Source organism: Lepus europaeus, chromosome 8 (assembly GCF_033115175.1).
Source record: "Lepus europaeus isolate LE1 chromosome 8, mLepTim1.pri, whole genome shotgun sequence".
Taxonomy (NCBI): Eukaryota; Metazoa; Chordata; class Mammalia; order Lagomorpha; family Leporidae; genus Lepus; species Lepus europaeus.
This window is the reverse complement of record NC_084834.1, coordinates 23,353,038-23,497,216: the sequence shown is the minus strand read 5'-3', so window position 1 is coordinate 23,497,216 and position 144,179 is coordinate 23,353,038. Positions and strand designations below refer to the sequence as shown.

General features: G+C 45.7%; 1 protein-coding gene and 1 long non-coding RNA gene across 2 annotated transcripts; one reads left to right on the top strand and one right to left on the bottom strand.

Annotated features, from left to right (window-relative positions):
* Positions 1-46,300: 46,300 nt before the first annotated feature.
* LOC133765491 (uncharacterized) lies at positions 46,301-128,089 on the bottom strand. The gene is made up of 6 exons (XR_009866601.1): positions 127,986-128,089; positions 122,930-123,061; positions 98,000-98,143; positions 91,982-92,036; positions 52,963-53,051; positions 46,301-46,438 (listed from the first exon to the last, which is right to left on the bottom strand). It is a non-coding gene; the product is annotated as an uncharacterized LOC133765491 (long non-coding RNA).
* A 1,134-nt stretch (positions 128,090-129,223) lies between these two features.
* Positions 129,224-137,289, top strand: SFRP2 (secreted frizzled related protein 2). Its single transcript, XM_062199473.1, has 3 exons — positions 129,224-129,740; positions 131,937-132,017; positions 136,115-137,289. Exons 1-3 carry the CDS (start codon positions 129,239-129,241, stop codon positions 136,417-136,419), a joined length of 888 nt encoding a protein of 295 aa, XP_062055457.1. The 5' UTR covers positions 129,224-129,238; the 3' UTR covers positions 136,420-137,289.
* The last annotated feature ends 6,890 nt before the right edge of the window (positions 137,290-144,179 follow it).

Below are 144,179 nucleotides of genomic sequence, written 5' to 3'. Positions count from 1 at the left end.
GCCTTCCTTTTCCCATCCATGACATTTAACCCAAGATGAGTCAAAGTTTCATGCAAGTTATTTTTCAAATATACTTGGCATATGGCAGAAGATTTCAGTTCTGTTCTGGAATAGTCTGTCCCGAGAATTGTAGCTTTATGGTCCCCCTTATTTGCTAGCATTGCGTTTCAAGAAAGTACACCCAAGATAGCTTTTTACTGGGTACAACCTTAAAATAAATGCAGGAGCACACATGTGGCAGAGCAGTGTAAGCTTCGATGCCTGCATCCCCTCTCAGAGGGCCACCTGTAGTCTTCGCCCCTCTGTTTCCTATCCAGATTCCTGCTAATGCACCTGGGGAGCAGCAGAAGATGGTTCGAGTATTCGGGTTTCTGCCATCTACATGGGAGGCACAGATGAAATTGCCAGACTGACTTCAGCCTGGCCCAGCTCAGGCTGTTGTGGACATTTAGGGATCAAACCAGGGGATAGGAATCCCTCCTCTTTCCCCAACTCTATGCCTTTCAAATGAATCAATCAATCCTTAAAAATAAAAATACAATTTAATTGAACATTGGTGACCAGAGTCACATGCATGAATCATTAAAATCTTCCTAGTGAGACCCATGAGTTAAAGAAAGGGACACAGACAATATATTTAAAAAAAAGAAAAAGAAAAAAAAAAACAGCATTTTCAAAGCCACCTGCTTCCAAATCCATAATGGGATTCTACTTTGTTTTCTGATTCTGAAGTTGGAGAACGACCAATTGAACTGTGTGATGCCATCCTCTCCCTCGGCAACTGGATCTGAACCGTGTGGCATGAGCAATGTCTCAAAGGAGAGCAGAACAGTAGTTTGCTTTATTCTTGGAACACCTGTTAAGAGGTTATAGGGGGTTTATATACAGCAAGTAGAACTCCAGTCTTCTCTCTCAGGGGTAAAAAAAAAAATTGGGGCTCATTAAAATATATCCTTCTATAACCTTCGCCAAAGTTTCATTGCTCAAAAGAGTCTATGTAATGTGCAACCCTTAGGGGTTCTGCAAATTGTACTTTCAACCTTTCCAGAAACTCTCTTGTAAATTCTCAGCTTAAATAGAGTCCCCATCATTTTCTAGGCAATAGTGGTTTCTGAATTCATATCTATTTAACCACAACAGTGATTAAATAAGTTATTTCTTAATGAGCCAGCCCATTATACACATAGTTTTCTCTCACAGTATATAGAGTCATCTCCTACATGTAACTGAGAGGTTAGCATAATAAAATGCTCCAGAAAGTCAACAGGTAACTAGAACACTGAAAAGAGAATAAAATCCATTACATATTCAGTAATGGGAAACTTCCAATCAAAATGGTAGGCCAGGAGCCTATACTGTGGCGTAGCAGGGAAAGCCATTGCCTGAGAGGTTGGCATCCCACAGGGTCGCTGGTTCAAGTCCTGGCTGCTTCACTTGCAATTCAGCATCCTGCTAATGTGCCTGGGAAAAGCAGCCAAAGATGGCCCAAGTGCTTGGGCCCCTGCACCCAGATGAAGAGACCCAGGTGAAGCTCCTGGCTCCTGGCTTAAGCGTGGCCAAGCTCTGGCCATTGAAACCATTTGGGGAGTGAACCAGCAGATGGAAAATCTTTTGTGCACATCTTTCTCTTTCTCTCTCTCTCTCTCTCTCTCTCTCTCTCTCTCTCTCTCTCTCTCCCTCTCTCCCTCCCTCCCTCCCTCCCTCTCCTTTCTCTCCCTCTCCTTTGTAACTATGGCTTACAAATAAATAAATCTTTAAAAAATTATGGTAGATCAAGTTGATGGGATACCTCCATTACACACAAAACACAGAGAAATGCTGGCCAGGAGCCAGAAAAGCTTTTCCAGGTCTCTCACATGGTTGCAAGGGCCTAAGCACTTGGGCCATCTTCCACTGCTTTCCCAGGTCACAGCAGAGAGCTAGATCAGAAGTGGAGCAGTGAGGACACAAACTGGCAACCACATGGGATGCCAGTGCCACAGGCAGAGACTTAACCTACTAAGCCTCAGCACTGACCCAACCAGAAATAAATTTAGAACTCAAAGTGAGAGAGATGACCTGAAATCAAATGACTAACGGAGTTCAGTCTCAGATACAAGTCTAAGAGTCTAATGACTGGTCTAACACACTAACACTCATTGTAATCAAACGATAAGAACTTGGGCTCAAGAAAAATGGGGGTCTTCAACTGAGCTCTCTGAATAAAGCCGAGACCATCAAGAACCACTCCATATTCAAAATGGGGAATAGAACATTTTTGTCTGCTGGCTGCATGAACCCTATCTTCTTCCTAAAGCAGTGGATGCCAAGATAGAATCTGTTAGTTATCAAAGCCTTAACCCCAGCCCATCCTCAGGTATGGGGTCTCATCTCAAGTGGTGCAGAAATCCAGACACAGTAATATTTAAAAAGTTCTGAAGCCAGCACTGTGGTGCCACACAGTAAGCCACCTCCTGCAGTGCCGCTATCCCATATAGGCACCTGTTGGAGTCCCAACTGTTCTACTTCCCATCCAGCTCCCTGCTGATGCACCTGGGAAAACAATGGAAGATGGCCCAAGTCCTTGACACCCTGCCACCCACATAGGAGACCTGAATGAAGCTCCTGGCTCCTGGCTTTGATCTGGTCCAGACTCCACCACTATGGCCATCTGGGGAGTGAACCAGCACCCTGTCTGTCTGTCTGTCTCTCTCTCTCTCTCTCTGTAACTCTGCCTTTCAAATAAAAAAAAAAAAACTTTTTAAAAAATGTTCTGAAACACTGAAATCTGTAGGGTCCTAACTAATAACAAGTCCAACCACACAGTCAAGCTATCCACATGGCCCATGGTTCCCAGGGCTCCTGGAGCCACCCCTGTTGCAAAGCAGTTAGCAGCAAGTGCAACCAACCGTGGGAAACAAACCACCACACAATTGGAGACGCCTCTAGAGTGAGAGACAGTAGGTTGTCTCAGCCCACCTTCTGTTGTTATAACAAAGTACCTGAGACTGGGTACTTTGTCAAGAATAGAGGTTTAACTGAATAATTTAAACTGGATTCATAAAGAACCACTCAACATTCGGGAGGCTGGGAAGTTCAAGTGCATGGTGCCAACATTTGATGAGAAGCTTCTCGCAGTATCATAATACGATGGAGGACATCACATGACCAGAGTAAGAACACAAGCGTGGTGCCCTCCTCCTCCTCTTTTGAAGCCACTGATGCCACCATAGCACCTACCTCTCCCCCTATCTCATCTCATCCTCATTACCTCCCAAAGGCTCCATCTCCAAAAAAACCATTAAAACGTGAATTTGGAAGTTAAGTTCCAAACTTTTGAAGAAGACAGCTAAACCATAGCCTGGATCTATCTGATAGGAACTTAAGATAAATGTCTACAATGTTCAAAAAAGATAACAAAAGAGAAGCACCCAGGGGTTGGCCTGTGCCTCAGTGGGTTAACTCCCTGGCCTGAAGCACTGGCATCCCATATAGGCGCTGGTTCGAGACTCGGCTGCTCCACTTCCAATCCAGCTCTCTGCTATGGCCTGGGAAAGCAGTAGAAGATGGCCCAAGTCCTTGGGCCCCTGCACCCTCGTGGGAGACCCAGAAGAAGCTCCTGGCTCCTGGCTTCAGATTGGCACAGCTCTGGCCATTGTGGCCAATTGGGGAGTGAACCATCGGATGGAAGACCTCTCTCTCTCTCTCTCTCTCTCTCTCTCTCTCTGCCTCTCCTCTCTCTGTGTAACTCTGACTTTCAAATAAATAAATAAATCTTTAAAAAAAATGAAAGAAAGAGAAGCACCCAGGTGCTGAAAGGAAGTTTTCTGGTTTTGAGGCTCTTATCAAGACAGGAGAGGGGGAGAGAGGAGGGGTGCAACAGCTTCGAGGAATGGTGCTCAATGGTACAGAGAGCCCACCTGTCTGGCCTGGAAAAGTAGCTTGTTTTCAGACAAGGAAATACCCTTTCAGACAAGGAATGCTGCTAGCTCCTACAAGTGCCATCAGAAATGATGTGGGTAAATAGCCTTTATCCTTGAGCTAGAGAAATTGCACTGACAAGAGAAAAAGACAGATGATTTGCACAGTTGAGCTGTTTCTCCTTCTGTGACTTTTTGGCACACTATGCCATGTACAAGCTTTAATCCTCTTCCAAAGGTAAGGCAAGGGGCCTTGGACACAGCTTTTGGTTCTTTGCTCTTCTTTTCTAGCAAAATTATTCATTTATTATAATTTTTTCCAGTTCTCATAAACTCTATAAACATTTTTTTTTTTTTTCAAATCATGATGACCAAGTAGTTTCCGCTTTTCCTTGTTTTTGATCGTCTTCAAAGTAGAAAGAAATCCCCTAAGCAGAGCCAGGGTTGTTAACCAAGTCATCCGTCTCTGTCGACTTGGGCTGCTGTAACAAAAGACCACAGCCTGAGTGCGTGAAACAAAAGCAATGCGCCTCTCCTGGCAATGCGCCTCTCCTAGCAATGCGCCTCTCCTGGCAATGCGCCTCTCCTAGCAATGCGCCTCTCCTGGCAATGCGCCTCTCCTAGCAATGTGCTTCTCCTGGTTCTAGGGGCTGGAACGCTCAGAGCCAGTGAGTCAGCTGATTCCGGCCCTGCTGGGAGCTTTCTCACCAGCGACTGCCTTCTTGCTGTTTCTGCACGTGTGTCCTTACCGGGAAGCTTGCTGGTCTCTCTGGGCTAACACAACAATGGGGTTCCACCCTCCTGATCTCGCGTGGAGCTACTCACCTCCTGAGGGCTTCCTCGTAAAGGTTTAAGCACAGCAATTCGGGGGAGGCACATCCCATAAGCCTGGATGATAGTCTTGGTCTTGCGCCTACCCACATGCCTAATCTTTGGCAAGTAATCTTCATTTTATTAATCTGTGCTATAGGAAAAAATCTTTTCCCTGAAACGACTGTTAGACAATTAAAAGATACAAAACTCTCTCAGCAAATGATCTCCTGTCTACCTCTCAATCAATAATCTTGAATTACATTGAATGGGTTCATCCATGAATAAAACATATTTTCCATCTAATGAATAGTCCAACATACATGATGGAGGGGTTGACTCTGCACAGTTAAGCATTGTGTACTGCCTCGGTCCTCACTGATTTACCACCTGTTTTCAAAGGCTGGGCGATCTGCAGCTTCACCTATGTTCAACAAGAAAAGAAGGGAAAAGTGGAGCTTCCAGGAAAATCCTTAGGGACCATTACATTAACTACTTCTAGACCAAAAAAACTGAGCACTTTCAGAAGGCAGTTAATTTTCATGTTTTAGAAAAATATACAGGGGCCAGAGCTGTGGCATAGTAGGTAAAAGCCATCGCCTACAGTACTGGCATCCCATATGGGTGCCGGTTCGAGTCCCAGCTGCTCCACTTCCAGTCTATCTCTCTGCTATGGCCTGGGAAATCAGTAGAAGGGGCCCAAGTGCTTGGGCCCCTGCATCTGCGTGGGAGACCCAGAAGAAGCTCCTGACTCCTGGCTTTGAATTGGCCTTGATCCGGCCATTGCAGTCATTTGGGGGAGTAAACCAGTGGGTGAAAGACCTCTCTCTCTCTCTCTCTCTGCCTGTGCCTCTGCCTCTTCCTCTCTTAACTGTGCCTTTCAAATGAGCAAATAAATCTTTATCTATTGGTAATATGTATACATCTATAACATATATATGTAGTATATACATACATGTATATGTGTAACATATATATATATATATATGTGTATGTATGTGTATTAAACAAAGGATTCGATCGCATGATTGGTCTAGGAAAGTAACTCACCCAACAGAAAGTTCTGTCATTATGAGTCTAATTAGATTTCCTGAAGGCAGAAAAGAACCAGGAGCCCCAGAGGAAACCTCTGTGGGAGTGACTCATATAACTTCAACTTTCAGCACAGCAGGCAGAGCGAAGGAGAAGAGTTCACTAATCAGCTAGTATGGTTGTATATCATAATTACAACTTTCCATTTAGAAAAAAAACTTAAAAAACATGAAGCTGAATAATCATTAGGAACCTGTGTACAGGAATAAAGAGGAGTCAAGAACCATGAGCATGGGGGCCGGCACTGTGACTCCACAGGTTACATTGTGGACTGCAGCACCGGCATCCCATTTGGGCGCCAGTTCAAGTCCCTGTGGCTCCAGTTCTTATCCGGAACACTGCTAATGCACCTGGGAAGGCAGCAGAATATGGCCCAAGTCCTTGGGCCCCTATACCCACTTGGGAGACCTGGAAGAAGTTCTTGGCTCCTAGCTTCAGCTTCGTCCAGCCATAGCCACTGCAGCCATTTGGGAAGTAAACCAGGTAATGGAAGATATCTCTCTCTTTCTCTCTCTCTCCTTCTGTCTATAATGCTACTCTTCAAATAAATAAAGAAATATTTTTAAAAAATCATGAGTATGCAGTTGAATCTCCTAAAATATGCAGAATAACAGCATTTGCAATTTTCACCTAAAAATCTTCAGAAAAATCACAAAACAATCCTATAGTTAACAACAAAAAGAGAACAAGAAAGCAATGGCATTAATATTAGAAGAAATATTTCATCAACATCTTCAGTATTATTAACCTGGAAGGTACATTTGGTCATGTCATGTATTGTACCACGTCATAGATCAAACATGTCAGTGACAACATCCAAAGTCCAAAAGAAAGACACACCTAAAGAAATGACTGAAGATCTCAATTTCTATCATTCCTCTTACACAAATATTATCATGCTAACTCAGTAGGTCTGAAAATGAAACTTTACAGAGAAAATATAAAGAAATCCCATGTACTTTCATGACATCAGGTAAGAAAGATTAATTGAAGAATTCATTGAATACATAACATCCCAAGGAAAATAAGCCCAGGAATTCTGCCCAAAACTCTAGGAACACATTGCAGAACCAAAAAAAAAAAAAAAAAACCACATCAAACTTGCAAAAATGTCACTAGATGTAAATGATCAGGCTTTACCATCAGGAACAATTGCGTTGTGATTGAGGAACAGGTGCTCCAGGAAGGCTGTTCTGTGATCAGCCATCTAAACTGGGGCAGACCATGAACCATCACCAAACGGACTCCTTGGGTCTCTGATACATAAGAGAAACACAGGCTGTTATTACAGTGAGTAACCCAACTAGAACATACATTCTGTGAGCCAGCGCTGCTATGGCCTGGGAAAGCAGTAGAAGATGGCCCAGTCCTTGGGCCCCTGCACCCATGTGGGAGACCTGGAAGAAGCTCCTGGCTCCTAGCTTCGGGTTGACACAGCTCTGGCCATTGCGGACATCTGGGGAGTGAACCAGCAGATGGAAGACCTCTCCCTCTCTCTCTCTCTCCCCCCTCCCTCTCTCTCTCTCTCTCTCTCTCTCTCTCTGCCTCTCCTTCTCTCTGTGTAACTCTGACTTTCAAATAAATAAATAAATCTTAAAAAAAAAAAGAACATACATTCTGGGAGAGCAGCAGCTCCATCTGTTCTGTGCCCAGCACAGGACAAATCCTCAGCTAGTTACTGCATTCATGCATGGATGGATGGAGAGATGGACAGGCGGCTGGCTGGCTGGAGGAAGTTGCTTTCCTTGGAACTGCGCCTCTGATTTGGATGCCATCCCTCCCTTTTTAGCTTGCCACATCTAAAGGCCCTCAAAATCCTAGCCCCTTGGGAACTGCACACAACGGGTGTGGGTTCATTCCTGATCCCCACCGAAGTCCAATTTCATTCCTACCATGTGAGTAAGATTTTCACAAACTTCACTTCATCTGCTTTAAAGGAATTAAGGTCCAACCTTTATGGACAACGAATCTTCAGAGTTTCCAAGCACTCTGTGGAGCGTGTCTATTTCTGCTCTCCTTCCTCCTTGATTGATAAACGGGGAGTTAGATGGAAAGTTTTTAAAGGGTGATGCTGGAACTTACATTCACATCCATGTAGAGAAAGCATAAAGAGAAAAGCCCTGCACCTTGAGAAGATCATTTTTCATTTTTATTTTGTTAATATAGAGGATTACATTGACTGCTTTTCAAATGCAAATCAATCTTACATTTCTGGGATAACTCCCATTTTGTTATTATGTAACAACACACGGTGTTGGATTTAATTTGCCGCTGTTTTATCAAGGATTTGGTATCCACGTGGGAATATTGGCCTGTGATTTTTCCTTTTGTTTTTTTCTTTTCAATAACGTCTTTGACAGGCTTTGGCATCAGAGCTGTGGAGGCCTCCCAAGGCATGTAGGGAATTGTTTCTTCTTCTTCTGTCTTCTGAAAGAGTGTGTGTGAGATTGGCATTTCTTCCTTAAATATTTGCTAGACTTCACCACTGAAACATCTGGGCCTGGAGTTTTCTTGGGACAAAAGCCAGTTTCGATATCACACTTGATTGTATCCTAATTCACCTGAGAGAATAGGCAATAAACACTTCCTCCTGCTATCCCATGGAAAACTTCTGAGCCACTGTTATTAATACACAAGTGATAGTGACCATGAACAATAAGCGATGAAATACCAAGACCCAAACCCAGCATGAGGTTCATAGAAAAAAAGGCTCAGTTTCTTATATTGATAAAAGATGAGCTGATTGTAAAAGAGAAATAGAAGCTTGGTTAGGTAATTCAAACTCCAATCCAGCAGAGCAAGGCTGGAGGAGCCACACTTGGAATGCCTTCCAGAGCACACTCAGTATAATCTGTCTTTTTTGTCTCTGGCACTCACGATTGCTGCCCAACCTCCTATTTTCCAGCAAAAATAAAACATCTTTGAACCTGCCAAGGCATTGACATTGGTCCAACGAAATAAAAATGACCAAGATCAGGCAGATTTGGGATTATTACAGATACACAAAATTTTTGATTTTGATCTCCCTATTCCCAAATCCAAGTTAGATTTTCCAGACTCTTTTTCACTCGTGTCCTGATATATCCTCAAAAACTTTGTGTTTAAATGAAATTATAAGCTAAATTTATTTTGATAAAAAAAATTTCAGGGGCGGGCACTTTGTTGTAGGCAAGTAAAGCCGCTGCCTGCAGTGCCGGCATCCCATATGAGCACCGGTTTGACACTGGCTGCTCCATTTCCAAGCCAGCTCTCTGTGATGGCCTGGGAAAGCAGTGGAAGATGGCCCAAGTCCTTGGGCCCTGCACCCACTTAGGAGACCTGGAGGAAGCTCCTGGCTTCAGATTAGTGCAGCTCTGGCTGTTACGACCAATTGGAAAGTGAACCAGCGGATGGAATACTCTCTCTCTCTGCTTCTCCTTCTCTCTCTATGTAACTCTGACTTTCAAATAAATAAATAAATCTTTTTAAAAAATTGAAATCTTTACAGTCTTTTCATAATTTGTCTGTGTCTTATGAAAATAGTACACCAAAATAAACTTATACTTTTAATTCCCTCTTCCATGAGATGTTTAAATACCCTCAAATATGTGTACATGTGTATGCATATCCATTTTTTTTTATTTTGACATTTTGTATTAGTTCATTTTCTATTACAAATCTCAACAAAAAATACATTTGTTCCACCTACAAGATAACAAAAACATCTTAGTTCAATATGAATTAAAAACCATACATACATATTCATGTCAAAAGATAAGATATGGCCATAAATTTATGTTGAATTATTTCTTTTTATAAAAGCAGTCTTTTTTTTTTTTAGTTTTATTATTTATTTGAAAAACTTACAGAGAAAGAGGGAGAGACAAGGAGAAAGCTCATCCATCTGCTGCTTCACTCCCCAAATGGCCTCAACAGCTGGGGCTGAGCCAGGCCAAAGCCAGGACCCAGGAGCTTCTTCCAGGTCTGCCACATGGGTGCAGGGGCCCAGGGACTTGGGCCACCTTCCACTGCTTTCTCAAGTGCATTACAAGGAGCTGGGTCGGAAGAGGAACAGCCAGGACTTGAACTTGTGCCCATGTGGATTGTTGGCATTGCAGGCAGCAACTTTACCCGCTACGCCTCAGCGCAGCCCCAGGATGAATTCTTATTCCAGGGAGTTTACACTCCAAGTTTACACGTGGGGCCCTTCTCTTATAATTCCCTTCAGCAGCTACAAACACCCCATCCTCTTGGCAGTCCTCAGGGAGTGACCAGGATTACTATAAACACAGGAAAGATGTGAGCGGCTATGTCGGCCCCTCCAGATCACTCTCCACTCTGCTCTGTGCCTTGTAGGGGCTCGGTGGTCTTCTGTCAAGTTTGGACAGATGGAAGCACCATCAGAACTTTAAGGACAAAGAGGAGAGTGGGTAGCTGCCTCCTCCCCTCAAAGCCCCACCTCTGCATCCCTGCGGCAGCTCCTTCCATTACCCCGTCAGACTTAGGGAGAGTAGGGGCTCCCCCAACTCCTAGATGGTTTCCCATGATCCTTTTCTCACCTTTTCTCAATAGACCTTTTATTAAAAGTTCCTCAATTAAACACACACAAACACACACACACAATGTGGTGAGCAGTATGTTTCTTACCCATTCTAACTGATCAAAGAGTCAATTCTGCTGAACAAGATCTTTTCCTACAGAAGATATCAAGGCTATACAAACTCAAGAGCAAATTGTTTGTCATTGCCCATTCATTAGCGCTGAAGATGTTTCCCAAACAAAAGTTTTTCCAGCAGGGACATTCTCATGCAAAATCCTGCTCTCTGAAGGTGACCAAGGGAGCACCAGTCATTCACTTTCCAAAGTTCTAGATTCCTGCAGTTTTTACATCTTGTGATACTGTCATCACATTTTATGATCTCTGTTCATCACTTCCACTAGAAAATGGCACTCTGGAACTTCTAAATGCAAAATGGGTTTTTGGACTAAACAGGTCCAGATAGGAAAAAGAGGAAATAGTTTATTACGAAAAGAAAGTGGGAAAGAGGGGGAGAAAGAGAGAGATTAATTTGAGGATAAACTTTACATCATAGGATACTGGGAAAGAAACAAGATTGCTTCCAAAAACATATTTCATTAAGTAGACACATGTAAAATTATTTTCATGTTGTAAGGGACTAGTTGTCTATGATTTTAGCCATAAAATATGCATGTGCTTGAAGAATCATTTATTTCCTTAGACTCTCCAAGAATTTGTTTTCTTTTTTAGAATATTAATATTTAAGACAAAAACTTGAAACCTGACCTAGTGGCCAATTCTCTATTTAGTTAATTTCATAAAGCTGGTGTTAAGCTTTCTTTTTCTTCTCTCTGCACATAATGTACTATATCGAGCTGTCCCTGTGGCTTCAAAATACACGATGAACATTTCGAATGTTCCCAATGTTTTTAATTTAGATTTGCACAATCGTAGAAATTAGAGATGGAAAAACCAGGATTCTTCCTCTTAATATGAACCGTGGTCCTTGGTCAGGACTTGGTTCTCCTTTTCTGATTAATGGTGCTGAAGGGGGTTGGGGGAGGAGCAGTCTGGGAAGTCACTCCATTTCTTAGGATTTCTGGACTGGTGTTATCTCTTTTGTGAAGCGTCATTACTCACTCTGATGGTTCACCCTGGAGTCCTAACAGGTCACAGCCCTTTCTCTTGCCGTTATATTTTAAAGAAGCGGTGTCTCTATCAACTGCTGTATATTTGAACAAAAGACGTTGTCACTACAATTAACGCTCTGACATCATGACTGGCCTAGGGAAGAGAGACGTGGGACTCTGCAGTCCACTCTGTTTAGAGCCGTGGGAACTCCGAAGCCTTCAGACATATTGAATTCTTCCAATGGAATATTCGGCCACGTACAAACCTATGGAGACTAGTTTTTCTTTTAACAATGATCCATATATGTTTAACTCCTTAAATCTGCCCACTAACTTAATGTTCCTATTCCTTTTCTTTGTTTTTAAAGATGAGTTTCTTTATTTGAAATGCAAAGACACACACATGAGAGAGAGAGAGAGAGGAGAAAGAGAGAGAAGAGAGAGAGAGAGATGACTTACATCCACTCCCAAATGCCACCAATAGTCAGGGTTGGGTGAGGCCAAAGCCAGGAGCCCAGAACTCTATATAGGCCTCCACATAGGTGGCAGGGACCCAAGTACTTGGACCAGGATCATCATCCTCCGCCTCCCAGGCACATTAGCAGGAAGCTGGATCAGAAGTGTGAAGCAGCTTGGACTTGAACAAGGCATTCAGATACAGCATACAGGTGTCCAAAGAAATGATTTAACCCTCTACACCACAATGCCCTCCCCTCTATTTCTTTCCTCTTTCACTCAAAAGGCAGAGTAGCCTCTTAAGTCCTATATTACTTTGGACATTCTCTTAATTTTGCTTTCTTTTCTTAAATACAGCACCATATTAACTCATGTACACGAGGGGAACTTTGTAAATTATCTAGGTCGGACCTCCTCTCACAACAAAGGGAGTGACCCATCACTAGCCCCTTCAACCTTTCTTCCTATAATAGTAGCTGTAATAACCTTTTAAGAACAATATAATCAAATGCAAATCAAAACCACAATGAGGTTTTACCTCACCTCAGTTAGAATGACTCTCATACAGAAATCAACAAACAATAAATGCTGGTGAGAATATGGGGGGAAGGTAGCCTAATCCACTGTCAGTAGCAATGTAAACCAGTACAACCATTGTGGAAGACTGGATGGAGATTTCTCAAAGATATGAAAATAGATCTGCCATTTGTTTTTTTGTTTGTTTGTTTTTTGATAGGCAGAGTGGATAGTGAGAGAGAGAGACAGAGAGAAAGGTCTTCCTTCACCCTCCAATGGCTGCTGTGGCCGGTGCGCTGTGGCCAGTGCACCGCACTGATCCGAAGCCAGGAGCCATGTGCTTATCCTGGTCTCTCATGCTGGTGCAGGGCCCAAGCACTTGGGCCATCCTCCACTGCACTCCCTGGCCATAGCAGAGAGCTGGCCTGGAAGAGGGGCAACCAGGATAGAATCCGGCACCCTGACCAGGACTAGAACCTGGTGTGCCAGCGCCGCAAGGCAGAGGATTAGCCTGTTGAGCCACGGCGCCAGCCATAGATCTGCCATTCGACCCAGCCATTCCACTCTTGGGAATTTACCCAAAGTAAATGTAATCAGCATCTGAAAGAGTTATCTGTACCCCATGTTTATAGCAGCTCAACTCACAATAGCTAAGATATGGAATCAACCCAGATGCCCATCAACTGATGACTAGATAAAGAAATTGTGGTACACATACATGATAGAATACTACTCAACTATAAAAAAGAAGGAAATCCTGTCTTTCATTACAAAAGAATACACCTGGAGACCATTATCTTTAGTGAAATAAGCCAGGCCCAGAAAGACAGATAACACATCATCCCTGATTTGTGGTAACTAATATACAGAGTACAAAAACAGTAACGCAAATGACTGAAATTGACATTTTGAGACTTAATTATTGTTTATAGCCCTTGTCTATACTTCTGAAGAATGGTAGGTTTTCTTTTATTTTTTAAAAATGTATTTTATTTTTATTTGAAAGACAGAGTTACAGAGAGAGGTAGAGACAGAGAGAGAGGTCTTCCATCTACTGGTTCACTCTCCAGATGTCCGCAACTGCCGGAGCAGCGCGGATCCGAACCAGGAGCCAGGAGCTTCCTGTAGGTCTCCCACTTGGGTGCAGGGGCCCAAGCACTTGGGCCATCTTCTACTGCTATCCTAGGCCATAGCAGAGAGCTGGATCAGGAGAGGAGCAGCTGGGATTAGAACTGGTGCCCACATGGGATGCCGGCACTTCAGGTCAGGGCTTTAACCCTCTGTGCCACAGCGCCGGCCCCAGAACAGTAGGTTTTCTACTTACTACTTGTTGAATGCTTTATTTAAAAGAAGGTTAAACTTGTGATTATAAAATAAACTGAAAGTATTGCAAAAATTAAAAGAAAAATAAGAAAGGAAGGAGGGACGGTGGGAGGATGTGAAGTATAATACTCTTAAAACTGCATACATGAAATTTGTTCCCTTTATATAAATAAATTTTTAAAAAACAATATAATATATTTACCAGGATATAGATCATGTATTTGTTTATTAAACAATTTGAAATTCTACTAAAATGTACTATTTATTTCAACTCCAAGTTATTTCAAAACCAAACTTATTGTGGAGGTTGTCCCATTCCAATGTAAATAAACTGAGAATATATCAAGATTAACTTGGCTTTTATCAGATGTTAGGTTGCTCTGTATTCTAAAAGGATCTCTCTTACCCTCTCAACTGATTCTACAGCTTCTGTCTCTCAATATGCCTGGCCCCCTACTGTCAATCAAGAAGACTGATTAATGGAAGCTATTGGCCACCTAGAATCCACAGACCTTTATTCAATTCACTAAATGATGATTCCAACATTGCTTTGGGAAAAAAAAATGTTAGTACATATTTTGTCTTCAAAATACAAAGAGAAGGCCAGCGCCGTGGCTCAATAGGCTAATCCTCCACCTTGAGGCACCGGCACACCAGGTTCTAGTCCCGGTCAGGGCACCGGATTCTGTCCCGGTTGCCCCTCTTCCATGCCAGCTCTCTGCTATGGCCAGGGAGTGCAGTGGAGGATGGCCCAAGTGCTTGGGCCCTGCACCCCATGGGAGACCAGGATAAGTACCTGGCTCCTGGCTTCGGATCAGCGCGGTGCGCCGGCTGCAGCGCGCCAGCCGTGGCGGCCATTGGAGGGTGAACCAACGGCAAAGGAAGACCTTCTTTCTCTCTGTCTCTCTCTCTCACTGTCCACTTTGCCTGTCAAAAAAAAAGAAAGAGAAAGGGCACTCATTGGTCTAGCAGAAAGATGCTGGTTAGGATGCCTGCATGCCATGTCGGAGTGCCTAGGTTAATCTCAGCCCCAGCTCCCAATTCCAGCTTCCTGCTAATGGACACACTACAAAGCAGTAGGTGATGGCTTAAGTGGTTGGGTCCTTGCCACCCACAAGAGGTGACTCAGATTGGGTCTGCAATTCCTGGTTTTAGTCCAGCCAAGTCCTGGCCATTGGCGTTTGGGAAGTAAACCAGCAGACATAAATGTCCTCTCTCCTCCCTTTCCCTCCCCTTCCTTCCCCTCCCTTCCCCTCTCCTCCCCTCCTCTCCCCTCCCCTTCCTTCCCTCCTCTCCCCTTCCTCTTTCCCCTCTCCTCCCTTTTGATTAAAACAGAAAAACATTTCAGACAGACAGGAATCAGTTGACTGATGTCAACAGAAAGAATCTAACCTATCTGATGAAAACATAGCAGAGCTGAAGAGTAAACAGATGATTTGAGCACTGGCGTGGGAAGAACTCCTGTGAATCCCAGCTCTCCTCTCTGATTTGCCAGGATTGTCCTGCTCAGTGTTCAGTTCAAGATAAGCTCTTTTGATCAATAAATACAACAATGACTCCATTTCAACCCAACCTATAAACTCAAAAGCAGAGAATGGTTTTGTTCTTTGGCTAGAAAAACTGCTAAAGATCAGTTCTAACAGGATAGGTTTACTGTTAATTACAAATATCCCCTATATTGTACACATATATAATCCATTTGACATTTATTTTTCTACCTCACTGTGAAATAAACAGTGGTCTCCATCATAAGAACCTCAATTTGTCTAAAATATTAATTAAGTAAGCCTGAAATGTTTCCCTATGTCTTGTCTGACATTTCCTGGAAAGAATTTTTAACCAATAAGAAAAAAAAATTAAAGTTTATATCAGAGAACATTTTCTCAAGTCACTTTGGCCAGGTCAGTAAGCTTGGAACTTGGCAGTATCTATAAATTTTATTGAATTTCCCTTCACTTTGAAATTTTGCTGAGCAAATGGAACTAACTGAAGGATTCAGAGAATGATTGATTATAGGAGTCTTTCCAATATTGCCTAAAATGTGGGAAAACAGACATCAGAGAGCCAGAGTAAATTGAAAGATAAGGAAACCATTTAGCAGATAAAACATAATTTTAGAAATTTGGGTACTTACAAAGTATACAGGATTTAAAAAAATGTTTGCAAGGGGATTATTTAATCTCCCATGGATATAAATGATATTATTTCCCTGTAGAACACACTCAGCGTTTACATAGACTTTACTAACGGGATATTTTAACAACAAAAGTACAAATCAAGATTGAAAGAGATGAGACGTTTGAAGCATTCACAGAAACTATTTCAATGCTATGACTGGATAGCATACAACTTTTTGCATCATCTGATAGGTGAGACCATTTCCTCTCTCAGTCAGTGGACACCTGCATTTCCAAGATGTGTTCTCAGAGGAATCCTGAAACCTATGATTCTTCACAAACTGAGAATGTCTAGAACCTTGGAGAAAAGAGATCAACCATACGGGAAGGTCAAAGGCTCACATAACCACTGACTGAATGACTGTCCAAACACATGAAGTGTTCCAGCCAGACTTCAGGAGACTGGTCCATTTTCATCTGAATGTCCCTGTAGACACCTTTGGATCAAGGCTGGTCGAAAGAATGAACCACCAGGGAAGCAGGAGGTACTCACGCACGATGTCAGAGACCACAGCCTATGGCAACAGAACTTACAGGTTCTCTTTGATTTCAGGTAGAAGCAAAACTCAAACACAAATGTGAAAGAAAATGACCTTTGCCAGGGGCCAGCGCTGTGGCGTAGTGGGTAAAGCCACCGCCTGCCATACTGGCATCCCATATGGGCACTGGTTCAAGTCCTGGCTAGTCCACTTCTGATCCAGCTCTCTGCTGTGGCCTGGGAAAGCAGTAGAAGATGGCCCAAGTCCTTGGGCCCCTGCACCCGAGTGGGAGACCTGCAGGAAGCTCCTGGCTCCTGACTTCAGATCGGTGCAGCTCTGGCCATTGCAGCCAACTGGGGAGTGAACCAGCAGATGGAAGACCCTTCTCTCTCTCTCTCTCTCTCTCTCTCTCTCTCTCTCTTTCTCTCTCTCTGCCTCTCCTTCTCTCTGTGTGTAATTCTTTCAAGTAAATTTAAAAAACGATTTTTCTCAAATAAGTTTCCCAAAGGGTTTTTTAGATGTGATGAGAGTCCTACAGGTAGAGATGTGCAAAGGAATGGAATTTGCCATTGTGAGGAAACCTATTGCAGCAGAGTTTCAAGTCATCTCAATGGGACCCAACAGAGCCTTTTTTGAGCCCCTATGATACAGCCAGCTTTGGAACACTATTTGAGAATCAGAGAAGGAGAAAAATAACAACCAAAAGAATGATAGGAAAAGGTAGTTTGCTCCAGGAAATGGAGACAGCATCATAAAAAATCTGTACTGTTTCCGACTCTCAAAGAAAGGCCATTGGTAAAAGTGCAACATGATTGGCTTGACTATCAGAAATGAAGGCTGACTCTACCCTGTGGCCACATCCAGAGACCCAGACTCCACTAACGGTCTTTTGGTGCTCTCAAAACATGGTAGCCCTCTCAACAGAGTTAATAAGACCAAGCACAGCTTTCCCAAAGCTGTACCTGGAAATTTGTTGAAGAAAAAGAGATAATTTAAATGTGTAATAGAAAGAAGCAGGAAATCAGTAATTCTCAAAAGTTACTGACTCTGGACCTGGAAAAGGGTACTTGACCATATAACTCATGGCATTTATTTGTCAAATTAATTCAGTGAGATTCAGATGTGATGTAGCCATATTTTAAAAACAGCCAGTACGAAGGAAGGAAGTGGGGAAAGGGCTGTCTCTAGCAAAGAAGAAATAATAACCATTAAAGCATCAGAAAGTACTAGATTTGTTGGGTTTGCTTTATATCAGAGAAGTTCGATATTTGACTGTGCAGAAAGACTATCTGAGTGTTCTCCATCATAGGCACCTCAAGTATGTAAAATACAACATGTAGAGACTCGTATTTGCACACGGGCTAAGACACCGACACTGAATCAAGACCAGGCTCCACTCCTGATTCCAGCTTCCTGCTAATGCAGACCCTGGGAGGCAGCAGTGAGGGCTCAAGTAGTTGAGTCCCTGCCACCCGTGTGGGAGACCTTTATTGAGTACTCAGCTCTTGAGAATCTGGGGAGTGAACCAGCAGATGAAAGTTGATCCTCTTCCCTCCCTCCTTCTCTCCCTCTCTTTCTCTGCTTCTCAAATAAATAAAACTTCAAAAAGATAAAATACATCCTAAGTGGGATTCATCATTCATCGTGTTAAAATTACAACATGGAGTGCTATTACTCAGTTTTTTGTTTTGTTTTGTTTTGTTTTGTTTTTGACAGGCAGATTGGACAGTGAGAGAGAGAGACAGAGAGAAAGGTCTTCCTTTACCGTTGGTTCACCCTCCAATGGCCGCTGCGGCTGGCGCATCTAGCTGATCAGAAGCCAGGAGCCAGGTGCTTCTCCTGGTCTCCCATGGGGTGCAGGGCCCAAGGACTTGGGACATCCTCCACTGCACTCCCGGGCCACAGCAGAGAGCTGGCCTGGAAGAGGAGCAACCGGGACAGAATCCGGCGCCCTGACCGGGACTAGAACCCGGTGTGCCGGTGCCTCAAGGTGGAGGATGAGCCTGTTGAGCCGCGGCGCTGGCCCTATCATTCAGTTTTGTTCATAGGTCTCTCGAAGCTCGAAGATAAGAGAAGTCATGACTTAGTGGCTGCAGGAAGAGCGTGAGATATGGACATTACTGCAAAGAATGTCTTTGCTATATGGAAGGTAGTAGGAGAGAAATCAGGGTTCAAATTATGAAAGGTTCTTAGTAAATTTACACTGTATCTAGCAGTCAATGAAGAGTTGCCGAAAGAGTCACGTTGGTGTTTCCAAAGGAGCACTCTGGGAACACTGCAGAGAGTGGGTCGGAGGCATGCGAGACTGACAGCCTGACTCAATGAGGACGGGATAAAGCTGTGGCAATGATGGGCAGAGAGTATGAACCAGACTCTATGATGAATATGCCCTTCAGGGCTGCATAGGACAGCAGACAAGGGGAGTAAAGGGAGAAAAGAACTTAAGGAAAACTCAAAGAATTCAAGCTTGTGTGACTGGTTGGGCAAACACCCAAGTAGCCATGATGCCCAGCAGAGATGAAGTAGCAGACTTTGAAGTTTCTCAGGAGGCAATGGGAACCTTTTTTTTTTTTTAAAAAAAAAAAAAGATTTTATTTATGTATTTGAAAGTCAGAGTTACACAGAGAGAGGAGAGGCAGAGAAAGAGAGAGAGAGAGAGGTCTTCCATCCACTGGTTCACTACCCAATTGGCGACAACGGCCAGAACTGCGCCAATCCGAAGCCAGGAGCCAGGAGCTTCTTCCAGGTCTCCCAGGCAGGACTTGGGCCACCTTCTACTGCTTTCCCAGGCCATAGCAGAGAGCTGGATTGGAAGTGGAGCAGCCGGGTCTCAAACCGGCAGCAATGGGAACTTTTTAAGATATGTAGAGGCCCCTGAAGATCTTTCTGGTAAAAATGTCGTGCACGAAATTGGAGACACAGAACTGGAGTTCAGAAGAAAGGCCTTTCCAAAGGTATGAAGTCGGGAGTTAGCAAAAAGAAGAGGGCTGGGGACAGTAGCAGAGTCCTTGGGACAAATCCACATAGCCTCCTGCCCCTTTACCCATAGGAAGGTATCCTAACTGGAGGGAGGAAAAGGTCCTGAGAGAGGGGGAGTTAGGAAAGTAGGGCCTGGATCTACCTTCAGGAGTCTTTCAGAAACACAACTATCAGGAAGCAGGAACACTTAGAGGAAGGGCCACCAACACAGCAATAGCACAATGAAGAGTTTAAGGTGCTCCATGTGCAATAAGAATCGAAGGCTAAAAATGAAGACCAAAAGTAGGACACGTGGTGATGTGTGAAAGCCTATGGAAATGGTCAATCCTTGTCGTTTGCAAATTCAGCTTTTAAAAATGTATCTGCGACCCTCAAAACCAATACTCATGGCACTTTCGTGATCATCCACGCACATGCGTGGTGGAGCGCCGAAAGCAAGTGAGTCCCCAACATGTGTGTTTCCAAGCTGGGGTTAAACAAGCTGCCGCTCTGCTTTCTTGTTTCGGCTCTCATTCTATAAACAAGTCTCCTTTTCACAGTGTATCTAGTGCCAAGTTTTTCATATGTTTGTGCTTTTTGTTGGTGATTTAGCTGTTTTAAAAGGCCCGGTGCATAGTGCTAAAGTGCTGTCTTGTGTTGCAAAGGAAAAAAAAAGAAAGCTGTGATGCCTTGCACAGAAAAGATGTGTGTCAGAGAAGCTTCAATTCAGACATGAGTCGTGGTGCTGCTGGCCATGAGGTTCATGAATCAACAGGAAGTATCAAATAAGGTGTCTTTAGACAGAGATACTCACAAACAAGATTAGTATCGCTCTTCGGGTGAAAATGTGACCAGAAGCTCACAGGAGCCCAACCCTGGGATTCCGCTGGGAGTAATGCTTCAGTATTGGTAGCCGTCATATCCAATACAATTATTCATAAATAAGGTGAATTGATGACATAAGTAGAGGCCTGGAATTAGTCAAGAGCCACATCGGTCCTAAATGAAATTTCTAACTTACTCAACCACATAAAGGTTTTTGGGGAGTTCGTTGCTGGGAGGTAGGGTTGAGGGCTTTTTAGATTTATTTTATTACTTGAAAAGCAGAGAGAGATATAGATTTTCCAACTGCAGGTTCACTCCCCAAATAGCCATGAAAGCCAAGGCTGGGCCAGACCAAGGCCAGGAACCTGGAACTCCATCCTGGTCACCCATGTGGGGGTGGCAGGAGCCCAAGCACTTGGGCCACTGCCTCCCAGGCATAATATCAGGGAGCTGGGTCAGAGGCAGAACAGCCAGGACTCATAAGAGAACTCCAATATGCAATGCCAGTGTCGCAAGCAGTTGCTCAACTGGCAGTGCCACAATGCCAGTCCAGGGTGGAGTTTTTAATTTGGGTTTCTCAGCACACACAGCCCCCTCAAAAAAAAACCATACATATACATCTGTTTTCTTTTTGGACTACATCATCATCGATTGCAGTCCCATGAACTGGAGGTAGAAGAAGTCCATCTCGGAGTGCAGGGGCCCAGCCTGCCTTATACTTGCTCTGTGACCTTGGACTTGTGCATTTCCTCCCTGAATCCTCAGCCTTGCCCTGAAGCAATGACACCTGGAGCTCTCAGTTTCCCAGGGCCAGCCCCAGAGGAAGAGACGGTTTGCCAGGCCTAGGAAGAAGTATTTAATGATGTGCATTTCCTGTACTTTCAAGCACAGCGTGCGGATGGACTATAGATTTAAGAATTCTGGGACTCTTCTCTGGTTTTCACTTTAATGGTAACAATAAACTCAAAGAAAAATTGTAAAACTGATGGAATAAAATATCCCCGATTATTGCAAGCTTAATGCGATTGAAGGCGAAATAGCACAAAGAGAAAAGCAGCTCACAGTACTTATGTGAAGGAATTGGTTTCAGTGATGGGGACAGGACCCAAACAGTGTGCATGCCAGGCTGCTCTAATTGCCCTGGCCCTGGCTCTTAGGTCTCTCGAGAGGACCCCACTGTATCTTACCAACAATTGCGTGCTCCATTAAGCACTTGGCAAAGCACCGGATGGACATGTGGGCCCCAGACGTTTCCATGGAAGGTTGTTTCTCCCAGATGAAGTCCTCATCTGAAGAATGTGCACAGGATTAAGACGTAATCCATCGTTTCAAGGAATATAATGATGCATGAAATAAATGCTTGCTTATTTTTCCTCCAAAGAATGCTGGTAGAGGATACATACGTAAACAGAATCCTCTATTTAACAAAAGATATCCGTCTCCCATCTAGATTGTGAGAGAGGGACCTAAGTAATAACTGAAAGAGATAAAACACACACACACACACACACCAAAATCACCTTGCTTGGGCTCTTTCTTTGGCCAAAGAGAAAATCCTCATAGCTACATGCAGCCCCATAGCTCACACGTGTGAGCGCTCTTCCTCCATCTCCATGCTACACTTGGAGGGCACCTTGCAGGCTTAGGTGCACACCAGGTTCTTCCGCCCATGGGGAGGACACAGCCTCCCACAGGGCACTGTTTCGCTCTTTATGTGGATTGCCTACACACTCTTCCAACTCTAGGTGTCTCGGCACAGCTAAAGTTGTTGGTCCTGGAGGACTGACAGTTCTGCAACATAACAGTGCCAGATCTGTGCATTCATGAAAACACACTGGCCTGCACATCAAGGGCCAGGGGAGAGAGCCCTTCCCGGGCAGAGGTAGCTATAGACCTAACAGAATTATTATTAATATGTCACTGAGAAACAACTGTGTCATCTCAGTGCACATTTATAAAAAGGAGAAATGCAGACTCTCCTCTCAATACAGTGCCCTGGAAGCAGCAAGAAAGCTCTCCAACTGTGGGACGCAAGTCACTTTCTGACACCTGGCCCAGAGCCTCCAGATCAATAAATATTTGTCCAATAAACAACTCTAATTCATTCTTTTTAATCTGCAGAACTTTGGTGCCTTTGGTCTACACAATTGGTTTCGTTTTAAAACCCACATAATAAGATAGACCTGTGTTCCCCATCCCATGTCTCTCTCTGTGGCCGCGAATGTTTTTAATCTTAGGAAATGCGTGTAGCCACATGGTGCGGCTTTGTTTGCTGAGCTATTCTTCATTATGAGGATCCAATTTACTTATAGAGTGCTCTTAAAAGGCTGGGTGAGCTTTCGGCTTTTGGCTTCAGACAACAGACCGGGCCTTGGCTGAGCAGCTCAGAGGACACAATTAGTGCAAAGAAAGACGGTGACAGAGAAGAGACTCGGCCATCAGCACTCCCTCTGTATCTTCATGGTGTGCCCAAGCATCCTGAAGCTCTGGCTGGAAATAGCCATGCCCCACTGCCTTTCAAGTCAGCGGACTTTGCTCCTCTCCTCTTTGCCTCCTCAAAAGTTCATGGCACTCAGAGGTCTGCAGACTGAGCTGAGCGACAAACCAACCAACAACAACAACAACAAAAATCCCTCAGCTCTGCTAGGAGCTGGGAGACAGCAGCCGAGAGGCAGGATTTTGTTGTTGTTGTTGTTGTTGCTGTGCCCAAAATCAAAGGTATTCAAAGCACTTATATTTTCTACGTTGAAATTTATAGCCTCATCTCTAAAGTGAACATCCAAGAAAAAAATATTTTTGAAGCCACAGCTTTAAAAAATCACTACCATCACTGTGGTTGTGTTACATTTAATAAAATGAAGGAAGGTATAAGTGTATGGACGGTACATCCAGGGCGAGTGGTCATCCAAGATGCACTGGTCTGGCCAGCCTGGTAAGAGCTGCTGCCCCAAGACCTCCTGCTGCATGGGTCCCTTCCCTGGGGTCCCCTGGCCACCCTACCACCCAACCACTAAAAGGACATTCAGTTTATTAATACCTTTACTGAGTGTGGTCCTGATCTTTAAAAAACATGTGTGTGTGTGTGTGTGTGTGTGAGAGAGAGAGAGAGAGAGATACAATATACCTAAACACATAGCAATAATTATATTGCAAGCTATATTGAGAGGGGTTACATTTTTTGAATGTTAGAACTTAGCATTTCTTCTTTTAATTTTATCTTTATTTTTGAGATAACTTTTTTTTAAAGATGTATTTATTTATTTGAAAGTCAGAGTTACATAGAGAGAAGGAGAGACAGAGAGAGGTCTTCCATCTGATGGTTCACTCCCGAATTGGCCTCAATGGCCAGAGCTGTGCTAATCCGAAGCCAGGAGCCAGGAGTTTTTCTGGGTCTCTTGCACGGGTGCAGGGGTCCAAAGACTTGAGTAATCTTCTACTGCTTTCCCAGGCCACAGGAGAGAGCTGGATCAGAAGCGGAGCAGCCAGTCTCGAACTGGTGCCCATATGGGATGCCGGCACTTCAGGCCAGGGCATGAACCTGCTGTGCCACAACGCCGGCCCTTTATTGGGTAACATATTTTAAATTTACATTATGCTCTAAAGCTTAATATTACACTAATCAACAGAATGATTACATTGAGACTTGGAATTTGAGTGGTATTTGTTTTCTTTATGATTTTAGGGCTTCCACAGTTTTATATCCTAGTTGTACCTTTCCTCTAAGGCCAGAGAAAAGATGAGCAAGAATGTTATTTGTCAAAAGAGAAACATTGTTAAAGGAAATAAATTCTCCCACCAGGCGTACATACCTAATTCATTCCCAGTAGCAATTTACTAAAATTGATACACAACAAGTTCAACAGATGTCTGTAGTTCCTACTGTGAAGGCAGCATATAGAACAGCAAGTAATGGAAAACATGCCCTCTATTGGGGAATGCACAACCTAGTTGAGTTTTAGGATACACACATACACACACAGAGAGTCACACATGCACACATGCCAGCCTTCCAAGCTTTGCTCAAACTCTCCCTGGCCAAGAACTGCAACCCCACACCAGCATACGGGCATCTCCTCACCCAGCTCTACTCTGTATTTGCCCAGCCCACTTAGCACCTGCTTAAAGGTCCCTGAAACATCAGTGTAAGGAGACAGTGTATCTGCTGAGCCCATTGAGTTTGTCAGCTGTCAGAGGGGCGGAAAGGAATAAGGATCTAGATGTTTCCAAGAAAGTGCTATGGAGGAAGTGGGGCAGGAAGCAGAGGAGGAAAGAGAATGCCAGACTTGGAAGGACCAGTTGCCCTAATCCTTAAGCGCCTCTTCCCTGGGGAGACCACAAACAGAAGCCAATCTGTTCTCATTGGAGGGCACTTCAACAGTCAGAATAACTCTCTCACTGGGTGTTTCAGTTTCAGGTACGGGACGGGGTGGGGGGATTTAAACCTCCTAAATCCAACAACAACAAGCTATCCACACATCGAAGCCTCAGTCTCTCCATCTGTACAGTGAGGGTAAAAGCAGAGCCCACAGCAAGGGATTAAAGGAGAAGGTGACCACAGAGTGTTTCCCCCAGTGCTGGGAAGGGAGCAGGTGCCGGGCTTGGTGAATGGTGGCTGTGCTGAGTGGGGAGAGACACAGACTTGACATTGTTCCAGTCCAGCCCTGGGCCCCAGTCATCTCCCTCCCTCCCTCCCTCCGTCTGCTCTACACACTTACTTCTTCCAGTTCTGTGTGCAAAGCTTTAACTACACACTGAGCAGAGCCATTCCAACATCTGTTGCCGTGTAAGACACGCATCCTGACAACCCCAGCCCTGCCCTCCTGGGAGAGCCTTCTTTTGTTTAGCCAGTCGCTGCAATCGCACTGCTCATGGCTGACAGATGCTAGCAGAACGAGCATGAAGCCTGAGTGGACTCAGGTGTTCTAGGAGCGAGGCTGTCCTCAGGGTCCCGGAGACAGACTTGGAGAAATGCACCTGCAGGCGGCACTGCTCTCCTCCCACCCCCGGATCTGTAGCTACCCAGGGAATGCCCGCAAAGCGGCAACATTCCCCACAACCATCCCGGAGACCCTCGGAACAACCATTTTCCCCAAAAGGGAAAGCAGAGCCTCCTTAATCATGCCAAGATAGGAGGGGCATGTCTGGGGTGAGAGATTATCCCGTCTCGTATGGACAGCTTTCCGTAGGTCACATAGAGTGGGGAGCAGTCTTTTCAAAGAGGTCAAGTTGACTCTGAACTTCAGGCCTTGGTCTTTTCCTAAGCAGAGTATCCCTCTTCTCGGGAGTGCTCAGAGAAATGAGCAGAACATATGTTTCACAGATTTCTGGAATTCAGCTCTCCCCATCCTGGGACCACAAAGGTCAACTGTCATCTTTGCCCCACAGGGGGCTTGGCTGTTCGTGGTGTGGGACCATATGTGTTAATTTCTTCTCCACCCTCCCTCTGCTGAGATATGGGCCTGGCGGCCCATGGAGCATTTATATTCCACAGTGTCACAGTCAATCATTTGGAAATTCAATTTTACTCTCACCCTTGTCTGGTCCCTCGGGCAACACATCACTTAGTCGCTACAGGCAGCACATCCATCTTGTCTGGTTCCTCTCCAACCCAAGCAAAAACTCAAATAACAGGAGTTGAAAATGAGAAGAAGAAACCTTATTCTAAGTTTCTGGCTCCAGAACCGAATGCACTTGTAACTCAATTTTGTAGATGGAACTCCCTTCCACCTCCATCAAACCAGAATCAAGCCTGGTTTCTTCATTGTTGATCTGGAGCTAAACTGGATTGTAGAAAACATGCTCTGAACCAATGTGTCAAGACCCAACTCTTCATGCCGTGTGAGTGAAGCCGCTGTGGCCCATCCTGGTGTCACTTGCTTCTCTTGGAATGGGGTGAGGCGTGCAGGCCTTGAAAGTAAAGCCATAAGTCACCAGGTAGACCAGCAGAGGCCAGAGAGGGGCACAAGTAAGTGCAGGCCATAGGAGGAAGCAAGGTAGGCAGCAAAGAACTAGGAGGGCCAGGCAGAAGACTTCAGGGTCTGGGACAAGAAATCTGGATGTTAGCCCGAAATAGAGGAAAAGAGAATCAAATGTAAGAAGGTATAAGTGGGGGAAAAAAGGCCTTACATCCCAAATGACTTTGAGAAGGAAAGCACTGTGACAAGACCAAGATGAAAAGTGCAAATAGTGGGAAACTCTAGGCACCACTGGAGTGTGGCAGGGGCAGGTGTGTAGCCTGGAGGCTGAGATGTCACTTAAGACAACCACATCCCGTATAGGTAAGTAGAGCCAGGTTCCCAGCTCTGCTCCCGCCTCCGGCTCCCTGCTAGTGCAGAGCCCAGAAAGCAGCAGGTGATGGCTCCTGGAATTGGATTTCTGCCACCCACAGGGGAGACCTGGGTTGTGTTGTTGGTTCCTGGCTTCAGCCTTGGCCTTTGTGGGTGTCTGTGGATGGTAGCTCTATCACTGTCTCTGTCTCTCAAATAAATAAATAATAAACCCCTAGTCAAAGTCAAGCTGGGGGTCTGGAAAAATCAGACTGGAGGTCCTCAGTAGTGACACACTCTGGTTAGGTAACAGCAGAACAGGCCATGAGTCACCAGGTAAACCAACAGAGGCCCAGGGAGAGGCACAAATAAGGAGTAAGCAGGCTAGACAAAAAGAACTAGGCGGGGCAGGCAGATGATTTCAGGGTCTGGGCCAAGGAATCCTGAAGTTAGCCGGAAATGGAGGACAAGAGAATCAAACGTAAGAATGTGTATGTAAAAAACGGCCTCGCATCCAAAAGGACCTTGAGAAGGCTGGAGAGTTCTCCGACTGCTGAGAACATGGCATCTAAGCCAGGCTGGCTTAGGCTGAAGGGGCCAGTGGGTGGCTGCCCGCCCGATTCCTGCAGGCTGGCCGCAGCCAGGCCCCTGGGGGGATGGGTGTCCGGCACAGAGCTGGTACACGTGAAGCACACTTTCTGTATGAAGGAGTGAATGAATGAATGAGTGAGCCCCTGCAGACCTGAGGGACAGGCTTGATACTGTTTTTGTACGTGCGACGTACAGCGCACTCAGGAATAAACCTCGGGAAGATGACGTCCCTAAGAGGGGCTGGTGATCCTGTTCTCTCTCCCTTTGGACGTTGGACTCTTGACTCTAATAATCAGCTAAGGACACCCTGCCTGGTGTTTCTCTTTCACACTGCAGGAGAGCTTCTTTAGTTCTATATTTAATTCAGGTGACCAGATGACAACTTAGGAACAATATGCAATCAACTTCCCTGTTCCTAGATAGCCAAGTTTCCACACAGCCAAGCGTCACGCACAGGCAGTGGGTCCTGCCATCCACATCACGCACACGTCTGCTGAAGAGCAGTTATGGCGCCATTGAGACCCTTGTCTGAATTGTGTCAGTGCTGAACAGTTTGAAAACTTTGGCCATATCTTACAACAAGATCTCAACACAAACCTAACACACAGAGTGTATAGACAGTTTTTTTTTTTTTTCTCTTGTGTTCCTATTCCCCGAGGTCTGGTTTGTCCTCTACAACTTATTCTTTTGTAAACATTTCCAATCAAATCCCTTACCTGTTCAGAAATGAGTCAACAGCTGTCCCGCCTTCCATCAAATACAATCCACACCCATGCATCTTATTTTCTGCTTTCCCTCTAGCCAGCCAGAGCCACCTGCTGTCCTTCATCCATGTCTCACCCTCTCCCACCTTTAGGCTTCGCACATGGTCTGCAATGTGCTTTTCCTGTTTCTGCCCCCCAGCTTTAAAATTCCACCTGCCCTGCTCAGAGGCCTCTTCTGTGACTACTGCTGGTTCCGAGAGACCAAATCCCTTGCCCTGTCGATCCCACGCTCCTATTCAACCCAACTCCATTTAGTTCTGCAGAAATTTTTTAATAGAACAGCGCTTCTGCTTGAGAATCTGTGAGCAAGCAGCCAGAAGGAGAGAGAACTAGGGGATACACTTTCTCAGTGGGCTGGAAGGGATAACTCAGGAACAAGTCTCAAGGACACTCAAATCCTTTAACCAAAGACTTAAAGATGTCCTACCAAATGGAGGGAGGGTGTGAATACAAAGAGACAGAACCAGGGAGTTTTTAGGGGTGATGAAATCTCCATTACCTGATGGTGGTGGCGGTGGTGGTCACACAGATCCAGAAATGTGTTAAAATTCATAGAACAACAAAAAGGTGAAAAAAAATCAATTTACTGCTTGATCCTTTTTAAAAAAAAAAAAATTGAGTATTCTACCAGAGTGGTAAACCATGCATTAGTGATACTTTAATGACTTACCTTTTGCATTTATCCTGCCCCAAGGAGATAAATAGGATTGCTTGTATGTTGGGGAGAGAGAGGAGGGAGCTGGGGAAACAGCTTGTCTTATGCCAAACAATACTGTACAGTTTGAAAACTCTGGCCTTTGGTATATGTAGTTCCAGACTTAATTTGCAATTTCCTTTCCTGCATACCTTAAAACAAGACCTCGATACAAATATAACCTACAGATTTTATATACAGCTTTTCTTCACCTGGCCTAGACCTTTATATTTATTTTCATTCATTATTTCTTATCTAATTAGTTCAGTTATTTCAACTAAACCTGGCTGCAGGTGAGGCAGGCAATTTGTCTCAGGGCCATAAAACTATGCGTGTTTTTAATTGTTACTAGAGTTTTCCAAACTATGCGGCAGTTTCATTTGGGACATTAGTTTATCCAGGTTAATAATTCATTTCTATATGATTAGAGATTTGAGGACCACAAGAAAACCTTGAGATGCAAATCATAAATTTTCCAACATGGGATCTGCTCCATTGTTTCTTCACATTAATCTAATTTCCATGCTCACCTAATTCTGTAACAATCCTAATTGAAATCCACAAGGGGTAGTTAAAATTCAGGCTCAAGTGAGAAAGGATTTAAGTGAGTTCTTAATGGAACCCAGAGACCTGCCAAGTTTAAAAGCTGCCTAATTCCTCACCAGGTTATAAAAGACTTTCAACAGCAAAAAGGTACAGCCCAAAATCTCAGCAGATCTATCTGAGAGCCATGGTGACCGGGCCAAGGTTTCCTGTTTTCTTCCCCTCCCCTCAGGGTATGCAAAGACAAACAAAACATAAAAACTGTCCTCTTACTAATGTTCTAAAAAGCACTTTCACTCAGCCAGGTTATACAAAGGGTACTTTAAAGAGTATTTAGAAAAATTGAATTACAAGACAAGTTTCTTCTGGTGCAAAATAAATGTTGAAATTCATCCATAGATTTGTTTTCAAAATCTGCATTTTCATAAAGCTTTTGAAGACCTCTCATTTGCATGGATTTCATCCATATGGGAGACCCAGGTGGAGTTCCAGGCTCCTGGCTTCAGCCTGGCCCAGTCCTGGCCATTGAGGCCACTTGGGGGAGTGAATCAGTGGATGGAAGATAGATTTTCTCTCTCTCTCTCTGGCCTTCAAATAAATTAAATAAACCTTAAAAAAAAAAAAAACAGCAGGCAGAAACTCAGGTTTCCCCTTTGCACCATCTACAAGTGACTCGGTTCTCAGGGATGCCCACATCATTGTTCTTGGAAAATTTTCAAATCTTCTTAGCCAGACAACAATGATCTCCTTACTACCAATCTATCATGATGAGGGAAGCTCCCTTCTACTGGTTTCTGACAGTGACAGATTGGAGCAGACCTATCCGTGCTCTCCTGGGCTCACATGTAACCAACTGGTGGAGAAAAGGCACCAGCCATGGCCAAAGAATACAGCAGACCATGGGCATGTGTGGAGATCAACTCTGTGACCACATCAGCATGCGCTATTATAATTACAACAGACCCCTCTGAGGGTCCTGGACACCTGGGCTGAGGACAACAGGAGTAAGCAGCAGTTGCCAAGAAAGACAAGAAATCCGGAGAAGAACACTAAGGAACATGAGACCAATAAACGTGAGACCAATAAACCATGTTTTCAGGAAATAACAGGGACGCTAAATAAATTGACCATAAATATTGTAAAGCATATGTGTGGTATGGTCTTTGCTTTCAAACATTAGAATTATAGCGGTTATGTAGCAATTTCAAGTAAAACACACATGCAACCCCCCTCAATGACTTTGCCTCAACCAACAGCAGATAGGAAAAGGTTCTAATTCTTACTTAATAAGGGATCTAAAAAATTAACTTTGTAAACAACACTGCTAGACTTACTTTTTATGCCCGAATGTTTATATTTTAAGCAAACAATCTTTTGTCATGTGTTTTCTTTTGGAAGCGCCTCAGTTCTGTGCTTCGTCATCTCAGCATAGCGTTGTTCCAATGTGACTTAGAGGTTTTTCCACTCAATTTCTTCATTTATAGGAAAGACCTGGACAGCTATGTATTCTGATGAGAGAGGAGCAGGAGCTGAACACAGCATCTGCCTTCCAAGCTACGGATGACTGTGTTGACGTACAGCTTAATTATCTAACAAAAGAAAGAGAGAGACAACCATGGGAATATCATTTGTTTCTCGTACAACTTCTGTTTCTAAGATCCCAGGGAGATCCATCCATGACCAACTGAAGCTTTAAGAACAGGTGGCAGTTTATCTGAGAAATATGGGCAGTACATCCATCCATCATAAACATGAATATTGGAAGTGTTTATGTTATAAACTGTGTCTTGCGTTAAAAAAGTGAACATTGGCTGGAGATCCTCGATGCATGTTCCCAGAGACAGACCAGGTAAAAACTGGCTTTGATTACTCAGAGGTCTTTGCCCCAAATCCCATGACAGTTATATCTATGTCAAGGCCAGAGAAAAGTCAAGTGGCCTGTGGTCCCACTATTTATTCCCCCGCCCACATCAAAGTCTCCTCTTCATCTTACCACTCTGATGACAAGCGAAGTTTAGCCCGGAAACGTGCCAAGGGAAGTGAAGGGAAAAGTTGCCCTCCAGGGTGCAGAGGTGACCCAACCTCTCACTACAAGGCCTCTTCAAGGCAGAACATGTTCCCAAGGAAGCAAATGTCCAAAATGAGAAGACAACAACCAAAGCTCCACAGCCTCAAACTATAGGCCAGTGAAGAATCCTGACCCTGATTAATTCTTATCAGAACTCCTCCCCTTGACTGGGTGCAAACACAAAAGCTCACTGAAGCCAAGCCCCATGGTTACCTTCTACAGAGTGTGGACAAAACCCACTGAGGCCAGATTTCCATAGGAGCCTCCAGGCCTTTCCCCTGACTTTGACTGATAGACAAGATCCTCTCCTTCCTTGCACTAGCCATTTGCGTTTGCTCAAGCATAGATTGCGAAGAGTACCCACCCTCTCCAAATATGTAATTAAATCTTATATCTGATGTTAAAACATTAAATTCTGCTCTAGTTTCCTGAGCCCTGGCACAATCTTCTGGGATTGGAAAAAGAATTTAGTACAAACCGTCAGGGAAAAGAAAGAGAGTCTCAGCTGTTTAAAGAAAAAAGCAAAGAACGAAGCAAACACCCTCTCATTCCTTCTCTTGGATTGCAGTCCCACACTTATTTCCCAGCTTCTTCTGTGGGCCCTCATGCCTCTCAGCCTGCCTCTCTCCCAGTGGGGCTCAGGAAACGTGACACCAGAACAGACTAAACAGTGAGCAACAGCCAACAAGGTCAGAGATGCCATTCAGGCCAGAAGGGCATTTGGCCAGCTCCATCCTCCACACTCACGTAAGCCTGCTCTTACTTTCTGCAACCTTTTTCCATTCATGCTCAGATCTATTGGGTGGAAAGTTTCTGAATAAAAACCGGACAGCATCTTGTTAGGTCAGGTGGCTGTTTGCTTGGCAAGAAGGAAAGCCAGCATGTAAATAATCTCCCGTTGCCAATTTTTTTGTACAGAAAGTGGTTGCTCCCTTGAAAAGTTCCAACACTCTAGAGAAAAATCCCATATGGTCTAGGTTCTGAGTTTATGGAGGTCATGTCAGATCTGTGGCCCACCAACAGCTGCTGCCATATGACAGAAAATACAACTGCTTTGAAATGCACGTATGTTCTAACAGGTTGACCAGATTTAGCCTCTTGCGGACCCAGAAAAGCACGAGGATTGTAATGATTCAGGTTTCATGCCAATGGTAGAAAGCGACTGAGTCAAGTGTAGGGTCAGATCCTACAACACAATCTGGATTCTATTTGGAAGAGTCGACTCCAGCCTGTCCACAGAAGGAACTGTGTCTCTCCCTGTTGGATGCTTTGGCTGTTCTTATCCCGACTAGAGTGTCTCAGAAGAGTTACGGTTTCACAACATTTTTGCATCCTTCAACTATTTCCACCCTTCCTGAGAGCTAAACCAGCTCTCTTCACCCCATCGGCAGGATCTTTTACCTCTCTCCTCTTTGAGAAAAATGTCTCACTGCCTGCACTTTTCTAAATGGAGGAGCTGAGAACAGGACCCCGGTTTCCTGGCTCTTGTGGTTTTATCCACAGTTCGCCTTGGTATTAGAATTACATATACACTTTTGGTGTGCCTCTTTGGCTCCAGCCATGTTATTAAACTATTATTACCTAACAATACTCCCATTAATCACCATGACAGATGGAAACCAGCCCTGGTCATGTTCTCTGAACTCAACGTCAAACAGTCCCAATGCTAATGGAGATGACGCCAGCCATGAATTAGCTCTAAAAGCTTCTGTTTATTCCCCACCCCCTTTCCTATTAGCCTTCATGGCAATGCCTTTTTCTTGTCACAAGACTCCATACTTCTATATGGAACAACTCCTTATGGAATTCTGGGAAATGGTTTTCTGTTGACAGACACCGTATAATGATGATAAACGATGGACAAGTCAGCAGTCTTAAAACTTATTCCCCTAGCAACACACTTCCAAATACATGGAGGATTGCTACAGTCTGCAAACCTGGAAAAAATTCTCCATTCAACCTCCTTTCACAGATGAGGGAAAAGAAGTGATACTAAACAGAAAATGTAAATCACCTGTGAGGTAATATGCCCCAAATGATGCCTTGAAAGTGTTGAGGGTACAGAAACAGTTTCTGCACAAAAGAGCTTTGTTCTGAGCTGGGAATGGGGGTGTTGGTTCTTCTCGCATTCCCTAAATAAACTGCAGCTTGGAGTAAGAGTTGCACATAATAGTGAATGTCTTCCACTGAGAAGATGCATGTATTTATTTTGAACTCAGGTATGCAGCAGTGCTCTTTGAATCGAAAGCCATTTGATACCCTACCACTTCAGAAATGATTATACGTGTAACTCCACACAACTAACATATTATGAGCAGAAGGAACACAAAATACACAGGCCAGCCCTGAAAACCAGAGGGCGCTTAATAGCACTTTCTCTGCTGCTTCCAATGAATACTACAAGTGCTTCAAAAGATCATTCTTAACAGAACTGCTAAATGAGGATATTTCTACTACACCGATCCCACTGAAAGATCAAAAGAGAACGTATCATAAAGGAGACAACATTACAAGTGGCTGTGCCTCAGCTATGGGGCTCTCTATTGATACCTTGCTATGGACTACATCAATCACTAGGTACCAAAGGCCAAATAGAGCCTCAAGGACCAATACAGTAGGCACACGTGATGAATTCAAATTTAAATGAACTAAAATTAAGTAAACCTTAAAATTCAGTTTCTCACAGTTGCCTCATTTCAAGTGTTCACTAGCGGTCACCATACTGAACAGTGCAAATGACAGGCTATTTCCATCGTTTCTATGAGACAGCACTGGCATATAAGATTTATCCAGCTACCCACCCAGTAGCAACTTATCAAACACAATGGTCACCACAAAGAAGTTTGTGCACCCGAGGAATTTACGTTCTACAAGTGGGAGACAAACACAACTAACTAGACAGATGAGTATGATTTTTAAACCTAGTGCTATGGTTTGGATGTGATTGAAGTGTGACCCCCAACCCCCAAGCATCATGTGTCGAACTGAAACTTAATCCCCATTGTGAAGTATTAAGAGGGTTGACTCTTGAGGTCAGTGTTGTAGCACAGTGGATTAAGCTACAACTTGGGACACTCAAATCCCATATCAGAGAACCAGATCAAGTCCAAACTACTCCACTTCTGATCCAGCTTCCTGCTAGTGCACCCATGGAAGCAGCAGGTGATGGCTCAAGTGCTTGAGCCCCTACCATCTGCATAGGAGACTCACATAGAGTTCTGAGCTTGTGGCTTCAATCTAGCCCAGCTTGGGCACTTGTAAGCATTTTGGGAATTTGGGGAATGAATCAGCACATGGAATATCTCTCTCCTTCCTGACTTCCTTTCAAATATATATAAAAAAATGAAGAATGATTTTGCTCAAAAGGGTTTAAACTTAAGCTAATGACAGTATTTAGAGGTAGGGCCTTTAAGATGTGATTAGGATTAGATAAAATCATTAGAATGGAGCTCCCATGATGGAATACAGGTAACTTTATAAAAAAAGACAGCAAAGGATACATACACACAACAAACATACACACTTGCATTCTGTCTTGCCATGTGAGCCCTATACTGCCTTGAGATAGTTCCAGAACAAAGACTCATCACCAAATGCAGGTCTTTGACCTGGGACAACAACCAAGAGTCAAACAAACAAACAAAACCTTTTCTTTTAATAAGTTATTCAGCCTCTGGTATTTCATTACAGTAAACAAGAACTAACATGAATGATACTGATTGCTACAGAGAAAATACAACCAAATTACAAAATAGACAATCTGGACTGGGGAGGAGTGGAGACAGAGGCTAGTAGTCACCAGGTGGCCACTAAAGCCTTCTTTAAGAAGGTAGCTGGTAAACACAGCTTCAAGTAACAAGAAACAGGCAGCCATGGAAATTGAGAGCCAATGCATTCAAGTCAGAGTCAAGAAAAGATGCTCAGGGTCTAGTGCAGGGACCACCATCCAAGGGACGGCCATCTGTGGTTGGCATGTAGAGATATGAGTACTAGAAGTGACATCAGCTTGGTCAGCATGGGCCACGACCAGCAAGGCCTTCATGGTCATGAAATGGTTCCCCCAGGAACCAAGTCTAACACTTCTTTGAACTTCTCTATTTAGAAACAACACACTCTGAGAAATAACTCATTCTGTTGCTCTCTCACCAAATGCAACTGCCATCATGATCATGACCTGGACTTGTAGGCAACTGCTGTCGAATTAATCAAACCTTATTAAGCATTTGTTTAAATGTCCTGAAAAGTTTTATGAACCTCTCATGTCTTCCTCCAACATTTCCTGGGAACTCTAAAGATGGTTCATAAGCCGGCGCCGCGGCTCACTAGGCTAATCCTCTGCCTTGCGGCGCCGGCACACCGGGTTCTAGTCCCGGTTGGGGCACCAGATTCTGTCCCGGTTGCCCTCTTCCAGGCCAGCTCTCTGCTGTGGCCAGAGAGTGCAGTGGAGGATGGCCCAAGTGCTTGGGCCCTGCACCCCATGGGAGACCAGGAGAAGCACCTGGCTCCTGCCATCGGATCAGCGCAGTGCGCCGGCTGCAGCGCGCCGGCCACGGCGGCCATTGGAGGGTGAACCAACGGCAAAGGAAGACCTTTCTCTCTGTCTCTCTCTCTCACTGTCCACTCTGCCTGTCAAAAAAAAAAAAAGAGAGAGAGAGAGAGGTGGTTCATAGAGTTACGGGCAACTAGGAAAGCTTCACACAATAAATTATAGTGAGTGGCTTAGATGCAAACTGTATACTACAGTTCAGTGCTTATGATCCTACAACTTGCAAGACCTGGACTCCATACACAGAGAAGTAGTGGTATCTCACTGCCCATTCACAAGAGGAAATATGATCATCTGCTTCCATTAGTAATAGACTAAAAAGAGTCTCATAGTGTAGTGGGAGAGGAAATATGTCAATTCCTTCTCTTAACAGTTGAGGAAAGCGAGGCCCAGAGCAGGTAAATTATACAGCAGTACCCACGGCAAGTAATTTTCTCCTGCCATCTAGTTGAAATATTCATTTCTAAATGAGATAAAACTGGCTCTGTTCATGACCTGAGCAAGTACACTCAGATGTTGGAGATGAAACAGATCATTCAAACACCCCCCGTGAAAAGGCACACTGTCTACCTCACTGGTTTTCTAAATCTGGTAGCCGCCAGATGCGAGGCTCTGAGAGCACAGGTAATTGTGGGAGGGTGTAAGAGAAGCCAAAGAGACTCCTTGATTTCCCATGAGCTCTCAAGAGACAACAGATTCTCTGGGGACAATCAGAAGACGTTCAAGCTCAAAGTGAAAAACGTATGAAAATCGTTGGACAGGTCCAGGTGGGGGATTCACACACACACACACACAAAGCATGCAGAAGTGAAGCTCTATCTTGCTTCTCCTTTCTCCTTCTTCCCGACAGCGTCTCTCACAATCGAGCCCCAGTGCTTCCTGCGTGCTCCTTCTCACCAGAGGCAGGAACTAGTCACACTACTGTTCAAACTCAGCACATGTACGATCGCGGCCATTTCTTGGTCAAGCACTTTTACAAAGCCTCTTAGTTTGAAATTACAGGAACCTAAAGTAAATACAAATTTTTTTTCCACGTTCAAGAACCTTGTTCTAATTAGGTGATTCCTTTTTATGTCCAGATGCTAAGTTGGAAAGTTTTTACTTCCCCCTGAAAGAATAAGATGTGCCAAAAAGTACAAGTACTGATTTTTTGGAACATTTTCAATGTCAGAGTCTCTGTAGTGTTTGTTACCTGCCTAATGCTTGTGGAAAATGAGCTGAAAGAAATCCTAGAGAGCACATGGACAATGACTAAATATGCAAGACTTAAAGGCCAGGAGCCCTGACCCTTCCACAGGTAAATGACCAGGCTAGCTAAGTCACTTATGTTCCTCGGCTTCTGCTCTCCATCACTAAACTGAAGATGGCACTGACCATCTTCAGTAGGAACCAACCTAGAATGGAGTTAACACAAAAAACACATATCAAAATCTTGAGAGGGTTATCAGACAAATACACCAAGAAGAATTAACTCTTCCTTTCCTCTTCTTTCTGAAATATAAGTTTATCTCTTCTAGACAAGACTTTGGGGGCCCAAAAATATGACCTAAGGGAGATGATGGATGAAGACATAAAGTGTCGATTACCCAGAATCTCTAGGGAAGTTCGCAGCGCCGTAGGAAACAGACTGGATTCCAATCGGGGCTGGCTTGCCACTGAGGACGGCTGCCTCCCTTGCCCAGAACACACCTAAAGCTGAGCCAATGCCTTAACCCCTGCCATCCATCCCAGTGGAACAAACAATTCAAAATCTGAATTGCCCAAAATAAAATCTAACCATGTATTCACAGAGGCTCTGGATAAACCTGCACGGGTCATCAAGCCCTTGAGATTCTAAAAATGGTTAGAGGAATACAAACTGCCCTTCTCAGTATAAGCTCCATTCACAACCATCGGTTATTTTATTTAATCTCAAAATGTACCTTACAAGTTGCAGTAAAAATTGTCCCTGTTTTACAAAGACAATCTAGCACTAATAATCCTACATCAAAATGCATTAGCATGATGAGTAGCCCATGGAACCATGGCACATCTTCCAGAACTAAGCATTTCACCAAAACCATTCTGCCTTGCAAGCTCTCAGATCCTGATGTCTGGGCAAGGAAATTAAATCTCTTCCATTCCCAAGTTTAATATTTTCTGTTTAGGATGTGGTTTTATTCGTTGTCAATCCCAACGCTTGTTGGAACACACTTTTCTAATTCATCCAGAGAGTTGTCATCAGGTTGCCCAAGCTGCCCTTTCCTTCCTGGGATGCTGTTCCTTGTGGTATTTTGCAATAACTCATAAATAACTTGTCTTGCCACTATCTCTGCCCTAAAAAGTAAACTGCATTTTTTCTCTTTTCTGAAGAAAAAAAAAAGAAAGAAAAGCTTTTCAAAATAACAAAGTCACCAGATCAAAGAGGCCTGCTTATGAATTCAGGCCCAAGAAAGCAACTTACTGAACCAGAGTCATGAATGAACAATTTTTGCAAGTTTCCTTTTCGAAGGATGCAACAGAATATAATGCAGACATATGTATCTGCTTAAAGATTTGTGTGTGTGTGTGTGTGTGTACATAGAGTGACATAATATTCAGCCAAATGTACAACTGTTACAAGATAATAACATTTGGATTCATAACTTCTACTTACTTGGAAGATGTGTTCATGGTTGCAGAAGATACAGATTCTCTAGACAAAGGCAGGTATCAAATAACTCCTTCCAGCTTGTAAAATCCCTCCACAAGTCAGCTACCTTTCTCATTTATTCTAGAGAGATACTAGCATCAAGAAGAAATGGATGGGCTGGTGCTGCGGTGTAGCGGATAAAGCTGCTGCCTGCAGTGCCAGCATCCCATATAGCCACAGGTTCAAGCCCCAGCTGCTCCTCCTCCAATCCATCTCCCTATTGGTGTGCCCAGGAAAGCAATGGAGGATGGCCCAAATCCTTGGGACCCTGTGCCCACAAGGGAGGCCCAAAGAAGCTCTTGGCTCCTGACTTTAGATCTGCTCAGCTCTGGCTGTTGCTGCCATTTGGGGAGTGAACCAGTAGATTCTCATTCCCCCCACCCACCCTCATTCTGGAAGAAGAAGAAATGAAAGGAGGCAGACATAGATCTGGCTGATTCCAGAATGAGTTGAGTAGACTCTCTCCAGAGTTGAGAGGATATTAACGAGTTCCAGCAAAAGAATGACCTCTGAGGTCAAAAGCACTTCCAGCCTTCTGTAGGTGAACTCCACTCCCCTCCTACACAAACCTCAAGTGCCAGGCTGGCCCTTAGAAAGTTTGTCTGAAGGGTCGGCGCTGTGATGTAGTGTGTAGGGCCACTGCCTGCAGTGCTGGCATCCCACATGGTGCCAGTTTGAGCCCCAGCTGCTCCACTTCCAATCCAGCTCTCTGCTATGGCTTGGGAAAGCAGTAGAAGATGGCCCAAGTCCTTGAGCCATGAGAGACCCAGAAGAAGCTCCTGGCTTCAGATCATCTCAGCTCCAGCTGTTTCAGCCATCTGGGGAGTGAACCAGCAGACAGAAGACCTCTCTCTCTGCCTCTGCCTCTCTGTAACTCTGCCTTTCAAATAAATAAATAAATCTTAAAAAAAAAAAGAAAGTTTGTCTGATATTTCTAGGTATCAGCTTCGTCCTATTTAGTAGATTCCCTCACTACCTTACTTTCAGCGTCAGCCTCCTCCCTAGGTAAAGTCCTTTATTCTTGCCCATGTATATTTTTAAACGTTTATTGAGTGCCTGCCATGGTCCGTTACTATATTAGATGCTGCTGTCAGAGCCATAGAGGTGAATAAAATATCTTAAGGAGCTGACAGTTTAGTAGGAGAGGAAAACAAGTGAGCAATTATTGTAATGCCTGACAGAAAACAATACAAGGGGAAGACAACAAAAAAGTGAATGATTTATTCCCACTGGGTGAACTTGGGCATTTCTTGAGTGGTATTGGCTAAGCTCTGACTGATCAAGAGGATTTTAGCTGGAGAAAGAGTAAAGGACATTCCAGACTAAGGGAGCAGCATTAACTCTAAGCCAAATGAAGTATTAAGAAACAACCACAAGTCTGAAAAATAGCAATGTAGGAGGATAATTGGTAGGCCAGGAGAGTTGTGGACGGAATACTGAGATCCTCAGATGCTTTGCTCAAGAGAAGTGAAGCTAGGGATGGTTAGGCTTGAAGGCACCCTGTTCCACATCATAGTTCCTAGGTTCAATGCCTGCCTCTGGTTTCTGACCCCAGCTTCCTGCTAATGCAGACCCTTGGGAGGCAGCAGTGATGACTCAAGTAATCAGGCTCCTGTCACTCACATGGGGGACCCAGGTTGAGTTCCTGGTACATGGTACAGCCTGGTCCAGTCCAAACCATTGTAGGCATTTAGGGAGGTGAACCAATGCATGGGGAAGAGCAAGCTCACTCACTGTCTCTCTGTTTTTCTCTCTCAGATTTCAAAGAGATGTGGAACCAGAAGGATGAGCAAAGAGGGATATGGGTGCTTATAAACAAGAACAGTTGGGTGAATGGCATTATGCTTTGCTAAGGATACAGAATGTGAGCTGAGGGTACCTACAAAAAGAAAAAGACACAAGAGGCAGTTGAAATTTCTGAAGTCATCTTCAGAGAGATGCTGCTGTTTGAATTTATCTGGATAAAATCACAGTAGGCATGGACTTGACTTGTTCACTGCTGGACTACGAGCAACTAGCACCATTCCTAGTGTGTTAAATAATATGACCTAAAGGAAAAAGTAAGCAGGGAATTGATATTGAAGACATAAAGTACATTAATAAAGAAAAGCCAGTGGAAAAAAAAAGAAGAAATCTAAGGAGACTACAACATCTCAGAAACCAAAGAAAAAGCAAATCTTATTTGCTTTCATTATTAATTTTAAATTTACAAAACAAAAAGAGTGAGGGAGTAATAAATGAGCACATGGATTCAGTCACTTATTCAGCAGATATTTACTAACATTTCCTCATGTCAGATCCTGTTCTACACGATGGAAGCACAGCAGGAAGCAATAAGAACCCTGCCCCTGTAGAGCTGACTTTCTAGATAATAGGTAGCCATGCCCAGTGCCCAGTGCTTCTGGAGATGTTAAGTAGGACAAGAATAAGCAGATAGCTACTGGACTTGGTAATTAGACAATCTTCAATGATCAGATTTTAACAGCCTTAAAGAACACTCTAGTGGAGCAGTGGCAATAACAGTGAAATTTAGGAGCAGCCCGTTAACCTAGCACTAAGTCACCCATTAAAATGCCCACACTCCACACCAGAATATCTAGATTCAGTTCCCAACTCTGCCTCCTGACTCCAGCTTCCTGCTGATGCAGACCCTGGGAGGCAGTGGCACTCTCCATATGGGAAACCTGAATTGAGTTACCAGCTCCTGGCTTTGACCTGGCCCTATCCCAGCCTATGTGTGAGCATTTGGGCAGTAAACTAGCAAAAGGTGGGTGATATCTCTATCTCTCTCCCTCCCTCCTCCTCAAATAAATAAACAAAATATTTTAAAATGTTTTAAAGTCACATTTACCACATGTATCTCTCTTTTCCCATAAGCTCTTAAAGGCAGGAGCCAGTCTACTTGTTACTGCACTCACATATCTGGCAAACACTGGTTGGACGCATATGCGAATCAGTGACAATGGATTAGGGAATGAGTGTTTGGTGATGAAAAAGTGCAGAATGAACTCCTAAATTATATGAATTCATTAGTTAACATCTTCCAGTTCAATAAAGTAGAAGACCATTGCCTTATAAATTATGTTAGAGTTTAGTCTAAAAAACAACAACAAAATTTGTATTAACTGGGGGTTTTAAGAGAGAAGCAGTACCACTATGAGCAACATGATAAAGGGGAAGTATTGGAAGGACTGACCTCGCACAGCTGTAGAACTGGTGAAGAATTTGCTAGAACACTATGGACGCTGTGTGTCTGCTGCAGGTTGAAAGCCTGAGGACAGGCAGGCAAAGGAAAGGTGAGTGTGCAGCAAGGGACCCTGTGGGGACAAGCCGCAGCCTGCACCTGCCTTCCATCCACAGCAGTGGGGCCAGGCAGAGTGCTGGTCTCCTTTGTCATGAAGCCGTACCCACGCCCAGTCTGTGATTCAGAGAAGCTGAAGGGGAAGAAAGGAGGCCCAGTGGCTGCCCGTGTCACATTGCAAGGCAGCAGATCTGATTCAGTGAAACTCTTTCTCCTCCCTCCTCCCTCCTCCCTCCTCCCTCCTCCCTCCTCCCTCCTCCCTCCTCCCTCCTCCCTCCTCCCTCCTCCCTCCTCCCTCCTCCCCCTCCCCCTCCCCCTCCCCCTCCCCCTCCCCCTCCCCCTCCCCCTCCCCCTCCCCCTCCCCCTCCCCCTCCTCCTCCTCCTCCTCCTTCTTCTTCTTCTTCTTCTTCTTCTTCTTCTTCTTCTTCTTCTTCTTCTTCTTCTTCTTCTTCTTCTTCTTCTTCTTCTTCTTCTTCTTCTTCTTCTTCTTCTTCTTCTTCCAGGCAGAGTGGACAGTGAGAGAGACACAGACAGAAAGGAAACTCTGTCTTACCTCTTCTTTCTCCTTGCTTGTATTTATTTGAAAGAGCTACAGAGAGAAAGAGAGAGACAGAGATCTTCCATCCACTGATTCACTACCCAAGTGGCTGCAACTGCCAGGGCTGGTCCACGCCAAAGCCAGGAGCCAGGAGCTTCCTCCAGGTCTCCCACATGGGTGCAGGGGCCCAAGCACCTGGGCCATCCTCCGCTGCTTTTCCCTGTGCCCTCATCTGCCTTCCACCAGCCTTCAAAACATGAGGCCCACTGTTTCACACCCACCTTCCAAATCTCAAGCAAATTGCTTTCGCTACCAGCCCTCACTTCAAACTGACCCCAAACCATTTAGGAAATAATCTCTGTGAAACTTCATTCCAGCTTAGCTGACACATGATGAGGCCACCACAGTCCTCCCCTTGTCTGTCAACTGTACCTCTTCTAACTAAACTCAGCCTCCAATGAAAATGCTAACGAAGTCGCACCTCTGCCACTATGCAACCCTTGTCCAATACTAACCAGTCGCCTGGGAGAGATAGAGTCCTTGTATCCATCTCTTGGTGATGCTCATTGTTGCTCTAGCTGAGCCGCCCTCTCCCTTTGATGCCCCATAAGCTACCTACTGAGACATTGCACCACTTCCGCTGTGGGATTGGCAGCACTCATTCTCACTGGCACATACACTTTGGATTTCCAGTCCTACTTTGCCTACTGTTACAAGGTAAGGACATGAAGGAAAGGAGGGAAACAGCGGCGTGTGCGTGTTTTCATTTCAAAATAAGGAAGCAATACTCACACTACAGCCCTTCTCGCTGCAGCTCGCCATGCGGTCTTAGTTGATGGTCATGACTTCCTTCTTCCCTTACCCACTCCACTCTCCCTGGGCCCTCAGCAGGCCCCTCAGGTCTCACACATTCCTCCTTGTGCCCATGGTTTAGCAGCAAGCTTTAATAAGTCAGACTCTGTCACCCCACTCAGTACAGCAAATCCTCTCCACTCCCTCCCCTCCTTGCTTATTCGGGCACTGGTAGGAGAAGACCAGATGGCCAGCAGGCAACTTCAACTTGCAGTTTCATGGAGCATGGCTGTGTCCTTTGCTGGAAAGGATCCTCCTTTAGGAACTAAGTCTTCTACACCACAAGAACACAAAGTCACCAAATGTGGCACAAAAATTCTACTAGTGAAATGCTAGGGTTAATAAATGGGCAGGCACTGTGGCGTAGCGGGTAAAGCTGCTGCCTGCAATACCAGCATCCTATATGGGTTCTGGGTCAAGTCCTGGCTGCTCCATTTTCAATCTAGCTCCCTGCTAATGGCCTGGAAAAGCAGTGGAAGATGGCCCAGGTGCTTGTGTCCCTGCCACCAACATGAGAGACCTGGAAGAAATTCCTGGCTCCTGGCTTCGGACTGGCCCAGCTCTGGCCCAGCTCTGGCCATAGCGGGTACTTGGGAAGTGAACCACCAGATGGAAAAATCAGTTGATTGATCTCTCTCTCTCTCTCTGTCCCTCACTCTTTCTGTAACTCTGACTTTTGAATAAATAAATAAATCTTTAAAAATAAAAAATAAAGAAATAAATAATAAATGCTGCCTCTCTCATTTGTACTCCTTGATTTCCCAAACACACGAATCCTGGCTATGGGAGCTTTGGAAAACCCATGTGTGTTAGGGACTGATTGAGAGCATGCACCCTCCTCTCAGCTCTGCAAGGTCTTCGCACCCAGCTGGTGCCATCAGTGACTCTCTGAAAGTTCACTCCTCCCTGCTAGCTGACCAGCTGCTACAGGGTGTTGGCAAACTCAATGAGACCAGTGCATTGCATCAGCAGGAACCTATTCACTCACTTCATTGGCTACAAAGTGAGTCTGCTGGTCAGAAGTAACAACACATGGAATACCATGATGATGGAATAAGGCATCTTGAAAGTTCACAGATGGTGCTATTGGCAGAAGCAGGAAAGGCAAATCAGTATCCAGAGTAAGTGCAGATTCCAAGAAGAAGGAGTGCTGTCACTCACACGGCAGAAGTGGCCCGAGAGGATCTATCTGCCAACAGTGGCTGGCTGATCCCGGGGGGGAACGCTGCCACTTTGAAGGCTGGGTGCCAGTCTGCCACACTGAAGGCTGGGTGCCAGTCTCCACTGTTGCAGGCTGGTGAATCAGCAGTGCTATTGTCCCACTGCCTTTGGTGCAACAAAGTCTATGAGCTGAGGCCACCATGGTCTCTAGTCCAGCTGCTATGGCCACCTGATGCATGAGTTCATTGAGCAAGAACAGACATAGTTAGGGAAAGAGTCAGAATTCCATGGAACCAACATCTTGCCTACCTGAGTATTTGGGTCACCCTACTGGGCTGCCCGTTAACAGTCACATGCATTCTCTGCCTACTTGTAGGTCTCTCCCTGGGTCCTCCCCAGATTTCCTTATCACCATGTCATCAGTTGTGTTCCTTCCCAGCCCTTAAGGATCTAGCCAAATCATTAGCCCTTGCCAAGAAGTCAAGACATCTGTTCCACCAGGCCAAATGAGCCAGCATGTGCAGTGGTCAGCGTCAAGGCCAGTAGCCTTTAAGGCCATCTAGAAGTGGGGTGACAGTATTGTCACCACCCATATCCAAGTAATGCCAGAATATTGTGCAGAGTCCTCTCAAAACTAGGCCCAAATTTTCTCGACAGTTTAAGTAGAAAGGGGATTTTTTTTATGACAAGTTATAAAAATAGCTTGCCAAATAAACGGGAAGTTCGAAAAGACAGACTCAAGGCAAAGCTTCCAGGAATCGCTCCCAAAGTCATGACACAGAACCAGGCCACCAAGGGAGATGCTGCTCCTGCCATGACCAAGATGCTGTCAAATCAGGAAGCCTCCAGACTGTTAGAAGCCATCACTCGGGGGGTTGGATGCAGAAGCCTGTCCACTCCAGCCCCTGGATAACCAGGCACAAGACATGGAGGCCTCTGATACAGCTGCTTACAGATGATGCGATGCTTCCATGATTGTTGCTTGCCACAAAAGAAATAGAAATGTGAGATGGTGTCACCACGTTTCATCTTATTTTCATTTGCCAAATCTCATCCAGGTACCCCTGACTGATGGAACCCAAATCACATCCAGGGACCTTGCTGCAAGGTACTCTGGGAAGTGTAGTTTCTGGTCTCCCAAACTCTGTAGAGCAGGAGAGATCCAAGAAGAAAGTGGGGAATCGATTTTAAGCAAGCCAGTGCATGTTCCTTATTGTACAAGGGAGGCAGTGAAAGTGTGGTTTTCTCACTTGAGGAGCAACGTGTGCTGGTGCTGCAGCTCAACAGGCTAATCCTCCGCCTGTGGCGCCGGCACACCGGGTTCTAGTCCCGGTCGGGGCACCAGATTCTGTCCTGGTTGCCCCTCTTCCAGGCCAGCTCTCTGCTATGGCCCAAGAGTGCAGTGGAGGATGGCCCAAGTGCTTGGGCCCTGCACCCCATGGGAGACCAGGAGAAGCACCTGGCTCCTGGCTTCGGATCAGCGTGGTGCGCCGGCCGCAGCACGCCAGCCATGGCAGCCATTGGAGGGTGAACCAATGGCAAAGGAAGACCTTTCTCTCTGTCTCTCTCTCTCTCACTGTCCACTCTGCCTGTCAAAAAAAAAAAAAAAAGAAGCAACGTGAATGTGGGTATAGGTAAGGGAGGATGCACATTTGAAACACTCTTGAGAGAGAGAATTGACAGAGCAAAATCATAAAAAGGAAAGAAAACCTTCAACACATAGGTAGAGGAGAGGAATTTGTGCTCTAAAATAATAAAGAAAGAGGCACAGAAATGCAGAAGTGAAACAAAGAGGACTTTTACTGGGTGGCCTCCACATCTAGTGATCTGTCTACAGTGTTCTCCCACTGTAGGTGCATTTGAACAGGGAACGAGAAATTCCCATCCGAGCTCCAACGCTCTGACTGCTCAACTTGAGTCAGTGAGGCAAGGACTTTGTCGGTGCTGTGGAGCCAACACACTTAGAGCGAGAGAATGGAAGATATGTAATTCCCATGAGGCTTCATAGAGACAGGAATTTGAAAATCTCTTTTTTTTTTTTAAATTCAGTGACTAAACATATGTGAAGGCACTCCAAAAACTTTACAGAGAATGTATATTGTGATAACAATTATGCACGGATTTCAAAATGTTTGCACCAAAATAAACTTGCCTTTTAATTCCATTTCTTCACAAACATCTGAAATGACCTTGTATTTCTTGGGTGTATATTGTTCTCAGCTATGAAAGGGAGGCGACCAGGTCTAAGACAGCATCCACTTTGGAGAAAGCTGGCTCACTCTGTGGGGCAAAGGACAATTGAACACTTAACACATACCAAGATAGACTTATGGTGGATTGAAAACTTAATGGAGAGGCCTTGAAATTTTAGAAGAAAGGATAGGATATCTTTGCAACCTAAAAGTAAGACAGAATATTAGAAAAACACTCAAAGCATAAACTAATAAATTCACAATTTGATTGCATCAAAACACAAAAAGTATGCCTCTGACAAAACTAGCAGATGGGAAATTAGAGGGAAAATATGTGCACCACAACAAATTCGAGGGGCAGGAATCTCACTAGCAGTTAAGTCACTGGGTAAGACCGTGCACCCTGCATCAGAATGCCTGGGTTCGATTCCTGGTTCCAACTCCTAACACAGACCCTACAAGGCAGTGCCCTGTGGGGCAGTGGTGAGGCTAGTGGTTGTGTCCCTGCCACCACATGGGAGACCTAGATGGAGATCTCCACCTCTGGCAAAGCCCTGGCCAATGCAGGCATTCGGAGAGTGGACCAGCAAATGGGAGTTGTGTGTGTGTGTGTGTGTGCGTATGCATCTTGCTGCTTCCCCAATTTTTTTTTTTTAAATCAATCAAAGCCAACCAGAGGCTGATAGAACATGCAGTCTTCCCTCAGCATCCATAAGGTTTTGGTTCCTGGATACCCCCACCACCTGCCAGGACACCATAACCCCAGGGATGGATGTCCAAGTCCCTTATATAAAATAATGTAGTACTTGCGGGCCACTCCTACACTTTCTCCTGTGTGACTTAAATCATCTCTAGACTATGTATCATACCCAACCCAATGGAAATGCCATGTATGTAGTTGTTACACAAAATTGTTTAATGAGGGAAGAAAAGAAGCAAATTTTGTTCACGGTCACTACAGACACAATTATTTTTCTGAACATTTCAACACACTATAGGTTTAGCCCTCAGACATGGAACCTTCAGATCCGGAGGGACGGCTGTCTTAGAAATCCCTGCAAATCAACTGTAAAACAAAGGGAGAACACCAGTAGGAAAAAAATACAAAGGATACAAACGAACTCACAAAGAAGCAAAACCAAAAAGACCACAAGCTTTTGAAGAGATGTGCACGCTCATTAGTCATTACAGAAACACAAATCAAAGCGACAATGAGAAATCCCTTCACACCCATTGACTGGCAAGAGAGAAAGCTGGACGATGCAGGACGTTGGAGAGAACGTGGGGACAGAGAAAGGAACCTCGCGTGAACTCCCAGTGCAAGTGTAGACTAGAATGGAAGAAACCTTGTGGAGAGCAAACTGGCAGCGCTCACACAAAGCACACACACACCCTAGGACCAGTCATTTCACTCCTAGATGAACACCACCAAGACACTGTCATCTGGCTCCAGGAGGTGGGGGCACACAGAAGAGGATTGTGGCAGACAAGCGTGGGAGCCCATCTCAACTTCACCCCCAGCAGCACAGGAAGAGGCCACTTCCCCAGCATTCCTTGTAGTCATGGCCACGGGATAGGGTTGGGGGAGGCCTCTTGTGAGCCGAAAGGATGCAAGGTACAATAAGAAATGCATTGGCTCTTTGGCCCAGCTCTCTGCACAGAGTTCCTAAACCTATACGCTTTCCAGAGTGGCAGGAGTGTCTTCTGTGTGCTCACAACGAGCCCCTTTTTATCATACCTGATTTATGCTACTGAGTGACTTGGGGTGAGGTCCCTACATAGCGTCAGAATGAGCCAGCTCATTGGCCGGCGCTGCGGCTCACTAGGCTGATCCTCTGCCTTGCGGCACTGGCACCCCGGGTTCTAGTCCTGGTCGGGGCCCCAGATTCTGTCCCGGTTGCTCCTCTTCCAGGCCAGCTCTCTGCTGTTGCCCGGGAGGACAGTGGAGGATGGCCCAAGTGCTTGGGCGCTGCACCTGCATGGGAGACCAGGAGGAAGCACCTGGCTCCTGGCTTCAGATTGGCGCAGCACCAGCCACTACAGTGGCCACTTGGGGGGTGAACCAACGGAAGGAAGACCTCTCTCTCTCTCTCTCTCTCTGTCTCTCTCTCTCTCACTAACTCTGCCTGTCAAAAAAAAAAAAAAATGAGTCAGCTCACTAGAAAGACCAAGTGAGGAGAGGGCTGGGAAGAGGGCTGGAAATTTCAGCCGCAACCTCCAACCTTCAGGAAGACAGAGGAGGGGCATGGACAGTTGGAGGTGAAGTCCTATAAACACGCTTGGACAGGAGATCTGATGAGCTTCTGGGCTGCTAAACCCATGGAGGGATGCAAGGGCAGTGCGTCTCAGATAGGGCAAGGAAACTCAAACCTTCTTTGCCTCTACCTTGCCCTGTGCCATCACTTCCATCAAACTGTCCATCTGTAGCCCTTGGGAGACACTTCATAATAAACCAGTTAGTGTAAGTCAACTGTTGCCTTGAATTCTATGGGCTATTCCAGCAAATTATCAAACCCAAGGGAGAGGTCATAGGAACCCCAATGTATAAGCAGTCAGGCAGGTAGACGTGCACTTGCCATTGACATCTGAAGTGGGACTGAGCCTTTCAACTGTGGGTTCTGTGCTCACTCCAGGCAGGTAATGTCTGAATACTGAATTAAATTGAACTGAATTGAATTGAATTATACACATTTGATGCCAAAGAATTGGTTGGTTTGGGGGGAAACCTGCACATCTGATGTCAGAAGAGAAGTGCTGGTGTTTAGCCTTGTGGGTGATATGTCCATGTTCACATTGGTATCTCTGGGTTCAATGCCAGGCTCGGCTGCTGACCCAACTTCCTGTTAATGTAGTCCCTGGGAGGAAAAGTAATGGCACAAGTACCTGGGTTCCTCGCAACCAGGTGGCAGACCCGGATAGAGTTCCAGGCTCCTGGTGTTGGCCTGGCCCAGCCTCAGCTTTTGCAGACATTTGGGAGGTGATAGGAGCTCTATGTATGTACATCTCTGCCTCTGGAGCAAATTTTTTTAAAATTTGTTTGAAAGAAAGGAAGTGCTTTGTGTCGGAGCAGAGAGAAACACTGTAGTATGCACATTTCTCCTAAGCGAAGTGACCCTCCTGCCGTTTCAGCCCCCTCAGATGTGCAGCAAGGGCAGAGTTGGGTGCAGAGCCTAAGAGAGAAGCAACCTGAGCTCCTGGAGTACTGCATGGAGAAAGCTTTCCTGGGAAGTTGCCCTACTGCGGAACTTTATGTGATCAAGAAACAAGTGTTTGGGGCCTGTGCTGTGGCATAGTAGGTAAAGCTGCTGCCTGCAGTGCCAGTATCCTATATGGGCACCAGTTCAAGTCCTGGCTGCTCCACTTCTGATCCAGCTCTCTGCTATGGCCTGGGAAAGCAGTAGAAGATGGCCCAAGTCCTTGGGCCTGCACCCACGTGGGGGACTGGAAGAAGCTCCTGGCTCCTGGCTTCGGATTGGTGCAACTGCGGCCTTTGGGGCCAATTGGGAGTGAACCAGCATATGGAAGACCTCACTCTCTCTCTCTCTTTCTCTCTCTGCCTCTCCATCTCTGTGTAACTCTTTCAAATAAATAAATCTTAAAAAAAAAAAAAAGGAAAAGAAACAAGCGTTTGGTGTTAAGCCACAAAGGTTAGTAAATACATTCTAGCTTTGTCTATCTGGACTGAACATGGATATTGATAAGCTACATGGGATGCTGACACTTCAAAACAAAGTGACAGTGACAGTGAGGCAGCAGGCAGTGAGAACACGGAGAGGAGAGGCTGAAACATGGATAGGAGAGGCACACATGCCTGCCTACTAGACCACAGACTGAATGAACTTGCACCCTAAGGGAAGGGGCAGGAAATAAGAAACTTAGCAATGCGGGTTGATTGTTATTGATAGTGTTTGGCAAGAAATAAGTGAACACAGGGAAGAACTGCCAGCTTTGCAAATAGATATCCTAGCTATGAAAGTAGCAATGCCTAATTTTCTTAATCTCAGGTTTTCTTTCTAGAAATGAAGAAGGCTTGGGCTAGCATTGCAACATAGTTGGTAAAGCTGCTGCCTGCAGGGCTGGCATCCCATATGGGCACCGATTCATGTCCCAGCTGCTCCATTTCCTATCCAGTTCCCTCTCTGCTAATGGCCTGGAAAAGCAGCAGAAAATGATCCAAGTATTTAGGCCCCTAACACTATGAAGCTCTTGGCTTCAGCCTACCCAGTGCTGACTGTGGTGGCCATCTGGGGATTAAACCAGCAGATGGAAGATCTGTCCCTCTCTCTCTTTAACACTGACTTTTAAAAATTAAAAAATATATATTTTTAAAAGAAATAAAGAAGGCTTTTGAGTGCAGGAGGCTCAGAGACACAGAGCAAAGGCAAGCCTAAAAGCCCATGAGACCATTCAATTTAAAAAGAGGGAAGGAAGGAGAGTGGGAGAGGAAGGTGGGGGAGAGAGAGAAAGCAGCCAAGGGCAAAAATCAGTGCCTGAAAGGTTTGATGATTTCAGTGTGATGGCTTCATGTGTTGACATTTAAGCCCCATAGTGAGATATTAAAAATAGAAACTTAGCCGGTGCTGTGGCTTAACAGGCTAATCCTCCGCCTTGCGGCACCAGCACACTGGGTTCTAGTCCCGGTTGGGGAACCGGATTCTATCCCGGTTGTCCCTCTTCCAGGCCAGCTCTCTGCTGTGGCCCGGGAAGGCAGTGGAGGATGGCCCAAGTGCTTGGGCCCTGCACCCGCATGGGAGACCAGGAGAAGCACCTGGCTCCTGGCTTCGGATCAGCATGATGCGCCGGCCGCAGTGGCCATTGGAGGGTGAACCAATGGCAAAAAGGAAGACCTTTCTCTCTGTCTCTCTCTTTCACTATCCACTCTGCCTGTCAAAAAAAAAAAAGAAAGAAAAGAAAAAAAAATAGAAACTTCATCCACGCATGGTGCCTAGCGGCGAGGCCTCTGGAGAGGGTCAGGGTTAGGTGCATTCAGCAGAGTGGGGCCAGGAGGCTCTACAAGAAGGGGGGAGGGTAGGAGAGGTGTGCATGTGCACAAGTGCTCTCCCTGTCTCTCCCCGCCTCCAGACTCTGCCAGGAAGAAGGCCATCACCATGAAGTGACACCACCAAGGGGGACCCCCGTAAGAACCTGCGCAATGCTGTTCAGACTTTCAGCCTCCAGGAGTGCAAGCTACACAAACGTCTGTACAAAGTTAGCATGTCTCGGGAATTCTGCTACAGTAATAAAAAAAAAAAGCTGACTAATACAAAGGATGTGACCCAGAGCCCTGTCGTGGTGCAGCAGCTATATCCCGTATCAGCTACTCCACTGCCAATCCAGCTACTCCACTCTGGATGCCAGGGCATTCTCTGCCATCTATACTTAGCAAATGGGAAATCAAAGCGTGGGTGCTGCTTACTTCAGACCTGAATAACATTGCACTCATCCACTGGCCTAGGGCTGCCGCCAACACGTGCCATGGTGCTTGCGTGCAAAAATGCACAGTCGGAACTAAACACAGGCAGCCCCCAGGATCTCTGGAAGACTGCGTCCAGGACCCCATGGATACAAAAATCCACAAAGATGCTCAAGTCCCTTACGTAAAACACCATAGTATTTACACATAACCTATGCCCATCCCCCCACATGCCATAAATCATCTCTAGGTGACTTATAATTCCTAATTCTGTGAAAATAGTTGTTAGACTCTGTTGCTTGGGGAAGAAGGACAAGAGGAAGAGAGCCTGTATGTGTTCAGTACAGACACAATTTTTCCCCCAAATATTTTTTATGTGTATTTGGTTAAATCCACAGACATGGAACTCACTGAGGTGGACAGGGTGAACTGTACTGACCTGCAAGAAACTTTTGCAAATCGAACCTTGTGGAAACCAATGTCTGTTCTAGGCAAAAAAGGGAACACAGAGAAAAGGTGAGACCGCATACAATCTGATGGCTCAGGCCCTTCCCAATTGGAGGAACCACAGGTACCAAGACTGGAGTCCACGTGAACATGATAAAATTTGGGAGTATGGGTAAAAGGGGTGCATTTATGAAGCTACTTATAAAGATATGGCAAAAAGTGTAGTGAGTGAGCAAGACCTCCCTTCTTCCAAACCTAGGGATGACAGACACCTTGGCCTTTCTCTTTTTTTTTTTTTTTTTTTTTTTGACAGGCAGAGTGGACAGTGAGAGAGAGAGACAGAGAGAAAGGTCTTCCTTTTGCCGTTGGTTCACCCTCCAATGGCCGCCGCGGTAGCGCGCTGCGGCCGGCGCACCGCGCTGTTCCGATGGCAGGAGCCAGGTGCTTCTCCTGGTCTCCCATGGGGTGCAGGACCCAAGGACTTGGGCCATCCTCCACTGCACTCCCTAGCCACAGCAGAGAGCTGGCCTGGAAGAGGGGCAACCGGGACAGGATCGGTGCCCCGACTGGGACTAGAACCCAGTGTGCCGGCGCCGCAAGGCGGAGGATTAGCCTAGTGAGCCACGGCGCCGGCCTTGGCCTTTCTCTTAAGAGCTTAGGGCAGCATGCTTTCTGATGGATAAGCCATGAAGCCTGGCGGTCTCACAGGGAGGACACTACCCGGCATCTCTACCATTCAACTCACCACGCACCTGCTGATGCTATAATTCAGTCCTTCCAACAGATGGACACCTCAAGTCCCAAAGCAACTTCCAATTTCCTAGCTGTCGTGGGTTACAAGCTAAAAAGAAACAGATAAAATAAACATGGATCACATATTTTATTAAACCCAATATATCCAAAATATTAGCATCATGTCAGCCACAAAAAAAATTGATGGATACTTGATATTCTATTTTCTTCCTAATGGCTTGTCTTGGCTGTGGCCTCTAGAGTTTAGAGAAAAGCAAAAAAAAAAATGGGAGTTTTTGACAAGCAGGGACGGGAGTGTGTTCACTAAACGCTTCTCAGAAAACATGCTTTCAACATTGGAGCAAGGGCTTCCTGCGATTTTATGCAAATGGCAACTGACAGGAGTCAATATGTATATCCAACCAAAGCAAGTAAATAAAATGTAGGCAAAATAGTGCATGCCAGCTAAGCCCATTGACATAAAACACAAAAACAAGCAAGACTAATGTATACAGTTAGAAACAGACAGCGGTTACCTCGGGGGCAGGCAGGACTTGAAGGAGGCACACAGGGCCCAGGGCTGCTGGTAATGTCCTGTGTCTCTACCCATGCTCTAATCACATGCATGAGTTCAGCTGGGGGAAATTCACCAAACTGTTCACTCTGATATGTGGTTCCTCTGCATGTGTGTGTGTGCCAGTATGTGCACATATATGGGTACACATACAAAAGTATATTGGGGGTTCTTCAAAACATTTATGAAAAATTGAGTGAAAAGTTCTATATTTGGGGTCAAAGAAGACTTTGAAATTCATGCATCTGAGGGACCTACAAAAAGTTCAAGAAAAATATGTATTAGGAAAAACCTATGCATGAATTTCAAATTTTTTTTGAAATGTATCTTTAAATTTATCTTTTAATTCCATTTTCTATGAATTTGTCGGCACTGCCTCATATACAAATGTATGTACAGAATTAAAATATTCAATAAAGACTTGGACTTCCTTCTGTAGTGCAATTCAATAACTGAAAGATCAAAACTTTGATAGCATGTGCTGGGTAGGTCATCTTTATAAAGGACGACTATCTCAAATGTCGTGGCATAGCAGACGCAGGATGTACAAACTCTCTAGTTTTCATTAGGGAATAAGTCAAACATTACACTTTTCTTTTACCTTAATTAATCTGAATATCAACCATGCAATTTCAAAGAATTAGATTCCTCAATATACGCTAAGCAGGCTCTAATGACCCCGATCGCCTCGCAGGTGCAGGAGCCGTGTTTATTTCCTCAGGCACCTCTTCCTCAGGTCCTAGTCAGCCTGCTGCAGTTCTCCCGCGTCTGCCCGTGAACCACACAGCGCAGTCCCTTGGGAGCCCTCGGAAACTCTGTTTCTGATGAGACACTTGGACTCTCACGTTTACTAGAGGCAACGTTCAGAGCAAAACACCGTACTAACAATCCGAATTTTAGTACAGAACACTTACTCTCCAATGACTACAGCACGGCACAGAAAGCACCAAAAAGAAACCAAGAGGATAGTGTGGGGTCAAGGCTCCACGTTCTCTCTCTCAAACAACTTCATTTTCAATTACTCCCTGCAATTTCCACCTCTACACACACCCCTCAGCAACGAGTGTGGCACCCAAGAAGGCAGGGGCTCGCCAAAACCACACTGAGGACCCACGGTGCAGAGTAAGGCACCTGGAGCTCCCTTCCGCTCTTGAGTCTGGCGCCTTAGACCGCTCGGCCATCCTGACACACGTCCCTTCTGCTCTTCTAATACAAAGCAACACAAGTCCATCAATGCAAGGGGACTCTTACTTCAATTCATACCCACTAGATAGAGACACTGCCCCCTACAGCCGGCATCTGGATGGAGCACCAGGAGCCCACACACAAGCCTCTGCAACAATGATGCTATGCTCTCAGGGTTACTTTATTATAGAGTCTCTTCCTCTGGAAACTGTCAAGGGAAAGGTATTTCAATAATACCCCCGACACACAGTAAGGGCCCTTGAATTTAATTTTAAATAATTGTGTTAAAGTAGGAGAAAAGTTCCAACCCATAAATGCCAGGAGACCCGTCTCTAGGGCTAAATAAACATTCTTGAAGCATAGCGTCATCACAAAGGTATATTTATGATGGTGCGAGACTGTAAAAATGGAGAAGATCACTGTAGATCTTTCAATGTATCCAAGGCTTCATTTTTTTTTTTTTGACAGGCATAGTTAGACAGAGAGAGAGATAGAGAGAAAGGTCTTCCTTCCATTGGTTCACCCCCCAAATGGCTGCTACGGCCGGAGCTATGCCAATCCGAAGCCAGGAGCCAGGTGCTTCCTTCAGGTCTCCCATGCAGGTGCAGGGCCCAAGCACTTGGGCCATCCTCCACTGCACTCCTGGGCCACAACAGAGAGCTGGCCTGGAAGAGGAGCAACCAGGACAGAATCCCGCACCCCGACCGGGACTGGAACCTGGGGTGCCGGCGCAGCAGGCAGAGGATTAGCCTAGTGAGCCGCGGCGCCGGCCCAAGGCTGCATTTTTTTTAACAACTCGAGAAGCTGCATCCTGAAGAGTGCTTTGCTGGGAGACCTTGGTGCACTGGAGAGAGCTGCTTGCAGTTGTCTTGTGTGCTGCAATATGCCCACTGTGTGGAACAATTCCTGGGCCTGCGGTGAGCACACAAGAAGTAGTTGCTGCATGAATGTACCAAGGAGCCAATTGTGCCGAAGCGCTGACAGTTTCTGCAGTGTTCTCTCACCAGAAAGCCTTTTGGTTCATCCAGCTCAACAGAACCAACTGGGGTGCTCATAATGCAGATACCTAAACCCCAAGCCAAAGGTAATACTCCAGAAAAACAGAATCAGCAGGAGTTGGGAGAGGCAGAGAGAGAGAGAGAGCGAGCGAGCCCATCAGTGCGCACTCTGAAGGATTTGGCTGCCAGATGCTAGGGGCTGGCAAACCCAAAATCCATATGGCAAGCCTGGCAGGCTGGAAATTCAAGAAAGAGTTGACTCTGCAGGATGGGCCAAAGAGGCTGGAAACTCAGCAGGGCTTCTATGTTGATGTCTTGAGCCAAATTCCTTCTCTTCCAGAAACCTCCGTCTTTGCTCTCAACTGATTGGATGGAGCCAAAGCCACAGTATGGAGGGTGAACTATTGAAAAGTCTGCTGATTTAAATGCTAATCACACCTTAAAAATATACCTTCACAGCAACATCCAGTCTGGTGCTGCGCCAAGCAGCTGGGCACCGTGTTCTCACCACACTGACACATGATATTAACCCCAGCCACCATGCAAACTGTCTCCCTCCACTTTCTCTTGCTATAACAAACTTGCTGAGACCTGGACATTTATAAAGAAGTTTACTCCACTCCTGGGTCTGGACCCTGGGAAGTTCAAGAGCATCTAGTGAGGGTCCCCCTACTGCACCATAACACGGCAGAGGGCACCACACAGAGGACACAGCAAATGTGTTAGCTCACTTCTTTGTTCCTTTATGACAAAGGTCATTAATGAGGTCATATGGCTTCATCCTCACCACCTCATCTGATCCTAATTATTTCCCAAAGACATCACCTCCAAATGTGATTAACATATGAATTTGGGGGTTGTTTCCAACCTGGTGACTTTTGGAGAAAACATTCAAATGATGGGAGAAACTCACTTAAAATGTTTGATAAAATGCAAAAGATGGGTGGATTCAGATTCCACTTGGGAGACCCACATCCCTGGGTTGGTTCAAGTTCTAGCTCCACTCCCAATTCCAGCTTCTTGCTAGTATGCACCCAAGGGAAGCAGCAGGTGATGAATCAAGTAGCTGAGCCCCTACCTACCGCCCATGTGGGAGATCTGGATTGAGTTCCCAGCTCCTGGCTTCAGCCTGGCCCAGCCCCAGCTATTGTGTACATTTGGGGAGTGAGCCAACAGAAGGAAGATCGATGTGTGTGTGTGTGTGTGTGTATGTATTTCTGTCTGTCCGCCTGTCTGTCTCTGTCTCTCTCTCTCTCTCTGCCCCATCCCTGAGAAAGAACTGCTGAGATCAATGCCATTCACAATAGCCACAAAAACAATCAAGTACCTTGGAATAAACTTAACCAAGGACGTCAAAGATCTCTATGACAAGAAGTACAAAACATTAAAGAAAGAAATAGAAGAAGATACCAAAAAAATGGAAAAATCTGCCATGCTCATGGATTGGAAGAATCAATATCATCAAAATGTCCATTCTTCCAAAAGCAATTTACAGATTCAATGCTATACCAATCAAAATACCAAGACATTCTTCTCAGATCTAGAAAAAATAATGCTGAAATTCATATGGAGGAACAGGAGACCTCGAATAGCTAAAGAATCTTATACGACAAAAACAAAGCCAGAGACATTACAATACCAGACTTCAAGACGTACTACAGGACAGTTATAATCAAAACAGCCTGGTACTGGTACAAAAATAGATGGATAGACAAATGGAACAGAATGGAAGCCCCAGAAATCAATTCAAATATCTACAACCAAATTATATTTGACAGTTCTCGAACTGTACTCTGTGTTGTATGTGTGTGTGTGTGTGCAAACTTGAAATCTATGCTTAACATGGAGTTGGTCCTCTGTATATACAATCAAATTAAAAATGAACCATAATGAGGTAATAATAGCAGGTAAAGCCGCCGCCTGCAGTGCCAGCATCTCATATGGGTGCCAGTTGGAGTCCCGGCTGCTCCACTTCCAATCTAGCTCTCTGCTATGGCCTGGGAAAGCAGTAGAAGATGGCGCAACTCCTTGGGCCCCTGCACCTGTGTGGGAGACCCAGAGGATGCTCCTGGCTCCTGGCTTCAGATCGGTGCAGCTCCGGCCATTGCGGCCATCTGGGGAATGAACCAGAGGATGGAAGACCCCTCTCCCCCTCTTTCTCTGCCGCTCCTTCTCTCTGTATGACTCTGACTTTCCAATAAATAAATAAATAAATAAAATCTTTTTTTTAAAAAAAGAACCATAATGAAGAAGGAGATGGGAGAGGGAGAGGAAGGTGGGATGGGAGTTGGGGTGGGTATGGAAGAAAGAACCACTATATTCCTAAAGGTTAACCTATGAAAACTGCATTCATTAAATAAAAACTTTTTTTTTATTTGACAGATAGTTAGACAGTGAGAGAGAGAGACAGAGAGACAGAGAGAAAGGTCTTCCTTCCGTTGGTTCACCCCCCTAAAATGGCCACTACGGCAGGCACTGTACCAATCCAAAGCCAAGAGCCAGGTGCTTCCTCCTGGTCTCCTATGTGGGTTGCAGGAGCCCAAGCACTTGGGCCATCCTCCACTGCCTTCCCGGGCCATAGCAGAGAGCTGGACTGGAAGAGGAGCAACCGGGACTAGAACCCGGCACCCATATGAGATGCTAGTGTAGCAGGCAGAGGATTAACCAAGTGAGCCACGGCGCCGGCCCCTAAATAAAAACTTTAAAAAAATTTTTTTTTTAATTATTTGAAAACCAGAGTGATGGGGATAGGAAGGAGATGTAGACAAAGAGATCCTCAAACCACTGTTTCATTCCACAAATATCTTCAATGGCCAAGCTAAGCCAGGCCAAAGCCTGGGTCTACCATGTGGGTTGCAGGAGCCCAAGTACTTGGGCCATCATCTGCTACTTTTTCCCAGGTGCATTACCAGGGAGCTGGATCAGAAATGGAACAGACGGGGCTTGAACTAGCATTCACATGTTGCAGGCAGCAGCTTAACCCTCTGTGCCACATCCGGGTCCCCAGCATCTGCATTTCTGCATTTTTCATAAACACCCAAGGTGATTCCGATTCCGATTCAAGAGATCCATGGAATGATAGCCAGGGGAACAGGGCAGTTTCTGTGCTTTCTTTTGAAGCACACACCGCTCACATTGTGGAATTTCAAGGCAGTGTCTGGGGTGCCATCTAGCATCACTGGTAATAGTCACTGGAATATTCTTCAGGTGCAACTGAAAAAGCAAAATAAAAAATCATCAGTTGCTCTTTAAGCAGAGAGCACTTCCTGCAGGAGATTGTACGAACAGTATTGCGGGCAAAAGGGAAGCCTCAGGCATCAGAGAAACACTTCCGAGGGCCGGCGCTGTGCCTGTGGTGCCAGCATCCCGTATGGGCTCCAGCATTCCGTATGGGCGCAGGTTCATGTCCCGGCTTTTTCACTTTTGATCCAGCTCCCTGATAATGCCACTGGGATAGCAGAGGAAGATGGCCTAGGTCCTTGGGCCCCTGTACTCACGTGAGAGACCCAGAAGAAGCTCCTGGCTCCAGCTCGGCCCAATTGCAGCTGCTACAGCTATTTGGGGAGTGAACCAGCAGATGGAAGACCTCTCTCTCTCTCTTTCAAAGAAAGAAAGAAAGAAAGAAAGAAAGAAAGAAAGAAAGAAAGAAAGAAAGAAAGAAAGAAAGAAAGAAAGAAAGAAAGAAGGAAAGAAAGAAAGAAAGAAACAGTTACTGAGGCGGAAACATCCCATCAGACTAGAGGAACACAGAAAAGCAACTGAATTTTTAGAAACTAGAAGCCTGGAAGAGCAGCCCTGTGACGTGAGGACCCAGACTTCCAGGCAAAGGTACTGCCTGGCTGGGGTCGGAGGAGGAAGCCTGCGGCGCAGGAATCCAGATCTCCGAAGGAAACAGCACCAGCTTCCTGGGACCGTCTCCTGAAGGGATGCCACAAGCCTAATTCTCAAAGTGGGAGGAGACGCTGGAAATGCATGCAGTTGCCACTGTCAGAATGAATCACCATTTCCAAAGCAATACAGACAGGAAGTAGCCAGGATCAAATCCCGCCCCCTCCATCCTTGCAGATTCCCTCTAGTGCCCCCCATTGATAGAATCTAGCAAAGCAGAAGGGCTGTTGTCCAAGGCCCAGCACCTGTATCACAAAACACCGCACAGAAGGAAAGCTTGGAGCTGAGAGTCGACAGCTTAGTAAGATATTGGTGCCGACCAGCCCAGTTGAAACAGCAGCATCCAGGACAGAATAGACAACCTGTCCCACAGGGACCAGCAAATCCTCCTTTCACACAACTGCTGCCAGAGCTTTAAACCTCAGGTCCAAAAACATCGATCAGCCCTTTATAAGCCAAACAACTTGATGAATTTAAGTACGTGTAAGAACACTATGGTTCAGACGTCTCATCCGTAGGAGAAAAGTGTGGAAATATTCTAGACCAGTGGTTTTCTAAGGGTCGTCCCTTGGCCAGGAACATCAGCAGCACTTGGGAATTAAAAATGTAAAAGTTGAGAGCAGACCATTACGGTACAGCGGTTAAGCTCCTGCTTGGGACACCTGCATCCTGTATTAGGGTTCTGGGATCAAGCCCGTCTCAGCTTCTAATCCAGCTTCCTACTAATGCACACCCCAGGAAGCAGCAGGTGATGGCTCAGGTTATTTGTATTTTAATGGTGCAATGTTCCAGTAGCAAAGGAAAGGAGGAAGGGGAAGGAGGGATAGGAGACAGCCAGGCAGGTGATAAGAGTCCAGGGTTCAGGCACAGGAGCATGGAGGAGGGGAGTGGTCACAGATCACCCAGAGAAGCAGGTTTGGATGGACCTCATGTGTTGAGTGACTTTTGACGATGCCTCTCGATTATAAGGAGACAGGAGACTCCCTCACCCAATCTGGAAACCCTTCAGGTATGACAGGAGGCAGCAGTCACATACTCTAGCATGAGTTAGGAGTGGCAGGTGGAGACTGCCCTGGCCTGACGAGTCTCTGCCCTTCCAACAGCTGTTGGGCTCCAGCCATAGTCATCATGGGTCAAGAAATGCCAGAACTCTGGATTCTTATGTGAAATCTCCAAACTTTGAAATAGTGACAGATTAAAAACAAACCAAGCCACTAGCACAAGAGTCACACGAGAAATGCCTGCTGGTCTCATGCGCTTCCTGGGCAACGTTTTACAACTTCTGACTTAGAAAATCGCTCTCTGGGATTAGGTTTATTCTTCCATTGTCACATATCACCTCCATCCTCCCTGCACTAACATTGAGAGAAACATTAATATGGAAAATAACATGGGTAGTTGGAGGGCAAAAAGCACAATAATACGCTTAATCCCCCTAAATCTGGTTATGTGTTGTGATCTCTCCAGGATTTTAATTTTAGTAAATTGATTCCCTTGCATCCATGCTTATTAACTAAATTTTTTTTGTTCATTTTAAAGTTCTCTGAAATGCTGGGTTGCTCCAAGAACCTGAAAGGGCTTACTGACTTAGCTTATGACTAAAAATAAAATGGAGAACAGTACTTCTTTTTTCTTAATTGGGTCCCTATACTACGGGGCAAGCAAGGATACAAAAATAACAGAAAGAAACAAGGAAGAGACATAGACAAGTGCCAAAAGAATAGAGCGGTTATCATGGACTCTCTGTTTGACTCTGACTAGTAATCATCTGTGTGTGCAGGAGGTAGAGCGAGGATATAGGAAGACCAGAGAAGATCCAGGTAAACCTGGCATCATAGAGGAGGGTGTAATGATGCCTCAACTCAGAAGTTAGATGGATAATTCTACTATCATGCACCAGAACAGCAGAGCTCAAAATGCTGGTTCACTCTCCAGACACAACAGCTGGGGCTAGACCAGAAGTCAAGAGCCCAGAGAAACCAACCCAGGTTTCTCATGTGGGTAGCAGACATTCAACTGTCGGAGCCATCATTTGCTCCCTCCCAGAGTAAGCACTGGCATGAAGCTGGAATCAGGGCACAGCCAGGCTGGGAACCCAGGCATTCCACTGTAGGATGTGGGCTCTCAAGTGGTATCTTAACAGCTGCACCAGAGGCCCTCCCTTAGAAACCACATTTTCATTTTTTATTCATTTATCTTTATTGGAAAGGCAGAAAGTCAAAGACAAACAGGGAGATCTTCCACCTGCTGGTTCACTCCCCAGAACACAACAGCTGAGGCAGGGCAAGGCCAAAACTAGGAGCCTGGACTGCAGTCTGGATCTCCTACATGGGGTGGCTGGGACTCAGTTACTTGAGCTATCACCTGCTGCCTGCCAGGGTGCACGTTAGCAGGGAGCTGGAATCGGAAGCAGAGTCAGGACACTCAGACATGGGATGCCAGCATTCTGAGCAGCATCTTACCACTGCAGCAAATGCCTCCTCTAGAATTCACATATCTTTGAGAAAATTCTGTTTGTTTGAAAGGGTAAGAGAGAGTGAGTGAGAGAATAAGAGAGAGGGAGAGAGAATGTTCTGTCCACTGGTTCACTCCCCAAATGGCAACAATAGTCAGGTCTTTACCACATCAAAGCCAGGAACCAGGAACCCCATTGGGGTCTCCCACATGGGTGGCAAGGAATCAAGCACTTGGGCCATCTTCTGCTGCCTTCCCAGGCACATTAGCAGGGAGCTGGCTAGGACAGAGTAGCTGGGACTTGAACCAGCACTCCCATATAGACACCAGAGTCACAACTGGCTGCTTCACCTGTTGCACCACAGCACCAGCCCCAGATGTTCACTCTGAAACACTGCTATTAATTTCAGAAATGACAGACTATTCTTAGAGACAGTGAGGCAGTAATTTGAGATATTCAAAATTATGTCCTTAATCTCATGACAAAGAACTTGTGCGTGCATGATGTGTGCAGTTGGCCAGTGAAATTCTTGCAGTCTCCACCATGGTCCTTTAGGAGGGTGTCTGGAGGAGGGGTGAGGCAAGGCCCCTACTTGAGTTGGGAGAAAGGCAAGTGTGGAATGAATTTTTCTTTTTCCTTGTTTTTGGAGATGGTAAAGATCTCAGCTCCTCTCCCTTACTACAATTGGTTAATTGACAGTGAAAGAAAGAAAGAGGGCATGCAGAATGGAAAAGGAAAGAGAGAGGCAGAGAGCATGAGTGAGTCCCTTCTCACAGGGATCTGAGCCATGAGCATCCCATGCCTGCCATACATCCATCCTTTGTACATTGGAAAGGGGCCCAGAGAGGAATACGCTCAGCTAATTCTAACATTTCTAGATACACAAGGAGGGAAAGAAGGACAAGCCTGCCTGAGGATTCTAAGAGCTTAAAGGGAAAGAAAAAGGCATAGATATTTGGGATGGGCAGCTGGGCTCAGCATCGACACCCTCCAGACATTGCAAAGTTGAAATTCTACCTTAGTGACTTGGATGCCAGGAACCCCACGGGGAAGAGGGGAAAGGGGCAGCAGGTGGGAGGTTCCCAGGGTTCATTCTTTGAGCCCAGACTTGAGATGCTCATATGTTGGAATTCCTGCAAAAAAAAAAATTGTCCTGTTGTGTCTTGTATGTCTGTATGTGTGTCATATGTGTATGCATGTATGTATGTAATGAATATGGGCTAAGAAATGACAGCAGTGTGTGAATGACTGTGGAAGAGGCAGCCCTGGTCCAGTGTTAGATGCACACAAGGACTCAGCTTCTTTGCCTGCTTCTAAAGACTGGTTTCCTCCACATGTCCTACCTTTTGGCCTACAAAAACAGATGACCATGCCTGGGATCATCTCCCCTCCAACCCCTAGATTTCCTTTCCCACTTCGTCTCTCGACTGGCCTAGGGTGAAACTGGTGATAACCAACGCTGGGAAGGGTGAGAAGTGAGTGGGCAGCCCCGGCCTTGTTCCCAGCTGCTCCACATTGCTGTTTCTGTGTGGCGATGCCAACAGCTGGCTTCCTCAAGCACGTTTGGGGCCTGCTTATTTCACCCTTGCCTTAGGATTCCTGTAGGCCTTTTCTATTGCTCTGAACCTCTGGGCTCCATCATCGGAGTGCTTTTCCTCTCCCTTTCAAGTGCAGTGTTTCAGTACTTCCACCATTGTGCTACTCGAGCTACAAAACATATCGTTCTGGTGTTCCCAGTAAATGCGAAGGATACAAAAACTCTTAAAAACCCAGAAAGAAAAGTTCATGCTTTTTTCCCCCAGTCTGATTGAATTTGTATGATTTAAGCTGGCGTCTTGCATGAAGCTAATGCTTTGGGATAAAATGCAACTGGGAGAGGATTTAAAGATGGTGGAATAGGGAGGGTGCTTACTGCTCTAGTTTAGGAGAAGAGAGTCTAATAAAAAAATGGAGAGAGTGCAATCTCAGGGAAAAGTTAGGGAGAAAACTGCAGAAGAAACTCCACACAAATTAGATGACACTGTGGATTTACTTGGAGGGTGTAGATGTGCAAAAACTCAGGTCCCCAGCAGCCAAGAGCCTCAGCACCAGCTTTGGAGAGTGAGTTGAAACCAAACTACAGCAACCCAAGCCACTGGCAATAAATCTACAGGAAGAGCCTGGCATGAGTCCAGCTTGGAGTCATGTGGGCGACAGTGTATCTGCCAACCTAAAGGGAAAAAAGGGGGGCCACACTTCACTCTCTCCAACCACCCAGCACCACTGTCCTGTAACTAGCTAAGAAAGTGCTGGTACCATTTTGGACATACATTAAGAGCTGTGCCAATTTGTGCCTACCTGCCCAGTAACCAGACAAGAGAAGAAAGCTGAGTCTAGCTGGGAAAACTGACAGGGGGCTGGGTGCTCATGACTGAGGGAGCCTTGTGTGCTGGGACTGTGAAAACACTGTGGTTGTGTGGGAGGGCACAGGTTGTGGCTGGGTCTTTGGAAAGACTGTGGGCAGCTCCACATACTCAGGGCTCTCTGATTCCCAGGTGGGGATCATTATTGTGGGATCCATGCTTACACAGAGGAATGAACGAATCCTTTGTGGGGTTCCGATGGCATCATGGATGAATATTGTACCCACTGCAGGAGCTAAGTGTGAGACTATACCAACAGAGCTGATCAAACTCTGATAAATAAAAAAGGGAGATTTACTATGCCCAATTTTTGTGTCACCTTGGACGCTCTCCTCGCCCTGGAGCACTGAACACAGCTCACAGGTCACACTGAGTACACATCTCTAGGTATTCACTGAAAGAGTGGACACTCCACTAAGCCACAGAGATTTAGTCCAAAAATAAAAGCCATCAAAAGAGGAAAAAAAAACCCAACAAGTATCTCCACAAATATCTAGTAATAAAAGCAGCAATTCAAAAACAAGAATAAGACAACGTGATGCCCCCAAACTAACACAACAACACTTTAATATTAGAATGTGAAGATGAAGAGATAGATGAAATTCTGGAAACAGAATTTAAAAAATTGATCATAGGATGACATAGAAGTAATCAGAAGCAAATCCACAGAACAATTTCTCTGATGAACAAAAACCTAGCCAATTGAATCCAACAACACATCACAAAGATCATTCACCTGGACCAAGTGGATTTATCCCTGATATGCAGGAATGGTTCAACACTTGCAAATCAATCAATGTGGTACATCACATTAACAAACTGCAGAATAAAAACCATATGATTAGCTCAATAAATGCAGAAAAAGCACTTGATAAAATACAACACCTCTAATGTTGAAAACTCTAAGCCATTTGGGTACAGAAGGAACATTCCTCAAAACAATCAAGGCAATTTATGGAAACCCACAGCCATCATCCTACTGAATGGGAGGAAGCTGGAAGCATTCCCACTGAAATCTGGAACCAGACAAGGATTCCTACTCTCACCATTGCTATTCAATATAGTCCTGAAGTTTTAGCCAGAGCCATTAGGCAATAAAAAGGAATCAAAGGGATACAAATTGGGAAGGAAGAAGTCAAACTATCCCTATTTGCAGATGACATGATTCTATATACAGGAGAACCAAAAGACTCCAATAAGAGACTACTGGAACTCATAAAAGAGTTTGGTAAAGTGGCAGGATATAAAATCAACACACAAAAAACAATAGCCTTTGTATATACAGATAATGCAATGGCTGAGAAAGAACTTCTAAGATCAATCCCATTCACAATAGCTACAAAAAATCAAACACCTTAGAATAAACTTAACCAAGGACATCAAAAATCTCTAAGATGAGAATAACAAAACATTAAAGAAAGAATAGTAGAAAACAGAAAAAATGGAAAAATCTTCCATGTTCATGGATTGGAAGAATCAATGTCATCAAAATGTCCATACTACTGAAAGCAATTTAGAGTTTCAATGTGATGCCAATCAAATACCAAGGACATTCTCAGATAGAGAAAAAATGATGCTGAAATTCATATGGAAACACAGGAGACCCCAAAGAGCTAAAGCAATCTTACACAACAAAAACAAAGCCAAAGGCATCACAGCACCAGATTTTCTCCCTGATCTGTGATAACTAATAGAGCACCTAAAAGGTAATCTATAACTTTGACATTGACACTTTGAGATGCAACGTCTTTGAACTATTTGTTGAACTCTTTACTTAGAATAGAGTCAGTCTTATATGTATAAAGTTCATGGAAAATAGACCTTAGTAAAAAATAAGATTGGGAATAGGACAGGGAGGAGAAGAATGGCAGGAGTGTGGGTGGGAGGGCAGGTATGTTGGAAGAATCACTATGTTCCTAAAGTTGTATTTATGAAATGCATGTTTTTATACCTTAAATAAAAGGTTTCTGGGGGAAAAAAAAGCAACTGTGAGAAGTTTGAACCATCCTGTTTAAAAGAAAAAAAAAAAACTTAAAAGGTCCTTAATTCTTGGTTCACTCAACTATTCATTGATCTCTTTATTAATAGGTGTTTATTAAATAACGACCATGCAGTTACTGTCCTGGTCACTGTATCACAAAGTGAATGAGGCAAGGACTCTGACCTTGACCTTCACTGGGGAAGGCAGTTCATAAGTGAGAGTGGTGCTGGCATATTTAGGGGAAGAGTAGGGACAAGCACAGGATGGCATCAGAGACCTGGCTCAGAGGGGCACTTAACCCATCTGAGAGCCCTGGGAAGGCTCGGGGAAAGAGATGGGGCCTGAATGGACTGTACAGGGATAAGGAAGTATTAATAAAGTGTGATAAAAGGTAAAGAGAGAGGGGCCGGCGCTGTGGCACAGCAGGTTAACAGCCTGGCCCAAAGCGCCAGCATCTCATATGGGCGACAGTTCAAGTCCTGGCTGCTCCACTTCCCATCCAGCTCTCTGCTATGGCCTGGGAAAGTAGTAGAAGATGGCCCACGTCCATGGGCCCCTGCACCCACGTGGGAGACCCGGAAGAAGCTTCTGGCTCCTGGCTTCGTATCGACATAGTTCTGGCCGTTGTGGCCAATTGGGGAGTGAACCATTGAATGGAAGACCTTTCTCTCTCTGCCTCTCCTCTTTCTGTGTTACTCTGACTTTCAAGTAAAATAAATAAATCTTTTAAAAAAAAAAAAAAGTAAAGAGAGAATGACAGAGGCTGAAACAAGCCCCTGGCTTTGGTAATTAGAGGCCACGGGTGACATCAGTCAGGGCAATTCCAATCACATGCTCAGGGAGAAGATGGATTGCAGCAGGCTAGGGAGTGAGCAGGGAGTGGGAGAAGGGCCTGATGGGGCAGGCTACAGTAGTCTTCAGGCCAGGGAGATAGTTTATTTTGCCCTTCAAATGAATGGACAAATAAACCTTTAAATGAATAAAAATAGGGGCCAAGCGCTATGGCATTGCGTGTTAAGCTGCCACCTGCAATGCCAGCATCCCTGTGGGTACCATTTCAAGTCCTGGGTGCTCTGCTTCTGATCCAGCTCCCTGCTAATGGCCTGGGAAAGCAGCAGAGGAGGGCTCAAGTACTTGGGTCCTCACACCCACATGGGAGACCTGGATGAAGCTCCTGGCTCCTGGCTCCTGGCTTCAGCCCAGCCCAGTCCTAACTGTTGTGGCCATTTGGTGAGTGAACCAGAAGATGGAATATCACTCTCTGTCTCTTCGTTTCACTCTCTGTAACTGTGCCTTTCATGTAAATTAAATAAATCTTTAAAAAGAAATAAAAGTGAAGAGCCACTTTTAGATGGGTTTCTGAAATGACAAAATAAAGAATGATAAACAGAAACTATGGTAGTAAAAACTTCCATTTTTTCAAATTTTTATTTTATTAATTTGAAAAGAGACACAGAGATCTCCCATCTACCAGGTTATTTTCCAAAGTGGCTGCAAGAGCCAGTGCTGGGCCAGACCAAAGCTGGAAGCCAAGAACTCAATCCTGATCTCAATGTGGCTGGCACATCAGAATGCAAGTATTTGAGCCATCACCTGCTGCCTCCTGGGTAATACGTTAGCAGGAAGCTGGCATTAGGAGGTGAGCCAGGATATGGATCCAGGCAGTCCATGATGGGATGTGGACATACCAACTGCCATCTTAGCCTTCGTGCCAAATACCCATCCCCCAAAACTTCTATTTATAGGAAAAATGTTTGAAAGCTATTCAAGATTTTTCAACTAGAGATATGAGTATTTTGAGATTCTGGTTAATTTCATCCTTAACAACATCTTCCGAACTCTTCTACGTGAGGCCACAAACCCCCTGCTTTCTATTTGATATCTATCTCAGTAATGAGGACATTTCAGTTCAGTTCAATCTTAAGACCAGAAAATTCTAATACTCACAAATATGGAGTTTGATCTCCTACATCTTTTAGCCCCTAAAACCATAGCTTAAAACAATTACGTTAATCGTTGCCTCTGGATGCCTTAGCTTAGATGGAGAAGGCCATGGCAGTCAACATCCCTTCAGAGTGGAGCCGGCTGTCTTGGACGGGCAGGTTCTGATTATCACTTTGCCAATGGTGCGTGCACCAGGCCTGGCCCAAACCTCAGTTCTACCAAAACCAGCTGCCTAAGCATCCAGTCCCAAGAATGTGCCTGCTTGCCTGCCTGCCTGCCTGCCATTTTCCAAAGCCTTTTCCCTCCCTCCAGACACTGAAGGGCAGAGAGTTGAGAGATTAAAAGATTTGAGAGTCCTGGGAGGATTCCGACAGCCTGACTCTGGCAGCTCCTCTTGCCCTGCCTCCCTCCAGCCCAGCCCAGATGGCGCTTGATCAGCGATGAGTGCTAGGAAGTCACTTAGCATTATGGAGACTTCCCTGCCACACTGCTGTCTCCGAGCGACATATACATTATCTCTGTAGCATACATTTGCATTGAGAATTTTCTGGATGCAATTACCCTTTGCAGCTAATAAAATAAGATGTAATTATAGATCTGCTGTTAGCAGTGCCACTTTACATTTAGGTTGATAGGTTTGTGGCTGTCTGGAATTCCAGATCTGAGCGCTGTTTATTACTTCAACCCACACATGTTATTTCTGGGGACGGTGCCGCTATCTGGAGCAGCGAATCGCACTGTTTTCAGGGCCTCCTGCCTCCTTGGGGTCTTAGCTCCTAACTGCACTTCTGACTTCCTCCTGCTCGGCCAACACTAATTCAACCCAGCCAGGCCCTGGTTGCTGCCCTGAACCCAACGTCTAGTGGCCTGGCTTCAAATGTCAGTTTAGTGTCTTCTGGTTTAAATGAGAAGTAGAGGGAACTTAAAATTTTCACAAAGGGCCCACCTAGGGTTGGACAAGACAAAGAACTCTATGGAAATTCTACATATTTTTGACAATGCCACTTGCATCATTAAAATATACATTATTTTTTAAACAGCAAAAAGCCTTCCATGAGTGTTCTATAAAGTCCCCAAGGAGGCGAGCACTGCCTTTTGAGATCCCACCTACAGGAACCTGAAGATATGCAAAGACCATGGAGCCCGTGAACTCAGAGTTAAGGGCATTCACTTCCAGAAAAAAACTCCCTCAAGTAGGATTTGCTAAGAGCAGTGCCTGAAGATGTGTGCAAATTATCCAGAAGTATAGAAAAAAAAATAAGTTGAAACAGAGTGCCAGGAAAATAACAAGAGAAGGACTTGCACTGGTCACCTCCCACGAGTGAGAAGTGACAGGAAATACCCTTAGCACCCAGGGCAGTCACCGTTTCGTGCCCAGGAGGAGTTGGTTCCAAGATTCCCCCGTGGATACCCAAGTCCCTGGATCTCAAGTCCCTTATATAAAATGGTGTAGTGTTTTTCACATAACTTGTGCACATCTTTCCATTAACTTCACATCATCTCCAGGTTACTTGTAATACCTAAGACAATGTAAATGCTATGGCAAGTGTTGCGTCCCTGTATTGTTTTAGGAACAATGACAACAGGGAAGACTATATACATTCAGTACAGCCAGGATTTTTTCAAATATTTTTCAACCAGCAGTCAGCTAAACATTTGGGTGCAGAGGGCCAACTTGTAAATGCACACTCCCATCTACTGGTTCATTCCCCCCACTCGATCACAATGGCCCTCAATCCAGGTCTCTGCGGGTAGCAAGGACCCGACTATGTGAGGTATTACCACTGCCTCCCAAGCTCTGCATTTGTAGGAGCTGGAGTCAAGAGCTAGAGGTGAGACTTGAACCCAGACACTCCAACAAGGGACATAAGTATCTCTACTGCTAGGCCAAATACCTGCCCTTGTTCTCAATTCTTGAAAGCAGAGGAAAATGTCAAATAGAAGCTAACATTTTGTCTCTTTCCCAGTTCAGTGGCAGAATTATAAAAATGAAGATAGTGGAAGGTGAGAGGAGATGAGCCGAGCAGGGGCAATGACAAAATACAAATGTCAAGAGCTGGGGCCTGCACTATGGCATAGTGGGCTAAGCATCCCATATGAGTGCTGGTTTATGTCCTGGCTCCTCCTCTTCTGATCCAGCTCTCCGCTAATGGCCTGGGAAAGCTGTGGAAAATGACCCAAGTACTTGGACCCCTGCACCCACATGGGAGACCCAGAAGAAGCTTCTGGCTCTTGGCTTTGGAACTGCTCAGCTCCAGCCATTGTGGCCATTTGGGGGAATGAAATAATGGATAGATGACCTTTCTTAGTCTCTTCCTCTCAGTCTGTAACTCTGCTTCTCAAATAAATCAAATCTAAAAAAAAAAAAAAAAAAAAAAGTCAACAGTTTTCTATGCTTTTCTTCTCCAGAATACTACATGGGTCAGTCTACACCTTAAACTTGAATATTTCCACCTTCCTCCTCTTTACTGAGTTAGTATTTACTGAGCACTCCCTGCACCAGACCTGCCCAAGAGACACACGATGGGCCCAATAGGAGGGACCTTGATCTTGTGGAGCTTACATGCATTGCCTTTGTAGCAGGGATGCAGACAAAAGCTTCTATAAGTACATGGTTACAGCCCCCACAGGAATACATAGATGTCCATTGCCATATATTTTCAACTCTCTACCCCTCAAGGACAAGAGAGCACTCATGGATCTTCCTCCTCCTCTTCTGCTTCCTGTAAGATGGAGTAGTGATGGGATCAGGATTAGAATGAAACTTGCTTGACCTGAAAACTCAAGTCCCTTCCTCTACAGAGTTCGGAGTCTCCAGGAAAGTGGGTAATTTTTACCCCCTCTATATGGGGCCATGGAGGAAATAGTTCCAAGTAAACTCATCCTGTAGGCATTTCGCAAGTCATGCCACCTACGACTTCACCCACGAGGAACCCAGCTTTGTAATAACTGACCACAAGCATATTTCATAGTCTTCTGTGATCTTCCCATGGGCAGATGAAGGCTGTCATGAGTTTAGATGGCAAACAGAAACGTTTCAAAGGATCATGGTTCCAAATAAGATGCTGTATCTCCAGCTAACAAACCTCCCTGGGAGATGTGTTTCTCAGAACTTTCTCCACACAGCTACTAAGAAGCTCTCTTGAACTGGGCGGGGCTTCCCACATCCCAGCTCCAACAGCAGTGACAGATGCTGAGCTGCTTCTGCTAAACATCATTTAAAAACTCAGTCATAAGAAAATAAACATGTACAATCCTGCTAATACGTGGGACCTGGAGGCAATGACATATCGTCCAGGGGTCTTCTGAGTTAAAATGTCCCCGACTGATTTCTTAATATAGTCTCTACGCTGGCACACTCTGGATCTTGAGTTGCTGGCATTTATCTGGTTCCTGCATGCGTTTTTATTTAACCATAAAGTTGGCCACAAGCTAAGTGTTTTCTAACAAGCACAGACTATATAAAAAAACATCTTCCTGACTCTAAGGCTGCCCAGCACTTAAACAGATGTCCTCTTCGTGGTACTCGTGCCAAAGGGCCAGAGGCCTGCTGGTGAGTTGGCTCCTATGGGAAGCCAGCACACTTCCCTCTTACTTACATGATAAAAAGACAGTCTGCAAGGTAGAAGGGAAGTAACAATACCCAAGTTCACAGAAACCTTAAACCACTGTTCATGACCTTTCTCTATAATTTTTTTTTTTTTTTTGTGATTCAGACCAGCATTTTTGTAGGGCATCCATGCAAACATTAGCAATGTTATTGGATGGTGGAATTTTGAGGAATATTGACTTCCTTTTTTCTTTTAAAGATTTATTTATCCACTTGAAAGTCAGAGCTACAGAGAAAGAGAGAGAGCTGGTCCATTCTGAAGCCAGGAGCCAGGAGATCCTTCTGGGTCTCCTTTGTGGGTACAGAGTCCCAAGGACTTGGGCCATACTCCACTGCTTTCCCTGGAGATGATCAGAAGTGGAGCAGCCAGGACTTGAACCAGCACCTATATGGGATGTTGGCACTGCAGGAGGAGGTTTAACCCATTATGCCACAGCACTAGCCCCTCCCTGCTTTTTTTGACATACAGGAAATATTTATTAAATAAAACTGAATAAATGAATGAATGAGGGAATGAATAGAATACTTGATGAGGAATTCTGACTATCTGAAGAATTCAAATAGTCACTGCTTTAAGACAAGAGTAACATTTCTAAAATCAATGGTTGTTGCTATTGGCTAACATGGAGAAAAAGCATTTTATTCAGTTTTAGTTTTTGACATTAAAAATCTAGTAAGATGGGTAGGTAGTTGCATGGTAACATAAACTTGAGCTTTGGTTTAAGGCAGAACATGGCTCAAAAATCAGCTCAGTCACCTATGTAATATTTTTGATTCTGGATACCAGAAACTATCTTTTTTACCTAAACTTAACATTTCATATAGTAATAGTTTTCTTCTTTTACATTTCCTCTCAGATATATTTTTTTTTAATTTCCACAATGAACATGTATCATACTTGTGAAAAGCTAAAGGAAGATGAGAGTTAGTTCATGGGGGCTAGTGTTGTGGTGTAGCAGGTTAAGCCACCACCTGAAACACCAGCATCCCATAGGGGCACTGGTTCAAGTCCCAGCTGTTCCACTTCCCATCGAGCTCCCTGCTAATGCACCTAGGAAAGCAGCAAAAGATGGTTCAGGTACTTGGGCCCTTGCCACCCAGATGAAGTTCCTGGCCACTGCCTGGCCCAGCCCCAGCTGTTGTGGATGTCTGTGAAGCAAACAGCAAATAAAAGATCCCTGTCTCTCCTTCTGTCTCTGTAAAGACTTATTTCAGAGGCAGGCATTTGGCACCACTAAGAGAGCACCTGGGAAACCTGCATCCCACGTCAGAGTACCTGGTTTCAGTCCCAGCTCTTCTGCTTGTGATCCAGCTTTCTGATGATGCAAACCTAGGAAGCATGGCTCAAGCACTTGGATCCCTGCCAGCCATGTGGGAAACCCAAATGAAATTCTTGGCTCCCGATTTGGGCCTGGCCAGCCTTACTGTGGCGAACATTTGGGGAGTGAATTGGCAGATGGAAGATCTCTCATTGTCTCTGTGTCTCTCTCTTCCCACCCTTTGAATAAAGTGAAAATAATAACTAATTTTAAGAAGAATTATTTCTTTCATGGGAATAGAACAGAATGTTTTATTTAAATTGAAATCATACCATCTATCTTTTCTGACTACAATGGAATGAAGCTGGAATCTCTAGAACATATGCAAACACATGGAGACTGAATAACATGCTCTTAAATGAACAGTGGGTCATGGAAGAAATCAACATATTCCTGAAAATGAATGACGATGACAATACAACATATCAAAACTTATGGGATACAGCGAAAGCAGTGTTAAGAGGGAAGTTTATAGGAATTGGTGCCTACATCAAGAAACTGAAAGGCATCATATAAAAGAGTTATCAATGCATCCCAACAACATAGAAAAAGAACAAACCAAACCCAAAATTATGAGGAAAGAAATAATTAAAATTAGAGAAGAAATAAATAAAATTGAAACAAAATAAACAATACAAAAGAGTAGTAAAATGAATGGCTGGTTTTTTTGAAAAAATGAAATTGATACACCATTGATTGTGCTGCCCCACCCCAAAAAAAGAGGGAGAAGACTCCAAATCAATAAAATCAGAGATGAAAAAGGAAATGTGGCAACAGATACCACAGAAATAAAAAGAATCATTAGGAATTCTACAATGAGCTATATGCCAACAATTGGAAAATCTAGAAGAAACAGATAGATTCCTGAACACATAAAATCTACAGAAATTGAGTCATGAACATAAAAAACCTAAATAGACCAATAACAAAGATGAATATTGAATCAGTAATAAAGACTCTCCTAAAAAGAAAATCACAGGACTGGATGGCTTCACTACAGAATTCTAACAAGCATTTATAGAAGAACTAATTCCAATTCTTCTCAAGCTACTCAAAACAACTGAAAGGGAGGGAAAACTCTCAGACTCCTTCTATGAGGCCAGCATCACCTTAATTCCTAAACCAGAAAAATATACAACAGAGAAAGAGAACAATAGGTCAATTTCCCTGATGAACATGGATGCAAAAATCCTCAACAAAATACTAGCTGAAATGCCAGCATCCCATATCAGAGTGCCAGCTTGGAGTCCCAGCTACTCTGCTTCCAATCCACTTCCTGCCAATGCTCCTGGGAAGGCAGAGAAAATAGTTCAAGCGCTGGGACCCCATCACTTAGATGGGAGACCCGGATGGAGTTCTGGTTTCTGGCTTCAGCCTGGCCCAGGGCTGGCTACTGTGGCCATTTAGGAAGTAAACCAGTAAATGGAATATCTGACTCTCCCTCCCTCTCTCCATAATTCTGCCTTTCAAATAAACAAATCAATCAAAAATATATATTGAATGAATAAGTAGCTCAATGGAAGCAAAGACAGAAAGAGCAACAGGTAATTTTAAACGTGGCAGATAATTTAGACTTCATGAAATAAGCAAATGGAGTCCTTTAAACTTTTGAGCAGAAAGACTGGATGATAAAATTTAGGGTTTTATTGTTTTGTTTTATAAGAACAGTTTTCTTAGAACTCTAGTGTAAAGTCTAGGGTTCTAAGGACAAGTAAAGCAATAGCACATGTGTGAAGTATGCCCAATCTAGTTATAGTAGTAAAAATGAAATTGTATTTTGAAAAAAAAATGAATTACTTAGGAACCCATAACATCAGCTGAATGTAACTGGACCAGTCATTCCATCTACTGCAGAATTCTGTAGTCTACGTTAAAGACGATAAAGAGAGTCTCAGGGCACAGAGGCCAAGGTGCATCTTCGGAATGCCCACACCCCATAACAAACAGCCTAGGCTCAAGTCCCAGCTGCATTCCCAATTTTACCTTCCTGCTAATGCAGATCCTGGGAGGCAGCAGTACTCAAGTATGTTGGCCCCTGTGACCCACATGGGAGACCGAGCTCCTAGCTTCTGTTTGTCCCAGTCCCATATGGTGCATACATTTAGGGGGTGAACCAGCAGATATGAATGTATTCTCGCTCTCCCCACCCCCACCTTCCAAATAAATAAATATTCTTTACAAAAGGAAAGCGTATATGATGATAGGTGTGCTGTAAGGTGTTTCTGGTTACTTGTCTGAGAGTTATGTAACCTATCTGTCATTTAGTGTCTCTATGAGATGGAAATAATGCTTTGAACATGGCAAGAGATAACTCAACAGATGAATGAATTCATATTCCTCCATTATTGTTTCAATCCGCCCTTTGGGAGGTAGGCAATAGATAATTTTATATCTATACATAAACATATACATGAATGCACTCTTGTGTATACTTTTAAATAAGGAAATGTATATGTGTGTTTTTATACATATGAAACATGTACACATATACACATAGGATTATACACATCCTTGTCTCTTCTAACATTTTTTAATACACAAGAGTCATAATTGCCACATAAAATATCATTTTTGTGTATTTCCTCCAGGCAACTGTTAATCTAGTAACAATCCTTGCTACAAATCTTTCTGACTTAGCAATGACATGCAATTTTCTACCTAAAGATATTATTTTCTAAGTAGCCAATAAGTATATGAAACGGCGCTAGCCATCATTAGTAATGCGAATCAAAACCACCGTGAGACACTGCTTCACATCATTAGGATGACATTAATCCAGAAGACAGATGATAAGTGTTAGCAAGGATGGGGAGAAATTAGAACCCTCACACACTGCCAAGTGAGTGCACAATAGTATAGTCACCTTGGAAAAAATTATGGAAGCATCTCAGAAGGTCATAGGGGCTGCTCAGGCCCAGCAGTTGGAATGCCACGTGGGACACCTGCATCCCATATCAAAGAGCCTGGTTTGAATCTCAGCTACTCCAACTCCAAACCAGCTTCCTGCTAATGCACACCCTGGCAGGCAGCAGATGATGGCTCAAGGACTTGGGTCCCTGCCAACCATGTGGGAGACCCTGATTAAGGACCAGGCTTTGGCGTGGCCTGGCCAACCCATGGCTGTTACGAGCATTTGGGGAGTGAACCAGCATATGGAAAGCCTCTCTTTCTTTGTTTGCCTTTCAAATAAAGTAAAAATAATCATTTATTAAGAAGTTAAACATAGTTAGCATTTTACCCAGAAATTCTAGTGCCAAGCATATACTCAAGAAAAATAAAAACATGCCTCCACAAAAATTATATGTGAATATCCATAGCAACATTATATATAAAAGCTTGAACATTCATCTACTGATGAATGGAGAAACTGTGGTATGTCCACATGATGAAATATAATATGACCATAAAAATGAATTAAGTACAGATTCATGATATAGCATGGATGAATGTTAATGTATGCAAATTGAAAAAACAGCCAGTCACCAAAAACTACATAATATATGATCCTTTTAAATGGAATATCCAGAATAGGTGAATCTATAAAAACAGGAAATAGATTAGTGGTTGGGGGAGGAAGGACAGAGAGGTGTTGGGAATTAACAGGTGTAGGATTTCTTTGGGGGTAATGAAAATGTTCCATAATTGATTGTGGTAATGATTGTAAATCTCTATGAATATAATAAATAGTATTGAATTGTGCACTCTGAGTGAGTGTCTTGTATGGTATGTGATTTATATCTCAATAAAGATGTTACAAAAATACTCTTGTTGGAATGACAGTCCTTTATAGGTTTGCTTGTATGCAGAAAAAGCAGATAAAATGCAAGAAGTTGGCATGTTTGCAGCATTGACTGCTTGTCAGGAAATGAATCAGGAAAATGACATACACAGCATTCACCAGGGGCCGCTTGAACATCGCCAATAATATTTCCTTTCTGCCTCCAGTTAGGATACATCCTTGGGTTCAACTTTGAGTTCGATGGAAACGCCTCTGTCATTTCACTTAACTTTGGTTCACCAGCTCTGTTCAAAGAGGAATGGAATGTCAAGGACAGGAAAAGTAGAGCTGATTTAACTTGGAAGACACAGAGATAGAAATTCTTTCCTCGAGAGGGAAGTTAAACTACAAGGTATCTCAATTCAGCCTTCTCTGCGCTCCCATCCCAACTGTTTTCTCCTCTGTAGGCTAGGCAGAAGGGTATTTGAGTAGATGCCTCAAGCACCCCCCTAATTTCAAATTTCAATGAGTATGACACAAAATTAACCATGGAATTCGTGTAAGAATCATGTTCAAAACTACTAGGATTCAAGGACAAACTTCAAGCTTCCCCAGGCACTCAGAGAAACCTCACTGGTTAGTCATTGGAAAGACCTGTCTAAGGAGGCATCCTCTACAATGAATCTTACAGGTATCGGAAATAGGTGAGGATGGGAGCACTCCAGCACAAAAGCCTGTTCTACTTTCTTTCATTACTTACTAGTGATCACGGTGTGCAGCTAAGCGAAGCTTTCAGTCTCTATGTGAGCGCAAACAACTGCAAAAGTGTCCTCTGGGAAACCATCTGATCTGTTCAGACCTACAAACCGAGATGGGCCGATTTCTTTCAAATATTAGGTTCTCTATTGGAGTAGGGACTCAGCAAGGATGCGTTCAGGCCAAAGTAATACATTCCTTTTTCCCCTTGATAAATCTAGATGAGACAGGGTATGTAAAATAGGAGAAGGTCTCTGGGACAAGGTTGGAATGCAAATTGGCTCCATAGCTCTGGAACTGGGAAGCAACATTCCAAGTACCGGAAACCCGAAGATGTGGTATTCCCCTGGGGAGGCATAGCTGTGGAACAGAGGAAGCTAGGAGTGAAAACAGTAAAACACCTAATAAGTTACTCAGGAGTTGGAAATGCTCCACGGGGTGCAGAGACTCAGAGAATTGAAAATGGGGCAAAGAGAATATTTTATCTATTTTTTAAAAAATCATTTTTGAAAGACTCAGGCTACCTGGGCAAGGTACCCAGATAGGCTAACACATTCACAACTTCGTGTTAGAAATTCACTTGGTCATTCCTGATCCCACATTATCTAGTCTCTGCCTAAGCCCCACAGGTAATAAACAAACCAGGTTTGGAGAACAAAATGCGCTGAGTCCACTTAGACCGACTCAGATGGCTTTCCCTCTAGCTTGCTAGCTGGATTTTAGCAGGAGGCACATAAAAAGGAGGCCTTGCCCTCCAGCCCGTGAGCTTATTTTCACTTCAATGTAAGTAGGCTGTGACATCAACTTTATGTGCAGTCCAGCTCTGTTCCACATGGCCTTGTAAACTCTTTGAGTGGGGCAGCAAAGTACCCAGTCTCATCCTTGAAAACATTCATTTAAGTGAGGAAAAACACGGAAGACTGAAAATAGTACTGTGCAAACTGCACTGTTGTGGACAGGGAAAGGAAATATGGAGGGGGTAGGCGGGAGGGAACTATTTGCCAGTTGTTTTAAAGAAATGTCAGGCATTTTTAAAGACTTCTAAAATAGTTGACTCACTGTATAGGACTTGTAACTGCAAAGAGGGCGAACTCCTGGTTGTGGTTTATAAAAGACCTCTGTGAGTAGTTCAAGCCATCTTATGTACAAGGCAATAGATTAAAAAGAAGCCCGAAGAATTTAGTCTCTTCGATCTGTGTTTTTTTTTGTTGTTGTTGTTGTTTTGTTTTGTTTTTGACAGGCAGAGTGGATAGTGAGAGAGAGAGAGAGAGAGACAGAGAGAAAGGTCTTCCTTTTTGCCGTTGGTTCACCCTCCAATGGCCACTGCGGCCGGCACATCTCACTGATCCGAAGCCAGGAGCCAGGTGCTTCTCCTGGTCTCCCATGCGGGTGCAGGGCCCAAGCACTTGGGCCATCCTCCACTGCCTTCCCGGGCCACAGCAGAGAGCTGGCCTGGAAGAGGGGCAACCGGGACAGAATCCGGCACCCCAACCAGGACTAGAACCCTGTGTGCCGGCGCCGCAAGGCGGAGGATTAGCCTGTTAAGCCACAGCGCCGGCCTTGATCTGTGTTTTCCAGAAACTTCTACAAGTGAGAATCCATTTAGAAATTCTTTTCCAGTGACAACATGAATTCCTCAGATGCAAAGTGAGTGCAAAGTGTATTGTGCTAACACTCTGCTTATACAGGTAGCTATGTTATACCACTGCATTTCTCCTGCTTGCCTTAAGTTATGTGTAGTGAGTAGAAATGGCCAAGACATTGCAAAGGAATGCAAACATTCTATGAATTTAAAAAAAAAAATCACTTTATGGTTCTAAGAAGAATGAACAACTCTCAGACCCAAAATGAAACTGCATATTTCCGTCTCCAAACATACCAATAAAATACCATGCCCTTAAAATGCTAAGAGGAAGTCTACTCAGGTCATGAAAAAAAAAAAAAAAATCACTGCTATCCATGGTGCTGTAAGGAAAAAGGGACTTTCTTTAGATCCTACTGTCGGCTGCCTTACATATGTCAGAGGTCCTCAAAGAGTTCAATGAAATGTGTATTATGAAAAAAAACTAGGCAAAACTTGAAAGCTTTGCACCCAAAGAAACCTATCTTTCATTCCCGTGTTTCTGTGAGCTTTTGAAGTACCTTCATATGACACGGATACAGCTGAAGACATGAAAACTCAGAGGCCGTGCACTTCACCCAAGTTCAACCCAGCTGGTAACACACGTCAAATCTTGGACACGAATCTGTATGGCTACAGAACCCAGGCCACTGAATCCCCTTCCACGAGCCATCGAGCCAGCGGGTGCTTCTCTGAATCACAAAAGTGAACTTGTTCAGGAGTCTTCCTTCTTTTTATAAAAGACACCCATTCACCCGAGTGTAGCAACAATCCAAGTACAAATGAATGTTCACTCCCCTTCCCACAGACTAAAATAAACTCTGCATGATCCAGAAATGACTGTCAGAAATGTGATTATGGAAAGAAGCAGACACACCCAAGATAATGCTAGTTTGCCCTCTGACTTTTATATTTGATGTGCACAGGGAGGGGAGACTGCATCACATGTGAGTTCTTTAAGCTTCAGTTCTTTCAAAAAGTGAGGCTTCATTACAAATAATAAGTTAACTATGCTTTTGAGTGCTTTTTCTTCCTCTGGAACTTTTATTCATTTAATCTTGATTAACAATTCATGAGTTAGAACGGGTATTCAACCAAGGTATCTGAGTTCTATTTGGCATAGTGTTAATTGCCAAATAGTGTTTCTTAGATACAACCTCATTGGAAAGATGTTAATAATTACCTATATGGCATGTAAACCACTTGAATACTGGTGGATTACACCAAGTACTTGGAAAAAGTTAGCTAACACACAAGGGACTCTCAATACCCATTTTAAGTGTGGGATAACTACTAAGCCAATCTGTATCTTTCCTCTAAAAATGGACTGTTTTATGTTTGCCATTCTTAAATTCACTAAAAAGTATTTTCTTTGAATTTCAACTTAGTATAGAAACAGTGCTAGACATCACAGATGCCTCAGACATTAAAAAAAAAAAAAGAATTCCACAAGGATTAAAGTTGGACAGAGAAAAAAAAAGTAGTTCCACTAAAAGCAATCTGCAAAAATGTCACATATTAGTAGACATAAATCCTTGGCTGCACACAGGAATCACTTGACGAGCTTTAAAAAATACTAATAACTGGGACACAGCCCCAGAGATTTGTATTTAATTGGTCTGGGATGCAGCCCAGGCACTGGTATTTTTTAACAGCTCCCTAGGGGGTTCTGCTGTGCAGCAGAGGTTGAGAAGCGCTGCTCCGAGAACGCGTGGAAGAGGGACACGGGGCAATGGAGGAACAGCTACTCACACACAAAGTGCGACATCCAATCACACACATGGATGGTGGGGACAGGGGAGGGACATCCAATCACACACGTGGATGGTGGGGACAGGGGAGGGACATCCTATCACACACGTGGATGGTGGGGACAGAGGAGGGACATCCAATCACACACGTGGATGGTGGGGACAGGGGAGGGACATCCTATCACACACGTGGATGGTGGGGACAGAGGAGGGACATCCAATCACACACAACAACCGACCACAGATGAAGGGTTGAGCAGGCACATGTAATAGCTATTGGTGCACCAAGAGGTCCATTCCTCCATTTCATCTCAATTGATCTTTTGAGTTAGGTAGCACATACACGGGGCCATGAGCAACAGGGAATTTCGAAGCATTGGGGTAGAAAACAGGTACAGGGTGTCCGAGGAAGAAGAAATAATCTAAGCAAGGATGTGAAAAGAAGTGGGAACATTTCAGGGATGTTAAATTTGCGTAAAGCAGGTTCTTGCAAGGCATCAAGGGAAAGATTAGGCTGGAAGTATGGGGCAGAGAGCAACAGCACAGGGCTTAAGAGCAGTCAAGTCTGGAGCTGATATCAGAAGCAGTAAGGAACCAGTGACCGTGGCTGAGCTGGAAAGCGATGTGGTCAAAGGAACTGTCCTGTTGCAGTGTGCAATTCATCTAGAGAAAGTGCCGCGTGGTCCGGAGGGCAGAGCCTGAGGAGAGGGAGCCAGAGAGGGCGAGCCTGGAAGGCAAAGGGCAGAGGCACTGCTCAGGGCCAAGGCAGCGAGAGGACAGAGGATGGATCCCAGACACACTGTGATGGAGGAAGTGACAGGACTTAACTGGAGGGCAGGAGATGAAGACAAAGAGAGAGCAGAGAGGGCCTAGGACTTAGCACTTGCTGGCATAAATAACAAAAACGGGGACTCAGGAGGAAGAAGCAGGCAATGGCTGGCATACAATGAAGTCCGTGTTACATGCATTTTGCTTCAGCTGCTGTCCTGTCATCAGTTTGGTCTGGAATCAGAAATTGAACACAGTAGAGTATCTCAAGGTAGAAGCAGAAACTTGGGGGGTCCTCCTGTCCTAACTGTATTTGGGGCCACAAGTGACTTCTCGGAGGGGCATAAAGAAGATAAGAAAACACCTTCAGATGTGCTCAAGTGGACTGTGAAATAGACGGGGATTGCCCAGACCCAGAAAGCGACAGCCTGGGATACTGGATCCAGTGCAAAACAGACTCCAGAGCACGGGGTAACCTGCCACAGCACATGTTGCAGAGAATCATCACAATGGAAAACAGGAAAAATCCCTAAGTTTGGCCAATTGCAGATCAAACACACTAGGAGGGTGAGGGCAGCCTCCTTAGCACGTGATGTAAGAAGCAAGACCCCAGGGTGAGGAAGGTGGGAGGGAAGAAAGTCGAGGTGGTTAGAGTCCTGTGGCTCAAACAGTGCACACAGGAAAGAGAAAGGACAATGTTTAGGGAGCTGGCAGGGGTAATCGCATCCGCTGGAGCCAACATTCAGAAGCACTGTTGACGTGGCCATGGGCGGGCATTAGAGTCCATGGGGAAACTTTGATGTCAGAGGGGAAGGGGTCTGAATGGAGTGAGAGACCATTAAGAAGGATGGTCAAATGCAGAAAGGGGAGGAGAGGGGGGTTATGGGGAGAGGGCCCCCAGAAAGCAACAGGAGAAGAGGTAGGATTAACCACACGACAGCTCAGGCAGCTGGAAAGGAGGAAGAGGAGACAGCCTGAAATCCTGCTGGCCTGGATTTTCTCAGTGAGGCACCAAACAAGGGAGCCTTCCAAAGGAGGGAGCCAGAATGCAGCCCCAAAATGGAGAAGACACCTTTCCGACAGGCAGCTGCTGTCGCCAAGAGCCACTGGACAGGGGGCTCTTTCACGGACTTGTTGCTGCCCAGAGAGACCAGCTAAAATTACCAGCAACGCCACCAGCCCTAAAGTTCTCCGTTAAGTGCTACCAGCCAGATATGATCTGCGTTTCTAAGCTCCTGTTGGTACACGATTCCTCCTACGGGTCTTGAGCCAGTCCACCTTTCACACCTTCAGTGTAGGGTGTCAGCATTTCTTCAAAAGACTGCAAACCTCAACCCGCTCTGGTTGAACCCACTCACCCCATTTCAGCCGCACTTCCATTGTGTTCACCCCCAAGTCTCCCATGGCCTGAGCGGGCAGATTCCCCACTCAACCTGTGCCCTTGAACAAGTCATATCGTTGCCTCTTCAACTGGAAAACGAAGGGCAATGATGCTGCTGCACACAAAAGGTCGATGCGGATTAAGTGACAAATGGCTGAGCAATTTGCAGTTATGAAGGGAGCAAAGCTCACCCATCATCTCTGCCTGGCTGGGCACAGTGCGGCTCGGCAAACACAAAGGCCACATTCAGACGTTCCCAGGTGCCAGGGACCCACAGCGAGCTGGCCAAATGAAGCAGAATCAGGAGATAAAAGAAAATCCCTCAACAAAACAAGGCAAGAGGAACGAGGGTACACAGAGGAAAGGGATTGGGAGGTTAGAGGGTCACGGGGTATTCGGCCACCGGAATTCCCCGGAACAAAGAGAGCATTTCATGTTTCTCTTTGGGGTCCAATCAGCGAGTGAACATATCGAAGACGGCACGTTGACCCTGTGGTCATCTGGGAAATCCATCTGATGGAAAGGGATTGGTCTCTGCTATGCACTGGCGCCCCTTTTTTTCCAATAAAACCAGCTGTTGTGCCATTTCAAGGCTTCCACGAGGAAATGTCACTTTCAGAGCCCCTTCCTTCTAAAGAGAAGCAAGTGAGGCAACGCCTCTGGGGTGGACTTCTTGGCCTTTTCCTACTCACCCAGATACTTGCTCCACGTTAACTTCTTCAGGAATTTTAGAGTCTTTAACAGATAATAATCTGGGCAACGCTTTTGAAAAGGCCACAGAAGCCTCAAAGTGCATTCTGAGTGCTATCCCACCATGCTATCTAACGAGTAACACAATGACATTCTAAAGACACAGATTCCTTAGGGGCGGCCACACTCAAATTGACCTTCATCTGCTCGCTGTAGCCATCACCTGTGTTCAGCTGATAAGGGATGCAGCTTCTCTTCCCACGTCCTCCTTGTTCAGAAGAGTGACGGGCACCCAGGGCTGTAGGGCTGAGATCTCGAGGCACCATTATCTTGCTTCTTCCTCCCACACAGCCCTCTCTCAGAGCACACAGGTGGAGAAGGCAGTCTACCCTTGTCTGTCACGGATTCCCCGTGTCCTGACATCAGGTGCTAGGCTTGGCCTAAGCCAGCCTTTCCTATTCCTTGTTCATTCATGCTGACTCTCCTCCAGGAATCCTGCTCCCCACCTTCCCTGCCCTAGATTTCCAGGGCACAGAGAAGGAAACTGTTAGAGACAGTCAGACATCAGGACAGACTTAAACTTTCGTTGTAGATGAGACTTGGACTCTTTCTTAAGGGGCTTTGGGAACTCACACAGGTCCCATAAGCACAACTCAAGCTTGAGTTCACTCTTCAATGTCCAGGTGGCCGCTGGGAAGTCCACACCCCTGCCCTTCTTTGCAGTGAGCATCCAGGACTTGCTGATGCTATTCTTTGCCCTGAACCAGGCAACTTCTGATAACTTTCTCCCAGGCATCCACACCAGTGCACCGTGGGGGCTGAAGAACCCCGGGACTCAGCAAACATCCAGAAGGGATGTGAAACGGTAGCCTCCCCTCTCCTTTGAAGGGCACACGAATCTCTAAGAGCAGCTCTCTTAAAGTGCTACCACTCAGCCCCATATATGCACATGCACCCTGGGCCTGTGTGCATGCCACACACGGTCACACACGGGGTGCTCCCAGCTGACACAACTCTTTCTGTTTAACTGTTTATGTCTTTCCCATCCCTCTTTCAAAGTCTAACCCTACTGGACAGCCTGCAGGTGGGTGACAGCATTGATCGTTTTGATTGGCTCTGCTCTCCTGTTCATAATGACAGCAGGGATGTCATTAAGCCCCTCTCGGAAATATAGGGGGCATTGGGTGCTTTGTTCTCAGCCCTGGGATATCAGCTGGAATCAGGACAATAGGATATCACCTTTCTGAATGTGCATGTAGGTTTACTGAATACAAGTTACTAGGATGAGTGATAATCATTTAAAAGCAATGTTTCCTGCAATTTTAATGTACGCTAGCCAGGACTTTCTCTGCTCTGTGACAAAATACCGTCTAGTGCACACCTACAATGTATTGCATACAGACTTAGCAAAGAATGAAACCCACCATGGCTGTATTTGATACAATCTCCCTTACCCGAAATCTAGTCAAACACTGTTCTTTGCCAAGCCTATTCTAGCCAATAATAGTTCTGATTGCTCCAAGAGCTCTCCAGAAATTAAAAATCAGTAAATTAGTTGAAAAAAAGCTAACCTTTGTTCTCCCACATTGAAGCAAAAAAAAAATCACCTGCATAAGATCTAGTTGATAGGGTCAATCATCCACTTTTTTAAAACTTATTTAATAAATATAAATTTCAAAAGTACAGCTTTTGGATTATAGCAGCTTCCCCACCCCCAGAATCACCCTCTCACCTGCAAGCCATCCCATCTCCTACTCCCTCTCCCATCCCATTCTTCATTAAGATTCATTTTCAATTATCTTTTTATACAGAAGATCAGCTCTATACTAAGTAAAGATTTCAACAGATTGCAACCACACAAACACACAAGGTATAAAGTACTGTTTGAAGGCTAGTTTTACCGTTAATTTTCATAGTACAACACATTAAGGACAGAGATCCTACATGGGGAGTAAGTGCACAGTGACTCCTGTTGTTGATTTAACAATTGACACTCTCACTTCTGACGTCAGTGACCACCCGAGGCTCTTGTCATGAGCTGCCAAGGCTATGGAAGCCTCTTGAGTCCACAAACTCCGACATTATTTAGAAAAGACCATAATCAAAGTGGAAGTTCTCTCCTCCCTTCAGAGAAAGGTACCTCCTTCTTTGATGGCCTGTTCTTTCCATTGGGATCTCACTCACAAAGATCTTTCATTTAGGTGTGTGGTTTGTTGTTGTTGTTTTTGTTGTTGTTGTTGTTGTTGTTGTTGTTGTTGTTTTGCCACAGTGTCTTGGTTTTCCATGCCTGAGAAACTCTCATGGGCTTTTTAGCCAGATATGAATGCCTTAAGGGCTGATTCTGAGGCCAGAGTGCTGTTTAGTGCTGCTGGAATCCTCAACGCCAGGGCTTACTCATCAAGTGAAAAATGAATGCTCCTCAAATAAGCAATTCTTCCTCAGAGAAATGAATACAATTCCAAACCAAAGCCACCAGTCATGTGCTATTTTGCATCACCCAGAAATGGGCATACAAGAAATGACACGCACACAAGATCTGGCTTGATGCTTAATCCCTGTTGTCATTTTTTTTTTTGGCTCTTTCTGTATCATTGGCCAATATACTATGTGAACTTCTACTCTGAACCGAGACACAGTCAATCAAGGGTATCTTTTGCTTGGGATCTTTCCACAACTTTCTCTTCAAAATGGAGGCGCTCCAAGGAGGCTGCTGAGACAACAGTGGCCACGGGGGCACCTCAGGCAGCCTGCCCGCCCAGAACCCACTCCACTCGGGTCACAGCCGTCTTTGGCACTCTTCCAGGCCTCGCGGCCCCCAATCCATTGTGTGGAACGCACAGCTCCTCCCACCGGGGAGACTAGGCTCCGCCTCTTCCATCTCGGAGCTACCTTTGGCCCCGCCTCCTAGCAAGGCTCATGCTCAAAAGAGCATCAGGACACAGCTTAAACACAGGAGTACAAGAGTGACAAGACTTCGCTTTCCTTAGGGATAAAAATGTGCCCTGTGCCCTGTGTGTGGCTCCTGCTACTGTAGTCTCTTCAGTTCCCTTTTTAACTGTTTTCCTGACAATCCCAAGGTCTGACCCATCACAAGCAGTCCCACCGCCCACCTCCCAGCCCCCCCCCCCCATCGTTGTCAAGATGCACCATTGCTTCTCTGGCAGCTGTGCGCTGTCTCTCAGTTCTAAATCTTGCTTCACTGCCTCCTAATACGCTACTCTCTCCACTCCCTCCTCTAACCCCAACAAAACTGTAAAACAAGCTTTCTAGGACAGTTCTTGTCTATAAATGCTTTCAAGAGAAAGAGGGACCTGTGATTTCTCAGTTGAGCTCATCACGCAGTCCTCCATTGCTGGGGTGGGGGAGGGGGCACTCATCTGTACACGGTCAAGTGAAACCCAGTCCTGTGTTTTTATGCAACCCTCTACTCTGATAAAATTAGTCGGCCAAAGAGCTCTTACTAGGTTAAACGTTTGAAGAGTTCATTTGAAAAAGTGATGATTTTCAGTAGGAAAAATGTGAAAGTTATATTAACAAACAATATGAAGAGAGGAAGTAGAATTGGTTACACAAAGGCAGAAATATTCTCAAACACACACAATTTTTTAAAGATTTATTTATTTATTAATTTGAAAGGCAGAGCCACAGAGGAGGAGAGAGAGAGCGAGAGCGAGAGCGAGAGAGAGGCCTTCCATCTGCTGGTTCACTCTGCAGATGGCCACAACAGCAGGAGCTGCATGGATTCGAAGCCAGGAACCAGGAGCTTCCTCCAGGTCTCCCAAGCGGGTGCAGAGGCCCAAGACCTTGGCCATCTTCCACTGCTTTCCCAGGACATCAGATCAGAAGTGGAGCAGCTGGGACTCAAACTGGTGCCTATATAGGATGTTGGCACTGCAAGCAGTGGCTTAACCCACTACGCCACAGCGCCAGCCCTGACACAGACACACACACACACACACACTTAAAGCGTCAATGAAATTAACACTTTTCAAGTACAAAGTTAGGGAAAATGGCATCCACTGTTATGGAGAAAAGATTGAAAGTTCATTTCGCAGAGCAATTTGTAAAATAGCGGCCTTTAAAAGTTTTGATTCTTTTCAGTAATTCCATTGCTAAGGAAAAATTCTAAGTGTAGAAAAGTAAAAAAAAAAAAAGTAGGCTTTTAGGAATTTATAGCAACGATGCTTATCAGAGCAAACCACTGGAATGACGTAAAGATTCAATGATAAGGGAATAAGAAAATGCTTTAGTAAAAATAAGGATATAACCACTTAATAGGATAGTGAAGCAGAATAAACATATAGATAGTGGAGCAGATAAAAGGGAACACACCAAAATGTTAGCATTGTTCCCTGTGATACATGAGCCTGATCGTGATTAATGCTATTTGAAATTTTCCATGGTGAATATGAATACATTTTTCAAAAAGCACACTGTAAAAGAAATCATTACGCCATATTTGTTTTCAGCCTAGCAGATCTGGAAATCCAAAACATCCAGTGAACTCCACTTAGCAGATTTCATCCTCCAAGATACCTCTCGGTATCCTCTGGTTCCCACTGGGAGAAAAACATCCGCTGAAACCATACCAAGGAGGCCGGCGCCGCGGCTCACTTGGCTAATCCTCCGCCTGCGGGGTTCTAGTCCCGGCTGGGGCGCTGGATTCTGTCCTGGTTGCTCCTCTTCCAGTCCAGCTCTCTGCTGGCCCGGGAAGGCAGTGGAGGATGGCCCAAGTGCTTGGGCCCTGCACCCGCATGGTAGACCAGGAAGAAGCACCTGGCTCCTGGCTTATGATCGGCACAGCGCGCTGGCCATGACAGCCATTTGGGGGGTGAACCAACAGAAAGGAAGACCTTTATCTCTGTCTCTCTCTCTCTCACTGTCTAACTCTGCCTGTCAGAAGAAAAAAAAAAAAAGCATACCAAGGCATTCTAGCTGAAGCCGACAGATGGAGCGCACACACAGACCTGCTTTTCCACGTTGATGACAGGTCAGGGCCCTCACCTGCAGGCCTCCTCTCCTGCCGGGTCAGGGCCCTCACCTGCAGGCCTCCTCTCCTGCCGGGCCAGGGCCCTCACCTGCAGGCCTCCTCCCCTGCCAGGGTGCACAGCTGTATCACTGCTCAGCTTCCCTGCAGGAGTGCAGGCAGTGAGTGCAGGCAGACTTGGCACCACGCCTCTTCAAGACCCTTTATAAAACGTCTCTTCCTTCCTTCCTTCCTCTTCTCCAACCTCTCTCTCTGTCTCTACCCCCGACTTCACGGCTGGCACGGAAGGGCTCACCTTTTTGAGGAGAGCCGACTCAAAGAGCTGCCCCAACAAGAACATCAGACAGGACCCATCCTGACTGTCATAAACCACAGGATTTCAGGTTTACTGCAACACGGTGTAGTCTATTCTAATACTCAGAGCCCTGCCGAAAGTAAAGAAACCCATATGGAAACAGACGTACATGGCGTGGGCATTCAGCCTTGTGGTTAAGTTGCCCGTATCAGAGTACCTGGATGCAATACCTACCTCCGGGCCCCTGACTCCAGTTTTCTGCTAATGCAGACGTAGGGAAGCAACAGTGCTGGCTCAAGCTGTTGGGTCCTTTCCACCCATGTGGGAGACCTGGATTGAGCTCCTGATGCCTGGCTTCAGCCTGGCCCAGCTCCAGCTGTAGTAACCATCTGGGGAGTGAGCCAGCAGATGAGAGAGCTCGCTTTCTCTCTGCCTTTCAAATAATGAGTACACATTTTAAAATAAGTCAAAGTTTAAAAAGCACTGCCTTGTTTTTCTTCCATTACCAACCATTAAGAGTTTAATGTATTTACCCTTCCACTTTAGGGGAAAATTATCAAATAAATAGTATAAAACTCATCAAAATCGGGATATAAAAGATAACCCAATGGTAGGAAGAGAAAACCCAGCAGCCCTACAACAATGGATGTGGAAGAATGCCGAAATATAAATCTTGCCATTAAAAAAAATTTCTGGGCAACTGAGGCATAGAGGGAGTTCAGAAAGTGGCAAAATGCTCAGCTCATCGTAGAAACCAGACCTGTTTCCTAAGAAAGACTAAGGGCATTCTTGATTTAACATCAAGAGAAACACGGCCGGCGTTACAGAGGAGACTTTGAGACTCAGGAGGGCCACTTTCTTCCAGCAACCTCTCAGGAAACGCGGAGGCACAACTGTCCCTTTGGCTACGCGTTACTTCGCATGCACGCCCACTCCACATCCACGCTTCCCCTTTGCGGATGCCGCTCCTGCTCTCCCGGAGTGACACCCAGACTTGCCTCATCATGGCAACCAGCTGGCCTGCTTGCTGAAAACTCTACTTCCCAGGCCCGCCCCCAGGAGAATGTGATTGGGGAAGTCTGCAAGACGCTCCCTTTGTAAGGTGTTCCCCAGGTGAGCAGGCAGGTGTAGGATCGGTGTTAGTCAACAGCTGCAAATAGGCTTGCTCTTCTTGGTCATTATACCCTAGCTGGCTAAGCTCCCTCGGCCTGCCTGCTCCCAGCATCTGAAAGCCTGGACTCTCTCGAGGACAGCCTGTTCTGCCATGCATTTGCAAGAAAGTATTTGAGAAAGATAAGGGATGTAACATTTGTTACTTGACAGCAGTAACTCTCAACCCCCCTCCCTTCGAGCACAACACTAATTTCATCAATATTACCCTGCAAATTCACTAGGGGCTCCACGGGAGATATATCATGCTCACGATTTGATACAAACACATCTGTGCTGACCTGCACATCTTTTTATCATTAGCGATAAGTCAGCCGCTGCAGAACTTCTTTTCAAGTCAAGAGATTTCATCCGTGATTTCTGAAGTGAGGCAGGAACAAGACTCCCTGGGAAAAGAACCGCGCACGATGCGACACACATTCATTTTGCTAGACTCCCATGATGAATTGGTTGCACTTGGAAGACACCCTGGCCTGCCTGAACCGCGCTCCAAGCAGGCTCTCAGCTACAGACAATGCAAACTCCCCTTCCACACACATTGAAATCAGAAGAGGCAGCAGGTTCCCCCCCACCCGGTGTCTTGTTTCCCTCCTGCCATTCATGAGAAACCTGGTCCAAGAAAGTTGCATTGCAGGGAAATTGGAGATGAAATGGTCACAGACATAGGGATAAGTTTGGCCTAAGGACAGTTAGAAGTGTTCCAGAACAAAGTGGAAAAGGTCAAGGAGATGGCTCAGCTTTCTCGAAAACAGAGACAGAGAACTTTGCTCAACCAAAAAACCTAGCAAGGAACAGGCGAGGAAAGAAACCCGAGATGAAGCTTGATAGCACTCTCTTGTCTTGGCCAAATGTTCCTGTGAATTATCAAAACTCATAGAAAATCAAACTGTGCTTGATGCCTAAAAGAGCAGTATAATCCATCAATAAATAAAAAGATCCTTAATCATGGCTTAGGAGCAGTGGTCCCCAAAACAGGCATTGCCCATGTGCCCCGAGTTTGATGCCCTGGAAGTCAGATCCAAACAGGCCAACTGGTGAGGTCAGCCCTGCTATGTGCACTCCAAGCCAGCATGACCACTCAAACCTTGGCCATCTCGAAAGGATTAAGGATTAGTTACCATTTCAATCCTATGAAAGAAGATCTGTATTTCTTTTTTAGACACAAAATTCTCGAGAGGATGGTGCTTGCCAAGGCTCTGAAAAAATAATCTCTCGAAATGCTTGCAACCCACTGTGTTATGATTTCATCTCATGAAATACAACACCTTTACATTAAACCTCATAAAACTAAATCCCACTGGATCTCTTCCAGACTCAGAGAATAAGCAGCTCTGTTGGTGATGCTTGGAAAAATGAAACACAGTCCCTTCTCATTGGGCTGGTTCCCACAGCAGGGCCCATTTTTTGCAGGGAGCAAATTTGCTTTACTTCTACACAATGTTTACATGTGATTAAACTCACACATAATAGATCTTGCAAATGCTTCGTGAGTGAAAGAACACATCCAACATTACAGTGCTAATTCCCCTCAAAAACCAAAACTTACACCAATTCACGCTGGTTTTCCAAGCTGTCAATGTCATCTCTGGTTCTGGGTTCACCTGTGGGTGGTCAAAAGTATAAATTTAAGGATCATGGGGCACTCATTTGGCCTGAGTGGTTAAGATGCATGCATCCCAAATGGAACCCAGCTCCAGCTCCCACTTCCAGCTTCCTGCTAATGCAGATTCGGGAAGGCAGCAGGAAATGGCTCAAGTAATTTGGTACCTGACACCCCTGTGGGAGACCTGAACTGAGTTCTCAGCTTCTGACTTTGACCTGGCCCAGTCCTGGCTCTCACAGGCATAGAAAGAAGAGCTTGCTCACTCGCTCTCTCCCTCAAACTCGATCTCTCTTTCAAACTAAAAATGCATATAAATAGTTGAAAGTAATAATAAATTTAGAGATCAGAAAGGAATAAAATAAAACACCTTTCTGACTAAAGAGAAATTCACTTGAGTTTCCATTATGTTATATAGTTTTAAAAAATAAAAATAAAAAAAAAAAAGATTTTGGAGCCCAGTGCTGTGGCATACCAGGTAAAGCTGCTGCCTGCAGTGTCAGCATCCCATATGGGCACTGGTTTGAGACTCGGCTGCTCTGCTTCCAATCCAGCACCCTGCTAATGCACCTGGGAAAGCAGCGGAGGATGGCCCAGTTCCTTGGGCCCCTGCACCCATATGGGAGACCTGGAAGAAGCTACTGGTTCCTGGCTTCGGATGGGTCCAGCTCCTGTCATTGCGGCCATCTAGCGAGTGAATCAATGGATGAAAGATCTCTCTCTCTCTGCCTCTGCCTCTCTGTAACTCTACCTTTCAAAAAAAAGCGCTACCCCTACAAAAAATAATTTTGTTTATTTGAAAGCAAGAGTGACAGAGAGAGAGGGAGAGACACAGAGAGAAAGAAATCTTCCAACAATGGCCAAGGTGGGCCAGGCCAAAGCCAAGAGCCCAGAACTCCATCTGGGTGTCCTAGGCGCATTAGCAGGAAGCTGAAGTGGAAGCAGAATAGTTGGAACTCAAACTGGCACTTCAATATGAGATGCTGGCACTGCAAGTAGTAACTTAACCCACTGTACCGCAATGTTTGTGCCTCCATCATGGTCTTGACTCAACAACTAGAAAAGGGCTTATTAAGTAACGTGACAATATCTCCATGTAACACACACACACACACACACTCACACAAAGTACATCTGCACTTGCTGTCATCAGTGGATACACATTTTCCCAACACTCTAATTTTTACATACAAGATTGATCAATCCTTGATAAGGATCTGTGCAGGAAATGAATGAATTCATAATACAAATATTTATACTCCATGCATTCTTACCATCAATATTTCTCTTCCCTCACATTTGTCCTCAGTATTTCTATTTATGTCAAAAGTGGTCCACACATTACTGAGATGTCTCCCTCTGCCCCTTCAGGAGAGTTCTTTGTTCCACATGTCATGTCACAGGCCAATTGTTAACATCCTTTGGATGACAGATATAAAATGACAAGGCTTATACCTTCCTTTGCTATCATCACAGGGTAAGTTGCCATAGGCCTCAGCAAATATTACTTAGATACAGGACAGTTTGTTGGCCTGGGAAGCCTTTTCTCCAGTTGGACATTCTGATGGTAGAATGGAGTTCCCATTTTATTCAACAAATAACCATTGAGTTATTTTGTTGCTGTTGAATGGGCAGGCAGCACAGTAATACAAAGATGACTACTAGGGAGTGAGAATTATCAACTTCTAATGCCTCTTCTGAAGGGCATCTGTACAGACCTGACTTCCTCTTTCACCTTTTCTACATACAAATTTGATCCTCTCTCCAGTTTCCTATCAATAATGCAGACCCTGGAAGTAGCAATGATGGCTCAAGTAATTGAGTTCCTGATACCAAGTGGGAGATCTGGATTGAGTCCCAGCTCCTGCCTTCAGCCCCAGGCCTCGCCCTGGTCATAGTGGGCGTTTGGAGATTGAAGAGCAAGCTAAGGGGACTGCTCATTTCCCTCTCCCTCTCTCCCCCCATCTCTATCTCTATCTCTATCTCTATCTCTATCTCTATCTCCATCTCCATCTCCATCTCCATCTCCATCTCCATCTGCATCTCCATCTCCATCTCCATCTCTCTCTCCCTCTCTCCCTCCCCAATCATTCAAATAAATTTTTAAAATTTTACTTCATGGAAAAAGGAATTAAAAGATAAATTTATTTTTGTGAAAAATTTTTAAATCCATACATGTAAGGAGTCTTTGAAAAGTTAATGGAGGGAGTCAGCATTGTGGTGCAGCATGTTAAGCCCCCACCTGTAATGCCAGCATCAGTTCGCAGTGCCGACAAGAGAGGCACAGGTATAAACAACAAGCCCAGAGACACCAGGGGAGGGTGGTGAGGCACCAATGCAGAGAAAACTCCGCAAAGAAAGGGAGACAGATGTGAATGAGGGAAGACTTGGTAAGGGACACGATGAATGAGGCAAGGCCCAGCAGATCAGCAGAAGCTTCGCAGGTGCTCCCCCTGGGGAAGGGCGATTCAGGAAGGAGGATTCAGGCAAGGACACACAACAGCAGAAAGCACATTAGAAAATAATTCTCAGGGCTGCCACTGTGGCATAGGGGGTAGAGCCGCCGCCTGCAGTGCCGGTATCCCATATGGGCGCCAGTTCGAGACCCGGCTTCTCCACTTCTGATCCAGCTCCCTGTTATGGCCTGGGAAAGCAGTAGAAGATGGCCCAAATGCTTGGGCCCCTCATCCATGTGGAAGACCTGGAAGAAGTTCCTGGCTCCTGGCTTTGGATCTGCCCAGCTCTGGCTGTTGCGGCCATTTGAGGAGTGAACCTGTGGATGGAAGTGCTCTCTCTCTTTCTCTCTCTCTCTCCCTCTCACTCTGCTTTTCAAATAAATAAAATAAATCTAAAAAAATTAGGAAAAGAGAAAAACAAATGGATAAGAAATCCTAATAAAACACTCTATATTAGAAAGGAACAAATAAGAAAAAATAAAAAAAGAAAAGACATGGAGGAACTCAAATGTTAAGTGAAAGAAGCCAGTGTGAAAAGCCTATGTTAAGTGAAAGAAGCCAGCCTCTCAAAAAAAAAAATCAAGTTTTCTCTGATATGTGGTAGTTAATATAGAATACAAAATAAATGTATAAGAATGAAATGGACATCTTGAGATTTGATTGTTGGTTTTAGTCCTTGTTTATACTGCTGTGGAACTCTGGTTTCCCTACTTTTTACTTGTTGAATATTATGGTTAGTGCTACATTAAGCCTGTGATTATAGAGTGGACTGAAATTATGTTTCTGCAAACAAGAAAGGAAAAAAAAGGAAAGAAGGAGGGGAAGTGGAGGAGGGGAAGGGGGACAGAGAGAATTATGATTATCTACTTAGAATTGTACCTATGAAATATGTTCTCTTTATATTAGTAAAATTGTTTTTAAAATAATTTTTTTAAAGGCTATGCAATGGGATGGCGCCACAGCTCACTAAGCTAATCCTCCACCTGCAGCGTTGGTACCCCGGGTTCTAGTCCCAGTTGGGGTGCCGGATTCTGTCCCAGTCGCTCCTCTTCCAGTCCAGCTCTCTGCTGTGGCCCGGGGAGGGCAGTGGAGGATGGCCCAAGTGCTTGGGCCCTGCACCCCATGGGAGACCAGGAGAAACACCTGGCTCCTGGCTTCAGATCGGCACAGCACACTGGCTGTGGCGGCCATTTGGGGGGTAAACCAACGGAAGGAAGACCTTTCTCTCTGTCTCTCTCTCTCTCACTAACTCTGCCTGTCTAAAAAAAAAAAAAAAAAAAAAAAAAAAAGGCTATGCACTGTATGATTCCAACTATATAAAATTCTGGAAAAAGCAAAACTCTAGAGACTGTCAAAAGATCAGGGGTTGCTGTAGAGTGGGAAGGGGAAGGATAAAAAGGTGGCACACAGGGGATCCTTAGGACTGGGAAACTCAATGGTGGGCACGGGACAAACCCAGAGTGAATCCTAATGGAAACTAAGGACGTAGGATGACAACAACATGTCAGTGTTGGTCATCAGTTATAATGAACAATTACACTATGGCAAGGGGTGAATGAGAGAGGAGACCACGAGCAGGGAGCGAGGAAGTAACTGGGAACTCTCGGGCCTTCCCATTCAATTTTCCTGTAAACCTGAAACCGCTCTAAATTATAAAGTCTGTTCATTATTATTTTAAACAGATTGGTGTTCAATATCTTAAGTTCAATTAGTTAGTACCTGTGGGAATGGAGCAGAGGGTTAGCCTGGTGGTTAAGACGCCTGTGTCCCACATCGGAGTGCCTGGGTTCGATTCCTGGCTCTGGATCCTGGTTCCAACTTTCTGTTAATGCAGATGCTGGGAGGCAATGGTAATGGCTCAGGTAATTGGATGCTCGCCTCCCATATGGGAGATCAAGGTGGCATCCCAGGCTCCCGGCTCTGGCTCCGACCCAGCCCTGCCATTGTGAGCGTTTGGGGAGTAAACCAGTGGAAGGGAACATGCTCTCCTACTCTTGCTCTCCCTCACTCTGAATTTTCTTTTAATCTTAGAGGCTGGAATTATGGTGCAGCCAGTTAAGCTGCCCTTTGCAATGTCAGAGTGCTGGCTGGAGTCCTGGATGCTCCATTTCCTATCTAGCTTTCAGCCAGTGCACTTGGGAGGACAGCAGAGAACGGCCAGGCTGCTTGGACCTCTGCCACCCAGGTGAGAGACCCAGATAGAGTTCCCAGCTTCTGGCTTTCACCTGGCCCAGCCCTGTCTGATGCAGCTACTTGGGGATGGAAAATAGCTCGCTCGCTCGCTCGCTCTCTCTTTCTCTCTCTCTTGCAGGTACTTTGCTTTTCCAATAAATAAATAAATCCAAAAATTCGATGCTAATGCATAAAAATTAATGTTAAAAGAAAAGCTAAATTGCCTGTTAGTCTATATAATTTATCTTCAATAAGATTCCCTTCCCCAAAAAAATTGAGTGATAAACTGCTCAATGCCATGAGGAAAACAAATAAAAAGGACCAACACTGAATCTACTCAGCTTGGAAACTTGACTGTCATGATAACCTTTGACAGAACTGTTAAGTGAAATGGTCAAGGCAAGGCTAATCATTGTGGCGACAAAATGAAAAAACTCAGTGTGGACAACCCCCAAGAAGCTCAGCTGTGAAAGAATGGGTGGATGGTGAGAAGTGTGGGAGAGTAATGTTTCTTTCTTAACACAGGGGGACTTGAACATGTTTATCAGCTGTAGGGAAGACCTGTCTGGGGCGAGAAGACCAGAAATACAGCAAAAGAGAGGATATTACTAAAGAAACAGGTCAATAAAGAAACCAGGGTGGAGATCCCACTCAAGTCTTGGAGGAAAAAAATGAATATCAAAGATTTATTGGTAAGTCAGAATTACAGAGAAAGGGAGACAAACAGAAAGAAAGAAAGAAAGAAAGAAAGAAAGAAAGAAAGAAAGAAAGAAAGAAAGAAAGAAAGAAAGAAAGAGATCTTCCATCTGCTAGTTCACTCCCCAAATGGCTAAAATAGATGGGGCTGGGCCAGGTTGAAGCCAGGAGCCAGGAGCCTCTTCCAGGTCTCCCAAGTTGTGCAGGGACCAAGGCAGGGGCCACCCTCAGTTCCTTTCCCAGGCACATTAGCAGGGAGCTGGGTCAGAAGTGGAACAGCCGGAACTCTAACAAATGCCCACATGGGATACCTGCACAGCAGGCAGCAGCGGCTTAACATACTGAGCCATGGCACCAGGCCTTGTCTTTGCTATGTTAATAGACAGATTACCAAAAGGGAGAGAGAACCAAGACCAGCTTTTGCTCTCACCATTCAGCCTGATCCTTAGTCTCAAAGACCAGAGTCAGAAGCACTCAACAAGCCTGATGTAGCCCAGCTTTTGCATTGTAGATTTGGACTTAATTAGCAATCAGGAATCCAACCTACCCTCATTCCCCAACTGCTACAGCCCACCAGCAACATAATTTTCTGGGGACTTGGCTATGTTGCCTGGTCCTCTTGGAGACTTAGGTATGTCACCTGTAAGCCAGCAGAACCACCATCTTCCCATCCCAGGGCTGGATCCCAGATGAATCGCCCTCTTGGAGGGTAAAACCAGCACCGCAGCAGGTGGGCCACCACTTTCACTGAAGAGTAAGCCATCTGGTCGGGGAGATTTTCCTTCTAACATCATGGAGAAGAAAAACAAGTCAACCAAGCAGTATTCTCCATGGAAATTTCCAATATCTATCCTCCCCAAAGTCATAGCAACCTCAAAAGATAAACTTCCACTTTGAGGTCAATATGACTCTCAGAATGAGCCAACACTAATGCTAACCAACACTGGAATTCATTGAATTTTTTAAAGCCTTTCTGTTTATATCAAGGAAAACTGCACTGAGGTAATGACAAGAGCACCAGTCTCCGAAACAGAAACATCTTAAATGTCGTTGTAGGGACGGGAAATCTTTATCACAAACTCTTGTTCGCGTCAGCATGGCATTTTTTAACCAGGAGAGATGACGTTCTAGAAAGGTGGGAAAACACAAACAGGCTGAACCCACATCACCCCATAATGTGTTCTGTGCATGAGAGATCAAAGTTTAAAGACCCGAGGCATCTTATTCCCATATGTGAACTCTCTCAGTCTAAGAAGTTTATTTAGCAAAGCATGATACGGAAGGCTTAGTCAGAGGGTTTCCACGGAAGGCATTCCAGCACCAGAGCGATGAGTTGGCAAGCTTCCCCTAACCTCAGCCCTGCTCCCTGACACTTTCAATTGCCTCAGCTACAGCCTCAGCCCAAGTCTGGTCAGATTGAAAGTGCCGAGGATAGACCATGGGACAGCCTGAATCACAAACCACACTGATCAGCCAAGACCAGGATAACTGCAAAACTCTTGATAATACCCTCTTAGGAGCACTAACAAAATCCAAGAACTGACAATCCTAAATGTCTCCTAACCCACCCTCTTAGAGGTTCTTTAAAAAAAAAAAAAAAAAACGATTACTTAAGAGCCAGAGTTACAGACAGACAGAGCAGGGAGAGGAAGAGAGAGAGAGAGAGAGAGAGAGAGAGAGAGAGAGAGAGAGAGGTCTTCTATCCGTTAATTCACTCCCAAAATGGCTGCAATGGCCAGAGCTGGGCTGATCTGAAGCCAGGAGCTTCTTCCAGGTCTTCCATGCAGGTGCAGGGGCCCAAGCACTTGTGTCATCTTCCACTGCTTTCCCAGGTCATAGCAGAGAGCTAGATCAGAGGAGGAGAGCTGGGACTAGAACATACGAGATACCAGCACCGTAGGGGGAGGCTTAACCTACTACACCACAGCACCAGCCCTTGAAGGTTCTTTAAGCCAAGGATGAACTGGGGCGAGGCCCTTCCATGGCCAGGCCCTTATTTTGTTCCCTCCACCCCCTACCACCAGTCTTCAGCCCTTGACCAGAAACCAAAGGACACATTGGAGGAAGACAGCACACATCCTTGCTATAGAATTTATTCATTGGGGTCACAGAACTAGAAACCGGGCAGATTGTTCCCTGCCAAAATTATATCTGGGACTGTCCAGTCATTCAAGGAGTTCGATTATATCTGGGTTAAATTACAACCAAGAGAGAAAACTATCTGTGAGCAAAAAGTATCTTAGCCTGCTTGTACTGCTCTACAGATCAGATCCCTTATAAGTAACAGAAATTAAGTCCTCAAGGCTGTGGAGGCTGGGGAGCCCAAGATCCAGACAGTAGCAGGTCTGCTGAGTGCAGCTCTTGGCTTCCAACATGGCTCCCTGTTGTTGAGTCCTCCCGGAAACAAACATGGTGTCCTCAGGCAGTAGAAGGGGTGGCAGGGAAAGAACCCAAGCCCTCAGGCCCTTTCATAAGGAGCCCTAATCTCATCCACGTGAGCTCCACACTTACGACTCAATCACGTCTTAAAGGCCCTCTCTCCAAATACTATCACGTTGGCAATTAACTTTCAACATACAAACTAGGGCAGACACGTCCAGACCATAACAAAAGGCAAGCATTTTTTTTTTTTGAGCTCCTCAAAAGTGTAAGCAAGAAATTAGTCATAATGAGGGAGACCACAGTGAAAAACGAGATCCCGGGAGCTAATGTACTCGCCCTTACCATTGGCTACAGGTGTGCTTTTCCATACCTGTCTCTCACACATTGCCTGCACAGGACAATAGCACAAAATGACAGCTGGCTCTGTGTTTCTTCCGAAGCCATCCAACAGGAGACCATCCTATGTAACAGTCCTATCTCTTAAATGAATGCAACCCCAAAGGGAATTTTCTATGGGCTGCTTTGTAATAGAAAATACACCATATAACATCTCTAACCACAGAATAGTCCTCAGGTAACTTTAGGAGCACACAAGACAAAGTGTTTGGTGCACAAGTAGGTCCATGTAGCACCTGAACAGCCACAATGAACCCTCCATGTCTGCTATAAGTTCCTCTGATGAGACCTTGGGGCCATATGTAGCTGCATGGGACACTATCATAAATGGTTTCTTGTTGTGATCATGTCTTATATCTCCTACTAGAAATTAAATTCTTGATACACGGATGCATGTGCCGCCTTCCTCTTTTCCTTCTCCCTCACTTCACTAACACACGCCTCCTACTGTAAATGTTTTCAATAATAACCAATGTGGAATAAATGATGGAACGAGGGATCAAAACTGTGTCAAGTAGGTGTGCATGTAGAGGCAAATGCATTGGAAAGATTAAAACCTGGGGCCAACATTGTGGTGGGTGAGACGCAGGCATCCCATGTGAGCACCAGTTCAAGTTCTGGCTGCTCCACTTCCAATCCAGCTAATGAGCCTGAGAAAGAAGCAGAAGATGGCCCAAGTACTTGGGCCTCCCTTGCACCCTTGTGGAAGATCCAGAAAGAAGCTCCTGACTCCTGGCTTCAGCCTGGTCCAGTTCCAGTTGCTGCAACTATTTGGGGAATGAAACAACAGATGGAAGTGCGCTCTCTCTCTCTCTCTCTCTCTCTGCCTTTCAAATAAAATAAATCTTCAAAAAGAAAAAGAAAGCCTTCCCAGTATGGTTTATTTTGGCTCTGGCAATAAGAAGTCCTTAAAACACCAGGGCTACCAGAGTAGCTCACAACTCCATTAAGATTTCAAGAAGCTTCTACACTACAGATTCTATGTCCAGTTTCCCAGGAGGAAGAAGGTGAAGAGGCCAAATGCCTTATCACCAGCCAGCATTGTCTTTTTGCATGGGAAGGAATGTTGTCCAGGTGCAACACTGACCAGAGCTGAGCCACAGACCACCAAGGCAGAAGATGTCTAAGAAAAGTAACTATTTTAACTTTTAGCCTCTACAAAAGGGGAGGGCAAGAGAAAAGTCAGATGGGGAATGTGACTGTGTGAGCCACATCCTAGGGCTTTATGCAGATGGCTCTTTTTCCCAAGAAGAAATGGCTTTCACATACACAGCACTTCACTGTTTTGTTCAATGTATTTCCTTCAATCTGTTTATTTCAGCTCTTGAGACTAGCAGTACTAAGGATCTTCACTGTATTCTCATAGGAGCATTTCCAGAGCCCAGTGGAAAGTCTTTTCCAGCCCTTCCTACCACTTGAAGTTGCTATGGACAGCTCATATTTCTATGCCGAATTTCTGTCCATTGTATTTATTTCAATACCAACTTTGCAAACTGATTCATTTTGTTAGCATTCTTTTTGCCTTGCTCTGTTTACAGAGATAGAATTCAAATTTAATATCTATATTTACCATTTTAGTTGCTTTGGGGATACCAATAACTACATGGACATGAACATTCACTTTGCCATTGAAGATATTGCCATAGTGTTTGCTCACCAAAACCTGTATGTGATAAATACATAAAAATGCAAAAAGAATCATTTATTGGTTGAGAGCTGTCTATCCTTTTGGGAAAAAATTATAATCCTACTTCACACCATACACAAAAATCAATTCCAAGATAATTAAAGACAAATGCAAAAAGCAAGAATTCTAGAAATTTCTTTAAGAAATACTTGTCTTATGAAAAGATTTCTTAAACATGTCAAAGAAAACAAACTATAAATAAAATAATAATTTTCTCTAAATTATAATTATTTCTAGATGAACAAAGACCATAAGAAAAGTTTTAAAAAAACAAGATGCAGGGGCCGGCAGTGTGGTACAGCATGTTAAAGCCCTGACCTGAAGCACCGGCATCCCATATGGGTGCCAATTCTAGTCCTGGCTGCTCCTCTTCCAATCCAGCTCTCTGCTGTGGCCCGGGAAAATAGTAGAGGATGGCCCAAGTCCTCGGGCCCTGCACCTACGTGGGAGACCCGGAAGAAGCTCCTGGCTACTGGCTTCGGATCAGCACAGCTCTGGCTATTGTGGTCATCTGGGGAGTGAATCAGCAGATGGAAGACTTCTCTCTCTGTCTCTACCTCTCTCTGTAACTCTGTCTTTCAAATAAATAAAATCAATCTTTTTATTTATTATTTGACAGATAGAGTCAGACAGTGAGAGAGACAGAGAGAAAAGTCTTCCTTCCATTGGTTCACCCCCAAAATGGCCACTACGGGATCCGAAGCCAGGAGCCGGGTGCCTCCTCCTGGTCTCCCATGCGGGTGCAGGGCCCAAGCACTTGGGCCATCCTCCACTGCCTTCCCGGGCCACAGCTGAGAACAGGACTGGAAGAGGAGCAGCCAGGACTAGAATCCGGCCCCCATATGGGATGCTGGCGCCGCAGGCGGACGATTAACCAAGTGAGCCACAGCACCAGCCCCATAAAATAAATCAAAAAAAAAAAAAAAAACAAAAAAAAAACCAAGATACAGAAGGAGTGAATTTATGTGAAATTCATTTCATCTTTTTTTATTATTTGTTTTAAAAGACAGAGAGACAGAGAGCTGCTATGTGCTGGTTGACTAGTCAAATGCCTGCAACAGCTGGGGCTGAAGCAGACCGAAAGCCAGGAACTCAGAACTCCCTCCAGGTCTCCCATGCGTGTGGTAGGGACCCAAGTACTTGAACCATCATCTGCTGCCCTCCTGCCAGAGTGCACATTAGCAGGAACCTGGAATCAGAAGTGGAGCTGGGACTCGAACCCAGGCACTGATACAGGATATGGCAGACCAAGTATCTTAACCACTGCACCAAATGCCTCCCTTTCATTAATTTTTTAAAACATGATATCAAGGATACATCAAGAAGATCTACAAACCAATAAAGAGCATGACAAAAAATAAAAAATAGAGAAAGCCAGGCAATTTGCTTAAGAAGAAATTGAGTGGCCAATAAACAGTAACTACTATAAGCTTCACTTTTCATTGGTGATTTTAAAAAAATCAATGAGTCATTCACAACCATCAAATTGGTAAAAATATACACCTGCAATGCTGAGTGTAAGGATGTAGGTGCGGAGCTTTCCATCAGCACAGCCACTCTGAGAGCAGCCTGGACCACCTAGCACTTACACCATGACTCGGCAATTCTGTTCCCCTGCTCCTCTGCTGGAAAAAGTCTCTCAAGTGTGTACTAGAAGACACATGAGAGAACTTCCAAAGATGTGCTAGAAAATGGAATGAAAGGTAAGCTTATTTTGGTATGAAAAGTAAACTGTGAGGGCGGGCACTGTGGCGTAGTAGGCTAAGCCTATGCCTGTGGCACCGCCATCCCATATGGGCACTGTCTCAGCTTCTCTTCTTCCGATCCAGCTCTCTGCTTATGGCCTGGGAAAGCAGTGGAAGATGCCCAAGTGCCTGGGCTCTTGCACTCACGTTAAAGACCCAGAAGAAGCTCCTGGCTCCTGGCTTCAGATTAGCCCAGCTCCAGTCATTGCAGCCATCTGGGGAGTGAATGAGCGGATGGAGGACCTTTCTCTCTGTCTCTCCCTCTCTGTCTGTAATGCTGCCTCTCAAATAAATAAATAAAATCTTAAAAAGAAAAGAAAAGAAAATTTTGAAATCTATGCAGTTTTTCTTAATATACATTTTCCATGAAGTTCCTGAAGAGCTCTATATTCAAAGATGCTCACAGTAGCTTTGTTGTAATAACACGAATTTGGAAGACATCTAATTCCCCATCAGAGGGAGAATGGGAAAATCAGTGATTGCAGATTCATCAATTGGAGTACTGTAAAGCACTAGAGGATAAGAAAGAGCTTATATGCCAACATGTGTAGATCTCCAGAACAGAGTGGGGAGAATACAGCATCCTTAAAAAAAATTATTTATTTATTTGAAAGGCAGAGTTACACAGAGAAGGAGAGGCAGAGAGAGAGAGGTCTGCCATCCACTGGTTCACTCCCAATTTGGCTGCAACAGCCGGAGCTGTACCAATCCAAAGTTAGGAGCTAGGAGTTTCTTCCAGGTCTCCCACGCGAGTGCAGGGGCCCAAGGACTTGGACTATTTTCTACTGCTTTCCCAGGCCATAGCAGAGAGTTGGATTGGAAGTGAAGCAGCCAGGACTCAAACTGGCGCCCACATGGGATGCTGGCACCGCAGGCAGCAGCTTTACCCGCGACACCACAGCGCCAGCCCCTCCCTGGTGTTTGCAGTCTTGGCCCCACACCCCCTGCCCACCATGGACTTTCTGTCTCTCCTGTGATACGCACTCCAACAGTTGTACAACCAAATGTCTCCAGTAGGGCTGCTGTCACAGGTTCCTGGCCTCACTTCTCTGCTTCCAATCCAGCTCCCTGTTAGTAACCTGGGAAAATCAGCAGAAGATGGCCCAAGTGATTGGGCCTCTACATCCACTTGGAAGACCTGAATAAAGCTCCTAGCTTCTGGCTTTGGTCATTTCAGCCATTGAGGAGTTAACCAGTACATGATCTCTCTCTCTCTCTCTCTCTCTCTCTCTCTCTCTCTGCCTTTCTCTTTGTGTTTGTGTGTGTGTGTCTCCCTCTCTCCCTCTAGCTCTTTCAAATAAATAAATAAATATTTAAAAAAAAAAGGAATGTCCCCAGCATCACAGCCTTGCCAATAATCTTTTATTTTATTTTTTACCTTGGATAATTTGACAGGAAATTTTTTTTATTTTAATGTATATTAGACTAAGACTGAAATTTTTCATATGCAAACTCTTTTATATTTCTTCTGTCTCACTCATTTACAGCATTCTTCCTACATCCTTTTTGCATAGGGCTCTTAGCACATATTGAAATTAGGAAATAAATTTGGAAATGAAATACATTAAAAGTTCGAAATCAAAAAAAGAACTAAAGAAAAAGCTCAGACAAGGGCAGGCATTTGGTGTAGAGACTGAGACACCTCTTGGAATGCCCACATCCCACATCAGAGTGCCTGGGTTAGAGTTCCAGCTGCACTCTGCTTGCAGTTTCCTGCTAATGGGCGCCCTGGGAGGCACCGGGTTACAGCTCTAGTAGCTACGGCTCTGCCACCCACATGGGAAATGGAGTTCTGGGTTCTTCACTTCAGCCTGGCCTGGTCCCGACTATTGCAGGCATTGGGGGAGTGAACCTGCACACGGTTGTCTGCTTCTGTCTCTCTACTTTTCAACGAATCAAAATTTAAAAAAAAAAAGAACACTCGAACAAAAAACACTTCTCCAACATTAGTAGCATACTGAAGAGTAAAAGCACATCAGGGGCTAGTGTTGTGGCACAGCGGGCTAGGCCACCACCTCCAGTGCCAGCATCACAAACGAGCAACAACTGGAGTCCCAGCTGCTCCACTTCTGATCCAGCTCCCTGACAATGTGCCTTGGAAGAAAGCAGAAGATGACCCAAGTCCTTGGGCTCCTGCACCCATGGGGGAAACCTGGATGAAGCTCCAGGCTCCTGGCTTTGGCTTGGCCCAGCTCCAGGCATTGGGGCCATCTGGAGAGTGAACCAGGGAGTAGAAAATCTCTCTCTCTGTCTCTGTCTCTCTTTCTCTCTCTCAATTATTTATCTATCTATCTATCTCTGTGTGTGTGTGATTCTGCCTTTCAAATAAATAATTTTTTAAAAAATGGAAGCATATCATGAATACCATAAATTTGCTTACCCAGGCCTTTTCTTTTTTAAAGATTTATTTATTTATTTGAAAGTCAGAGTTACACAGAGAGAGAAAGAGAGGCAGAGAGAGAGAGAGAGGTTTTCCATCTGCTGGTTCACTCCCCAATTGCCCACAACAGCCAGAATTGCACTGATCCGAAGCCAGGAGCCAGGAGCTTCTTCCTGGTCTCCCACACAGGTGCAGGGGCCCAAGGACCTGGGCCATCTTCCACTGCTTTCCCAGGCCACAGCAGAGAGAGAGATTGGAAGTGGATCAGCCGGGACTTGAACCGGTGCCCATATGAGATGCCGGCACTGCAGGCGGCAGCTTTACCCACTACGCCACAGCACCAGCCTCACAGGCCTTTTCTGATGATGTGAATGGAACACACATCTGTATTGGTTACGTGATGCTGGGTATAAGAGCATCCCTTTAGCTCTAAATAGCTTCCTCTGGTTTGAGGAGTAAGCATCACTTGATGCAGACAGAAAGAATACTAAAGCTGAGAGAGTATGTGCCAAAAACTGTCACTACCTACAAAGACTCTGACATGAGACAAATACTCCCCCCACTAAATCTTGAATTCCACAGATGTATGACCTTATTCCCTAAGTTTAACATATGTGCCTCTGGAAAGGTTCCTGGTAACCCTCTGACCTAAACTAAGAAGCAGAATCACAACCGAAATGAGTCAACAAATGCAGTCACCTTTTTCCAGAAAATGCGAGTTTTTGTTTGTTTGCTTGGCTTCAGGTCACATGGCATTTGTTGACCCCTGAGTCTCCATTATCCCTTTGTGGGATTCTATTGATTCCTAAGAATCATCTACAGACAATACAGTTTTTATGAACAGCTTCCTGTAACTTATTCTGTGATTCAAATTCAGAGTTTTAAATTGAAAATCAACTGATCAATATAAAAAAAAATCTGTAGTTAAACGTGCAGCTACAGAGCTTGAATTGCCAAGATCCTAGCCAGTGGCTATACTGCAACAGGGTCCTCTCTTTTTAATTATGAGCAATATGTCACTGTCTGAATTTTGACAGGTAGCATCAGATAATCCAGATCCTGAAGTAGCCCCTGGTGCCCACAATGCTGAGCACACGGAATCTCTTCCTTTGAGGAGAGTGAGGAAGTTGGTAGAGCTACTTATGAGGTTTACTCCAGAATATTACCTGCTCAGGACTTAACTGTACTAAATCCAACGGAGGCAGTTGGCTAACTGGTAAACAAGTGTTATTGTTGCCCTAGGACATGACAACAACCATTATGGACAAATTTGTCATATTTCCGCTACTTTACCTCTTCACAGGTATACACTCTAAGAAGGTAAAAATCTTATTTAGTTGGAAAGTAAAACCAAACAAAATGATGATGGAAGCATTGCTCAGAAACACCAGGCTTCCTATGACTATTTTACCAACTTCTCAACTGCATTTTCATAGACATAAATTTATAAGAATGTTATCTCTGTATCATAAGATGTAGGAGGTATGTTTCTACTATTATTCATTTGGCGTTGTTTTTAGTGTCATATAAAATAAATAAGAATTTGTTCTAAATCTACAATTACCATGAGTAAATAAATTTCACAAAGTTTGTTTTCAAATTAACCTAAACCAGACTTTGGTTTATATTAAAAAGTTCCCTAGGGAACTGGGTTTTATACTTGCAACCCTGATTTAGCTACAAGATTTATAAGGGCACATGTAGAAATACAGGTCCCCACTGGGTGATGAACCCAGGCTGAGACATAATTATGATTCTCTCTGCTCTCCATTCTGCTAGAAACTGCTCCCAGGAGCCCAGAGGCAAGTCGCTCGTCAAAGAATATGAATGTTCCATGGAACATGACCAACCTGCATCACCTTCCCAATACCCAAGTCCAATCTCAAGGACATTAGAAGATGATGCACACATCTTTTCAGTGGGAATATATCCTTCCCTTGGAACCAATGTCAGCGGTATGATTGATGACCTTGGAGCCAAATGCAGTTGAATCTGTTTGTGCATCCGCGTTCTGGATTGTTGCTCACTTCAACCTGGGCTAAGTACAGTGGCAGCACCCATGAGCCTAAATGAAAAAGAATGGCTCCAAGTAACATGTGTAAAACAGCTCAAGAATGGAAAACGGAAACTTTACTTGTAAAAAAATTAAATTGCTTCATAACCATGTGAAATTTCTCAGGATGAAGTCTCGCACTGGGAGGCCTGATCTTGGTGGCCTATTCTCCATGGAAGTGTCACCAAAACGTCACTTTATGGGGCAGAGTAAGAGGATTTATTTATCAGTCCACAGGAGGGCACCACAAACTGGGTTGCAGTGTTGTTCAGGTGTCTTTGGCCCAGTGTTGCTGCTGTCATTTCACTGTCACATCAAAGACCCAGGCCACCCAGAAAACTCAAGAAGTCTGTTCGTCAACAGCAAAGAGCTCAAGAACATAAGGGTTAATATCAATATTCAGTTACGTAACAAAAACAAGAGGTAACAAGATCATTGGACAGAATCTGTTCTTTGTTTTGATGACACCCTACTCTCAACCATATATCCTCACCTCCACCGAATAGGGATTTGCACAACTCAATGCAGCAGGGGCCCAATCTTGCAAGACTGTAATAATCACCAGTATAATATGAAAAACACTGTGTTATCAGTTCTTCCTAAAAGAAATATACCCATTTTATATACACATTTTGGATACTCAGAGTAGGCAGGTTCATAAGAAGTCAGAATTGTACCAATCTTACAAGAATCAGCAAGGCTCTTTTCCAAGCATTTTCTGGAAGTCTGACAGGGAAATATGTTCCCTTTGGATAAACAACTTGAATAAAACATCAGTCATCATCAATTGCTTAGTCCCTAAGTGATACTACTCACACACTTCTCTAATGTTTCAGTAGAGACTCTCCTTTGACAAAAAGATTTAATGGTTCTGTGTTTATCAGAATTTCATAATTTTTATCTTTCATAATTATTTTATTCTATTTCATCATACCCAAGGATAGAAAATCTGCAGCAAACCAGACCCAAATCTAGCAGAAGAGAAATAATTAAAATCAGAGAAGAAATCAACAGGATCGAATCCAAAAAAAAATTACAAAAAAATCAGCCAAACGAGGAGCTGGTTTTTTGAAAAAATAAACAAAATTGACACCCCATTGGCCCAACTAACTAAAAAAAGAAGAGAAAAGACCCAAATCAATAAAATCAGAGATGAAAAAGGAAACATAACAACAGACACCACAGAAAAAAAAGAATCATCAGAAATTACTACAAGGACTTTTATGCCAGCAAACAGGGAAATCTATCAGAAATGGACAGATTCCTGGACACATGCAACCTACCTAAATTGAACCAGGAAGACATAGAAAACCTAAACAGACCCATAACTGAGACAGAAAATGAAACATTTAACAAAATGAAGATGCAACCAACAGAACTGGAGAAAATATTTGCGAACTATACAGCAGACAAAGGATTAATATCCATGATCTATAAAAAGCTCAAGAAACTCAACAACAACAAAACAAACAATCCAGTTCAGAAATGGGCAAAGGATGTGAACAGGCATTTTTCAAAGGAGGAAATTCAAATGTCCAACAAACACATGAAAAAAATGCTCAGGATAACTAACCATCAGGGAAATGCAAATAAAAACCACCATGAGGTTTCACCCCACCCCAGTTAGAATGGCCATCATCCAAAATTCAAAAAACAATAAATTCTGGTGAGGATCTGGGGGAAAAGATACCCTAATACACTGTTGGTGGGGATGTAAGCTAGTACAACCATTATATAAAACAGAATGGAGATCACTCAGAAATTTGAAAATAGATTTACCATATGACCCAGCCATTCCACTCTTGGGAATTTACCCAAATGAAATGAAATCAGCATATGAAAGAGTTATTTGTACCCCCATGTTTATTGCAGCTCAATTCACAATAGCTAAGGTTATGGAATCAACCCAGATGTCAATCAACCAACGACTGGATTCAAAAAATGTGAAATATATATACTATGGAATACTACTCAGCCATAAAAAAAGGAATTAAATCCTGTCTTTCACAACAAAATGAATGCAACTGGAAGCTAGAAATAAGCCAGTCCCATAAGGGCTTTTGTATTCTAATATAGAATACAAAAGAATGATTAGAAACAAAACAGACATCTTGAGATCTGATTGTTGTTTTACTCTTGTTTACAGTATTCCTGTGAACTGTGGTCTTTTTTGTGTTTCTACTTGTTGAATAAATGTGGTTAGAGGTACACTAAGCCTGTGATTATAAAGTGGACTGAAATTATATTTTTGCAAAAAGTAAAAAGAAAAAAAAAACAGGAAGGAAGGAGGAGGACTGAAGAAAAGAAGGAGGGAGGGAGGGAAGTAGACTTATCTTAGAACTGTACCTACACAATACATGAAATCTGTTCTCTCTGTATTAATAAAAATTTTAAAAATTAACTTTCCAAAATTAGTAGCAACTTGAAAAAGCAGGAGAGAATACCAGAACAGAAGCATAAGCACATAAAGAAAATGAAAGTGAACACCACATAAGGGCATCTTTGACATTCGGAAAAAGGTTCCTAACATGAAACAGGGAAGCCGGATGCAAGCTCCACCAACTTAGCAATCAATGATGGGTGAAAGTGAGCATCGTTAGAGCAGAGAGATTCTTCTGCTGCCAAGTAAGAACGGATTGCACCCCAGAGTTTGTAGATCTCATTAAACCAGAAGGGCAAAGAAAGAATAACAATGGTAAAAGAGTATGCTTCATTAAACGTAAGTAATCTAGAATATAATAGGCTGCCCATGGATCATAAATAAGCAAGGGTAACATTTGTCTACACAGAACAGAAAGAGCTGTTCATTGAACCCTGTAGAGTGACCCTGTGGGCTTTGTTGAATATCTGCAAGCATCTGCCCCCAGCCAGATGGAAATGAGACAGCATCACCTTCAGTCAGTAGCCGTTTCCAGTAGGAATGCCTTCCAGTTGCAATGAACACTCACTCCATAACTGATATGTATGAAATCCCGAAAGGCAGTCACAAGCTTAAGATCTATGTGATGTGCACACACATTTAATCGCATGGAAAAATCGACATATTCCTGTCTGGGCACCATCCTGAGGCTCCTCTCTCACTTTCCTCTGCCTATTTGATCCAACCATGCTTGAGCTTCCTATAGAAGATCCCAAGTATTAAGAGACATGTTTTAGTTCATTATGCTGTGGTTTCTTTGAGCTGTTAGTACTTCCTCTATGCTGGGCACCATGCTGGATGTTGGCAGGATCTCTGTCTTCCAGAAGAAACCATTGAAATATCTTATAAGCTTTTGGGTGATGTCATTCATTATTCACAAAAATCTATTGTTTAAGAAAAGCATAGAAACAAAGAGGAAAAAGGGAAGAAGGGAGGGAGAGAGGAAGGGAGAAAGTGACTTTAAATGGCCCCAGAGCCTTAGTTCCAGGCTGTTTTAGAGAAAGTACATTATTGAAATGCAAGAGGGACAATACTAAGGTACAAGTGACCATGGTTCACACTTGTCCCCTATTTCTCCTTGAGGAGAATTGTGTCCTCTCTCAGGGAGACTGTGGGGACAGAAAACACGGGAATGCCCTATTCCTGCAGCTTCCATCCTTACCTTCTCCCCTTTTAACTGTGAGTCCCTCTCTCTGAACCACATTATGATGGCCAGAAAGGCTTCGACCTGACCCTCATGTGTACTCAACTCAAGGTGCAGTAGAGTCCACAACTATTCAGTCACTTTCACGAATGCAGACGATCAGAGTAGACTTAGGTGACCCCTGGAGGGACTATTTTTAAACAAAGAAATAAATAGCTCACTGAGCCTGCATGGAAGCTCCAGTGCAGGCCACGAGTTCTCCCACTAACTCTGCATGACCTTGGTCAAGTCTTCCACCTTTGCTGAGCCTCAGTTTCCTGTCCTGTATAAGCAGAAGTGTTGGTATAAATAATACCACATCTCCTTTCTAGCCTTAAAACTGTAGGAGTCTGTGATCCTTCTTTTTTTGAAGCTAAGTGATGTAAGTATTCTGTTTCCCTGAGAAGTTTCTCCATGGTTCTTGTGTTAGAATACCGATGGCTCGTGGACAGCGCTGTGGCTTAGCAGGCAAAGCCATTGCCTGCAGTGCTGGCATCCCATATGGGCGCCAGTTTGAGTCCCAGCTGTTGTACTTCTGATACAGCTCTCTGCTATGTCCTGGGAAAGCAGCAGAAGATGTCTCAAGTTTTTGGGCCCTTGCATCCACATCAGGGACCAGGAAGAAGTTCCTGGTTCCTGGCTTTGGATCAGCCCAGCTCCTGCCATTGCGGCCATTTGGGGAGTGAACCAATGGATGGAAGATCTCTCTCTCTCTCTCTCTCTCGCCCTCTCTCTCTCTCTCCCCTCTCTTTCTGCCTTTCAAATAAATAAATATTTAAAAGAAAAAACAGAATACAGATGGCTCTCTTAGGTAATACAAACCAAGTCACAAATCAAAATGTGTAATTCTGCTTGTGATCACAAAATATTCATTTTTAAAAAGATTTATTTATTTATTTATGTGAAAGGCAGAGAGAGAGCGAGATCATCCATCCACTAGTTCACTCCCCAAATGGCCTCAAAGGCCAACTGGGCTGATCCAAAGCCAAGACCCAGGAGCTTCTTCCTGGTCTCCCACGTGGATATAGGGGTGCAAGCACTTGGGCCATCTCTGCTGCCTTCCCAGGCACATTAGCAGGGAGCTGGATCAGAAGTGGAGCAGCTGGTACTCAAACCAGCGCCCATATAGGATGACAGCAATGTGGGTGGTGACTTAACCTTCTATGCCACAGCATTGGCCCCATCACAAAACATTCTTAACTTTTTCCTAACTAAATCCTGCCTGGTTCAAGAAGGCAGTTTAAGTGCTGCTTATTCAATACTTGTGAATGAATTATGTCCTAAGAAGAGGCTCTGAAAGACCCAGTGGGCTTTACTTCCCACACTGTACTTGACAGTCAAATCTGCCCCATAGTGTAGAGGTTCTACAAGCACAGATTCCAGGGCCAGACAGCAAGGTCTTGGCAAGGTCTTTCACATCTCTGTGTCTCACATCTCCAACCATTACATGGAGACAACACTGCCAGTGAATCTATGCCAAGGGCTCACTACACATTCTCACAACATAAGCACTACCTAAGGATTGCTGTTACTATTAGAAGTATGTCTGATTTTAAACTAAAATTCCCTACAGTAAAATGGACATACACATGAAACAAATCAATCCAGTTTTATAAGTGCCCAAACATAATTAAATGTTTGTTTCCTAGGGCTTGGGTTTCATTATACATGATTTTGGTTTTATAGAGAAAGGAAGACAAAGAGGGAAAGTAACTTTCTCAAGACCATGCAGCTGTCTTCATTTGCGTGCTCAGCAGATGAGTTACTCCATCTTTCTTCTTCAAGCTTCAGCTCGCTTACTTTCCACAAAGAAATATGGATTGCACTTCAAATGGCTTTGAAATTCTGCACAAATCGGTATGTGGAGACCCGTCCTGAGTTTTTTGTCTCTCTTTGCAGTGGAGCTCATCATTTGGGAAGAAAAAGAGGAAAGTGAGCAGCTGGCTCTGTAAATGATGTACAAATGAACAGCTTAGAATGTCTAGACCTGGCTTATGCTGCCTAAATCCTGGGTCCCAAGGAGGCAAAGAGGAGGAAGTACCCTCACCTGCACAAGAACATGATGTCCAATCACACTGACAGCAAGGACTCATCCAAATGCCACCCCAGGACTAAATCCCATGATCAGAAACACTTTCAGACAGGAGGAAATAGAAAAGAGAATCAGGAATGCAGCCTATTATCTGCACACATACATTGAGTAACAAATTAAGGGCACCCAAAATAACAACTTTTACAAGATAAAGGAGGAGTGCAGAAAGACAAAGTGCAGTGTCAAAGCTTGTGACAAAAACAAGCATCAAAGCTTGTGACAGAATTATGACAAAACAAAGTGTGAGGGCCAGCGCTGTGGCACAGGGGGTTAAAGCCCTGGCCTGAAGCGCCGGCATCCCATATGGGTGCTGGTTCTAGTCCTGGCTGCTCCTCTTCTGATCCAGCTCTCTGCTATGGCCTGGGAGAGCAGTAGAAGATGGCCCAAGCCTTGGGCCCCTGCACCCATGTGGGAGTTCTGGCCATTACAGCCATCTGGGGAGTGAACCAGCAGATGGAAGACCTCTCTCTCTCTGTCTCCACCTCTCTCTGTAACTCTGTCTTTCAAATAAATAAAATAAATCTTAAAAAAAAAAAAGGAAGTGTTAGATGAATCAGAGCCAATACAAAATGGGCCAAGGGGAAGGACTCTATGCAGAGTATTTTCCGGTGGATGTCAGAGTGTGGTTGGCCATTGGACCAGCTGCTCAAAATGTGGCTGTAGCTACATGTGCCACCGCAGACCAGAGAGCATGGTCTTCAACACTGCTGGTCCAAAAATACAACTGTTTTGTCAGCACATGCAAATTGATCAGACACTAATCACACGATGAAAGAATTGGTGGCGAGCGCCAAGGATGATGTATGAGGAAAGACAAGGCTGGCCGGCCCTAGAGGCTCAATTCTTCCAACTTTTGGTAGCTTAGCTAATCAAGTCATCAAATTGCTCTTCAAGTCCAAGTTAGCTCAGAGGACAGCCTGGTGATACCAGCTGCTGCGCCTCCCAGGCTGTCCCCCACTTCCTCCACAGGAGCTTACTACTGCAGAGTCAGAGGGGAAACGCATTCTCTGATCACAGGTACTGTGCTTAAATGCCAGTCTGGAACTGTTTGATACAGGCAGGTTTGTAGGTTGTGTCACACCATAAAATCAACCCACTACAGGTTCCCCTTGATGTATAATGATCACCTCCATCATCAAACATGCTCAGGTTCTGCTATTTAGAAGTTCAAAGCAAAGCAAAAGCACATGGAAAGCTTTGCACCTGACTCCATCCGGCCCTGCCTTTGTTGAGCTCCTTAATTTCACAAGGATACGGTCTCTTACTGCTGCTGTTACCTTTTTCCCACTTCTTGGCCCTCCAAGGGCAGGTAGGATCTTACAAAATGGGAGGGGAAAGACTTGGAGTTGTCTTTCCAAGCTCAGAGAGGGAGGGTGATGCCCCTGTCTCCCTTATCAGGATCACAGAGAGGTGAGATGTTCCCTGAACAGCTGCAGTCATCACAAGAAAACGGTATCTAGAACCTTCCACCAGGCCCAAGTGTTAGCAGATCTGCTTCTATTCCAATTGGTTCTAAGGAGACATTGAGCTTTGGGAACCACAGTCTGCATTAAGTTAGGAACAATTCTAATCAATTCTGTTGAGAGAAAATAATAGCAAGGAGAATGGCTGTGTCTAACCCATCATTTTCATTTTGGGCAACATATTCTACAAGGAGTCTTCAGAGACTGTTGGCACTATCTTTCCATTTCATTTTTCTTTTTTTAAAATTTTTTTTTGATAGGCAGAGTAGACAGTGAGAGAGGGAGACAGAGAGAAAGGTCTTCTTTTTCCGATGGTTCACCCCCGCAATGGCCGCTGTGGCCGGCACGTTGCGACGGCACACTCCATTTCATTTTCCTATGAGCTTTTAGAAGTAGCTGCATAGTTCCTGCTCCACCAAATCATTGTACAAAAGCTGGTGCAGAGAGTATTCATTATGTAAGGGTGTTCTTGCTCTTCTGTCCCAGGCTTTTCATTAGTAAAGGTGCTGGTGAGTAGTAAATGCCTCAAAGTGTGAACAGCACTTTGACCTAAAAAGTTAACACAAACACTTCATGCCACTAAACTCTATACTGAACAAAAAAAGGTTAAAATGGTAAATTTGGGGGCCGGTGTTGCAGTGTAGTGATTAAGCCACCTCCTGCAGTGCCAGAATCTCATACAGGCAACTGTTTGAGTCCCAGCCACTCCAATTCCAATCCAGCTCCCTGCTAATGTGCCTGGGAAAGCAGTGGAAGATGGCCCAAGTGCTTGGTCCCTTGTCACCTCCGTGGGAACCTAAATGAAGCTCCTGGCTGCAGCCTGGTCCTGCCCTGGCCATTGCAGCCATTTGGAGAATGAGCACACAGGTGGAAGATTCTCTCTCTCTCTCCTCTCCTCTCCTCTCCTCTCCTCTCCTCTCCTCTCCTCTCCTCTCCTCTCTCTGTCCCCTCTCTCTCCTTCTGTCTCAGTAACCTTGCCTTTCAAATAAATAAATCTTTAAAAATGGTAAATCTTATTATAAATGTTTTCTTACCACAACAGGCAAAGGTAACGCAAAGGAGGATTACCCAAGATAACATCCATAAGCATATGAAGTTCCTTAGAGGGTAGGGAGCCAATTAGAGAACTACGTGGGTCAGCACGGTGGGCTAGGGTAAGAATGGGAGGTTGAGAATTCTATCATGTGTACAGAGACAGATGTAAATGTCTTTATTCTGAGATTGATAGTGAATCTGAAGCATCTGCAGGACACAGTTCACAGTGTCCTAGTGGATTTTACAGGGTTGTGCTCTCGCACTGTCTGAACCACTCTTCTCCAAGCACAATCTGTCTACTGTTTCTAATGGAGAAGGTCAAGGGCCGGGGTGGAGGGCCAGACTCCAGATGTTGTGGCTCAAACTGTCAGAACTAAATTCACTCTTTCCACTTGGATTGTTTCTCAACAACAGCACGTGACTGGAAAAGAGAATGGCTCCATTCCAGGAAAGGAAAAAAAAAAACTTTCTGTCTGTGTTTGCCTTAAGTGTGTGATTTTTATGTTTAGCCATCAAGTAGAGTAGTAACAAACTACATTAATTATGCACTTGCTGTTTGCAAAGCATATCACTTAGTCTTGGGGCTGTGATGATACACTCCTGCCATCACCAGGCATAGGGTCTGGATGGGTGGACAGAACATGTTTCTAGTTAGCAATGGTTACCCTGAGGACATTACCAGTGATGATTCATTACAAGGGTTTTTCTTAGAGTGCCAAAACTCTTCCCCTCAGTTAATATTTCAACTACTTGTCATCTATTTTGTAATACAATTTTGAGTTAAAATCCAAATTCCAACAACAGTAACAACATTCTTTAAATAATTAGATCTATTTCTAATTTAGTGAGTCTGATTTTCTTTTGAATGCACAACAAAGTTTAAGTCAGATTTGTTTTCTTCTTCCTAGGATGATGGTGTGGACTTCATTTTTGGCCCTGTCCTCAAAAAGCTGAGTGGGACGCTAACTTTGCTAGTGACCCGGGTCTCCGTCCTAACACCTCATTACAAGTACATGGCCGGTTCCCAGAGGAAGTCTCTGTGTTGGACTTGGCTGCCATGATACACTACTGACTACCTGGAGAAATAAAAATGATGAACAGCATTACATAATGTTCTTGCTGTACACTTCTTGTAAGAGCTTAGTGCTTTTAACCCTCACTACGTGCTATTATTATCCCATTTTACTTATGAGGATACAGAGGCATGGACATTTTAGGTAACCCATCCAGGATCTCACAGCTCAAAAGCAGGGAAGCCAGATCTGAACCCAGTCTGAGTTCTTACCATCAGCCTGTTCCATGTATCAGCTTGGGAGATGCTCATCTCTCCAAGCACCGAGCACACATCCCAAATTAACTGCAGGGTTTGCTTTGTGTGCTTCCAACCAGGCAGATGAAGAGATCTAAGAAAACCTCTGCCATCCTCATCACCCCAGCTCCGACAAGGAGACTCTGACGCTGCCCCCTGGGGAGCGCTGAGGGATGTCCTCCCTCTGTCTGCCTTTCCTGATCCATGGAGCAAGAGCATCAAGATAGCTCGGAGGATTCTTTTATCTTCCTTCCCTCCATCTTCAGTTGATCAAATTTCCCAGCAATTTACAATTCTGGACATATTTCCATAACCAGATCACCTCAAAAGGCAAAAAAAAAAAAAAAAAAAAAAAAGAAATCTAACCCATGATGGCCAAAAATGCATATTGTACAAATAAATCATAAATGTGTATTCCTAGTTATAGCTGCAACACATTCCAGTTTGCTCAAGAATTTTATTTGATTGAGAGAAATTAACTCAGAAAATACTTTTCTTTCTTAAAAAATGCTTTGATCGCTTGGGTTAGAGTTTTATGCAAAACACTCTCCTGCTCAGACATATAATCTGTATAAGCTTTTAAAGCATTATTGCCTATGATGTACCTTGCAAGTAAAGCTTATATTTCCCAAAGGCATCCCTATGGGAAACTCCTATAGGAGTGAATTAAAATTTCTAATTAGAAATGTAGAACTTCTGTAGGATCAGCATCTTAGACGTCTAAGTTGTAGGTGATGGCTTATATTTCTCTAGCCCTCTTCATAGAAGCCTGTTTTCATTTCTTCATATTACTTGATAGTGCCAAATACAAATGCAGGGGAACTGAATCATAACCTACAGATTCTACCGTGACACAAATCAAAGCATAACCATAGAGAAGAGTTGATGTAATACTTTCCAGTTGTCAATTTTTTCTCTAGCCCAACTTTAAAGCACAGCAACCTATAAATTTTGTCAGAGTTATTGATCAACAATTACTTACTCATTACTTCAGAGTTATAAATCAACAATAATTTCTGCAGCATTATTTAAAGCAATAAAGTATGCCCATAAGAGGATATTTCAGAAATTTCATGGATAATGGATTTAAAACATCAGTTTATTTGAGTGCAAAAAAAGTTTTGAAATCCATGCATAATTTTCTCACATTATGCATTTCCCTCCATGTGTATAGATTTCAAAATTTTTTGAAATTTTTTATTCCATTTTCCGTGAACTTTCTGAAGTCCCTCGTATACGTGGTGGGCATTGCTAGTACTCCCTTAGCATTCAGATCCTGTCCACTTAGAGCCAAAAGGCAGAACCGCATGTTCTGCTCCTCTGAGGCTCCAGGTATCCTTCTGACGGATTTGGTCAATAGATTCATGAGTGAAAAGGACACGTGTCACCTCCAAACAGAAGTATTCAGAGATTCTGGTGAACATCTTGTGCAGCAGACAACAACTTGTTATGGAAATGCCAGAATAGAAAGCAGCTACGAATGCTGAACTGGAAAAACAGCGGCCCCAGGAAGCCCCTGGCCTTTGCATTACTGAGGGACAATCTAACACAACCTTTTCATGAGTGAGAGACAAACTTCTGTTGTTGGGTGGTGGCTGTCAGAGCAGTGTAACCTCACCCATCCTAGTTTACATGGTGTTGTATGTGATTCATGATTTGAGCCATATGTGCCATTCTCAGGTAAACTAGTCAACTCACTCTGTCATTGGCCAAACATCATTTCAACCCTGCCATCTTAAAAATGAGTACTAATAGGAGCCGGCATTGTGGTGTAGTGGAGAAAGCCACCGCCTGCAGTGGCAGCATCTCATATGGGCGCAGGTTCGAGTCCCGGCTGCTCCACTTACAATCCAACTCTCTGCTATGGTCTGGGGAAACAGCGGAAGATGGCCCAAGTCCTTGGGCCCCTGCACCCACGTGGGAGACCCAGAGGAAGCTCTTAGCTCCTGGTTTCGGATTGGTGCAGCTCCCGCATTGCGGCCATCTGGGGAGTGAACCAGAGGATGGAAGACCTCTCTCTCTCTCTCTCTCTCTCTCTGCCTCTCCTTCTTTCTTTGTGTAACTCAGACTTTAAAATAAATAAATAAATCTTTAAAAACAATGAGTACTAATGTGTGGTTATGGGGAAAATTGGGAAGAACAATTTCCACAAATTAATGTACAGTCTTTTTTTCTAATTTTTAAAGTTTGCATTAGTATGTAATACCTTGTGTTTTTATGGGGTGCAGTGCAGTATTTCAATATGTTTACACAGCATAAACTGATCGGACCAGGCAAGTAACCTTTCCATTTCCTTCCTCATAAACGGTAGTGGCCCTCTTATTCTGCAGAACACCAAAACCTGTTACCTTCTTCTGACTGCACTTCAGAGTCCGTTACCCAATCCCCCATTGCCCCCTCCCCTCCCTTTCTGGACTCCGGTAATCACTGGTTTAAACTCAGATTGATGGTGTGTGTACATATACATATTTAACTTCCATATAGAAGAGGAAGCAAGCAGTATTTTTCGCTCTGTGTCTGGCTTATTTCACTTGACATAATGATCTCCACTTCCACCCATTTTACTGCAAATGTCAGGATTTCATTATTTTTTATGGTGGAATAATATTCCATTATGAGTTATATCACATTTTCTTTATTCATTCATCCACTGATGGACTCCTAAGTTGATCCCATGTCTTGGCTATTGTGAATTTCCTTTACTGCTATTGTTATTTTTTAAAGATTTATTTGTTTATTTGCTGGAAAAACAGAGCAACAGAGGAAGGAAGGAAGGAAGGAAGGAAGGAAGGAAGGAAGGAAGGAAGGAAGGAAAGAGAGAGAGAGAAAAGAAAGAATGAAAAGAAAGAAAGAAATATAGATATCAATCTTCCATCTACTGCTTCACTCCCCCAGTGGCCACAAAGCCAGGTCTGGACCAAGCCAAACCCAGAAGCCAGGAACTCCATCCCAGTCTGCCACATGGGTGGCGGGAACACAAGTACTTGATCCATCTTCTGCTGCTTTCCCAGGCACATTATTAGGGAGCAGAACAGCCAGCACTTGATCCGGTGCTCTGATATGGGATGCTGGCATTGCAAGCAGCAGCTTAACCCACAACAGTGCCACAACACTGGCCGGCCCACTTAACTTCCATCAAGGAAAGCAATGGCACACATCTTAGTATTCAATGTTGAATCGGAGCACCCTTGCCCACAAAGGACAGATCCTTCACATATCTTATAAATCAAAAACCTAGAAATTATCTTAGCTAAATTACTTCTGAGAGTAGAATACAGCTAGACACAATATATAAACCATTCACAGCTATTTCACACCAGTGGGATTGTGGACACATATTCTGTGAACAAAAGGAGCACCATTCACATGAATATCTTAGATCTACCCTGACACTGTCCCTTTCCAAAGCTACCCTCACCCGAGTGAACACATTCTTCTCCCAGACCACACAAACTCAAACTGACTCCACCTTCGCTGTCACTTGCCCTCAAGGGAGGCAGAATTGTGTCTTCCAAGCATATTCACCAGGAACCAGATAGTTCTGATCCTGCACATTCTTTTCTGCACAGAGGGATACTTGAAAGACATGAATGGGCACAATGGTGCAGAACGTGAAGAGCCAACCCTTCTCAAATGCTAACCACATCATTTTTGAGGTTAAGAGAAAAAGCTTGATTGGCTTTTGCTTTTTTATTGCAAATCTAACATTCCTCTTTTCAGCCAAATTGATATGAGAAATATCATATTGAGAAATATAAGAAAAACAGATTCTGAGTTCTGACCAACCTGCCCAAATGCCAGAAGACATTACGATCACATTTCTGTAGTGGGAGAAATCTACACAGTGGGTGCTGACCCAGATTACAATCAGGGTACATGTGGGCCAGCCTCTGCAAAAACAGTACCACTTTCGAGCTGGTAAGAAGCTAGAACCAACCATGCAGGACCACATTATCCCGAAACTGTACATGATTTGCATAGGACCTACAAAGTACCTGTACTGTTGTACCACAGACCTCCATTATGACAAGGGGAAAATCGTGTTGAATGGTGTCTGTCTGTCATTCAATTGCATCTTTATAAAGCTTTATGTGTGCTCACTCTTTCTTGAGTGAAAAGAATGCAACTATTTGTAGATCTGGGCAGTGATATTAATGCTAAGGCCACTGCCCACTTCATAACGTTCTGTGCTGTCTGAATTTTTTTTTCCCTTTGGCATGGAATAAGCATTACTTTTACAAAGAAAAGAAAAGCATCTTGGTGGCAGAGGGTACAAAATGTAAGTGAAAAAGCTGCCTGTTGATTTGATTTAATTTTCAATTCATCCCTGCTGGTCTCTTAACTGTTGGCTATTGACTTGGGAAATGCAATCGTTTAGGATTCACTTGTTTGGTGGGTCAGGAGTTTCCAATATACTTATTCCAAGGTAGGGTTTTCAAGACATTGAATATTCTTCTCTGAAAGTAAATGTATGTAAACGGGGACGAGTAGAAGCTCCCTTTGTTAGTTTCAGCTGGCCCTATGTGACAGCAAAAACAGATCACGCAAGACCTTTGACAAGCTTTCTCTGATTCTCTGCTTCCTGATGAAGCCTACAATAGTTCAAAAAGCAGCTGAGGTTCTCAGACATGATCAGCAAATGGATCGTTAATTAGCCTCTGCTTTGTTCCTTCTTTAGCAAACAACACCTATTTCATTCTCTGAAGGTATTTAGACCCTTTATGGTTGGCCTTAGCCAAAAGGCTAACTACCCTTCACCCTTTATACCAGTGCAATGGGGGAAAATTATTCATCCTCAGAAATAGGAGGAAACATTTGTGGGACATAGAAGTGAAAAGATAAGGTTATTGTAGTGTAGAAAATTTTGGAATCCATGCATAGTTTTTTCCACAATACACATTTTCCATGAACTTTCTGAAGACCCCCCTAGTACAAGTCATCTCCATTCTCCAGCTAAGTACAGAGAAGCAGAAATTTTACTTCTACCTGAAGAAATACTAAGCCACAAATCCCTAAAGGTAGATCCCTTTTGAGTACTACCTCAACAGACATGGTAGCGGCCCCGTCATCTTCTGAGTGGAAGGATGGAATTAAGCCCCCGGGGGGGACTTGAAGAAGCCCTTCTTTCCATGGCTACAGAGCAGTGCGAGGCAGAGTATGTGTCCTGCCGGTGGAGACAGAGTGACAGCCCATGGAACTCGCCCCAGTGGCTATTTGTCAAATCTTTTCCATACTTGGGGAATACTGCAGAGAAAAATGCACTTTCCCCAAAAAATTCAAACGGAAAGAAACCTTGTCACAGCAAAGCTCAGTGCAAGCAAGATTGACATGTCTTATCTCCTCCAGCCTTCCATCCCCTGCCCCGCCCCCACAGCCACTTCCTCTGAATGAACAACAACTAGCCTACCCAGTGGGTGTCCACTTACACCAAACAGAAGGGAGGCAATGATGTGCTGTCAGGATCCATTCCAGAGAGGGAGGCTAGGGAAACCTCAGGTAATCCTGCTCATCCTGGCTCGAATCCAGAAGAATCTGATGCAGAAAGGGTATCTGAAATACTACAAATAATAACACATTAACCGTGCTCATAAAACACGCTATTCTGCCTCGTTTTCTTCCAAGGCAGAACTTGCCATGAATTTCTTCAACTAATTAAGGTTTCAAAAGAAACTAGGGGAAAACAGAAAGGAAAAAAAAAAGCCAAGAGCATCATCAGACACTTCACACACTGGCCATGGACCAGAAACCCAATTTAACATTTGGAAATGTTATTTCTCTGTAATATTTCATTCCCCCAATGCACCACTGGAGCATTAAAAATTATTAAGAAATGTTAGGCTCACGAATGAAACTTTGTTAATGGTTAATGTCAGTGAATTCAGATGGCTGAATCTACATATGATGGAAACTAGCTTGAAATTATACTCTTAGCCCTAAATCAACCAAAAACAAATGCCCTTCTAATTGGTTGATCTAATTGTTTCTGTGAATTTCGTGACTTGCTGAAGTTGAGTGTGTCATAAAAAGATGAATCTGGTCAACGAATTTGACAAATGTCTTAGTTTGGGCAGCAAAAAAATCCACAGTAATAGAAAAAAGCCCAGACAGACGGTCACACCCAGAATCCCGCCAAGTGTCCCTAAGAGTTATTTCGCTCACAACAACAAAGGGTTTTTTGTTGTGAGATTCGACTCTGGAAAGATCGGACATGTCTGAGGAACTGGGGTTCCATGTGTTGCCTTAGAGCCAGCAGGCTTTATTGTATTGAGTGTGCACTTATCTGATGGCGTGAAACTCCAGCTTAGCCAGTGACCCCTGCTGTTCACAGCAGACAATGGAGGAGAGGACTCTCCTCCCGGAGCCTCTGCGGCCTGCGGATCCCCTTTGGTGTTTGCTGTTTCCATTCAGCAATTAGGAGATACTTCAAGAGTCTCATCAGCAGTTGCAACACGTCAGAGAGCCATAAACTACGGGGGACCCCCAGAAAGAGACAGACACAGTTGAGAAGAGGCAGAGGCAAAGAATCCGTAAAATATGTCTGTAATTAAGAGTGCAAAAGAGACGGTTGACACAAATTTCAAGGAATTACTACGGTCCAGCAAATTCGAGACCTTCTGTTGTAAATAAAACCAAGAGGATGCTGAGGGAGTGGGGAGGGCGGGAGTGTGGCTTCGCCTGCCTCCCCCCAGGGCACTGGCGCTCACTCGCCCCCCGCCCCGGAGTTCTGCGTTTTGTTTTTGTTTTGCTTCGCTTTGCTTTGTAAGCAGAAGCAGCCCGGGACGTAAATCAGACGTGCCATGCCCCGTCCTCCCTCCCTTTTCGCCAAGTGTCCGGGGTGTTTTCTCATTGAAGGAACAGCACAAGAAGTCCGGTCTCCCCCAGGGCACCAGCCCCGCACAGCGCCCCGCAGTCGGGCGCCGCGCCAGCTGCAGCCTTGGCGCGATTGCTTGTGTGGTTCGGAGCTGTCTTCAGACTTTCTCTGCGGAGCTCCACGGGTGTCCACTCGGGGCCTTCGGGCCCTTGTCAACGAGCAAGTATGCTAGGGGACAAAGAGGCCTCGGGAGCTCCAGGGGTTCACGGCGGCTTTGAATCCGCCACACATCTCACGCGGACCCAGGCCGTGCGGGCTCCCCGGCCCCCCGCCCCGCACACCTCCCCACCCCCGCCGCAGGCGCCCGGTGGGGACGGGGTCCTCGGGCAAGGACCCCGAAACCGGCGACTGCTTAGCCCCCGGAACTCGCCCTGAAGACCACAGTCCGCGTCTGTGCCGCCCCTCCTGGCGACAAGGGGACGTGGCCGAGGAGGGGACAGCGGGGCCTCCCTGCTCAGACCTGGAGCTCGCCAAACCCGTGAAATCCGAAATAAGGAGATTTGCGCAAGAGCCCCCGGTGGGAGTTGGCCAATGGCTCGCCCTCGAATTAGGAAAAGGACAGGCTTCGGTTCACAGGTGCGGGCGCCGGTCCCGGTCCCGCAGATGCCAGTGCGAAGCGCCAGGACCTGCGGGCGAGGCGTAGCTGTCGGAGCGCCCGCACCTGTGCGGCCCGCGTGGGCGCGGGCAGCTGCCCCTGCCCGGCGGTGCACTCCTCGCTGGGGTCCGGGCGGAAGGAGGGCTACCCCACTCCCCTCGCGCCCACCGAGTTTGCCACCCTTAAGGGACTTTTCTCTGGTTTGAGAATTGGCGCCCCCGGATGGCTGCCGCTCATCCCGCGGAAAAGTACCCGAGCTGGCCCGGGTGGGAGCTAGCAAGCCCGGGGGGTTAAGGGCCAGGAGCAGGAGGAAGGGGAGGAGGAAGAGGTCTCCTCCCCCCCTCCCCCCCCCCGGCCTTCGCGTGGACCGCAGGGAAGCGACCGCGCGCACAGAGATGCCCGACCGCTCCCGGCGTGTTCTTGCGCCGAGATGCGCTGGCCGCCCGCCGCGCTGCCACTGGACTACGTGACCCGACTCCAAGTACTTAACGCCCCTGGGCCCTTTCCCTGTGAGCCTTTAGGTGCAAACGGGTAATAATCACTCGAGGCGTGGCCCTCGGGCAGGCAGGCAACGCAGCCTCAGCAGCCGCGCGGGTTGCCCCTCCCGGGGGTGCCTGCACAAGCCTTGGCTCTGGGGTAGGGGGTGCGCCCCCAGGAGGTCGTGCGTTTTGGTAAGGGGCATGGGAATCCGAGCGAGCTTTTCAGGTTAACCGAAGCGCAGGTCGGAGGCGTGGACATTCCAAGGCTAAGAAGCCTGGCTCCGAATTGAGGAGTGCTCGCGCCGCTCGATTATGGGAACGAATAAACCAGCGTGGGACCCCTACGGCCCCAACCCAACCCCCTTCTCTCCTGGCTTCCTTTGACCTCCCGATTCACAGATGCGAGCAAACGCAGGGGTGCGGCGGCTCCTGAGGTTGGCAACCCCCAAACATTGCAGAGCCTCTGAGCAGGAGAGTTAGGGTCCTGCCCGCCCAGGTGTCTCCGGTACCAGTTTAACCCAGCAGCCCATGGTGTTGGGGCGATTGGGGGCGACGGGGGCCCTAACCACAGTGGACCAAGTCTGCAACACGGTGTCCTGCAGCCTGGGGGGGGGAGGGTTTGGGGAGAAGGGGTACTCACCCGATCAAGTGATGCTTGGGCGCCTCCTCCTGCCCCCATGCCAGGCTCGATACCTGAGCCCAAGTGCGGTGGACACCCAGCACCTCTTACCCTGGATTTAGATGGCTTCCGTTGCTAAAATGGGCAGGTGCAGCCCGGGTTGTGGCATAGGGGGTTAAGCCCTATGCCGGTTCTTGTCAGGCTGCTCCCCTACGATCAAGTTCCCTGCTAATGTGCCTGGGAAAGCAGCAGGGGATGGCCCAAATCTTGGGCCCCTGCACCCATATGGGAGACCCAGAAGAAGCTCCTGGCTCCTGGCTCCCACCAGGCCCAGCCTTGGCTGTTGCAGCCATCTGGGGAGTGAACCAGCAGATGGAAGCTCTCTCTCCCTGTGTGTGTCTCTCTCTGTCTCTCCTCCCTATATAACTCTGCCTTTCAAATAATAAATATGTTTAAAAATAAATAAAATGGGCAGATACTACATGGGGGGACAGATAAACAAAACAAAGGTCCCCGCCGGCTTGATAGACTGCCAGGGTCTGAGGAAGCCTGTGGCCCACAAGGCCAAGGCCAGCAGGGAGTGGCGACCAGCGGGTTTAGGAAGGCGCCGCCCCGCGGCCGCTGCCGGTGTCTGCAGCGTTTTAGAAGGGGCCATTTGGAGACCCGGCCGCGAAGGCGCGGGGCGCGGGGAAAGGCGCTTTTCGCCTGGACAGCGGCCTCGCCCTGGCCTTCGGCCCTGCGGGAACTGTGCGCCTGCTCCTCAGCGGCTGGAGCGCTCCACGGCCGCGACTGTCCCCAGGCACGCGCCTGGCGGGTCGTGGCCACGAAGGGAAAGGGTGTGGGATGCGACCCTGGGCGAGAAAGGAAGAGGCAGTCGGTGCAACTGTGGGGTGAACCCAGGTGACACCGGCGTGGCAGCGGCTGAGCATCACCCAGGCGGGCCCGAGCGGGACGCCGCGCAGGGCCGGGACCCAGACTCCAACAAGACTCTCGGCGCCCCCTGGCGAGCAGCAGGGCCGCACGCGCTCCCCAAACAATGCCCCTGGCCGCGCGGGCCCCCGGCAGCTCCCGAGGTGTTTGGGCACCGGGAGGCTCAGACCTTGTGTCCCCAGCACGGGTATCTTTGGGGCGGAGGCGACCCCCGGGGAGGGCGTTGTGGTTGGGGGCGGCGGAAACGACCGACCCCGAATCTCAGCCCCGGCCCTAAGTCCCAGCATGTCTCTGAGCTCGGGCTCCGATCTCCGCTGCTTGGCTCGATGGGCTGGCGTTGCCTTTGGGGTTTGTGTTTGGGGGGTGACTTTAGTTAGAGACGGAAAGGCCCAAGGTCAGGTCTGGGGGAAGGGCGCCCCTTGGCGGCCGCCCCCGGCCCTTCGCGGGCACTGCTCGAGCGCGCGTCCAGGAAAGGAAGATGGAAGCTGCGCTTTTCGGCGCCCACCTCCTTGGCGCTCACACGGTGCGCGCCCCCCGCCCCTATGGCGTTCTTCCCCGCGTGCTCGCGGCCACGCAGGGGGTAAGAAGTCACGCCGAGGGGGCCTCCAATACCAGCTCGTTCACCCCCTGGTCTAAGCCGCAGGACCACAAAGCGCGCGGGTGACTCGGGGACGGGGGGGAGGGGGGGTGCGCCGAGGCCAATGCGTCTTCCGGAAGGAGGGACTTAGGGAAGCCGCGCTCTGAGCCTGGTGGGGGGAGCTCTTCCGAGGCCGGGAAGTCCTCACAATGCGGCCACCTTACATGTGAAAGACTTCATCCTCCGGGGATTAGCTCGGCTCTGCATCTCCTGCCCCAAGCGGAACTTGGGGCGACCCAGGGGAAGGAGCCTCCCCACCCCCATCCCTGCCGCAACCCTCACCACCCTCCCAGCACACGCTCCCCTTCCCCCTGCTGGCACCCTATGCCCGCTTTGCAGCCGTGAACTTACTGTTTGTAGTCCTCAAAGACACGAGAGCCGCAGCTCCGGAGAGCAGAGGCCGGCCTGTGTGCTCTGTCCCGCACCCCGGCGCCCAGCGGGGCGCTCCCGGTACCTACGGGACGGGGGAGCCAAAGCTGCCGAGGGAGGCCACGCCTGGCCCCCGTGGAGCTCCGGGCAGCGCTCCCTTTCTGTCCCTGCTCCATCCCAGCCTGGCACGTGTTCTCCCGGTGTCTTGCGCCGGCCACCCGCCGTCCCAAACGTTGCCGGGGGCCGCCATCCGGCTCTGGCGAGCGCGCGGGTGTCGGCGGCCTGGATGCCCTCAGGTATCGAGTCATAACCCGCTTCGTTGGAGAGGGGGTTAGTCTCTTCTCCAAACCGGGACCGACGAGACTCCAAGAAGCCCCATCTCCCCAAGCCACTCAGTGCCAACAAAGTTACAGCCCCAACACTATGGTGCTGGCTCGTTTTTCCTGTCAAGTTTTGCCCACATGACTCTAGAGTTCTGGTTTGTTTGATTTTTTTAAGGGCCTGGGGGTGGGGGGGGGGAGGTAGGAAGTGGACGGGTAGGAGGGAACCCCACATGGGCCAGGCTGCTGAACTCGGCGAGGCGGATCTCAGGCTCTGAGCCCCGGGCACAAAGAGCGCCGGCCCGCCGGGCCCAGGGCTCCGGGGACTCGGTGCGCGCCTGCAATGCCGCGGCCCGAGCAACCATCAGAGCGGATCGGGTCAGCACAGACCCGAGCCGGCTCCCGCTCGCCGTGTGCCTCGGCCGCCGGCGCGATCGGCCCGCCCAGGGCAGGGGCGCAGCGGCCAGGCGGGTCTGTGTTGATACCGAGAGCGCGCGCGCGGCAGCATCTGGGGAGGGGGTGCAGCCCGAGTTTCCTCCCGGGGAGCGCGTGAGGGGCATTCGCAACGGAAAAGCAGACCGAGAAGTCGCGGCCAGCCCTCCTCAAATTACTCTCCACTGGCTCCTCCCCTGCTGCCCCCCGCCCCCCGCCACCTCCAGATTTGCATAAAAAAGGCCAAGAAAACTCTGGCTGTGCCCCAGCCCCGGCTCACTCTGCTCCCCCGGGTCGGCGCCCCCCGGAGCCGCGCGCCGGCTTGCAGCGCCTCGCCCGCGCCTCCCGGTGCCCGGCTCCTCCGCGCGCCTGCCGCCGGCTCCCTCGATCCCCTGAGCGCGCCCGGGTCGAGCTCGGGCTCCGGCCGCCTCGCGCTTCCCCCGGCTCGGCTCCCTCCGCCCCCGCGGGGGTCGCGCGCCCACCATGCCGCAGGGCCCCGGCTCGCTGCTGCTGCTCGTGCTCGCCTCGCACTGCTGCCTGGGCTCGGCGCGCGGGCTCTTCCTCTTCGGCCAGCCCGACTTCTCCTACAAGCGCAGCAACTGCAAGCCCATCCCGGCCACCCTGCAGCTGTGCCATGGCATCGAGTACCAGAACATGCGGCTGCCCAACCTGCTGGGCCACGAGACCATGAAAGAGGTGCTGGAGCAGGCGGGCGCCTGGATCCCGCTGGTCATGAAGCAGTGCCACCCGGACACCAAGAAGTTCCTGTGCTCGCTCTTCGCCCCCGTCTGCCTCGACGACCTGGACGAGACCATCCAGCCGTGCCACTCGCTCTGCGTGCAGGTGAAGGACCGCTGCGCCCCGGTCATGTCCGCCTTCGGCTTCCCCTGGCCCGACATGCTCGAGTGCGATCGCTTTCCCCAGGACAACGACCTCTGCATCCCGCTGGCTAGCAGCGACCACCTCCTGCCGGCCACCGAGGAAGGTAAGCCTTCCCCTGCCGGCGCGGCGGAGGCGCTGCCGGGGGAGCCCGCGGCCCGGCGCGGATGCCCGTCCCGGGAAGGGCCGGAGACGCTTCGCTTGGCCTGGTCTGCCGTCCTCGCTAGCCCGCATGTGAGACCCCTGCGGCTCGTGTGCTCCTCCAGCGAGGCTTAGGGCCAGGCTGTGTTCACAAAAACGGGGCGCTGAAGGCGGCTTTTCCCTGGAGACTGTTCTGTCCGGGATGCCCGCGCCGCGTGCGGAGCGGCTCTGCGCGCAAGGCGGAGAACCCCGCGCAGGGGCTCCTTCAGCCGCGTCCCGCACGGTCTTGCGGCTGGGCAGGATTTCCCACGCGGGCCGGATAACCGAGATGCACACGCGCGCGCGTTAATAACTTTGCCGCTATTTGTCCTCTGCGAACTTAGGTTTCAGAAATAAAAAGCAGAGCTGGCTTTGTGTGTGGGAAAAATGAGTGTTGGTGGTAACCGCTCAGGTGCTTGGGGAAGTGGGCCTTGATGAGACCCCCGCGGGGACCCTCTTTCGATCCCTATCAGATTTTTTCTATGAGGACTGGTTTTAATTAACTGGAGAAAAATCATGCAAAAGAGAATTCCCCGAGTTTAAAAAAAAAAAAAAAGAGGGGGAGTTCCTGTACAAAAACCATCAAAGCAATGAAAACCTCATGGGTTGTTGCTATTTTTCCTGAAAGGAAAACATATACAATGTGTCTGAGCTGATTTAGGTCCCCCTGGGATAAAAAAGGGGCTTCCTAATCCCGCTCAGGGCTTCGGCAGCATCTCCCTTTCCATCTCTGTTTTCCTACAGACATCATTAAAGAAAATGCAAAGTTATTTAGCAATCTTTCCTGGCAGGCACCATGAGTTTGCAATCATCTTATTGGTTAGATTTCTAATTTATTGCAAATGTTTGGCATTTTTCAAACATTTGTCCAACATAAAGCATAGGCCAACCAGTACAGGTTAGCAACATTTTATATACATTCTGAGAGCTCCCAATTAAAAATGTTTCCTTTTGTTTGGGTAAGGGGCCTTCAGGGCAGCTTTGTGTTCCTGTTGTTTTTATTCCTTGTCTGCTCTTTAGCGTCCACATTCTACCCCACATACCTCTCCCCAAAAGTCACTTTGCTCCTGCAAAATGGAAAGTTTGTGTTACTCAAACTTTACTCTTTGTGACTTTTTCTGGTTTGATAAACAAGTTCTGAGTCACCAGGTTTTTTTCTGTGAGAATTCAGTTTCATATTTGTGAAAAATCGAATTTCACCTGATTTTTAAAAGCCACTAACACATTTATAAATGAGAGAAAAGGTATGTTTTCTACTTCCTTTCCCCCCTCACAAAGATCAAACTCTGATAATCCGCGCTTGTTACGCAATTCCTAGCTCTGGTCAGCTTCATTGACAGTTTTGCTTCATCTTGGATTAGCTTTGGGAAGGAGTTTGTGTGTGTTTGTTTTTAGAGTTTGAAACAGGCAAAGAGGGGGCAAGAGGAAGCTGGACCAGGGACCTTGTAGGTAACAATGCAATAAATGCTGCCTAATTCCAGCCAAGCAAGTGTGGCCAAAAGCACCCAGTGATGTGCAGCCCTGCACAACAGGCTGTGTAATCACTGAGGTGTATGTCCCAGGTGGAACTCACCTCCCCATCCCCACCCCCCAACCCTGTGGTCCTTAGGACACAACATCGGCCACCCCTCCCAGACCAGACTTAGAGCTCACTCGCCTGACACCCAGAGCTCTACTGAATAACATGGGCTACTCTAGTGTCCTGGAAAAAAAAATTGGCTATAGCCTATGGTCACATTTTCCCAGCCCCCTCAAGGATCTTTGCCGCTTGTGTGCCTTCTTTGACAGGCTTTGGGAGGAACTTTCTCAGGCCAGATCTGTCGGGGGTGGGTGAGGAGGGATGAGTGAAACAGCTGCAACCTGTCCAGCTACTTGTAGCTACACACACCTGCACACTCTCCCCACCAGGTCCCTTTGCAGCCGGAAGTCATTGGTACCCACACCATCTGGATGACCTCATTTTGCCCAACCAGATACCAGAGAAGCGAGAGTCCTACTTTGATAGGGGCGGGAGGGGGACAGCGGCCATGCTGGCCTAGATGAGCCCGCTGAGTTGCTTACAAATGCCACCTGCTGTTCCCTTTTACACAAACTCACTAAAGACTGTTCTCTACATTTCTAGCTCCAAAGGTATGTGAAGCCTGCAAAAGTAAAAATGAAGATGACAACGACATAATGGAAACACTTTGCAAAAATGACTTTGGTAAGTAATATACATGCACCACCAGCAGCAGATTTCACATTCAAACCTTTCATTACCAGTGAGACTTACAGGGACAAATCCTTAAGCCGTTACTAGGTAAAGGTGAAATATAACCATGGTTCGTGTTTCTCATACTCATTTAACTTGCTCGGTGCCAGTGTCTCCTTATGTAACTATCTTGTATTGAGTTCCATTTTTAAATTGAGACTCATTGTTCTCTTAAGCAATAATCGAATAATGAGAAGTAATCATATCAGCAATGGTCAAGGGCACATTTTTATTCTTCACTTTGACCTTGTTTTGCCAAAGAGCGTACCCTGCACCATCTTCACTTTCAGTCAATTGTCAGGTGCATCTAGGAGGGAAATATCCAAGGGAGCATCCACAAAACAGATTCAGATTGGCCACTCACAGCAAATTTCCCCTGGCGTCAACATCAAGTTACTTTTACTTTTTTCATTATTAGTTCCTCCTCAGAATTCTGCAATAGTGAGTATACCCAAGGCACTAGGTACTCAGCTATAGGGGAGGGGCTACTTAAATTTACCAACAAGACACCTAACATGGGCTTTTGTGTAACCAGGAAACACCATCTTAAAATCTAGACATGTTTCCCATTGTTTTGTCAACATACACAGAAGATGTCATGATGACCTGGTACTTGAGGACAGTAAAAACACATGTGTGATATGTTGCCCAAGTTCCATGAAGTGCTTTGAGGCTAATTCAGAAAGTCTGTAGCAAATGGAATTGAACGTAAGTCTTACCTGAAACAAAGCATTTTGAAATCCATTCACGCAAGGAGTGTTCAAAAAATTCATGTGCAATGAATATTATGAAAAAACTGGGTTTCAAAAAATTTTATACCAAAGTAAACTTATCATTATTTTTTTTTTTAATTTAAGAGACAAAGAGACAAGGCCGGCGCCACGGCTCACTAGGCTAATCCTCCGCCTTGCGGCGCCAGCACACCGGGTTCTAGTCCCGGTCCGGGCACCGATCCTGTCCCGGTTGCCCCTCTTCCAGGCCAGCTCTCTGCTGTGGCTAGGGAGTGCAGTGGAGGATGGCCCAAGTCCTTGGGCCCTGCACCCCATGGGAGACCAGGAGATAAGTACCTGGCTGCTGCCATCGGATCAGCGCAGTGCGCTGGCCGCAGCGCACCTACCACAGCGGCCATTGGAGGGTGAACCAACGGCAAAAGGAAGACCTTTCTCTCTGTCTCTCTCTCACTGTCCACTCTGCCTGTCAAAAAAAAAAAAAAAAAGAGACAAACAGAGGGAGCTCTGATCCTCTGGTTCACTCCCCAAATGCCAGACAGCCTCAACTCAGCCACGCTAAAGCCAGGAGCTAAAAATGCAATCCAGGTCTCCATGTGGGTGGCAGGAACCCAATTACTTGAGCCATCACTGTTGCCTCCTAGGGTCTGCACAGTTAGCAGGAAGCTGGAGTCTGGAGCCAGAGCCAGGACTCCCAACCCAATACTCCAGTATGGGATGTGGGCATCTTAAATTCTAAGCCAAATGCCTGCCCATACTTATCTTTTACATCCATGTTTCCATGAACTTTTTGAAACACCCTTGTAAATCACTCTCATTAAGAGAGAGGGTGACCAGAAGACAAGGAGCTGGAGACTTTGTTGGCACAGAAGTCTTCTGCCAGTACCTCCTTTACTGTCCCCAGCCCCCCAGATGAAGGAAGCAACCCAGCAGGACACAGATCAGTGCGAAATGCAGAGTTGGGGGTGACCGAACTCCTAAGGCATTCCTGCTTCAAGCCTGTTGCAAGGGCAAGCACCTTTCAGTGTGTTAGGGAGGTTGGCACCTCTTGAAAGCATGTGTTCAAGCAGGAGACTAAACTCACTAGTGGACATGGACATGGACATGGTCCCTGCACTGTCAATAGCAGACTCTAGCAGACCTGGGCGAACGTTTTTGCATACTTGGCAAAGCCTAATCAGTGCTGCCTAGCAACCCCACCTCTCCCCCAGGAAGTGCCTGGGTTTAACCCTAGCGGGTCCCCAAACAATCTTAATCACCAGTGTTAGGAAAAGACTTCACACAGCTGAGAAAGGGGACAGAAAGGAAGCCGCTCGAAGCCCAAAGCAACCCTTCCCAGAGCACAAGGGTTTCTTGGGTTTCTGTGTACAACTCAAAGTAGCTGAGAGCCAGGCGTGGTAGCAGCCAGAGCCTCACCAGTCCACAGTTAGGGTTAGGGGTTAGGGTTAAGTTCTGCACCTAAAGTACAGGGAAAATGTAGACCATCTCCTTACTTCATTGGTGCAAGTACTGGCTCAGAACTGCCTTCCCACGTGTGCAGCCCACTGGTGGACACACAGGACCACCACCCCTGCCTCCTGCAGCTCCTCAGTCATGTCTTTCAGGGTGGGAAAAGTTATTTTGGGGCTTTGATTCCCCATGTTTGGTCCCAGCTGAAAATCCAAGGAGGAAATCCCTGGTGTTTCCCCACGGTAAGTAATGGCAGAGTTATTTGAGCGCTAGAGAACAGTGAGGAATGCCTCTTCCTTCTCGCTCAAACTGCTGAGTTCATTGACGCTTGGAGCTCAAGGATGGTTCATTTGGCTCAGTGAAATCTTGCACATGCCCTACCTGTCCTAGAGACCAAGTTCATGTCTCCCACCAGGACAGCGTCTGCTGGCCCCTCCACCCCCTCTGCAGAGGCTACAAGGACGTGGGCTGTGTCCACCTGGCTTATTGCATGCTTTGCATCTAATAAACTCAGAGTATGCCACACTTAGGTTCAGATGGCTATCATAACAGACAAAAGTCTGGCTGGCTCAGTGACAGCATCCTTGATTTTTACCTGATGCAGTTTCTGTCATTTGCTGGTTGCCGGGGGAGCTACCCTCAGTCAAATTCCCTCTCTGAGATTAAAAGGAAAAAGAAGAAAACCCCCAGAGCTGGATACGCACAAAACTCCTCCCATTAATGAATTTAAACAATGCATTAGAGCCCACCCAACTCAGAAAGTCATACTTGCGCATCATCTCCACGAAGCAGCTCTCAGTGGCACTGGAGTTGGCCAAGCCGACACTGCAGCCAGGGTGAGGAATCTGACAGAGCATGGACGGACTAGGCTGGGACACAACCTAACTCGGTGACCTCGTGCAAGTCACTCCACTTCTCTGGATTTCATTCTCTGTGTGTAACCGGAGATTTTAATGGGATGGATCCCTTCCAACCTTAAGATTCTACCCCTCTCCCGCCTTCATGGACTTCGTGAGATTTAACCCCAGCCTGTATGTATGTGTGTGTAGGGTTTTCTTTCCCAGAGCGCACTGTTCATGCCTACAAAATGTGTCTTTTGCAGCAAGCCACTTAACTTGTGGTCTCCACATTCTAATGAGTCTCACATACATTTTGGAAACAGCACATATACGGTCTTGGACAGGCAAATGAGAGCATATGAGGGTGAGGTCTTCAGAAAAACACTTTTATGGCTAAACATGTTGTGCTCTTAAAAAGAGTCTTGCCTTTTTTTTTTTCTCCTAGTTACTTTGCCAAATCAAATGCAGCTGTAAGATCAATTCTTTTTCCCTGTAATCTGTTCTTTAGAAAACAATGATTGTGTGATACAATTTCCTTACAGGTTTGTCCAAAAACCTCTCCGACATAATAAATTGAGTTTAAAGTTTACAGCCACAGAAGGATCATGTTTCACCTAAGACTCAGGCATTTCTTTTCATGCCGAGGTCTCCAATAGGGGAAGTCATTTGGTGGGCAGAGCGTGAACCGCATGCAACCTACTTAGGAACACAAGGGCTGGGACAAGGGAAGAGAACTTAATGGATGCCTGCAAAGAGAGAGTTTTTGAAAGGATGGTTGATTTGAAACAAAGTGCCTGGCAAAGGCTTTGAGGCTTTAGAAATGAAGCCACCTGCTTCCCGCAGCTCCCCGCCCCAGCGTGCAGCCCTTGAGGGTCTCATTAGCAATAAGAGGTGCATCACCTCCCCCCCCCCCACCTCCCTACCCCCGCCACGGGCCAACCCACCCAGACAGGGGAGGGGGAGGGGCGCTGCAGGCCCTCCCTGTAACTGGCGCCATGCTTTCTGCCTCCCCCACCCCCTCTTGTCTTCCTAGCCTTGAAAATCAAAGTGAAGGAGATAACCTACATCAACAGAGACACGAAAATCATCCTGGAGACCAAGAGCAAGACCATTTACAAGCTGAACGGCGTGTCGGAAAGGGACCTGAAGAAGTCGGTGCTGTGGCTCAAGGACAGCTTGCAGTGCACCTGCGAGGAGATGAATGACATCAATGCACCCTATCTGGTCATGGGACAGAAGCAGGGCGGGGAGCTGGTCATCACCTCGGTGAAGCGCTGGCAGAAGGGGCAGCGGGAGTTCAAGCGCATCTCGCGCAGCATCCGCAAGCTGCAGTGCTAGCTGCCGCAGCGCCTCTGGCCGCAGGGCTCCCGACAGGCCAGCTCCCGAGCTCGGCTGACCACTTCCGCTCGCTCGGGGACCTCAGCTCCAGGCCCGGCGGCCCCCGCCTGGAGCCAGTCTCCCTGCCTCTTGCACATGCACATCCCCAGCATTTCCTGAGTTATAAGGCCTCAGGAACGGATAGCTGTTTTTTCACATAAAGGAAAATTCCACCCAAATCTTGTAGAAATATTCAAACTAATAAAACCGTGAATATTTTTATGAAGTTTTACAATGGTTCGTTTAAAGCTAGTGCTGAGTAGGTAGCACTGTGACTTGGGTCTGATTTATTTTTTTCCTGTTTGGATTGAGTCAGCAGATTTTCACTGTCCAGGAAGGGTGTCATAATATGCACGCTGAATCATTTTTCTCTGTGGTCCGAACTTGTGGGTCACGAGCAACCCGGGTTGAGATAAAGCTGGCTGTTATCTCAACATCTGCTTGCTTCGGGCCTGAAACGCAAGTGTTTAAGTCTTAACAGCAAACCACGGGTCATTTTCCACCCTCACTGGGAACTTCAACGTTGCATGCCTCACGTTCTAGCCGCAGCACTACCACTTAAGGAAAGCACACTAACCATTTCTCACCGTATGATGCCTTCAATAAAAGGCAAAGCAAGTAAGTGTTATCATTGAGCTGAGTCCTTTAAGCCTTGTTTAAAACATTTTTTTTACTTAAGTTTTGCAAATTAAACTTTTGTAGCTTACCTGTAATATACATAGTAGTTTACCTTTAAAAAGTTGTAAAAATATTGCTTTAACCAACACTGTAAATATTTCAGATAAACATTATATTCTTGTATATATAAACTTTACTTCCTGTTTTACCTACTCCTGGTCTTCTGGCTTTGTCTTCTGAGTAGGGGGAGCTGGGAGGGAGCTGGACTTGAGAGCTTATTTCCTTCTGGAGGAAAACTCACCTGTTGCTCAAGGAACTCCGGAAATGTCTCCTCTGCAGCCCATCCAGTGCCATCCACCTGACAGATGTCAGTCCGCGGACCCCGCGGGAAGCAGAGATTGGCAGGTTCTGGCCAGGGGTGCCTCCTGTGGCATCTGCGCAGTGTAGCTGCAGCCCGGTGGCAGCACCAGTCACACTTCAGGTCCAGGAGCTTAGCAGTTGTGCTTGTTTATTCCTGAGATTTTTATAACAACCAAGAATACCCCTTGCAAAACTGTTCAAGCTTCCCCCACTTAAACCCTCTGCTAAAAGCAGCCACGCTTTGGAGAAATTCGCTGGAAGGAAGGGAGGCGGGAGGGAGGGGTGAAAACCTAGCGTTAGGAGTGGGAGGAGACAGACCGACATCCACCTGCACAGTGGCTTAGGCCATTTGCACTGCTATAACAGAAACACCCTGGGGAATTTCTAAACAATACAGGTTTGCTCCTCACAGTTCTGGAAGTCCCAGAGCAAGGTGCCAGCAGATGCAGCGTCTGATGAGGACCTGTTTTCTGCTTTATAGACTGCACATTCTTGCTGCAACCCTCATGCAACAGAAGTGTGAAAGGAGCCCCCCCCCCCCCCCCGAGGGCTCTGTCCCCATGACCTGCTGTCCTCCCTGAAACCCCACCTCCTAATTCTAACATACCTCCTGGGGCGTAGATTTCAACACATGCTTTTTGGAGGGACACAAACTTTCCCACCATAGCCACGTCCATCCAAACACTTCATTTGATTAAGGAACCCCCATAGCAGTTCTATTAGACATAGGAAAGTGAGACTCTGGGACATGAGTCAACACTGCTCCTAAGAGTCGGAGTCAAGATGGAAACTGAGGCCTGGCAGGTGACAGACTCTGCCTTCTGTTCAGCTTAGGAGTAGATTCCAGAAGCATCAGCACACGCACCCATTCAACAAAGAGCAATCATTGTTCTGAGTCCTTGTTCTTACCTGAGTGAAAACAAACAAACAGCCACGATTATAATCCCTTATTTATAACTGGTAAGCTACAGGAAGTAGAGAGTCCAGCTAACAAGTGAGAATGACAGCTTCCCCACCAAATCGAAAATTTTTAGCAGTTTTCATGTGATCCTCTCTCTGGTGGCATTTGGAAGTTTCGTGAACACACATCCACGATCATATATCCCAAGCCCTCAAATTCTTCCAGCACGAAAAATTAACAGAGTCCACCGCCTGACCTGCAGGTTTGAGGTAGCTCCTTTTGTTTTCCTTGGCATTGCCACTTGAGTCTGGTTCTCATCTGATTGCACAAACCCAGGAGGACACACTCAGCCCCTCCTCCAAAAGCCCCCTCCCCCTTGCTTCTTATTCCCAACATAGATGAGGGTGAGAGTCAGTGAGATTCTAGGGGCACAGCAGATAGTTTTTGTTTGAATTATTTTGTTTTGTTTCATTTATTTTGTTTGCCATGATGGTGCAAATATTAACAGCTCATTTTTTTTTTCTCAAAATAATCATGACTGTATTAGGAATAATTTTTTCAAATGTAGGATTTCTTTTGCAGGTATATAAAAACTGAATTCCATCCACTATTAGAGGAAGAAAGCAAGTAGTCAGAATACATTGGATTTCTGAACATTCTAATATGATTCATAACCTATCAACAAAATTAAATGTCCCAAATGGGGACATCAGCCTAAACAGGAAAGCTAAGATACAAGAACTATGTTATCTCCTATGCATTGAATTCCTTTTCCTTGTAACAACTTGAGAAATGATTGTTTTAAGAACAAATTTAGGGGCCGGGGCTGCAGCTCAATAGGCTAATCCTCCACCTGCGGCGCCGGCACACCGGGTTCTAGTCCCAGTCGGGGCGTCGGATTCTGTCCTGGTTGCCCCTCTTCCAGGCCAGCTCTCTGCTGTGGCCTGGGAGTGCAGTGAAGGATGGTGCTTGGGCCCTGCACCCCATGGAAGACCAGGAGAACCACCTGACTCCTGGCTTCGAATCAGCGCGGTGCGCCGGCTGCAGCGGTCATTTGTGGGGTGAACCAATGGAAAAGGAAGACCTTTCTCTCTGTCTCTCTCTCTCTCACTGTCCAGTCTGCCTGTCAAAACAAAAAACAAACAAACAAAAAAGAACAAATTTAGGGGCCAGCACTGTGACACAGTAGGTAAAGCTGCTGCCTGTAGTGCCAGCATCCCATATGGGCATTGCTGGTTCAAGTTCCGGCTGCTCCACTTCCAATCCAGCTCTCTGCTATGACCTGGGAAAGCAGTAGAAGATGGCCCAAGTCCTTGGGCCTCTGCACCTAAGTGGGAGACCCACAAGAAGCTTCTGGTTCCTGGCTTCAGATTGACACAGTTCCAGCCATTGTGGCCATCGGACGGATGGAAGACCTCTCTCTCTCTGCCTCTCCTCTCTCTGTGTAACTCTTTCAAATAAAGAAATAAATCTTAAAAAAAAAATTTAGAAAAGGTTCCAAGATGGCAGATTAGGGAACGATATAGTGCACTAGGGTAGCAATAAATAGTTTAAAAAAAAAAAAAAGTAGGGGGTGCACTCTCAAGGGAGAATTGGAGAGAACACTGCACTGGAAATCCTACAAGAGGAAGGGGAACGCCATGGACCTGTGTGGAGGGTGTGGACGTGCAACACAAACACAGACACAACACACAACCGCAGCAGCTGAGAGCCGGAGCAGGAGGCAGCTTGGAGATGAGACCGGACTACAGCAAACCCTGATGACACAGTGGGGGTGAGAGTGGCGTGAGTCCGGACTGGAGCCCTGGGGGCTAGCAGTTGCCCACAGAACCCATGGAAGTAGAGGGGACATGTTTATCTTGCCCCAACTTCCCCACAACAGCGCCTACTGCCTGGCTGAGAAAGGGCGGGGGCCATTTTGGGTTTGGGTGGCAGCTGCAGAAGCCTTTGTGCAGGTAGGTGCACGGCAGCTGGATGCCTTCTCGGCTGTGCTGGCGACAGTGGCAGGGAGAGTGTCATTCGGCCAGTGGCTCTCGTGTACATGTCTGATTCAGAGATCAAAGTGGAGGGAAAAATCTGCAGTCCCCACTGACATTGCACCTGGCTGGGAGGAGGCTGGGCACTCATGCCGATCTGTAAGGTGCCCCCAGCCTCCCAGGGTCAAGAAATCTGGGCAGAGTTGGCTCGGGCAACACCTGCCTCTCTGTTGACTGACAGACTAGCAGGGCAGAGCTAAACCTCTGACCCAGTGACTATGGGAGCCTTGTGTGCTGAGACCCTGGGGACTTGGTGCCTACATGAGAAGCTATAGGGTGTAGCTAAGTCTCTGGACAATCATGCTAAGAGCCCCTTGGTTGCTTGGTACAAGCGGTTGCAGCAGGAACTGTGCTCGCAGTGAGTACTGGGCAGATCAATTGTGTGGTTCATACAGTGGCATGGATGACTGTTGAACACACTGGGGGGCTAACACCTGGGCATTGCTCAGCTTGGAGGAGAGGAGATGAGGGTGACCATTCCCTCCCTTCTGTTAACAAGAGGAGATCTACCACGCCCAACTTGGGTGTTACCCTGGATACTCACTCTCCACCCTGGAGCACTGACCAGAGCTCTCTGGCAACATCTACCACACACCTCTTGGTATTCACTGAAACTGCAGACATTCCACTAAGCCACAGAGGCATAGCTCAAAGATGAAAGCCATCAGAGGAAAAAAAAATTAACTCCACAAATACCTAAAAATAAATACATAAATTAAAGAAACAAGAATAAGGAAGACACCATGATGCCCCGCCCCCCAAAGTAACACAAAAACATTTCAATATTAGAAGGTAAAGATGAAGAGATTGAGGAATTGCTAGAAATAGAATTCAAAAACTTAATCACAGGACCATTCAAAAGCAATATCAAGCCCTGTTCCTGACTCCAGCTTCCTGCTAATGGGAGGCAGTGATGATTGGGTTATTGGATTCCTGTCACCCATGAGAGAGACCTACATTGAGATCCTGCCTCCTGGCTTTGACCCCTAGATATCTGAGGAGTGAACCAGCAGAAGGGACAGACCCGACCCCCCGCCCCGGGTTTCTCAACTAAATTTTTAAATTCAGTATAATCTACCATATCAATGTAGTCTAAAGAAGAAAAATCACAGGATCAAATAAATTGAACCCCTTCCAAAACTGACAAAATCAATGATAAAGATCCATGATAAAATATCTCAGCAACTAGGAATAGGGGAGGGGGCTTCCTCAGCTTCAGAGAGCACCTCTTCAAACTCCAGAGTCAGCTTCATACTTGATGCTAAATGTCTGAGTGTGTTCCTTTTAAGATCAGGGACACAGCCAGGATGTCCACTTTCTCCACTTTTATTCAATATCATCCTGGAAGTTCTAGCCAGTTAGACAAAAAAAAATGACACAAAGATGAGATAGCAAAAGATATAGCATTATCTATGTGTGTGTGTGTGTGTGTATGATTACATAGAAAAATCCCAAGGAATCTACTAGAAAACACTCCTAGAATTAATAAGTGAGTTCATTAAGATCACAGGATAAAGAGACAAAATAAATTATACTTACATACACTAAAAGCAAACAAGTGAAAACTGAAATCTTTAAAATCTTTAAAATCTTTGAAATCTTTAAAATAATAACTCCAAAGAAAAGAAAATACTTAGGTCTAAATCTAACGACACATTAATAGGTTCTACCCACTATAAATTGTAAAATGTTGGTGCAAGACATCAAAGATGAGCTAAATAACAGACTCAACACGGTAAAACTGTCAGTTCCTATCAAACTGATCTATAGGTTCAATGCAATTGTTATAAAAAATAAAAACCTCTGCTCTTTTTTTCTTTTTTTGCAAACAATGATAACCTTATTCTAAAATATATAAGAGAAAGGTCTTTTTTTAAAGATTTATTTTATTTATTTGAAAGACAGAGTTACAGAGAGAGGTAGAGACAGAGAGGTCTTCCATCCGTTAGTTCACTCCCCAAATGGCCGCAATGGCCAGAGCTGCACCAATCCGAAGCCAGAAGCCAGGAGATTCTTCCAGGTCTCCCACGTGGATGCAGGGGCCCAAGGACTTGGGCCATCTTCTACTGCTTTCCCAGGCCATAGCAGAGATTGGAAGAGGAGCTGGATTGGAAGAGGAGCAGCCAGGACTAGAACAGGTGCCCATAAGGGGTGCCGGCACTTCAGCCAGGGCTTTAACCTGCTGCACCACAGGACCGGTCCCTAGGGAAAGTAGTCAAATTGTTTTGGAAAAGAATAAAATGGAATAATCATCCTTCCAAACTTAGCTATAGTAATCAAGACACTGGAGCGGAGGGAGAATAGGGGGGAAGCAAGATGGTAGAATAGCATGCAGGAGGTCTGCTCTAGGCTCCACGAGCTTAGCAGGAAAAACAGTGGAGAAGGTAGGCTCTCAGGGAAAAGTTGCAGGGAAAACTGCAATGAGAGGTCACAGGAAAGCAGTGGAAATGGTCTGGACCTGAGTGAAAGATGCAGATGCGTAGCAACAAGCATGGAGCATGAACACAACAAAAGACCCAGCAGCCCACACTGGCAAGCAAGGTGAGGTCAGACTGCACTGGCCCGCACCACTGTTGATACGGCGGGAGTGAGAGTCTAGTAGACTACACCATGTTTGAGGTCAGCCCAGAACCCTTGGCAGGGGTGGGGGGGTGGAGCCTAACTCTCTCTTCACTTCTTCCCCCTCCACATCAGCACCCTGTGGCTAGCCGTGAGAAAGTGGGAGCCATTTTGGATATACACAGCTGCTCCAGCTCTTCTGTGCACACACAGCAGCTAGAGGGGACTGTCAGCAGGGGCAACCACAACAGTTCAAGACAACTGATAGGGTCTATCGCCACCTAGTCATCGGGGCAACAATACCAGTCCCACTGTACCCACCAGGCAACAGACAAGGAGGGTGAGCCACACCCACCAAAGGGACGTGCAGCCCACGGGGACTCTTGTACCCTCCCAGCACAATTGTGAAGGGAGTAGGGCTTCAGCCAGCAGGTATTGTACACACTTGTGATCCAGGGATTTTTACCAAGGGGAGTCTAGCTGGGGGGACTGGACTTGATCTAAATGGGCAAAACAAACACAGGCAGTGCTCAGGGAACCCCTCAGTCTCTCTAGGGACAGGACAGGATAGTGGGGTGGAGTGGACTCTGCTGCACTCCTTGACCATGGGAACCCTGAGTGCTAACACTAGGAAAACACTGTGACTGCATTACAGGGGGCAGGGATTCTGGACAAGCTCTGGGTGCAGAGCCACACTCTCAGAACTCCTTGATTCCAGGGGCAGCTCATTGCAGCTGGAACCATGCTCACAGGAAGGACTACACAGATCAGCCAAGTAGATGAATGTTGAACACACTGGGGGACTAACACCCAGGCACTGCTCAGCTTGAAGAAGACGAGGTGACAGAGTGACCACACCAACAGGCGTGACCATCCCCCCTGCTTCAGTTAATAAGAGGAGAGCTACCACCTCCAACTTGAGTGTTACCCTGGATAATCACTCCACACTGGAGCACTGACCAAAGCTCCCTAGCCACATCCACCACACACCTATCGATATTCACTGAAAGCACAGACATCCACTAAGCCACAGAGGCACAGTTCAAAGATAAAAGCCATAGGGGGGAAAAACAACAACAACAACAATTAACTCCACAAATGCCTAAAAATAAAAGCAGAAATTCAAGAAACAACAATAAAGAAGAAACCATGCCCCCCTCCAAAGGAACACAACAGCATTTCAATATTAGAATCTGATGATGAAGGGATTAATGAAATGCTGGAAATGAAATTTGAAAAATTAATCA

Bases quoted from the DNA above. Each gene is read 5' to 3' on its own strand.
- SFRP2 (XM_062199473.1), top strand. From the start codon at position 129,239: ATGCCGCAGGGCCCCGGCTCGCTGCTGCTGCTCGTGCTCGCCTCGCAC. The intron at 129,741-131,936 runs GTAAGCCTTCCC...CTACATTTCTAG, and splicing joins CCTGCCGGCCACCGAGGAAG to CTCCAAAGGTATGTGAAGCC. The intron at 132,018-136,114 runs GTAAGTAATATA...TTGTCTTCCTAG, and splicing joins ACTTTGCAAAAATGACTTTG to CCTTGAAAATCAAAGTGAAG.